The sequence below is a fragment of the Accipiter gentilis genome, chromosome 28 (genome assembly GCF_929443795.1).
Source record: "Accipiter gentilis chromosome 28, bAccGen1.1, whole genome shotgun sequence".
Classification (NCBI taxonomy): Eukaryota; Metazoa; Chordata; class Aves; order Accipitriformes; family Accipitridae; genus Astur; species Astur gentilis.
In genome coordinates this window covers 4,445,974-4,590,152 of record NC_064907.1, presented here as the reverse complement: position 1 = coordinate 4,590,152, position 144,179 = coordinate 4,445,974, and the positions used below count along the sequence as shown (strand labels likewise).

Below are 144,179 nucleotides of genomic sequence, written 5' to 3'. Positions count from 1 at the left end.
GCGATGTAAGAAATTAATTACAGAGTAGGTTCTAGTATTTCAACAGTAGGAGAGAGATGAGTAGTAAGACTTAATCTGAATTTGTTTTGATAGCATGTTCAAAAATGTCAGGTGAAGTGAGGTAATAATTGCGTTTAAAATATTTTGTAGCTCCAACAGTCTGCCCTTCAGCTTATTCTCTGTAAGCCAAGCCATTTAGTAAATTTGGCTTGCCTGTGACACACAGTTTATTCCAGAGGTCCTCTGTGATGTACATTTTGGTAATAAAAGGCCTTGTCCAGAAGCTGGCAGGAACACTGTGTTTACTGTCAAATATGGAATTGAAATAGATGCCAAACTCCTTTTATGTGTACTGTGATAGTTGCATAGCTTGCTTTACCTACATTAAGCTAACTTATTAGGTATCCTGTTGTACGGGAACCATAAACCCAGATTTTTTTCAGAAGAAACAGAATAACCCTCTTTAATTGAATGCCAGGTTATTTTATATTTTAACAAAATGCAGCACAGTTTATGTCAGTTGGAAGATGTAACAGTATTGCTGCGAGAGGAAAGCGCCAAATAAACATAAATAGTTAGATTGCCTTGGTGTTCAGCATCACTAGAATACAATATTAAGTACTGGCATCAGCAAAAATAAAAAGTACAAGAGTTTCAGGTTGGTTCAGAAAAGGTCTGCAAAAAAGAATCACTATCTGGAGAACATCTGTGTCTTACAGTGATACACTTAAAAATTTCAGTGTTTGTCAGAGGAGGTTGAAGGTAGCTTGAATATAGTCTCTGAATTCTTGAAACAAAATGCTGCTGCTAGTTTCTTTTTCAGGAGGTCCTAATGGGGTGTAAATAATTGAAAGTTGAATATAAGAAAAATCTATATAAAGTACCATTGAAAGAACTTAGAAAGGATTCTTCACTGCTTTGCATATTAAGAATGTTATAATTCATAAGGTGTTCTGTGTCTTTAGCAGAAGACATTCTAGAGATCTAGAAGAAATTCTAGAGATCATTAAAATGCTTTGTTCTTTTCTTAATCTTTTGATCTGTCCCAATTTCATAGGTGGCAAGCTGCTTTTGTATAGCCATGGGTTTATAGCCCTGCTCACAAGTCTGCCTTTATCAGTGCAGTATCTATTTTTCAATCCTTATTTTTAGAAATAATTATTTACGTTACTGTTATGGTCACACAGTATGATTCATGATAAAAGTGTTGTTAAACCTGTGCATTTCTTTCAGTTCAGACCTTGAAGTTGTGACAATCACAAGCAAAGGCTGTGTGCTAAGTTTATATATCACTGTAACCAACACCTAATGCTGAAATTTTGGGTGTGTACCGTGTTCAGAAATTGTCATTTTAATATTTTTTGTTTGTTTGATAAAGGAGTTCTAATGTGGTGGTAGGCTCTTGCAGTTCTGATATTGAAGAGCCCTGCAGGCATTCTAGCTTTTATTTCATCAGTTACTGCCTTCCTTTCTGGAATTATTATAAACCTGAATTCTCAATAGTACTTTTAAAAGCGGGGGGGGTTTTCCACTCTGCATCTTGCCTGGTGAAGTAGAGGAGATTCATCCAACACTTCACTTCTCTCTACTCATTTCCTTGCTTTGTTTCCTAGAGCCTCAAGGAGTGCTTGCTTGTCTAGCTTAAAGTGCACATCCAAGTCTCTCATCCTGCTTACTTCCATGTTCCTAGTCTCCTGTCTTTGCTGGGCGAAGCCCGAGGAAAAGAGCTGTGCTCTGTTGAACTTTGTGATTAATACCGGTTGGAATCATAAGGATTTTTTCCAGGATTTAATTGGTTGTATTAAACCTTTCCCCTGTTTGTTGTGTTCCTAGCATTGAGCTCAGTGCTTGTTAGAAATAGGAGCGTTCTGTGGATACCAAAATTGTAGCCCTGACTCTTTCTAAAACAGTCCATTTGCACACTCATTGGTTGTAAGCGCTTGAGTTCTCGCTGGTTCTAAAATAATTCTAACTCGGCTGTATCTGATGCCGAAATCTAGTTTTTCTTGCCCAGCATACCTCACCTCAGACCTGGAAGCTGCCGGAATGCTGTGTGTGAAGGCCCCTCCTTAAAAAGCACAGGAAGGAGGTGGCAGTGAAGTCTTTCAGGAGCTAAAAGGCGTAAGTATTGCTTTAGGCACGTCCAAGCCTCCAGCCAACATAACGATGTTCCAGTTCTTCAGTGGAATTGGAAAAAAAAAGATCCAGAGGAACAAAACTAGAATATTTATGATGTTACTGTTTTGATGGAAAATAGTTCTGCTACCAGGGAGATAGTTACCTCTTGCGAAACTCCAGTGTTTGAACTGTGAAGGAGGGTTAACGTGCTTTACTGAGTATGCCAAGAGTCAGGATCCTGAAAATGCGTTTAAAGGCTTTTTCCATGCCAAGGCACGAGGTCAGGGACTACTGCTATCATTGCCTTACGGGGTGAGGTATTTCTTACTCTGCTGTAGGTTTTAATGTCATCCCCTGTTGCAGAAGACACGGAAGCTGCTGCGCTTAAGCCTCAGGAAGAACATTAAGGAGAAACACATTCCAAGAAATACACCTAAACAAATTTTTACAGGAACCTACTGTTTTAAAAATGTTTAGGTTAACAGCTGTTGTAGCTCAAGTCAAGTTTACACCTTTTCCCTAAGGCTTCTTTGGTTCTGTTTATTTTTGTTCCTTTACATATATGTGTTCTCTAGGTTGTTGTGGGGGTTTTTAAAAGACATTTACTTCTGTCTGAGTAATTTTTATAAAACAGAAAATTGAAGTGTAACGGACTGTCCAGTGCACAGACCAAAGGTGGAGGACAGAAAGTTTTTAAGTTAAGTAAGTTAACTTGCAGAGTAGAGGAGAGAGAAGAGAACCTTTGTGGACTTTAAAGAACAGATATGATTACAAAGCTCCCCAAAATATTTCAGAGAGTTTTTTTGACTAACCTTTTAGTTGCATTGTACTTAAATAAATCCAAGCCACTGAAACTAGTGCTTCACTTCTTTGCAAGAAATCGGTTTGGATTGACTTGTTTAAGAAGAGGAGGATGGTCTTCCAGCAGAAGTCCAACGAGTAGAATGGAAGCAGTTTGTTTTCTGATTTTGGCATTGTCATGGGCATCAAATAGTTAGATAAGAAAACTGTGCTTCCATTTTCTAGAAAAGGTAGAAAATATACATAACAGTGAACAATGCTAGCAAGGTTCGCTGGTGAAAGAGACTCTATAAAAATACAGACTACAAAGTAGATCAAGATCTTTTTAGTCTGGGAATTCTGTTATGCTTTACTAATTGACTTTTACACTGTCTTGCTTTAAAGTCGAATTTGCGTACACCTTGCAAAATCGTTAAGGTTAAATTACCGTTACCTCATTGCTTTATATCCATAGGTGGTTATACTAAAAAAACCCAACTGAACAGTCCTTATAGCTTAATAAAATACATCAGCAATTTCTAACCTACAGGGTTTTTTAGAAATCATATATAGCTGTGGTGCTTGCAGTCTGAACACTTCAGATGTTGGTAGTATCTGAGAAGGAAAAAGAAAATCTGACAACTGAAAAACTTAATTTACTTTGAAGTGAAAGTACATCACAAAGTCGAGCAAAATGTGAAAAATAACATAGAGTGAAAATTTTACTTGACTGTAAGATGGTCCAAGCTTTTGTCACTGCTACTCCATTTCTTCCCCCTGAAGTCCTCAGAAATTTTAAGATGGGAAAGATAACCTAAGTTGTGCCCAAACTTTTAAAATGCAAGTTAAATTTAAATTTTCATATTGAAGATTTTCTCCTTTGGATTGTAAAGAGGGGTCCTTCTTTAGATTGTGTTACATTTCACATAGTCTTAGTCCCTTTTTGATACAAGTGTGGGGTGTTTTTCTGAACTAAAGAGATGACGTGTAGAATAATACTGCTGTCTTCAAGGGGAGCTGTACCTCATGGAATCTGTCTATTTTAACTGTAGATCTACTCTATAGCCCCTTCTCTTAAATAATTATAACTGAGACTCCCAGAAATATAAAAATACTTGCCTTCCAAAAGAAGTGTGCTTGGTTCTCTGTCCCAGAGAAAACAACTTGATATTGGAGGTTGCTCTGTCAAGGCTGTGACCGTCCAAGAGTCCTCTTCTGTAATTTCAATCTTGAAAAGCTTATTTTTTTTAGCCAATGCTTATATTTTGATACGTCTCCTAACAGCTGAAGGAAGCCCTAGCAAAGGTTCCACCTAATCACGTTGGAAAACCTTTACTGAAGAAACAACTGGGACCAGCTCACTGGGTCAGTAGTTGCAGGTGTTAGAGCCCGTTTCCCTTTTTCAGGTACATAAAGTATTGATCTTGATTCTGTGTGTAATGTTGCAAGATGATTTTTCTCATCTCTTTCTGAAGATAAGACAATTTCTTGCAGTATTTTACCTATATGTTGGTACAGTAAGTGTTCAGCAACTGACAAGATCTTGGGTTCGTTAATCTGTATGTCCAGATGCAGGCAAAAGTTTTCCAAAATAAAGGAGATTTACGGTGGTGGTGCTGACCTGCATGCTTGTGCAGTAGCTTAAGCCTTCCTCTCCTGCTCCTTGCCAGCACTGTCTGTGTGACCTAGCCTTGCTGAGATGGTGTCACATCCCCTCCTGTGGCTTCTTTCCAGCTAACCTGTGGGTCTCCCCATTGGTTCCTCGTCTCTTTCTGTCCTGCTGGAGTAGCCTGCTTCCTTCATAGCCTCTTCTCCAAGAAGCAGTGAGTGTGCAGGTGGAAGGGGGAGAGGCTGTACACCCAGGTGGCAGAGGCACAATCATCTCCAGCTGGGTTTTGTCACCTGCTCTTCTAGAATGATGGTGCCTGGGTTAGATACTGCTGCTGCACCAGCACAAAGCTATGGCTACTGCTGTGAGACTGCGAGTCTCTCTTGTGTCTCTTGCTTAAGGTTGAAGCTCTTCTGCTCCCAACAGTCGGCTTCCTTCAGTGCTTGTATTGAGGCTGAAAGTGGGCCCTGTTCTAAGTTCTTGGCCCCTTTAAAACTTTCGGTGGCGATACTTGCAGCGCGCTTGGAGGGGATCAAAGTACAAGAGCTGGAAGTTGGGTCGTGACGACGTCTTGGAAATTGGGGGTACTTAAGTAGAGAATATGCTGATAACAGGAGCGCAAAAAGCATACCTTGAGATTAGACACGTTGAGTTGGCCTTGGTGGTCTTACCTTTGGAGAGAAACAGGGTGCAGCAGTCTGTGCAGCAAACTGCACCATCAGTGATGAAGGTTGTTGTGCTGCTCCTTCTCCCGAGCCCCCCAAAACCCACAAGTACTATTACATTTTGGCCCCACGTAGCAAACCCAGTACCCACCAAGGGCTTACTTCTCTTGTGGGTGGCTCTGTCAGATGAAGCACGCTGGGTGAGTTGTGGTGGGTGGGTTTTATTTTTTGTAACGTGGGGTGGTCTTTCCTTCTATAGTATAGATTCTTTGGAGAGCCTGTGGTAGAAGCTGGTGTTGAAAACGGTGCGAGCCGCATTGACGTCTGTGGAGAACCCCAGGTACGTGACCGTAGAAAAATGCTACCTTCTATCAAAGAGCTGTTAAAGGGGTATTTGTGTAGTATTTTTCCACTAACGTTGCTGAGCGTGAAGACAAATTTTGCCTCCTGCTCTGCTGGTTTACGATGCATTACTTGTTTTTAAGTACATTAATGTGTATTAGTTGGATAGTTTTCTTACTTGGAGACAAGAGCCTCTCGGGTTCTCTCTGGAAATCCAAAATGCTTGAGTTCTGCTTCGAGTCTGGGTTGTGATTCTACATGGGAATTTTGTGCAGGCCACCTTTCTTTGCACTGCTGTGATACTTTCATGCCGTAAAACAGGAGTAGCATGTATCTGTCTTAAAGATGCTTGTAAGTGTTTTGAAGTATGCGGGGTGCTGTGATAAGACAGTAAAGCGCTGATGGCTCATATTGGGTGTGGCCGAGTACAGAGTTCTGCTTAAAATACTTGTTCTGACTGTGTTTTAGTTTCTGGAAGGAATGTGCCTGAAATACAACGAAAAAGCTGCGGAAAAGGGAGCGTATGTCATTGGAAGCTGTGGCTTTGACTCTATACCAGCTGATATGGGAGTACTGTACACCAGAGACAAGTTGAAAGGTGACTTATTTAAGTGTGACCTTATGCGGAAAAAGAAGTGCAGACCATGCTTTCATCTGGCTTCCCAAAGCAGCAATGCTTATGTGGAGACTCCTTCAGTCTCTCTTTTTGCCTGCCTTTACCAGCTGATCAGTTTCGACCAAACCTGGTAAATAAAAATTGAGAAGTAAATCATATTCCCATTAGCTTGGAGAAGATTGGTCATTAGGTGAAGGAGGGATTCAAGGTAATGCTGCTCGCTGAGAGAACAGAACCTGCAGCTGTCAGCAGCAGGCTGTTGAGCCAGGCTGTGGACATCCCTAGGCAAGGCTCAGCGCACTGCCCCTTGTGCAGTGCGGATCTTGTAGGGAAAAGACAGTGGGGACAGGAAGGCTGCGGGAGAGGGATTGGAAATTAGTGGGTGATCCGGTTTCCTAGGTTTTCTTTCTCTACTGGAAGCCCTGAGAAGCCATTGTCTGAGTGTAAGTAGACAGCCAGTGCCGTGCCGTGCCTTTGTCTTAAAGAGCAGCCAGACAGTAACTGAAAGAGGATAAATATATTTGAGGGAAGATGCGAGATGATTCCATTCTGTGCAAATAGTACTTGCTCCCAATCTCAAATGCGGATACTTCGTTCGTCAGGTCTGACTTGCAATCGGAAGGGCTGATGAAAGCATCCGAATGTTTTGCTTTTATGTACCGTTAGAAGTGCTATGAAGTGGGATTGCTTTACGTTGGAGCGTGTCATCAGCTTTCAGTTTAATAAAACTCAATCTGGATCTGATGGAAGGGAGAGGAGAGGCGTGGAAATGAGTATCTGGTTGTTCGTGGGGTTATAATTTGATGTCTGATACTTGATTTGAAGAAAGATGTCTTTTATATCTTCCTGTTTGGCCTTTAGGGTATTACCAGCTGTCTGTCCAGTTGCTTGCTATATTGACATTTGCCCCCACAAGTACAGTCTTAATGCTCTCAGAAGGAACTGAGCAAAGGAAAACAAAGCGGAATTTGGAGGAGTTGTTTTGTTTTGCTATTCATCACAACTAAGCATGCTTTGCAAAACACAAGCTATGCTAAACTTAAAGGTTTTAGGATATCTTGTCTGTTTGGAGGTTTCGGGGAGGGGGTTGGGGGCGGGGGGGTGTTTGGTTTGGGTTTTTTTGTAGTTAAGGTCTACCAAAATCTGTAAGTCCATCTCAGTTTTCACAGCCTACATCATCCTTAATTTTGAAACTTGGAGGAAAACTGAATATGGCTCTTAATATTCCTTTCCTTTATTTTTTTTTTGTTGTGTATTATTTTTATTATGTCATTAAGTGGATAAGACAAATGAAAACTGTAGCGAGTAAAGCTAATATTCGTGACCCTTCTTGAAGTACTTTACGTAAGAAGTTTGATACTTGCTAACTAAAAGAGCTGTGGAACTTAATCGTAGTTTATTTTACTTTGAGGTAAAGATGTGACTCTGCCTTTTCAACTAACAGTGTCAGTGGCCTGCTGTTTGAGTCTACCAGAGTGTACTCTGGCTTTGTGAACTAATGACTGTATATGCCAAGTCATGTTTTCTCCTCCCTTAAAGGTACCCTAACTGCTGTTGAAAGTTTCCTGAAGGTGAAATCTGGGCCTGAGGTTGGTTGGTTTACGCCTTCTTGGAAACTGAGAGGTATTTGTGGTGACTTCACTGTAGCCCATTAGAATAACTGTTGTTACATTAATTCAGACCAAGGAACAAGCTGGCAGGTCTTTGGTGATGGCTCTAAGAACTTTAGGAGCTAACAGAAGTATGCCGAGCAAACACGCTTTTGTAAGGTTCGTTTGCATAGGCTGTCTACCTAAAGTTTGCTGTGTTAAGCCATTTCAGGAAATAATATTTGCAGAGATGTCGGAAGGATTCATACATAAATAAACTGTAACAGATACATAGTGTGTTGCCAGTAATCCTAGTGTTTGGCCGTTTGGTGGGTTTTTTTGCTTGCTTGTTTGTTTGTTTTGTTCGGGGGGTATGTTTCAAGGTACATGTATTAGCATTACAGGCATTAAAGTATGTAATAATTGCAACAAGGTGTGATAATTGTAAGGTCATTATTGAAATAATGCAACGATGACCCAAACCAAGACAGTGTTGGTGCCCAGCAATGGAACATACTGCTTCTCCTGTCCTGTCCTGAGCACCCATATTGCCAGATGGGGCCCAAGTCATAGCCTGTTCTTATGAGCATTGGGAGGAGAGGAGGAAGTGCGTGGATTGGGAGAGTAATATCTGTCTGTTAAAGGACAGGGAATAGTAGTTAATGAGAGTGTATAAATCTGTATGTTGGGTATAAAGGTGGTTTAAGTATGTAGGATAAGTTGTAAGTGCTGGTAAGAAGGGATTTAGTAACGAGAATTAAATACAATGGGGCAGTTTTTTATATATATAGAAAAATAAATATAAAATCTTCTCTGTATTAACTTCCGTGGGACCTGAGCATGACACAAATGGTATGGCGTAAGGGGTGGAGATTGCATTGGGTCTGGCTGAGATGGAGTTAATTTTCCCCGTAGCAGCCCTCATCGTGCTGTGCTCTGTACTGGTGCTAGAAAGGTGCTGATAACACACCAGCGTTCTGGCTGCTGCTAAGCAGTGCTCGCACAGCATCAAGGCTGGCTCTCCAATATTTCCCCCCGCCCTCACCCAGTAGTCTGGGGGTGGGCAAGATTCTGGGAGGGGACACAGCCAGGGTAGTGACCCAAACTGACGAAAGGCGTATTCCGTACCATATGATGTCTGCTCGGTGATAAAAGCTACGAGAAAGGAGGAGGGGTGGGGGGCATGTGTTAGTACAAGGTTTGCCTCCTGGAGCAACTGCTCTGTGTCCTGAAGCCCTGCTTCCCGGGAAGTGGCTGGACATCGCCTGCTGATGGGAAGTAGAGAATAAAGCTTTTGTTTTCCTTTGCTTCTGCATGCGGCCTTTGCTTTTGCTTTAGTAAACCGCCTTGATCTTGACCTATGAGGGGTTTTTTCCCATATGATTTTCTCCTCTCCCTGTCCTACTGAGGAGGGAAGTGATAGAGCGGCTTGGTGGGCACCTGGCATTCAGCCAAGGTCAATCCACCGCATTTCAATGTACTTTTATGCGTGTAATCGTAATACATCTATGTAATAATGTGTAATATATGTAATAATTGTAAGGTCATTATTAAAATAATACATGAAACCTTCAGATGCTGAATTAACTACGGTTTCATGGTATGTTGCCAGGGCTCTTGTGCACATGATGGGACCTGGAAGTCAGCGGTTTATGGCCTTGCGGATCAAGACAACCTGAGGAAGCTTCGAAAAAAGATAGGATATGCCCCTGTTCCAGTAGTTGGTGCAAAACTTAGAAGCAGGTATAAGAAGCGTAAGACGTGAAACACGCTGTCTTCTAACAGCTCCAGTATTCACTACATAGGTTGGCAACATATTGCTTTGCTAAATACTAAAAAGATGCATTTAGGACTTCAGTGTAATATGAATGGATAGATACTCATCTAGTAGAATTGAAGATAAGTTCAGTTTTACTGATTTGTTCCTATTTTACTGAAAAAAAAGAGAACATGTCCCAGCATTTACGGGCTCTCAAAGTTAACTTGTTCTAAGAGACTTTTGTTGACATGGCAAACTTTTGTGTTTGATTTCAGAAGCGATTGGTAGGAGGAAAAAAGAAATGTGAGGAGAGTATTATTTTGATTATCAAATTCATCCTCGCTGTAGTGCATGGGATTTTGAGTTGAGCCAGGGATAAATTTGGAATGGTTTGCTTTCAGTGGAAGGAGGTGAAGTCATAGAAATGCTTGAGGAAAAAGCCAGTATGGGTAGGGCTGTTATGATCTGTTTCTTTCAGCACGCGTGAACATGTGAACATTTTTTCTGACTTTCTTTTTTCCATTGGCAGAGGACTTGTGTTTTACAATCAGGAATTCAAAGAGTACTCCATTCGATTCATGGGATCTGATGGTTCCGTTGTGAAACGGTCTCAGTGTTACTTGCACACAGAGTTGCAGGAAACACCTGTAAGTTACTGGTTTTGGTATACTATGTCCTTAGTAGCATTTTCAGCGCATCTTTCCTTTATGTGATAACTGTTCTTAGTGCAGATCTGCGTAGTAGGGCTTCTGCAGTTAGGTAAATAGTAACGAACTGCGATGTGCTTCTGCTTCTGTAAAGAAGGAGGCTGGTGCTGTTGGTCTCCTTTGCAAGCTGTTTGACCTGATGTGGTCCAGGTTCTTCTGGGTGCACGGGCCTCTTTCATACTACTCGATGCTCTGCCTGATGAGCTTGCTTATTGCTGCTAGCATAATAGATACGAGAGTCTCTCGTAGGGTTCTTATGCTATCTGATTTCTGGGCCTGTATTTGTAGGGAATGGAAGCCTTGAGTCACGGAAATATTTGAAAGGTAGGCTTCCTTATTTTGGGGAATGATGAATACGTTAAATTCTGTTCCTGTGCAGAGGCTTTTCTTGTTTTAATCAGTGGAGCTTCTAAAAGCATTGTAATTGTAGTCTGTGCAACTATGGTCAGGTCAGGTCAGTGTAGTAAACATTCTGATAAAGAATTCGTATGCTGCTCATTTGTATCTGGAGACGTCTTTGATGCTTGGGTCTCTGGTGTGCAGAGTAAAGGCAAGGTGAAGCGGTGGTCGTGTTTAGTTTTTGTTTTCCATGGTTTCCTGAGAGGAGACCAGCCCCAACAACGTATAGAACAGCTGTGCAGAATCACAGGCATCAGTTAAGAGATGAAGGTGAGACAGTGCTCTGAAAATATACTTGGAAACTACTCATGAGAAAGGCTTCCCATTGCTATTCCAAAATTCTAAAGGAAGGCGTCAGTTTGTCTTAAACTAAAGCAGTAAGGGGAGGAAAGGAAGATCTTGGGAAAGCAGCCTGGAATTGGATACCAAAATGCACCTTTCTTTAAAGTGTTCCACTCTTGTTTACCATGCTCGCTCCCTCGCCATTCTGTAGTTACACTGTCTTCTCATAATGAATTACAAAGTGAAGCATTATTCAGAGAGTTGCTTAGAACCAAGACAATTGTCTAAGGCCCGATTTAAACAGCTATCTATTGTATCAAGCAGTTGCATCCTAATGTGGGGGTAGATTCATTTTTACAAATGAACTGATGCAAAAATTTTAATGTAAATTCTACCACTGGAAATATGGTTTTGCCTCAGGTGCAGTATGGCGCTTATGCGAACATAGGTGGTCTTGGCTCTGTTATCAAGCTGATGTTTGCCGGCATTTTATTTCTTCTTCTTGTGAAGTTTAGCTTTGGAAGAAAACTTCTGTCAAAAGAATTAAGTGTTTGGATATTTTTTTGCCCTCTAGTTTACTGTTGTTTGGTTGGTTTTTTCCCCTGTTCTTATATAGTACCCGGAATTTTTCTCTGCGGGATTCTTCACAAAGAAAGGACCAACCCAGACACAGGTAGCTGACTGTTTTCCATCACAATTATTGAATAGATTTGTTATGATAATGGTGGAATAGTAATCTAGAGTCAGCTGCTTAGTCCCAAAGAAATAATTTCTAAATGCACATTGTGTGTGCCTGTTCAGTTAGCTTTGAATATTTAAATCATCATGCCTTCTGCTATTAGACATCAGAGTATGTGCAACTCATACCAGGAGAAAATGGGTCATGTTGCTGGGTCTGATGTATTTACAGGGATGGCTCACAGCACTCACATCTGTCAACGGTGATGACAGGGGGAGACTGAGTAGTACAAACCCAGGACTGAAAGCCCTGAGAGAATAAATGGACTTTAGGACAGTAACAGTTCCAACAAAGGGGAAGTGATTACAAATTTAGATGAGATTGTACCTTTTAAGCAATAACTCCCAATAACTCTTCTCATATTTAGATAGATGATAGTATTTGTGGCATAATAGACACCTGTATTTACTACTTGTGCTTGCCTGATAGAAGTGAGTTACTGTTTTGGTGGCCACATTTGTCTTGTCCACTACAGATGGATGGAACCTCTTTTACAATGACTTTTTTTGGCGAGGGTTACAGTGAGGGGCAAGACCCCCAGTATGGCAAACCAAATGTCAAGATCTGCACTGAAGTGAAAGGACCAGGTATGTATGTCAGTAGCAGCTTACTGCTTTTGCCTTACATTCCCTGCTTGAAAAGAAGTTTATGGTTCCACTGCTACTCACCCTTGAGGAGCGCTTGCAGCATGGACAAAGTCAGCAGCCTTTACAGAGTATTACCTTGGATAGTAGCATTCACAGCCACTTCATTTGCTGCCTTGTCATTCGCTTTCCTTCTGACTTTCCCTGTTCCAATTTTTCATTTTTGCAGAGTAGAGCAGTTAAAGGGAGAGTGCTTTAAGGTTAGTTTTCAGTTGTTGCAGCCTGGACTTACTACTTGTTTATTTCCAGTCCCCTGTGAGTGAACGGAAGCAGATCTGGCATAGTATCATTTCTAGCCATAACATACCTGTGTTCAGGTCATTCCTTTGAGGGGAGGTGACACCTGAAGTCAAATTTGGAGACAGCAAGAATGTGCATTCAGAAAGGAGTTAATGAAGCATAGCTTCTTTAAATAACTGCTGAATGCAACAGTCTCACAGCAAAAGTCTGAATTTAAGCACAGAATGGGGAAAGCTCTTGCTGTAATGGAGAGCCCTCTCTCACCTGTGAGGTGATCGCTCATGCTTGTTGTGTGGTTATAGGCCTGTAGTTGAAGCAGTATTTGTCCAGATTAGATCTTAAGGACTTCACCAGCTACTTGGGATGGTTACAAGGTAAAAAAGCTGTTCTTAAATGGGGAAGGCTGTTTTGTTGCCAAAGAGATTATTCTTCAGCACGCTGTGGGTAAGAGCGAGATTACATTCTACATTTCAACACGCTGTACATTGTTTGTTTGGGGTTTTTTGTTTTGTTTTTTTTGTTTGTTTGTTTGTTTGTCAGAGCCTAGCTATGTTGCTATACCAATTGCAATGGTTCAAGCAGCTGTATCTCTTCTGGAGGATGCAGCTTGTCTGCCTAAACGGTAAGTACTTTCCCATGCAGAACAGCTTGATCTCCCCTAAAACTACTATATGTGTATGTTTCTCTTGGAAACTACAGATCTCATAACCCTGTGGATTTTTGTCTTGCCTCACCCAAATGGCTGTGCAAGGGAGATAACTTCACACACTTTGCTTTTGCTTTATTAAACCACCTTGATCTTGACCTATGAGGGGTTTTTTTCCATAGGATTTTCTCCTCTCCCTGTCCTACTGAGGAGGGAAGTGACAGAGCTGCTTGGTGGGCACCTGGCATTCAGCCAAGGTCAGTCCACCGCATTTCAGTATACTTCTATGCGTGTAATCGTAATACACCTATGTAATAACGTGTAATATATGTAATAATTGTAAGGTCATTATAAAAATAATACGTGAAACCTTCAGATACTGATTCACAGCCATTTACTCTTCATCTGCCTTTCAGTTTGAAAAGATGTAGTCATACATAGAAATGCTTTTGCTGCATCTGTTGCATCAGTGTCTGCATTTCCAGTTAATGGAATGGTTTCTCTTGAGTTTGCTGGCTGCAGAAACGAACCTATGAATATAACCAGCTTGCTAAATTCTGCACACGCTCTCCTGTGGGAGAGAGTGGCTTTTTCTTTCTCAGGCAGTGAAATACATCCTTGACTTAAAAATAAATAAAAGGTCTCACTCACTCACTGTACCACTACTGTTTTTCTCTTTTGATTTTCATTAACAGGGGTGGTGTATATTCTCCAGGAGCTGCTTTCTCCAAAACAAAACCGATCGATCGCCTCAACAAACGTGGTGTTGAGTTCTCTGTTATTAGCAAGCCTGAACTCTGAAGTCAAAACATAACTGTATGAACTAACCCCTTTCCTGGGTCTAACTCCAATAAAACTCATTTGGCTGTAAAAGCCTAATCATAAAATGGTTTCAGTGTGCTATTGTTTACAGCAGAAACAGAAGAAAAATGGAGTTAAAAGTTACAGTACTATTTGCTATAGCGAGCAAGCCCATGAAGGGGCTTGAGTTTTAGTTCCCAAGCATATTAAATCAGTGACTTATTGGGTACTAGTTCTAGAATTTTCTTTGATCTCTTCTAGCTAAATTTTAAGCTACTACTTAAGAGAACCACTATGGCATCTGCTTCACAATCAGCCACAGCCTTCTTGCTTGGCCCCAGTCTGCAACTATTAAAAGCAGGCAGGCCCTGGATAACAAGTGCCTTAGCAGATGAAACAACTAGTTACTCCTCATGCCTGTTTGGGAGGGGCGCTATTGCTTTGTGGTGTTCTTGCTTTCAAAGCCTTAGTGCCCATAGTGAAATAAAAGAGTAGTTGTTGTTTCTCAGAGCTTAAGGAACAGTTTTGTCTCCTTTTTCCCCCTGGGTTATTATAGAGACCAGGTGACTCTGTACTGTTGTCATAAGGTATTTTGACTTTCATTCTTACTAGCTTGCCTGTAGTGACTTGCACTAAAATAGAAGAGAAAGCACAAAGAGTAGGGTTTGTCAATGAGACCGTCATCAGCAACACGGCAGTTCTTCTCCCCATGGTGGCCAGCGGTGCCAGGGCTGGGAGGCCTGAGTGGCCCTACAAGCTGGTGGTGGTTCAGGGTTTTTCTGGGTGGGGTGTTTGGTGGTGGTGGTTGTTGGGGGTGTTTTTGTTGTTGTAGCTAAGGTCTACCAAAACCGGTTAAGTCCATCTCGGTTTTTACATTCTACATCATCCTTTATTTTGAAACTTGGAGGAAAACGGAATATGGCTCTTAATAGTATTTTCCTTTTGGTTGATTACTTGCATTATGTCATTAACTAGGTAAGACAAATGAAAACTGTAATGAGTAAAGCTAATATTGGTGACCCTTACTGAAGTACTTTACATAAGAAATTTTCCTCCTAAAGTTCTGAAAATTACTCTTTTGAGATAGAAAAATCTCTTCATCTCCCACAGCTGCATCACATTCACCATCTCTATTACCAGGCAAATCCCATGCAACTGTTGCTCTGTAGTATCACAGCTGTATTGAAGATTGAGATCACAACTATTCTGTTCAGGTAGGCAAAGCCAAAGAGATCAGCACCAAGAAGGTTGGTCAGTTATGTCCTTACATGAGAAGAGTCTGATGGCAGTGAATGGAAAGACCGTTTAAGACAAGTAGAATTCCTACAAAAAGCCATCACTGAATTTGACAGAGACTGAGATCGCTTAACTGGCATCACTTACGTTGTCATTCCCTTAAATGGATTAAGAAACATACACATTCTTGCTTGTGGGCATGCAAGTCAAACTCCACAGAGCCATTGAGCACTTAAATAATGAGACGGTTAAGCTACAAATTGCATCTCTAAGGGCTTAAGTATATTGAGAAGTCCAATGTTAACTTACTTTGTTCCCTGCAATAAACACGAGTGTATTTCAGAAAGCTATGGGACAATGTGCGTACTGCAGTTAACTTAGAACTAAACTTCCCCTCTTCAAGACTGTTCCCAACGTCCTGCTTCCAAAAGGATTCTACATACGCTTGTGCTGTTGGTGCTCATACAAATCACACACCTACCTCCTCACCTTTCTCTCTCTGTGTATTGAAGTTGCAGTCGTAGTACCAAAATACAAGCAATCAGTCATTCACTAAGAATTCACGATTTAGGCTGGATTGAAACCAAGTTCAACAGCAACGCGCACCACACCAATGACTGCTGTGGGATAAGCCTGCTCTTGGACCTTGCCAGGTCAGAGTCACAGCCAAGGAGTGAGTGACCTGAACGAACAAGCCACATCAGTGACCGTAACTTGCATTTTTCCCACTACCTCACAGATTGGTCATCCGCACAGCACAGTGCATTGGAAAATGCATTGCATTTTAGGAACAGCTTTAATTCAAAAGGAACTGCGGTACATTTATCTCCAGGCTTATCAAAGAGACTCATGATCTTGACTGCTTTGGTGAAAACAAGCATTCCTGGAATGGAAACCTGGAAGTTTTGCATAGAAGACAAAAGTACAAAGAGAATAGGAAACAAATGCTGTCTTATTACTTGAAATCCTATTCTCTCTTCATATTTTCAGATTGGCCTAGACTAATAGGTTACAAGGATTGCCTAACAACTCACAAGAAACTATGGACCGGTTTCTGCCTGTAGCTTGTTTTTTTTCCCCACCAGAAATCAACACCTAGGCTATTTCTGATTAGTTACATGGGAACCGATGAAATTCCAGGAAATAAATGTATTGCACTGACAACCCTGAGAGTTATCTGCGCCTTTATTTACACACTAGGCATGTTCTTGTAATACGATCCATTACAGATCTTATTATTGCAGCACATTTTGATGGGTTTCTCTCTTCTAGCATCAAAGGACTGCCAGCAGGTCCTTGGGGGAAGGCCTCCTCCCCTGTGCTCTCCTCCAATACTAATCGTCTCTTTCTGCCCCGACGTCCTGTTCCTACTGTAGTCCTGGGTGTGCTTGATTCCTCGTTTGGCTGGGCAGCTCTTTGCTCAGGAGCATCCGTTTTTTCTAGTTTAGCATGTGGGACTCCTCTTATTCTTCTCTCAGGAGTATCAAGGATTCCCACTTTCCCACCTGCACACATGTCTTCCTGAGCAGAGAGAGATTCTGTGTCTGCCAGGAGATTTTGTGCCTGCTTCCTGGCCCTTCTTCCCGGAGTGACGGGAAGTTTGAATTCTGTTTGAGGAAGCGATGATTTAGACAGATCAAGGTCAGAATTTTCTGAATCTTCTGATGAACTCATCTTTCTTCTTCTGCCTCTTTTAGCTGGCACCGGTAAAAGGTGTTGCGCACTAGGCTGCACCTCTTGATCCTTGACAATATTTTGCATAAATTGTAAATTAACGCTTTTCAGTTTTCTTGTACTTCTGCTGGGACTGACTGACGTTTTTATCTTATGACCAGTGTCAATCTGGCCAGTGTCTTGACCTCCCGCTGAACTTTTCCCTCCTCTAGTCCTTTGGGAAGTAGCAGAAGCGATAATGCTACCTTCAGCAAGAGAAGTTTCCTCATTAGCCTCTCCCAAGAGTTCAGCTGCAGCTTCCTTTGCTCTCCTTAATCTTCTTCTTGGAGTAGCGGCTACGGACTGTGTAGGGAGGGACAATGTTCGTCCATCAGAAAGACTGCTTTCTACTTTTTCTGCAGTACTTGGTTTAGGCTTCCTGCCTTTCCTAGGAGTAACAGGTATCACAAGCATTTGCTCCTCTTGAGCATTTTCTTCTGTTTGAAGACTAGAAGTCTCAGGCGCTTCTTTTGTTTGCCTGGTATTTCTCCTAGGAGACAGTGCAAACAGACCTGGTTTGCCTGTCTTCAGTAGCTGCTGAGTGCCTGCCGATGGAGCACTTAGACTTCTACTCAGCTGTCCCCTTGTACGTGTTCTAGGAGCGATGCCGTGCTCTACTTGACGTACGCTGGTTTCGTCTTCCACTCCTTCTGGCACAGTTCTCAAGGGAGCTTTTGCCTTCTGGAATCCAGTTACCTTTTTACCTGTGGTTTCATGAATAGATTGTTCTACAACTTCAGATGTAAATTCTTTACTTCTTGTGTCTTTGATTGCATCCAGTAAGTTCTCAGCAATAGCTGCCTTAATGGGTTCAGGCACATACGGGAGCGACTCTGCCATATTTTGAGATGCCTGATAACTAGTTACAGTGGACACCGAGTTGGTAACATGTTCTTGGGTTTCAGTATTTCCTAAACTGTTGACAGGTTTTTCCTCTGTTGTTGTGCCAGCTGCTTTAGAAGCATCTACTAATGTAGGGTCTCCCATCTCTGCTTCACCTTCTTCTCCTTCCAAGACTAAAGTAGAATTACTCTGGGATAGAAAAAGCTCTCCATCTCCCTCAGCTGCATCACATTCGCCATCTCTGTTATCAGGCAAATGACATGCAAGCTGTTGCTCTGTAGTATCATGGCTGTACTGAAGATTGCCTGAGGGATGTAGTTCACTATATGGTGATGTTTCAGGTGCTGCTTCTGAGGTTTGTGCCTTAACCGCACCATCTTCAATAACCTAAAGTTAAAAAATGTCTCTTAATGCATTATCAGTTACCAAACAGACTAACTTCAGGCTGAGCTAGATGAAGCTGAGGACAGTGAAATGCTGCTTTTCCTTTCAGATCGCCACCAAACGTAAAGTTAGAAACATACAAGGTACTCTCTACTACAGATAAAAGTTTATGCGTCTAAGGGACAGAGAACAGAGTATTCCGTGTATACAATCACATGCTCCATTTCTGATACTTCTGTTCCTGACTAACGATTTGCCACCCCCCGTGAACAAAGTGAGCAGTTTTACAATACAAGCTGTATACCCAGCTGGCAGCAATCATCACATTGCAGTACTTTCCGGACTGACTACAAATCCACACAGAGTGACCGACTCTGCATCTAACGAACGGGGCAAAGTACAACGATGTCCCCCAAGCTTAAAGTTTCGGTCATCATAGTTGTCACCGCAACACTTGTAGTCAAACTGGCCAGGTATCACATCGCACAACTCAACACCGCACTTTAAGGAATCACTTGGATTGCAGGAGACAACACATAGATTCTAAGTACCTCCCTCTCAGCCTTTGTAGCTCCCCATACTGAGCAATTATTCTCTCCTGCTAGAGCCACATGAGACACTCAAGCTTTTATGTTGAGAACAAAAGTAGTCTCTGTTATGTATTTCAAGTGACTCAGATGGCCAAGATAATTTAATCAACGCGTGAAGACCTTTGCCCAACCCTCTAAGTTACAGTGCTAGCCGAAGAGGGCAGAAGGAAGAAGCCACTCAGCGGGAGCCTCCATAGAATCTGCTTATTTTCTTGCCTCCTGCCTTGTCAAAAGTTGCTAACGCATCATCTTTTATCGTATTCTTAAACAGTTGTTCAACCCTAAACAAGACCCGAACGACATGCAGGAGACCTCGCATAGGACCATGCTGGTTTCAGCAGCCCAAGGATATGCAAATTTTCAAAGTCCTCAAACACTATTGTAATTAGCCTGGCAGAGAAGGGGAAGATGCGGGCAGATTTCTCCTCCCTAGGCTGGCTCCCCAAGGAGAAAAGGTAAACAGTGTAATCATTAACAGTCTCCAGGCGATGGCACCCCAAGTACGGAGATGCCCCCCATAGGCGGGCTCGCCGAGGAAAAAAGCTAAAAGCTGTAATTACTAATAGTTTCCGATGGATGGCTCCCGAAGTATGAAGGTGACGGCAATACCGAGTACAAATACCAGACTAGTTTCACGACCACCAGCAATTCTACCCTGTCATAAGCCGGCGTTACGAAGTACAACAGGGTAACTCCAGCCCGGTTCCCACCGGCCATTAACAGCACGGCAGGGAGCACAGACCGCAAGCGAGGTATTAGCGCAAATTTGAGAACAAGTGCATGTAGTTGCGCAACACGCATCTAGCAACGTGCCACGCTTCAAAGCTAAATTCGAGAAACACTAGTCATAGAATCGTAGAATCGTAGAATCATTTAGGTTGGAAAAGACCATCAAGATCATCGAGTCCAACCATTAACCATGCCCACTAAACCATGTCCTGAAGTACCCTGTCCACTCGCTTTTTGAATATCTCCAGGGATGGTGACTCAACCACTTCCCTGGGCAGCACATTTCAATGTTTGACAACCCTCTCAGTCTGCATAAACTTTCCTTTTATGCTTATAAATCTACGACCAAGACAGTAGGAAGTAGTTTGTCCTAAATTCAGTGAAGGTAGACAAGCCAAAAAGACACCTTTACGTATAGCTCAGTAAGAACCAGTCATAACGAAAACAGGAAAACCTTCACTCTACTGCTACAGGAATGGCTGCAGCAGCTTTGTGACCGTCTCACATGCCGGCTCCCTTCTTCCCATCACAAATTTTCCATTTACTCCCATAAGTGCGTGATTTATGTATTCCCAAGTCTATAATCATCTTCTCTAGAGCATTGTCCTAAACCCCAAAGCCGAGACGAGCTACGCAAGCGACTGCCTATTCAACTTCATCTGAAATCTGGGACACTGAAAAGCATCTTCTGTTGCTTGAGACCAATCTAGTTGTGCTATGCCTACCTTTCAGTTTGTATTTCACTCTAACTATTACTAATTCCTGTGAGAACAACCCTACAGGAAATCGACAGCATACTCTATATGCTACTTAGAGGACATCCACAATGAATCCAAATCACTCCTCGGCCCCAGCAGAAGTGAGAACAATGGGGACAACCTGCGACAACTGAGGAATCTCCGGCTCTGATTTTCAGCCCTTGTGAACAACCTTTTAAAATTCATATTTTACAAAGTTGAGATGTTAAAACCCCCACATTTTCACACACACACAAAAAGAGTTTTAGGTAGCTGGAAATATCTTGACACTGAAATTAACTCATTACTGGGAATTCTCTTTATGTTAATAAGGAACAAATAGCAAAGGACCTAAGCACCCAAATCATTCTGAAAATGAGTTTGGTTCCCACGTCATTTTGTCATTTGCTAAACGGCCTCCGGTATTGAAAAGCTGCGCTCCCCAACTTTTCTTATTGTCTTCAACATTAAAACTATTTCTTTTTTTAAGTCAAATAAGAAACATTTACATTCTAGCAAACCAAATGAAGGCATGGTGATTTTAAAGAATATTTAGGCGGGTTTTAGCACTCCTACAGCTCTCAAAGGCCCAAGTCTTGGCAGGTTCTATTCTGTGTTCTAGGTACAGCAAATGCATAGGAGAAAAACCTATCTGCCCTTACCCAACGAGGTTTGGACTTGTGTTACCCAGCTAAAGAAACTGAGACGGTTTTGCGTGCCTTCTAATTGTCAGTTAGACAGGACTGTCCTCAATTTGCAAGGTGTTTTCTCTTTTGTAGAAAATGGGAAAATAGTTTACTTACATTAATTTCCTCAGTTTTAGGAAGATTGTTACAAACAGTTACCTCTTCCTGTGGAAAAGGAACGTTTCCTTCATCTTCAGCTGCTTCTGGGTTACGTTCTTCAGGTAAATCCACACACTTCCCCTCAAGGCAATTTTCTGAATGAGTACTGACCACATCCTCGCTGTCAAGGGTACGTATCACAGCTGGAAGAGATTTATATGATTTTAACTTAACTGCTCTACAAATGAGATGCGTTTAAGCAACAGGAAGTAACAGAGGGAGCAGGAGCCAAGAATACAGTTCTCCATCCTGCCACATACATCGGGCTTTCCCCAAACGCTAGAAACCAGAACCATCTACCTGGTAGCTAGTTATTCTTCACAGCCGGAATAGTGAGGGATGCATCATCTTTCAAAATAGTAACTCAAGCAGCAGATCCCATAGCACACAAATTAGTAGTGGTGTACAACACCGAAATAAACACTGATCTCTCCTTCTAATATTTTACATTCTACCAGTGTTCTCAGTACCTTTATCCAGAACAGGAACATTGGCTATGCATTTTCTACAAGGACTTTCTCTGAGGAGGGTATTCTTCTCTCTACGGTTTAATGAAAGGTAGCAGTAACATGCTAGTACTACTTCAGTCTGAGACGCCTGTAGCGCTATGGCAAACTGCACGTTTTACTTGAGGCGTTCAGCTACCTTAACTCACATAACATCTCCCACATACTGTTACGTACATTCACCCTCTGCCTGCAGGGATTCAGAAAGCTGTGGGTTTGTTGCAACTGGTATGGCTTTTTCTGCTGATGAAGAGGACATTTTGGACTCCTGCTGGTTTGCTTCACTGCATGAACAGAAAGAGAGAAATCCATCATAAAGCTTCAAAACAATCCTTGAAGAGCTTTACAAATTACTTTCTCACTGTAAAGTCTTCAAGTTTCCAAACAGAAAAAAATTAAGAAAAATTAGAAATTCCTTTACCAACACATCGACATTCAATTCCCGACTCATCTTGTGCAACGAATCAAGTACTTAACATTCTTCCCAGCTATCTCACACTGGATAATAACATAACAACAGAGTTGTATTAAAGAATAATATATTATTTGTCTTCTGTAGAAAGAGTGCAGCTGCCATACTCGAGGTCTAGAAGCAACTGAACAAAAGTGTGTGCCACTGTAAGTTACCACGTGAAATTAAGGGTTATTTCATCGCTAACGTCTCTCACTAAGCACTTGCAGCTTTTCAAGTACCTGGTGAGAAAACTGCTTCCCTTTCCAGAAACAAATAGATGCTAATTGACCACACACAGAAAATAGAAATTAAGTGTATAAAATACTGCCAGAAAGTATTCAAGCCGCACAATAAACCCACTAAAGTTACAGGAATCTCAGGTGTAATTTTCACCGACATAACATTCCGACAAAAGCAGGGCTTCTCTTCACAGTATCTGCTTAGTAGCCCCCTCAAACTGTAGAAAGGTGCATACAGCCTGCTGAATGAAGTCCTCAGCCCACTACTTTGGGGTCTGCAATGATTTGAGAAAAAAGGCTCAAAGTGACAGCTCGTCAATTTCACTTCTATTCACACCACATTAGTTCTGTCCACAGACAGAAAGGGACAGGAAACCTGTTGTATTTAAGAACACAGGACAGAACCAATACCAGCTCAAAAATCATAGTTTTCAAACACAGGAAAGCCAGCAGTCACACGTTGTGTGAACCTAAAGGTGTCTCGATTTCATAAACTTACCCTTCACTTGCAGTCCCAGAAGTAGCAGCCTCAGCAGCTTGAAACAACCATTTACCATCCTCAGGAAGGGTAAGACGTTCAGCATTTGATTCTTCCACAAATCCTACAAAAACAGACAGATGGGTGACTTCCCTGTTGCACGTAACATCATTTCTTTTAAAATGCTCATATGATTTTCAAGAGAGCCGGCAACGCATTTCACCTAGGATGGTGACCTAACAAAATAACGCTACCAAGACTTCAAATGCACAGAAGGTCTGAATTCTTCTTTCCAGTAAAAGAAGAAGTCTGACGCGTAATTTCCGTCAAGAAAACAGCATGGCCATTGACATTCTGTTTACAAACTCAACTTGATATGTTACTGACCTAATACATAAAAACCTCAGGAAACATCCCTCCTTCTTAAAATCGGGTCATAAGTTTTTCTTATTTCTCTTTGGATATTTAACTCATCCCAGCAATGCTTCTTTCCTCTCTTGATTTCGTTTGCCCTCTTCTACAAGAATGCATCTAAGGTCGTCTCCCGTTCTTTTCTCTAGCGATTGACTGGTGCTGTTGAAACCCAACTGCTTGCTAGCCTGTTTTTCTCTCAACAGGCCAAATTTTAGAAACACCCTCCTCCTTTTCTTCTTTGTTTCTGCCGTCTGCTTCCTCCAGATCCAACAATTACCTTTGCAGACAGTACGCAGGACTGGGATAATTTTGCTAGCTCAGGCCAAACAAGAGCTATACTGACTGCCCTCTAATGCTTCCAGAGTACTGAAATTGTACAGAACTCTTTGTACCATAGTCCGGCAATGACAAACTTTCTTCATAAGGTTATTCTTTAATGATTAGGACCTCATCATTGTTTTTAAGGAAAAGCACCCTTGATTTCTTGTCCAAACACAGGGCAGCTAAAATCAGACAGGCAAATGTTTTGACCTGTCTTACTAGAAACACTCAGACCTGGAGAACCCCAGGTCTGAATTCCCATATACACGGAGCCCCTGTCTGGGCACTCCTCTTATTGAAAAAGAAGAGGAGCTGAGGAACTTCAGGAGCAGCAGTCACTCTCCAGGATCCTCCGGAATCATCTCGGGCTTAGGACTGAATCAGGCTGCATATGATGCACTGATACCGGAGTACACGCTCCCCACTACAAACTGTTTCGAGACCTCGGACGCAGAACTCCGACACTTGCATACCTCTCCCAGGAATAGCAAACTTCTGTTATAAGGAGCTGAGCGGACTGAGCTCTGTTTGTCCAATCCTGACTGTAGCTGTGTTTACACATCTTCTCCCTGTTCCTGCACTACTGTCATTCCCAGCTCTTCATCACTGCTCACCACCTAGTGAGTGACATCTCTTCTAACCTGCCAGCAGACCTGCTCATATGAACACATCCTCAGCAGCTGCACTGGCTTGAATGAGTTGAATGGAGCTCAATTACCAAAGACCAGCTGAAATAGGTTTGGAAAAGGCTGTATAAGCTGTTGAGCCAGCAAAAGGAGCAAGCATAGCTGTAATGAGAAGCAGATACACAAGCAGACTCACTTCCCAAAGAAAACTATTTAACTGAGCACTAACGAGGGGGGTAAAAAAACAAAAGAACAACAAAAAATTACCTATCTAGTCAAAGCACGCCATACGCTAAACGTGCTGTAAAAAAACCTGCAGCCTACAGAAGTACCCCTAAAACAGAACCAGAAGCCTAAGTTTTCAACTTGTACCCCTCTCAAAACTCCCACAAGTCACTGCTGCCTCTCCGCTGCAATTACACACAAGAAGTGCCCGCCAAAAGCAGTATACATTCAGAATGTCCACGAGACCTAAAAAAGGACTCAAAACACAGTGGCAAGTTTAAAAGCCTAGGACAAGGAAGTGCCTGGGACATTTGTGAATGCTCATCATGGACTGTTGCACCCATCCGTAATTTAGCCTTTTGAAGTCATCCAAGAAATGCAGAAGCTTAGGTTATCATACCAGGAAACATACCAGCTGCTTTTCTTAGTTCTGATGAATCTGGTTGTTCCATCGGGAAGGGTTTCTCTTCAACTATTTCACTGTCTTCCTCCTTCTCCAGTTCTTCAAAATCGGCAGTTTCTTCAGTGGAAGAATTAGCTGGATTAACAGCTATAAAGATGACTTCATCTTCAAAATCGCCAGGTGATTTTGCATCATGATACTCCAAAGCAGCTTGGTCTGACCTGGCAGAGAAGTTACTCTTTTCTTTGCTGACATCCATTTTCTCCAAACCATCTCCAGACTCTTCTACTTCAGCACCATCTTCCTCGGGATTGCTCAGAGGAAACAGAGTTGGTTCATCTCTACTTTCCTCCACCACTCCGTGATGATGCTCAGATGAAACTCCAGATGGTGCTTTATTATCTTCCGTCACCTTTATTTTTTAAAAAGAAAGTTCACAATCAAGATCACACATATACTTTTTGTCAAAGCCAGACAAAAAAAAGAACAAATATATACCAATATTTGTCAGTTTTACAAGTGTCACCTCAAGCAAGGTGCTACAAAATTAGTTCTCCTTCTAGCGCTATCTTGGCTTTTAAAGCGGAGTGTAAAAACCAATCACACTGTTGACTGCTTATTGAGTTTCCACAGCCTTGGAGAATTAAGATGAAGTGGGCCTTGTAAGTGCGTGCTTACCCTGTCATCTCAAGGCTGTTCATTGGGTTCACTACTGTGTTTTCAAGAAGAGGGAGCTTTGCATACCTAAAATCGTAACTCCAAGATTTCTCTTTTTTTATGCTTGCCTTTTCAGCTTGTATGCACTACTAACATATTTTAGCGTTCACTATGCCTGTGGCGTGGAACAAGGAAATTAATCCGGCCACGCTGCACTATTACTAAGAACTTCCTACAGGAGAGAGAGCCTCTTCTTACAGTTGAGTAGCTCTTTCTAACAGGCAATAACAGGTACGATAAAAACAGGTTAAGACAATTTGTTAGCACAGGTGCGGAAAGCTCCTACAGGTAGATACTAGCACATGCCCCCATCCGTTTGGTACGTTACTCTGGCAACTCCATGACGAGCTGAATCAGGGAAGCCACCCGACAGAACAAAAGGAGGAGCAGAAGGGGGCAACTTCCAGGTGGACAGACTTCATTTGACAACTATACGAATGCTATCGCTGGTGCAAGGCAAGAAGCAAAACCGAGAACTTTAGGGCTAGAGAAGAGACAGCCATACAGCTCTCTTCATCGGCAGTCTATTTTTACCATAACTTAAGGAAACCCAGTCCTTGCAAAAAGAGAGACTGAAAGTAAATGCAGCTCATGACTTTTGTTGCTTTCAGAGGTGTTTCGTTCACAAAGCTTAACGAACCCAAACAACTGACTCAATCTGTATTCCTTACCTTCCTGCCATACCACCGTTTCGAAAGGTATAGCAGAAAGCTGCACACATGCAATTTGGAACAACCACAGCGCCTAGCGATGCTGCAGTAAAAACCACCAAGGTCCCTGGTATTTGTTATGAATATGTTCCTGCAGGCAGGTGATGTTACAGAAGGTCTAACATAACCTTTTTTGACCAAATTCAAGTCTGCCGTTCTGATTTGCTATTCCAGTTCTCAATATAAGGAGTTTTGGAAAACTTGAAAAACACTAAATCAAATCACAGTCTCTAAAGCCTTTAAATATAAAGATCACTAACTACAGGCCAGCTTACCCCAACAGTCCATTTTGCATTCAAGTTCTCTTCCCTGAAAGATATTCTGTGCTCCTTTGCTTGTAGAGGAGGAGTAACTGATTGTCCTGGAGATGCAGAAGGAGTTGCTAGGGGTGTAGTGTGAAGGCTGGATCTGAGCATAGACTGAGGAGTAAACGCAGGAAAACCAGAAGCAGCTGTGGCCAAAACTTTAGCTCCCTATGAAAAAAAATAATAATTTAAGACCTGCTAAATCTTCAAAAGAGAAGACTTCACTTGTCAAAAGTATTAGTTCAAATTAAACTGACTTTGTACCAGCAGAGAGGACAAAGATTAGCCTCTGCACTGCTCTTTTTCCAAAGGGACAAAAAACTTAATGGTATAAAAACCATGCGTTTTATGTTTCTTATGACTCTTTTGGCTTCTTTCTTCTTTTTTTTTTTCTTTTTTTATTAATGCAACATAAAATGTTAGTGTTCAAATTAATTTTCTGAAGAAACAAGGATGTGGCATCTTCTTGTCTGCAATGCTATCTCCCATCCCAGTAACTTTTGCCATATCTACACTGCTCTTCTACAAGGCATACAGCTTCAAATGCTACCCCAGATACAGCAACTGAAAACACTGCCATGAGAAATGGCAATCGGCAAAGCAACAGCGATACCTTCTTTCTTCTCTGATTAATCAATCCACGCACTGGACTGAATGAAGTGACACTGCTGTAAACATACCTACACATCTTCATCTAGAAGCGTTCAGGTCTCCTTACGTCAGCTCAGAAAAGATTTTACAGTATTGAATGGGTTTAAAAGGAAGAGAATGAAACCAGCTTAACGATATGGACAATAGTTAGTAAGAAGAAAAAGGTTATAATTCAGAGAGATCACTACTATTCTGTTCAGGTAGGCAAAGGCAAAAAGAGCAGCACCAAGAAGATTGATTGGTCAGTTGTTATTTCCTTACATGAGGAGAGTTTGATGGCGGTGAATGGAAAGAGAGTTTAACACAAGCATCAATACGTAGAATCCCTGCAAAAAGCCATCACTGAATTTGACAGAGACTGACATCGCTTAACTGGCATCACTTACGTTGTCATTCCCTTAAGTGGATTAAGAAACGGAAGCATATACATTCTTGCTTGTAGGCATGCAAGTCAAACTCCACAGAGCTATTGAGCACTTAAACAATGAGATGGTTAAGCTACAGATTGCATCTCTAAGGATCTATGTGTACTGAGAAGTCCAATTTATAACCTACACTCGTTTTTATTGCATGGAGCAAAGTATTTCACGAAGCTATGGGACAATGTGCGTACGGCAGTTAACTTAGAACTAAACTTTCCCTCTTCAAGACTGTTCCCAACTTTGTCCTGCTTCCAAAAGGATTCTACGTCCAATAACCACACGCATGCTGAAAATATTCCACAGTCTGAATCCAACAGGGTCTGTGTTAAATACTGTAGTGGTTTCATGTGAAACAAAGTTTACAGGCTTTTGCTTCGGTTGGTTGATCCTGTTTTTTAAAACACAAACCTTAACCACAAGAGGTGTCTCCAGTAAATTCAGCTCTGATGCTCCTGAAAAATTCTTTTGTGAGATGGAACCAAGCATATTTGGTTTCAGCGGGCTGGGTGCCATGAATGAAGTAGAAGCGCTGCATGGTGACTGCCAGCTACCACCCTGTGCTGCAGAACTTGAAGGAACAGGACGAACCACCAAATCCAGCGATCTGTGAAGAGACACAATTGAAACTGTGAACATAAATAAATACCTGAAATAAAATCATGCTGCGCTCAAGACATCTGAGGTGATACTTAACAAAGACATTCAAGGAACAAGAAATACAGGTGAACCCTCACTGCTGGGCTGATGTATCAGGCCCATGAACAAGTTACAGGCCTTCTCTTGTTTTTTCATTATTTCGTGACATGTCACACTGAATTTCCTAAATCCCTGCCATCTGAGGCAAGAGTAATGCAATTTTACGTGGCACAAGTGATGTGTAATTCTCATGTCAGAAGAAAATTCCTCTGCATTTCACTGCTGGGGCCACTTCAAATTCTCCACTTAGTTGTGTCCCCAAGCTGACCTTTTCTTTAACAGGTACAAAGCTAAATTTTGTTAACGGGTGTCCCAACAAATGCATCGGGCAGCTCCGCATCAGGGAGAGGACGTGCTATGACTGGTGGTTCTGTAGCTCTAGGCCTAGAATTAGATGGAAAATGTAACTGACTTTCACTCCCCTCAAGTCCAAACGTACCAGAATTCAAGTTTCACCTTGAATATACCACCGCTAGGAAAATCATCTGACAACTGCTAGCTTCTTTTTTGCTCTTTATAATTCTGCCTGGTTTTGAGTAAAAAAAAACAAAACAAAAGGCAGAAACGAAGCAGAAACTGGGCCCAAAGTGGTAAAAGATTACTATTTGATCACACAATCAAGTCTACCAAAACCTGTACACCAACAGCTTGTTGGCAACCATGGTTTTCGTTTCAGCTACCTTAAATTCTGTAAACACATTTACTGTAATGTAAATAGATGTATTTGCACAAATGAGATTATCATAGCAGAAGAACTCTCGCTCCAAGTATTACTTACGATGAATTGATTCTCAAATGTTATATCTTGTAGGTGCAAAAAAGCCAAAGGAAGCTTTATTCAGGTGCCCCTTCCCTCCAAAACACTAACATAATTCAAGTGGATTTCTCTCTCTCTCTCTCTCTCTCTCTCCAGACACGCAGCTCAAGACTAAACTTTCTTAAAAGGCTGCTTACCTATCACGGCGTGAGCAACTGGTTTTCTGCTCATTTCCTACCCCTACTTCTCCACTTTTGGACAATATATTACTGATGAATGTTGCACTTGTACGCACATTTCCTGCATTTGCTTGTTTTGTTACTGTTGATAACGGCTTTGGTCTTGCGACTGTAAAGCAAGAGGGGAAAAAATATCAGCCTTGTGTGATCAAAGTCGTGGTCAGTTGTCCATTGTATTTCCCTCCCCTAATAATTACCTTCTCTTGAGACCGATGAAGGCAAGTGGTAAGGCTTGGCTCTCTCTCTGGCCAGCTTCCTTTGAACTCTAGGAAGGATCTTGCCACACTGGTCCAATCTAGAACTTCTGGCAACTGCTCTCTCTCTCAAGCGAGGCTCACCATCATTCTGATGAACAAAAAGCATAAAGCAGGAAGGTAACTGATTACAAGAAGTTCATTGCACACAACTAAAGTATTAGCTCAAATTAAACTGACTTTGTACCAGCAGAGAGGACAAAGATTAGCCTCTGCACTGCTCTTTTTCCAAAGGGACAAAAAACTTAATGGTATAAAACCCATGCGTTTTATGTTTCTTATGACTCTTTTGGCTTCTTTCTTCTTCTTTTTTTTTTTAATTAATGCAACATAAAATGTTAGTGTTCAAATTAATTTTCTGAAGAAACAAGGATATGGCATCTTCTTGTCTGCAATGCTATCTCCCATCCCAGTAACTTTTGCCATATCTACACTGCTCTTCTACAAGGCATACAGCTTCAAATGCTACCCCAGATACAGCAACTGAAAACACTGCCATGAGAAATGGCAATCGGCAAAGCAACAGCGATACCTTCTTTCTTCTCTGATTAATCAATCCACGCACTGGACTGAATGGAGTGACACTGCTGTAAACATACCTACACATCTTCATCTAGAAGCGTTCAGGTCTCCTTACGTCAGCTCAGAAAAGATTTTACAGTATTGAATGGGTTTAAAAGGAAGAGAATGAAACCAGCTTAACGATATGGACAATAGTTAGTAAGAAGAAAAAGGTTATAATTCAGAGAGATCACTACTATTCTGTTCAGGTAGGCAAAGGCAAAAAGAGCAGCACCAAGAAGATTGATTGGTCAGTTGTTATTTCCTTACATGAGGAGAGTTTGATGGCGGTGAATGGAAAGAGAGTTTAACACAAGCATCAATACGTAGAATCCCTGCAAAAAGCCATCACTGAATTTGACAGAGACTGACATCGCTTAACTGGCATCACTTACGTTGTCATTCCCTTAAGTGGATTAAGAAACGGAAGCATATACATTCTTGCTTGTAGGCATGCAAGTCAAACTCCACAGAGCTATTGAGCACTTAAACAATGAGATGGTTAAGCTACAAATTGCATCTCTAAGGATCTATGTGTACTGAGAAGTCCAATTTATAACCTACACTCGTTTTTATTGCATGGAGCAAAGTATTTCACGAAGCTATGGGACAATGTGCGTACGGCAGTTAACTTAGAACTAAACTTTCCCTCTTCAAGACTGTTCCCAACTTTGTCCTGCTTCCAAAAGGATTCTACGTCCAATAACCACACGCATGCTGAAAATATTCCACAGTCTGAATCCAACAGGGTCTGTGTTAAATACTGTGGTGGTTTCATGTGAAACAAAGTTTACAGGCTTTTGGTTCGGTTGGTTGATCCTGTTTTTTAAAACACAAACCTTAACCACAAGAGGTGTCTCCAGTAAATTCAGCTCTGATGCTCCTGAAAAATTCTTTTGTGAGATGGAACCAAGCATATTTGGTTTCAGCGGGCTGGGTGCCATGAATGAAGTAGAAGCGCTGCATGGTGACTGCCAGCTATCACCCTGTGCTGCAGAACTTGAAGGAACAGGACGAACCACCAAATCCAGCGATCTGTGAAGAGACACAATTGAAACTGTGAACATAAATAAATACCTGAAATAAAATCATGCTGCGCTCAAGACATCTGAGGTGATACTTAACAAAGACATTCAAGGAACAAGAAATACAGGTGAACCCTCACTGCTGGGCTGATGTATCAGGCCCATGAACAAGTTACAGGCCTTCTCTTGTTTTTTCATTATTTCGTGACATGTCACACTTAATTTCCTAAATCCCTGCCATCTGAGGCAAGAGTAATGCAATTTTACGTGGCACAAGTGATGTGTAATTCTCATGTCAGAAGAAAATTCCTCTGCATTTCACTGCTGGGGCCACTTCAAATTCTCCACTTAGTTGTGTCCCCAAGCTGACCTTTTCTTTAACAGGTACAAAGCTAAATTTTGTTAACGGGTGTCCCAACAAATGCATCGGGCAGCTCCGCATCAGGGAGAGGACGTGCTATGACTGGTGGTTCTGTAGCTCTAGGCCTAGAATTAGACGGAAAATGTAACTGACTTTCACTCCCCTCAAGTCCAAACGTACCAGAATTCAAGTTTCACCTTGAATATACCACCTCTAGGAAAATCATCTGACAACTGCTAGCTTCTTTTTTGCTCTTTATAATTCTGCCTGGTTTTGAGTAAAAAAAAACAAAACAAAAGGCAGAAACGAAGCAGAAACTGGGCCCAAAGTGGTAAAAGATTACTATTTGATCACACAATCAAGTCTACCAAAACCTGTACACCAACAGCTTGTTGGCAACCATGGTTTTCGTTTCAGCTACCTTAAATTCTGTAAACACATTTACTGTAATGTAAATAGATGTATTTGCACAAATGAGATTATCATAGCAGAAGAACTCTCGCTCCAAGTATTACTTACGATGAATTGATTCTTAAACGTTATATCTTGTAGGTGCAAAAAAGCCAAAGGAAGCTTTATTCAGGTGCCCCTTCCCTCCAAATCACTAACATAATTCAAGTGGATTTCTCTCTCTCTCTCTCTCTCTCTCTCCAGACACGCAGCTCAAGACTAAACTTTCTTAAAAGGCTGCTTACCTATCACGGCGTGAGCAACTGGTTTTCTGCTCATTTCCTACCCCTACTTCTCCACTTTTGGACAATATATTACTGATGAATGTTGCTCTTGTACGCACATTTCCTGCATTTGCTTGTTTTGTTACTGTTGATAACGGCTTTGGTCTTGCGACTGTAAAGCAAGAGGGGAAAAAATATCAGCCTTGTGTGATCAAAGTCGTGGTCAGTTGTCCATTGTATTTCCCTCCCCTAAAAATTACCTTCTCTTGAGACCGATGAAGGCAAGTGGTAAGGCTTGGCTCTCTCTCTGGCCAGCTTCCTTTGAACTCTAGGAAGGATCTTGCCACACTGGTCCAATCTAGAACTTCTGGCAACTGCTCTCTCTCTCAAGCGAGGCTCACCATCATTCTGATGAACAAAAAGCATAAAGCAGGAAGGTAACTGATTACAAGAAGTTCATTGCACACAACTAAAGTATTAGCTCAAATTAAACTGACTTTGTACCAGCAGAGAGGACAAAGATTAGCCTCTGCACTGCTCTTTTTCCAAAGGGACAAAAAACTTAATGGTATAAAACCCATGCGTTTTATGTTTCTTATGACTCTTTTGGCTTCTTTCTTCTTCTTTTTTTTTTTAATTAATGCAACATAAAATGTTAGTGTTCAAATTAATTTTCTGAAGAAACAAGGATATGGCATCTTCTTGTCTGCAATGCTATCTCCCATCCCAGTAACTTTTGCCATATCTACACTGCTCTTCTACAAGGCATACAGCTTCAAATGCTACCCCAGATACAGCAACTGAAAACACTGCCATGAGAAATGGCAATCGGCAAAGCAACAGCGATACCTTCTTTCTTCTCTGATTAATCAATCCACGCACTGGACTGAATGAAGTGACACTGCTGTAAACATACCTACACATCTTCATCTAGAAGCGTTCAGGTCTCCTTACGTCAGCTCAGAAAAGATTTTACAGTATTGAATGGGTTTAAAAGGAAGAGAATGAAACCAGCTTAACGATATGGACAATAGTTAGTAAGAAGAAAAAGGTTATAATTCAGAGAGATCACTACTATTCTGTTCAGGTAGGCAAAGGCAAAAAGAGCAGCACCAAGAAGATTGATTGGTCAGTTGTTATTTCCTTACATGAGGAGAGTTTGATGGCGGTGAATGGAAAGAGAGTTTAACACAAGCATCAATACGTAGAATCCCTGCAAAAAGCCATCACTGAATTTGACAGAGACTGACATCGCTTAACTGGCATCACTTACGTTGTCATTCCCTTAAGTGGATTAAGAAACGGAAGCATATACATTCTTGCTTGTAGGCATGCAAGTCAAACTCCACAGAGCTATTGAGCACTTAAACAATGAGATGGTTAAGCTACAGATTGCATCTCTAAGGATCTATGTGTACTGAGAAGTCCAATTTATAACCTACACTCGTTTTTATTGCATGGAGCAAAGTATTTCACGAAGCTATGGGACAATGTGCGTACGGCAGTTAACTTAGAACTAAACTTTCCCTCTTCAAGACTGTTCCCAACTTTGTCCTGCTTCCAAAAGGATTCTACGTCCAATAACCACACGCATGCTGAAAATATTCCACAGTCTGAATCCAACAGGGTCTGTGTTAAATACTGTAGTGGTTTCATGTGAAACAAAGTTTACAGGCTTTTGCTTCGGTTGGTTGATCCTGTTTTTTAAAACACAAACCTTAACCACAAGAGGTGTCTCCAGTAAATTCAGCTCTGATGCTCCTGAAAAATTCTTTTGTGAGATGGAACCAAGCATATTTGGTTTCAGCGGGCTGGGTGCCATGAATGAAGTAGAAGCGCTGCATGGTGACTGCCAGCTATCACCCTGTGCTGCAGAACTTGAAGGAACAGGACGAACCACCAAATCCAGCGATCTGTGAAGAGACACAATTGAAACTGTGAACATAAATAAATACCTGAAATAAAATCATGCTGCGCTCAAGACATCTGAGGTGATACTTAACAAAGACATTCAAGGAACAAGAAATACAGGTGAACCCTCACTGCTGGGCTGATGTATCAGGCCCATGAACAAGTTACAGGCCTTCTCTTGTTTTTTCATTATTTCGTGACATGTCACACTGAATTTCCTAAATCCCTGCCATCTGAGGCAAGAGTAATGCAATTTTACGTGGCACAAGTGATGTGTAATTCTCATGTCAGAAGAAAATTCCTCTGCATTTCACTGCTGGGGCCACTTCAAATTCTCCACTTAGTTGTGTCCCCAAGCTGACCTTTTCTTTAACAGGTACAAAGCTAAATTTTGTTAACGGGTGTCCCAACAAATGCATCGGGCAGCTCCGCATCAGGGAGAGGACGTGCTATGACTGGTGGTTCTGTAGCTCTAGGCCTAGAATTAGACGGAAAATGTAACTGACTTTCACTCCCCTCAAGTCCAAACGTACCAGAATTCAAGTTTCACCTTGAATATACCACCTCTAGGAAAATCATCTGACAACTGCTAGCTTCTTTTTTGCTCTTTATAATTCTGCCTGGTTTTGAGTAAAAAAAAAAAAACCAAAAGGCAGAAACGAAGCAGAAACTGGGCGCAAAGTGGTAAAAGATTACTATTTGATCACACAATCAAGTCTACCAAAACCTGTACACCAACAGCTTGTTGGCAACCATGGTTTTCGTTTCAGCTACCTTAAATTCTGTAAACACATTTACTGTAATGTAAATAGATGTATTTGCACAAATGAGATTATCATAGCAGAAGAACTCTCGCTCCAAGTATTACTTACGATGAATTGATTCTCAAATGTTATATCTTGTAGGTGCAAAAAAGCCAAAGGAAGCTTTATTCAGGTGCCCCTTCCCTCCAAAACACTAACATAATTCAAGTGGATTTCTCTCTCTCTCTCTCTCTCTCTCTCTCCAGACACGCAGCTCAAGACTAAACTTTCTTAAAAGGCTGCTTACCTATCACGGCGTGAGCAACTGGTTTTCTGCTCATTTCCTACCCCTACTTCTCCACTTTTGGACAATATATTACTGATGAACGTTGCTCTTGTACGCACATTTCCTGCATTTGCTTGTTTTGTTACTGTTGATAACGGCTTTGGTCTTGCGACTGTAAAGCAAGAGGGGAAAAAATATCAGCCTTGTGTGATCAAAGTCGTGGTCAGTTGTCCATTGTATTTCCCTCCCCTAAAAATTACCTTCTCTTGAGACCGATGAAGGCAAGTGGTAAGGCTTGGCTCTCTCTCTGGCCAGCTTCCTTTGAACTCTAGGAAGGATCTTGCCACACTGGTCCAATCTAGAACTTCTGGCAACTGCTCTCTCTCTCAAGCGAGGCTCACCATCATTCTGATGAACAAAAAGCATAAAGCAAGAAGGCAACTGATTACAAGAAGTTCATTGCACACAACTATCTCTGCTATTTCTAATTAGTGAATACATTTCCTCCACAGATACTGTACAATACCGCCACTGCACAGAGGAGCAGCAAGTTCTACTCCTCGGCACACACCAATTCCACCCGGTAATTTCAGCAAAGGGCAAGGCAGACTAGGATAAGAACAGAACCTACAACTTCTGGTTGAAACAATTCCGGCACTCGGCAGAACCTTACTCCGATCCTCTTGTTCTCACCTGCAATTTTCAAATGCCTTACGAAATAGCAGGCTTTCCCTTGTTTTTCCTGTAACACCAATGTCCGAGATGACTGAATATTCAGGACAACTGCAAATTACAGTGGACGCAATGATGTGAATATTAAAACAGGTAAGAAAAGGCTACCTACACACACCTTCTGCCTGAAGTAAAGTTTTCAAATGCAGGACCTAAACCTTCCAAGACCACTTTATAAGTGCGATCCACTGGAAAACTATGGTTCCGGAAAACAGAACATGTATCACAGATTCATAACAGAAGTTCGCCAAACGCAAAATTTGTTCTGGCTGTTTTGAGAAATAGAAGTTAGATAGGAATTTCTGTCATCAAAGGGGTAAACCAGAAGTTGCGGATTCGCAGAGCTCATGCTATACCTGGAGGAAATAAAAAGAAAACCAAACCAGCACACAGATTTTACCTGTGGATTGGCATCCAGACTGCTCTCAGCTAGAAAAATAAAGTTGTGTGCAAGATTCAAGAGATGACATACAACATACTCTTCAGGCCACAGAAAGGAGTGACACAAACAGCGTTCAGCATTCTAAACCATTATTCCTTAGATGCAAACAAACTATGTTAAGTGGAGTTGACAATGGTCTGCAACACTTAATTTGTAACTTCACGCAGTAGCTTTGGAGTAGTGAAATATTTTGTTCAACTTTTAGGTTCAGCTGTAACGGAAAGTGTAGAAACTTATTCCTAGTATTTCAAAGAATGGTATAGAAAACAAAGCATTGATTTTTATTTTATTTACTACCAAAAATGGTTAGTAACACCCAACAGAAACCTGCACACTTGACAGAACTTTCATGCTTACCGTAAGATTAACGTTCATTGAACGATTCGACTGCAGCGCTGGGATATAGTTGGCACGCTGCACATGGTGGTCTAAAGGAAATCTAGGATTCCGAACAGCAGCGTCGCTCTGTAAAATCTTCTCCAAACACTCCTATGCGAAATAACACATTTCAAAAATCTGTTATGATTCTGCCTCTTCTCTTTTCAAAGAGACCATTAAGATTTTTGTCGTGTCCACACTTACTTGTTCAGTGCCTGTGAAAGGTAGCTTCAGTAAGTCTTCCATTAGTCCCATCTCCTGACAGATTTCATACACGTGTTTTAACAGCTCTTCGATGTTTAACCTGGTGGCATGTTGCTGCAACAGACCCCAGGCCTCCACCACACACCTGTAATTAAATTTTTTGAGACGTAAAGGCTTATTACTAGTATAACCAAAAAGATGCCCCCAAACTACTGTCTTCAGAGTTTAAAGGGAAGTTAGGGGATGGTGATTCGTATTATTTGTTCTCCACCTTTCACAATATTTGAATGCCAAAACGGTGGGACAGGTTTCTTTACCTATTGGACAACAACACAGCGAGGAAAAGCCGCACTTCACTGCTGCTTGGCATTGCTGGCTTCATCATCTGTAGGTATCTGAGGGCTCGCCTATGCTCTCCTTGGCACATCAGGGATTGAATAATTCTCCTGTGCTGCCATGACACAGTTTTGATTGTAGCTGGATGAAAGAGCAGGGCCAGTGAATTCTGTAGAGGTTAGAGGTCAGGTGTATTACGATATGCACATGCACGCACACCACAAGAACATTCAAAAGTACCTTAAGTAAGGGTGGACGTGTCTTAAATAAACTGAGATGACTAACTACTGTAAATAAAAATTCTCAAGTATTTGCAAAAAAGAAATCCAGTTAGCCGTACAGAACAAAGCGAGTGTTTTAAAAGGAGTAGTTCACACTTTTCCAGAGTAACCAAATCTCTGTGTACAAACACCACTTTTTATAAATACATTACCAAATAATAAGCTGTTCTCCCAGACAAACAGATATATTAACTTCGTGACAGGCAAAGAACAACCTTCAGCATCAGAAAGAACATGAATTAGGTTGAACAGTCACTTCTGCAGTCTTCTGCCTCAAACCTTGCTGCTATGATCGTCGTTTTAGTATTTAAAGTACCTAAAACACTGTCTTTGAGAAAGCGCTCCATCGGTCTGCTGAAAACAACCTAAATGGATGGCTTTGAAAATTCAAGTATCAAGCATTATTAAAGTTGATTTCTTCTTTGTTTTAATCAATTTCCTGTCAAAGTGGCTAAAAGAAAATTTCAGATTATAACTTATTGCTGAACATGTCGTAGCAGTATGACAAAAGGGCTTCTAATGTTGTAGCACCTGTTATTAGCTAAGCACCGATTTTTTTAAAATCATTTTACAGATTACAGCTTTGGACTGTAGGGGATGTCTAACTGAACTGTAACGTACTTACTTCGTAATCATTGTGATCTAGAAGCCAAAAGCCTTCAACAAGCTTAACAAGTCCCCAAGGGATAGCAAAGGCAGTTGGGAAGGAGTCGATTGAAGTCTCTGTTTTATTCGGAAAGGAATGCGTGATATCTAGCAGCAAGTAAATTGTCTGACATCAAGTATCTAGTTAAGGCTAATAAATTTGGAAGACCAAACATTTATCACATCACATTTTGAAAAACACAGTGAAATCAGAATATACAAGTGGTAGGAAGCAGAAAATACTGCCGTATTAGTCTGGCCATTTTGAGCTATTATAACCTGAGGACGGTCAGGTCCTAACCACAAAACTGCATTCTGAATAAATAGCCAGAAAGAAATACTCTTTGATTTCTGTAAGGCATTCAGAAAGGTTAATTTTAGATACTTAAATACTTCCGTTGTTACAAACTCAGGCTCCCTCTTTAGTCACTGGAGCTACCAGCTGGACATTCAAAACACCTGAACATCCAATGCTTAATTATTAAAGCAAACAATTTCTACCGTTGGTTTTTTCCCTCATTTCCAGAGTATATAGGACAATGGAAATTAAGGTGTCCTTACAAGAGAACCTAGCACTGAATGATTGACACTGGATTTAAAACAGTATGCGGATCACTCATCAGTAGTGTCATTTTCTCTTTCTGACATCCGTTTTTAGGGACATATTCTAACAAGACAGCTCTGGGGTACAACCCTTTTTAAACCCCTTGCTCTCTAGGCTCCCCTCTCGGGTTAGGCAGCAAACAACAAAAAGTAATTCTGTATATTTCAGCAGCTTAAAAATTAAGTTTCTGCCCAATGACTTTTCTCTTCTCTCTCTTTCTTATTCCGTGTGCCTGCACTTCTAACAGAACAAAAGCAAGCACTGCTATCTGGGCAGGAAGACAGAAGACTTGGGCAAAAATCAGGTACCGGTTAGAAATCCTTCTGCTCTCAAGCAGCACGTATTACTGCATCATCCTAGTAAGCAGTCATTTGCTACAGACACGGGTGCTTTAAAAAATTAAAAACTGTGCTAAGTTTTGAGAAAAACCAAGGGAGATTTTTAGCTTTAACATTTCTTAGTAAACCTGTTTTCGCATGTCAGAAAAGACTTTGCAACAAAACATTAAAACAAAATAAATCATAAAGAATCCACAGTACAAAGAAATAAAACAACGCTCCTGTCCACATCTCCATTCTAAACTAAACGTGTTCACTTGCACTGTGTTGGAAGCATAAATTCAAAAACGTTATTAAACGCGCAGGTGACAAACATTTAAGAACATTTATGTGCGTATACTGAAGGTGTAGTAAAAATAACGAGAAAGGATACAATTGCATGTTTGTAGCTTTCTTCAATGCCTTCTAGCAAATAGAGATCCAGCAGTGCCTGAAAATGAAAAATCAAAAGTTTTTTAAAAACTCCTGTCTTTCATCAATCATTGGCTTTTGGGTGGGGCTTTGGGGGGTTTGTTGCTGTTTTCAGTGAACATAACACTCACGTGTAAACTAGCAGGTGGGTATTTCCCAGTTCCTCCTTCATCTCTCCGCCACAACTTCTCAACTTGGTCTCCTAACTGGGAAACCATTCCATCAATCATCAAGCAGTCAGAATCCCATTTTCCTCTGGAACAAAAGGTAGCAAGGATTTGGAGAGTCAAACACTGATTCCAGCCTCTCAGTGTAACAGATCTCCTCCAGTCAAACCAAACAAAAAAAAGCTCCCACGAGGCAAAGAAAGTGACAAACACACAAAGGCATGATTATGACTTGAAACGGCACATGAAAGGAATGTCTGAGTCAGATGAAAGATCTTTGTTAGATCATACTGAATTATTAGAGGAATTCCAAACAGACATCCTGGAAAGCTCCCCTACTAAGGGACCTTTTCGTTTTCAGGTTTTCTCTTTTGTTGTCTTGTAGTACAAAGGAAGTGTGAACTAAGTTTTTTATGTGCCAGAAATAACCACTCTCCTACTGTCTAACAGAGGAAACGCAACAGTGTCAAAATACCAGGACTATTCTTTAACGCAAGTCTAATGCCTCCCGTTGGAGTGTTCCAATACACAGCTGTGAGAAGAAGACAACACCACGGAAAGTTCAGATTTTGTTCTCAGCATCTCACTTTTGTTACTGAAAAAAGTTGTTTTCAGAAAGCTGAGCATACAGGTGAAGTTTAGTGTCATCTTAAGCAGCATTTATGTTTCTATGCACATCCCCATTATGTTTCTATGCACAGACCATTACAACCACGGATGGGTGAACCTTTAAAAATTGCTTTCTTCACAAGTCCATCGCAATCTTTGGCTGACTGGGACACTACCCTTTCATTTCCCCATCATAAGAAGCAGAAAGAGCACACTGGAGGTTGTATGCTTCTAAGGAACACCTGAGCCGGTATGTAAGTTACTTGAGAAGTAAGCTAAGTAAGATGAACTTTAAAGTCAATAGCTACTACGCCGCAGCTTGCACCTTAACTCATCTTGCAGCATCCTCTTCTTGTTCGCGGTGCCATAGCCTAAGCTTCTTTGAGCTCTTTATTTAGTTTTCAGCACAATTTCCAAAGAAAAATCTATTATCGTCCAATCCAAGGCGTATCACCTATATGCTAGTGAGCTAGCGCAGCAAAGAGAGTTCACGTTCGGCAAGTGACTTTTATCCAACAGCCAGTAGAGTGCTAGGTGTGCCAACTACATCAAACTCTGACTATCTCATTAAATCACACAAATGTACTTGTGATTTAGGCCAATACAGTTATTACCATCGCTCGCTAGTCAATAAACGAGATGAGGTTTGTTTTGTTTTTAAAACTTGCTTTCTTCTCTGTCCAAAGCACCTGTTCTGTGAACGCCGTGCTTTGCTGAACGGGAGATCGCTGACCCTCTCCTGAACACATGACCTTTTTCAGTAGTACCAAATGATACAGATTGGCTGCCGGATTAAGCACGCTACCAAGAAACGACGATGCCAACAAATGGTACTAAGCAGAGGTATATACAAATATTGTAACACAGGAAAGTAACCTCCGTGTTCAAGAGAACGCATGCATCACTGAAGTGAAGAGGATTGCTGGCAACTGCATTAAGCAGAGCAAATACCAACTGTTGATAGCAAAGCCACTCACTGCCACTTCTCATTTCACAGTGGAAGTGTTCTCAAGTTCTCCTGTAAGGCTTACCTTGATAAACGCTCAAGTTTCTGTCGATGACCAGTGTAGTAGCTCTGAATCAGAGGGTAATTGTAGAAAGGTCTACCCAAACGCGCATCATCATCTACAGGCAATAAAGTAAAAGCAAGTTAAAGAAGCAATATCACATTTTGAAACTAAAACGTTTGACTAAAAGACAGACGATCATATGAGCTAAGCATCAAGAAGCACACAGGCAAGCCTCCAACTTTGAAAGAAGCCGATCCTCTTTCTGCCTTTGCTAAAGGAGTGGTAAGACACAAGACTCAACTCCTTCTTCTCTCAAGTGCCATTTCAAGTTTACAATTGAGGTAGCATTTAGAACACGTACTGTAAGCGGAAGCTCACTACAGAAAGGACAATTCTCAAAGGGAATGGTTTCTTAAACATGTCCTGTGAGCATTTGTGAGACAATGAAGGCTGACAATAGACTTTATAATCCACCCAAATAAAGAAGTCTTGCTGAGGTGTATTTTTTCCTCAAGCAATGAATAAAAAGTTCCAAACACGCAGGTAATGCCTTTGCTGTAAAAACAAGCATTCCCGTATTTGTTGTGTAACAGTAATTTGTTTAAAATCCCAAGTCTTTCAAGCTGTGGACACAAGCAACTCCTTCAAGTCAGAGGCTTATTGCTCTTTCTAAGGAACATCCAGGAAAGAAACTGCTTGCATTATTCTACACTATGCATTTGAAAAAAACAGGAGAATCTCCGTTTCACCAACAGAACTTCAGCACTGACAAAACATTTACAAAAACACGGCTAAGCATGTGTTCATCGGAATCACTTACTGGATAGTCTCCCGGTTACAAATGTATTACAGGTTATGCTTACCTAAACCCTCTGGAAGGAGACTGGATCGACAGAACCAGATGACCACTCGTGCATACAAAGAAAGGAGGCCAGTTACCACCTGCTTGTTTGTCAAGTCAGTAAAACCTGAAAAAAAGGCGTAAGATGATTTTTGTTATCCAATTCCTTTCATTTTTACAAAACCCCCTTCATCATCCCAAATAGAAAGAATCAAAGCAACGTGGTAGAAATCGTGGTCTTTGCATTTCGCGCTCTGTAGCACCTTCTTATTTGAAGAAAAAAAACCACATTCACCACCAAAACAAAAAAGCAACCCCTACAAAGAACCAGATCCACTAAAGGTTAAAAGAAAAAAACCCTCAAGCCAGAACTATTAAATACACTCACAAATAAGACACTTGTTCTTCACGTAGTGGGGATTTTTACCGTAGCAAAGGGATAGTCTTCTTTTCCCCCTCAATATGCCAAGGACAAGTGATAACATAAAAAGCTACAGAAACTCAAGTAACTTATTTCACAAGTTACTCATTTGTGCTTCCTTTGTATTTTCTAGCAATTTGCAGTACAATATTCGCATGCAATTATAAATTGCTAGCTAAGAATTAAAAGGAATCATTTGCAGCGCTACCACATCCGGTTGCTGGAATCTCCACCCAGCTGCTTACACAGCTTCTTGCTGAATGTAGCCTCCCCTACCCACTTGCATGAACTCCACAACCAACTATTTCCCTGAAATCAACGCATATTAAGTGGTAGTCCCAACTTCTCAGATTTAAGCCCCTTCTCCCAGCTAAATTTGGCTGTCTTCCAATCATCAAAACCAACAGAAGCTCATCTTTCCACACTTACAACTCAAGCATAATTCCAAATCTTAGTAAAAGGTACCAAACATTTCATAGATACGATTACAAACCTTTTCCAGTAAGCTCTTGTGCTTCTGTTAGAAAACGGGTTAAGACCACGCTAAGGTTGCTCAAAAGCAACTGGCAGTGCTGAAGAGACTGTAACGTCTGCGGGTCAACAAAGTTGCGAGAGCCATCAAACAGCGGAACACCTTTTCAAGAATAAATATTACATCATTAGCCTGCAGAGCAATTTCAGAGTTTCAAAGTATGCTTAAAGAACCCCGTGCGGTACCATATACCGCCACATTCCTGAATACGCTCAACTAGAAAGAACCATTTTATGTTTGCAGAATGACTACACTAGTACTCACATATTTGGTCAAACTCATCTTTTGCATAGATCACTTTGTTCCATGTCCACTCAAGAACAAAACGTAAATTAGCAGCAGAACTTGGCTGCGCTTTAAAAAAAGAAAACAAAAAAGAAATGAATCGACAATTGCAAACTAGAAAAATAGATAACATAAGAACAACGTAAGAAATATTACCTTCAGATGCCCAATGTTTAATGCATCCAGTCAGAAGTTCTAAAGAACCTGTCTGGACAGCAGCTGACAATACCGCTTCTAACTGCTCCTCCTAAACGTAACCGACAAAATAAACTGAGAATCTTACATGTTTTCAATATCTGAACCAGCAACAGCAAGCGTTTGTTTCTAACTGTACACTCATTCAGGCATCACACAGTCCGCTAGTACACACGCAGCTAATTCCACGTTCCTTTTCTTGACTCTAGCCACAGGCTGCACTGCTTGTTGGTCTGAGAAACACGTTAAACTCTTCCTCTAACATTGCAACTTACTGAAGGCTGATTCTAACCTTTATTTGCATGCCTCTGCAGCATAGTCTCAGTTTACCGAGTTCCAATTAACTGTTTCCGGTAACATCCTCTGCTAATACCCGTCACGCATTTTGCACGTAGAAGTTTGCCATCAGGAATGCGTGAAGGGGACAGAGCAAAGACAACGGTGCAACGCTTGCACGGAAACAGTGAAGCTAAGGTCAAGCAGCTTCCTAGACTCTGAAGACATGAAGCAGTTCAGACACCCAAAACTTTATCATTTTCTAAAATGACAGAAAAAGACGTGAAACATTTAAATTCTAATAGGTTTAAATTTTAGGCTGCTCAAATACTGTATTATAATGCAGTGGTAATCCTTGAGCAGGATAATGCACAGCTATGCACAGACGTGCGATTATTAAGTAGCAGCTAATTTCAGCTGGTGTTGTGATACTTCTTTCAGGTGAAATGAGCCTTCATAAAATTTTACTTTTTTCTGTTTGTTTTTTTCTTTGTTTGTTTTTTTTTTAATGTGGTTTTTTTAAAGACATTCAAAAGTAGCTTTCCCTTCTAGGCAAAATCATTACATTCAAAGCAATTTCTACCCATTAGAATACACATATGATATGTCCATCTTTTTCTGAAAATGGGTTTCAGACGAGGAAACACACCAGATACTACTTATGGTGGCAAACAAAACTCCAAACCCAGCTTCTTGACCCTAACTCTGAAATTTGTCTTACTAACTTTCAAAAGAAATCCCTGCTCAAATGCATAACAAGTCTCTGAATGATATGGCCACAATTCAGCAAAGGTTCTTAAAACGCGTCTTGATTTCCCAAGCGATTTCCAAACCGGAGCTGACATCAGAACATCCCATTTGAATGCAAGAGTCTACGTCAGGCTTGCAAAATAAGCAGTCTGTGGGCTAGGGCAGCTTGCCAAGAAACTTATTTTAGCTACCACACTGTGCAGAAGTGTTATTTGCCTTAACGCATTTCCACAAATCTGGTGAACAATCCAGTAGACAGGAAGATGAGGGCAGTGAGAAGACCGCTCTCCCCTTCCTACCAATGGCTCCACTGTGTGACGACCAGCTAGCTAATCGTTTAGCTTGGATCCTGCCTGGGTGAAGAGGGGCTGTTCATCACAAAGGCTCCGTCTCTCATGAAACTCTTCAGATGAGAGAGAAAGGTTGGTGCACTGCAAATGGAAAACCTGTGACGAGGGGGGTGGAGTCCCTATGGGGGGACAAAGCAGAGAGAAGATAGTGGGTGTCATGAGATAAAGGCGATGCAGGTGTTGCAGCAACAAGGGGGCACTCTAAGCAGAGTAAATTGGGCTACGAGGCTACAGAGGTGAAGATCTGCTTTGAGAGGCTGCAGGAAAGCCTACTGATGAAGGGAAGATGAGGGGGAGCGGTGATGAAGTTGTCGGGCAGAGCTGACAAGAGTAATTGTTTACCACAGCCCAATTCCTTGGAAGCAAGTGATCACGTCTAGTGCAGCAAGCTGATGTTTGCAACAGCTCGCATCCGAGTGAGACACCCCCATAGTCAGCTACTGCATGAACATAATGCTTTGAGAAACCGATGGGGTGAAGGTTGTTGTGAGGGAAAGATGCTTTATGTTGCGCATGACCAGCACTGCCTGCACGCTTCCTTGTGCCCATCTGTGGCACGGAATTAAGAGATGGGTCTCTCAACGCAGATCTCTTAGGGCTGCCCCCACTCAAACTCGGTAGTTTGGATTGAAGAATACTGTAACTTCTGCTAACTCAAGTCAACACCTGCATTTCAATGCAACTCGCGAATAATAGGAAAATCAGATTATCATGTCTTGTAGCCTCTACAGCCCTGTCAGACAAGATGGATGTATTTCCCCCTTGATTCCCTGATACGCACTCACCTGACTCAAACTGGATGGCTGGACATCAACGCGTCTTGGAGGCAGCAAGCCAGCTACAAGACACCTCTTGTAGCTATCATGAATGGCTTCACTTCTTAAAGGACCACATTTCTTTAAAAAATTCAAGGCCTGAAACATTAATCAAAAACTACGGATTAAGACAGCAGTGTTATCCAGTCACTAAGGTTCTGAATAATCGCTAAGAGAAATAATACAAATGTTCGCTTAAATTGTTAGAAAGCTTGCATCGGTAAGCACTACTAGGTAGAGTCTTAAAGACGGCAGCCAAACTAACCGCTACGATTTATAAAAAATATCCTGTAAAACAAAAGGTCAGCCCTTGCAATGCTTAATTAAGTATTCTCTAGCTTCTCTGTCAATACACAGACCTTTTTTGACCCTGAACACTGACACAAAATATATTCTGTATAAGCTAAAGCTAGCACACAACTCCAAATCACGCTTTGGAGGACCCTTTCTGTGCTTGTTTGTGCACAAGTCGATTTATGTTGGAAACACTTAGTGAGCTGAAATTTAATTCAAAATTATTTGTCACAAGCTGTGCAGTGGCTTGGAAGTTTCAGTTTGGCCAAGTGCGGGAGAAAAAAAAATAATCATTTTTCTCAAACAGTTAAGTAATATTTCATTTTCTCCATTCTGCCCTCCTTTTTCAAGTTAATCAGGCATCAAAACCCTAACTCAAGACTATGGATGCAGTTCCACTGATGGGTAATGCAGAAGTAACAGCTTTCCCCAACTTCCACAACATTTTTGTTCTTGCTCCTACAACAGCAACGTTGTATTCCGCTCTAGACATTCAATCCCTCAGCGTGCTTCAACAGGAGACAGTGGTAGTTTTACAGTCCCAAGAGTGCACCTAAAATGTTACCATTTGCATAAAACTGGCAGGACACAATTGCCGTCATGCGTGTGGATGGGCAGGATGGGCATAAAATGATCTCCGACACTGAAAGCAGTGCAATAGAAAACAGAGGAAAGGTTCATCTCTTGCCATTCTCAATAAAGATACAGTAAAAGATCACCTCCTTCTGGAAGCCGATGCAAGTCATATGAACAACTCCGGAGTTCAGCAAGCACGTACCACCTGCAGAGACAATGAACGTTTGACAGCCTTCCATACTCTCGCACTTAGCTTATGACCAGTTTACGTTTTGTAAATAGCAGTATCTGGAAAGCTGTAACTGAGTACCCATTTTCTTCGTCAGATCACTTCCAAACTTATTTTTTTGAAAATAATTACTGCGTGTAGAAATTTTATCTCTAGTGCTAGCGAGGTGCTCTGCTCTGAGCTTCAGTTCAACGTCATTTCATTTGATGACCATCACCACTTCACAGGCTACATTACAAAAGCACCAAAACCCAAACCTCAGCAGACTGTCAGGTATGTGTCACAGCATTAAACACCTTGTTAGTACAACGTAATCAAGGGTTGAGCTTGTGAGGGTTTGGGGCTTTTTGGTTTCGGATGGGTTTTGAGTGACAAACAATGAACAGGAGAACCAATAAATGGCATTGGACCTCACTTTAAGCTTATCACTATCAAAAGCAGTGAAATACCTACCAAAATTGTAGGAGCTTGGATGAAAAAACTGCTCAGGTAGTGGATGAGAAAGAGGAACTCCCCGACTTAGACTCCGCTCGTGTACCAGAATATCCAAAAGGGGGTTTGGAGAAGTCATGCTTATTACAGTATCCAGTGACCACAACGCAAAATAGGGGCAATGATGAAGGAGTTCTTCTGGCCTGAAAGCAAGCAAGTGCATGAGCTAAACACCGACTTTCAAATGATTGATTTGTAGGGATATTGAAAACAACTTAATAAAAATATACCTTAGTGAATCTGGCATGTGAGCATGATACCAGCAATTAATGTCAAATACACCCAAGTAAGCAGATGGTTTTCCCTGACCACATGTATTCACTTGCCAGCTGAAGACTGATACACTGGTGTCAGGCGATACTACTGTAAAAGACAAGACATTGTTTCTTGTTTGTAGAAAATAACGCTATAGCTGATATGTTTAAAACACCACTTCCTATTTTGGCTTAATTCTGTTATATCACTCACGAAGCACAACACTCACTGAGAATAACAAAAAAATTTACGGAATAGCAAACATCTCTGTGACAGGTTTCAGTCATACTGCCCCCTCTTCTTGTATCACTCAGCAGGCACTACTAATTTCCAGATTGGACTCAATTACAGGTTTTAAGAATAGCTCCTTTCCAGCACATTCAGAATGAACGAACACAATTATCACACAAAACAAATACAAAAACCCCAAACCCAACAAACGGGAAATTGGAATAAAGATTTTAACATAAAACATTCACAATGTTATACTCCACTTCTCTCAATAAGTGGAATGGTTTGTCTTCTCTGGGGAGAACGCATTCTCCAGATGGAAGCAAAGGATGTGTTATATCATTTACCCTAGTAGAGTAAGGAAGGGGGCGACAGTTTGTTTGGCAAAATGTTTCTCTGTTCTCTGCTGAATTCATCATTACGTTTAGGGATCCTCACACACTTTACTACGTTTCATTGTGAACACCTGTGCCGCTTCCGTTTTGTAGCTGCTGCAAGTGCCTTTGAAGATACCAATTAATTTCATAATTCAGAAGACAGCTTCGTTGCTAGCCTCAACCCACATCCAACAGCAGCTCCTGTGTGCCTAGAACTTCACTTGAACAGATTTTGAATAAGAGCTAATTAGAAACCATCAGAGAAATTACACGTATTTCTCCATGCCTCATGCTTCATAAAAAGGAGACAGAAAGGGGCTTTGTTGTTCTTATTTTGGTTTGGGTTTTTTTTTGTCGGGTGTGGTGGAGTGGTGGTGTGTGTTTGTTTTTAACAAGCTTTTAGGAGGCACTCTCCTCAGAAACGTGACACGAGTGGAGAAAATCCAAAGGGGTTTTTGTTAGATTTGGACACACTGTTGACAGAGGGTGGCATCACAAAAGAGATGCAAGTTGCCGCTTCAGGACTAAGTCAAAGATGATAAACAGAAGTAGCCTAGAAAGATCATGCAAGTGTCTTCTTTGTAAACATCATACATCAGTAAAGGCCAGTAAGAAGAGAGGGAAGGTGAATAATGCAGTCAAAACAAAGGGCCATGAAAGTTATCACTGCAGCGGGCTCAAAAATATGGTCAGAGCATAAGAGAAGTTGTAAACCCAGAGATGGACATTTAATTATTGCAAGATAATGAAAGACGTCGTAGGAGTTTTAACTGTGCATATGGACAAGGAAAGCTATTGCTTTAAGAACTTGCAGGTGTAGGAACCTATTAGATTTAGAGAGGAAGAAATGGACAGGCAGATCATAGAATCATAGAGTTGCTTAGGTTGGAAAAGACCTTTATGCTCATTGAGCCCAACCCTAAACCCAACTGCCAAGTCCGCCACCAAACCACGTCCCTAAGCGCCACGTCTCCCTGTCTTTTACATACCTCCAGGGATGGCGACTCACCCCCGGGCAGCCTGTTCCAATGCTTCGTAACCCAGTCAGTGAAGAAATTTTTCCTAATATCCAACCTGAACCTCCCCAGGCGCAACTTGAGGCCATTTCCTCTCGTCCTATCACTTGCTACCTGGGAGAAGAGACCAACACTACACCTCGCTACAACCTCCTTTCAGGTACTCGTAGGGAGCGGTAAGGTCTCCCCTCAGCCTCCTCTTCTCCAGGCTAAACAACCCCAGTTGCCTCAGCTGCCCCCCGTAAGACTTGTTCTCCAGACCCTTCACCAGCTCTGTTGCCCTTCTTTGGATGCACTCCAGCACCTCAATGTCTTTCTTGTAGCGAGGGGCCCAAAGCCAGGCAGCTTTCCAGCCACTCCTTCCCAAGCCTGTAGTGTTGCATGGGGTTCTTGTGACCCAAGAGCAGGACCTGGCACTTAGCCTTGATGAACCTCATACAGTTGGCCTTGGCCCATTGAGCCAGCCTGTCCAGATCCCTCCACAGAGCCTCTGTAGACCCTCAAGCAGATCAACACTCCCACCCAACTTGGTGTCATCTGCAAACTTACTGAGGGTGCACTCAATCCCCTTGTCCAGATCATTGACAGAGATATTAAACAGAACTGGCCCCAATACCCAGCCCTGGGGAACACCACTTGTGACCGGCCACCAGCTGGATGCAGATGCAGACATAGGTTGGAACAGGGAAAGAAAAATTCAGGTAACACTCCTAAGCAATGGGGAGCATCATCTTATTGTTCAAAGATGACAGCTGGAGGAATAAAACGACTGGCAAGCATCATGCAGGTGACTCCACCATACATTGCTATAGCATGTCAGCAAGCATAAAATACAACTTATTTTTTCCTTTGAAGAAGTCCCATATAACTTAAGCACCCATTTTAAATAAGCCCAACAAGCTAGTCTGTAAAGGTATTCAAGACTCACAGACTGGGGTACAGAACAGCATTCATTGCTTAGATTCCAAAACTACTTATTTTAGAATAACCAAACAGGGACATTAGAACAAACCTGCATTAACGCTATCCTCTCCGTCGACACATTTGGGAAGTTTTTCTACAGTCTGACAGCTAAGTAATTTAACATCGCTGGCCCGCCCGCTCAAGGGAAAGACTCCACCTGTGAGACCTAAACTGTATTTTTCGACACAGTATTCCAGACCCTGGGGAAAAAATAAAAGGAGAGAGAAAAGGTCATTTTGAGATAAAAACATACATTACAGCTAAATACGAAAGAATGTGGATATGTATAATATAATATGCCTATTGTACTGTATATTTCCCACGAGCTTATTTCTGACGGCAAATAGAAACTATACCTGGCATGCAAGAGAATGAAGCGTCAAATAGTAACGGGCTTTGCACATTTTCAAAATTTAGCATTTCCCTAGCTAAAATTTGCTCTGAAGTATGCACAGTTCCTTCTACTTTATCAAGTAACTTTGGAAATAACAGACATGTGCAGAGTAGATAGGAAAAATCTAAACCACCTCTTCGAAAAACTAGCATGAAGCCTAAGCAAAGAATCCCATTTTTATTGCAGAAGGAATAATCACCAAACACAGTTTATCATAAAAGATGTCCTGAACAGGTCCACCATGCCAAAAGACCCTTTCGTCGGATAAAGTACTACAACTCCATCAACCTCTTAGAGATGAATTTTAACCGCTAGAAATTTCAACTTTTATTCATCTAGGAAGAGCCAGTCCCTCCCAAAGTTAGGGCTGAGGGGAAGGGAAAAAAGATATCAAACCATTCCTGCCTAAGACAACTTCTGAAGCAAAACAGTGTATTTTAAGCTCTCCACTGGGGCAAGCAAATCTAAGTTAAGGAACTCCACTGCATGGAAGATGTTAAATAATGACTTTATTGACCCGTAAAATCTGAAGACAGTTTTCAAATGAGATGCACTCGTCAGACTCTGATGTGGAAGTGGAGGCTGTATACTCTATCCACCTGCAAGCATCACGTAGGACAAACGTAAAGGTGCGCTCCACGACCGTGCCTGGATGCACTAGATTTCAAGCTTTCTTTCAAGCTTCTGTGCACCCTCTTCAACGAACAAGGGTCAACAGGAGATTCCTCCTCCTTTACTCAAATTTGGCCTGGCAACTGGGAACAACTCTTAAATTTTCTGCCACGGAAGACGGACAAGAAACTTGACTCAGCCAGTCACGCAGGCAGACAGTCACGTAGTACTGACCAATCTGTGACTACAGGGAAGTATTCCGACACTCCAAGTGTCCTCTGTAGAACACAGATCCTGTACTAATGCTTCTTTTATGTTTTTTTTCCGGGGGGGGGGGGGGGGGGGAGTTGTTTGGGGCGGGGTTTGGCAGTAGGTGTTAGCAAGACTTGGTATGAAGCTACATGTGTTAAGTGGCTCATCTGGAAGCTAGCTGAAGAACCTGACTTTTCCCCCCAGAGGTCCAGCTGTTTAGTTCTCTCTTCAACTACCTTGTGAGATTGGTTCCTGTTTCAACCTTGCACAACGCTCATCACAGGAACGCAGGAACAGCAGGGGAGTAAAATATCTCAAAGCCAGAAACTGGTGCCTGACACCTCTTAGAAGCCTGTGAATGTATTACTGGTTGCACCGTCTGTAGAGGGTTAAAAGTCTTACACTAACGACACCACAGCCTTCTCAGGTCACAAACGCAAACCACATAATTTAATCACTTTGTGTGCTTTTTTTAAAACTGGAGTTTTTAGTAGACCCATTTTTCAAAGCTGCTGAAACATTTCAACCCTCTGAGGTGAAATCTGACACTCGTCACACCTTATTCAGGAAAATAAGATGACCGAGACAAAGCATTGCCAAATAGTAAAAGGTCCCCCATTTTAACATTAAAGCCTTGAGACAGAACAAAGTAGCCACGTGAGGAATGGATATCGACGTCTGGGTGTTCTTCCAAAGCAGCACACAGTACAAGGTATTGTCTTTGCCACTGCTAAGACTGTAGCTACAAATAACTTTTACAAGAGGATAAAGCAAAGCAGAAGTTCAAAAGTGAAACTGGAGAACGATTAAAGCATCTTTCTCCAGTCGACCTGCCCAAGTGCTTAGAGCACTACAAGAGATGCAGCAGTATAAAACATGCCCAAGAAGACTCAGCAAAAGATTGGGTTTTCAGTCACCGCTGAATTTTGATGGTAAAAATCACCCCTGACAACTTAACTGATACTCACATAGACAAAATCACTATTTTCATCTTTTCACATACATGCACGCCTTACCTCATACATGACTTGTCCTGGGGCCAAGCGTTTTCTGTCACCAAATGCTAACTGCAACAGACGTAAACTCACAACGTCACCTTCACTGAAAAAGGTAGAAATTATGACATTTGATTACAAAGCTGCTTCAGAGGCCTTGTTATCATTTTATTAGATCTAGACTGGTGTTTTCTTGCTGAAAAGAAAAACACCACTTCCCAAACCATCAGATAACTGGTCATGTGTAGCCGCTATAACACCAAGGAGGACATTTGGACACTAACAGCTTCAGGGGCAAATGCTAACCACACAATCTGAAAGCTTTAATATGTTGTATGGACTACAAATTGCTGCTTTAAAGTCAAACTTAAGAAGACTGCCACTCTGTGAACAGCTGAGCTGATTAAATAGCTTGCTGATGCTGAAAGAGAGAGATCTTTCTCCCCTTCCCTTCCCTTCCCACCAAAGTTCCAGCCCCTCTCTTGCATACACACACTGCACCCTTCCACATACGGATTTGGGTCATTAGCCCAGCAGGAAACCATTGACTTTGCTGCTGAACAGTGATCGGTCTCTGCCAGGTGAGCTGACCTGGCTCACAAAGGCTCCAAAGACCGCGCAAGTTGGCACAAGGTAATTCGCAATACTGTCACCTCCCTCCTTTAGGGGCAGCCGGCTGTCACATTGGCACGTTTAGCGCTCGGGATCTGCAGCCCCAACTACTTGTAATGGTATTTTAATCCCATGGTGCGAGTACCAAACAAATCGTGAAGCAGTCCTCAAGAAACAAAGGAAATCGTTTCAGAATGCAAGCACAAAAATATAGCCACTGTTGCTCTGCCTTCTTTCAGAAGGTAGGCACTAGTAGGTCCCTCTTCACATCTGTTAAATCCTGTAAAAATTGCATTGTAAGCTTAACACCTTCCATACCTGAGAGAATCTCCTGCACAGCTACATAAACAAAACAAATATACATGTATCAACTGTATGTGAACAAAGATACAAAAAAATTTAAATGCATTCCATGGCTTATCGTAACTTTTTATTCACCTTTCTTGTGTAGACTGAACAGCCCACAAGTAGCAACAATGGCGAGGATCATTCTCAGGCTCCTGAAAAGTAACAGCATAGACAGGAATCCTTCCTCCTTCAAGCTGAGAGTGGTGCCTACGTGTTTGGGGGGGGGGGGGGGGGGGAGAAGAAAGAAAAAAAATGAAAAAAAGAAAAAGGAAAAGGGGAAAAGGTAGGAAATAAAACCCCTGTGAGCCTACGATGGGCCCTAACTGTTTGTGGAAGGGTAGAAGCATCTTCTGAGAAAAGAGCTTATCCTTCCATGCTTATCCTCAAAGTACAGAAGGTCACACTTCCATCTCAGACAAGTGAGTCAGGGAAGCGACTGCTTTTTATGCAACAGTCAAGAGCTGAGGAAATTACTGTCCATCAAGTGCAATAACCTGGGTTTATATCCTCCTCTGCCTAGGGAGGAAGAACATAAATGATTACTTCAGCTGCCAGGCAAAAGATTGTTCCTCCTGTTCCAGCCGACTTCAATATTGAACTTAAAATGCAGCCTATCTTCTGAACAAATCTAGGACAGTGCCAAACACAAGTACTTTCTCATTTCTTCACTCGGATGCTACGTAAAGCATTTTTCCTCCAGACTTCTGAACCTTACGTGTATCTTCACAATCTATTCTTGGCACCCAATTCGTCCTCCACTGTCTATTTATGCATCCAACAGTTTCTGGTGAGTCACTGCACATTTGCTTAAGCCAATCCCTATCTGAATTTGGTCACATATTTCACGTGCGATTGCTCTTTGGCAGATATAAAATCGTCTCTTAATTTTTCTATTGCTTATAGATTTACATGCCCCTTATCCTCATCTCCAAGTGTTCCAAGCAAATTTTCATTCACACACAACGTTGCCTCCTAGTTTGGACAAGGCTGACATGTAGGAAAGAATATCTTGTCAGGCACAGATCAGCTATTGATATTTCGTGTCTCACTAGTTTCATCCTGGACACTTTAAAGAATATTACCACCAAACCCACATTATTAACATACTTAAGCTTCACAATGTATGCCCTAATTGCAGTAACTGGTTCTGCAAAATCATTCCGAAAATCTGGTTCATCAAAATACACACATTTCCTGGCTTCCCTGAACACTACTGATCGGACAAAGCGTCTTAGAAAAACGAGCTCTACCGCATCCTAAACTGCTTGACGTAACCCAAAGAAGCATGCTTTCCACAATCCCTCGAGCCACAGGCACAAGAAGGAAAACAATCCTAGTCCACTGGGGAGAAGGCGGTCCATTTAATCCATGTTTGACTTTTCATAGTCATTTCAGAAGAGGATTTCTAAACATTCCAAGATTATACCCAAAATTTCAGTCCCTAAAATGTTCTCTTTCGTGAACATGCTTCCGTAAGCAAACAATTGAGACCCCTGCACCTCCAGGCATGGCCAGGTGTAAAGGCCTACTTACTCCCTCTTCAAAGTTTTCATATTCCACAGTGACAGGCAGCCATCTGAAAAACCCACAACGAGCTGATTGCTTCTGCTTATGTAGTACAGGGTTGATATTGCTGTTCCTGAAGGATTTTGTAGTTGAAAGCAGAGATGTCTCCCTTCTCTGGTCACAGCTTCTCTTCTTTGTGGAACTTCAGCAGGAATTCTAGTGGCAACTTCTAGACCTACACACACAAAACCACGCCATGAATTAATGTGTTAGGCCATTTAGGCTGCATTTTGAACACTGATGTGACAACACATCTCATCCAATTCTACCGCCCCGGGCAAAATACCCATTTATGCAACGCTTTCTTTTGCATGTTTCCAAAGAACAGAGGAACTCTCTGATCGGACAGGTATTCTCAATCGTATTATAAAACCAGGTAAAAGCGTAACCTTCGTAGACAAATTCTTCCTGGACTCTATAATAATCACGCGTTTGGGCCTCATGATGAAGCTGTCTGAAGCGACACCAACTCCTGAAGCCACTCTTGTAATAGCCAAAACAGCGCATGCAATCCGAATATGCAAATTAGAGAATCCCGTCATCCAAAGGCACGATTTTTGACAAGTCGGATTCATTTTAACAAGCAAGCCTAAAATTTGCCCCAAGTCAATTCACAGAAGCAGAAGAACATTCCCAAGAAATAGGGCGCCTCTGACACCACTTCCTCTCAGGCAGCTGCATTGACAAAACGTGGTAAAATTCCTACACCTCACCGGCAAGCATCATAGTGACATACGGATCTTGGTGGCAGGGGGGCATTTATCACATTAGAAGGAGTATTAAGTCACTCCCGTTTTTAAGCAGGTCAGGACTACACCAAGTCAAACCGCCACCTGTAATCAGCAGTCAGAAATGCCTGCACACTAGTGTCTTCCAAGTGGGATGCATATTGTTTATACACAAGTTTTCTCACTCTCAAATTCAAGTTTAAAAACTGCAGGCTTACCCGAGGCTTGTGTTTCATTCTGATTGCAAGAGAAATCCAAACAAAGGTCCACCAGAAGTAGATGACCAACATCTGTAGCCACTGCTGCCACTCCAAAGAACCATCGCAGACTCTGATGTAGGTGCCGAGTGCTCACGCTGGGTCCTCCGTGATTAGTTATGGGTTCTATAGCAGTTACCTACAGGAAAACTGCAAGCTAGCATTTAAGCTCTTTGACAAGCTAAACAGAAATCATTCAAAAGTCAAGCCAGAATTAGCACATCAGAAACAAGAAAGTAACTACAGAGGACCATAAGACTTAAAACCAAAGCATTGTTTCCAGTTATATCAAGAAAAAAACAATATAGTGAATCTTGATGTTCTATTAACTTGCACTGATCCTTGTTTACATTCAGATAATGAGACTAGGGGACATTACATCATTGGACTTCCTGGGTTATAGAAGACAGAAAAAAAGGAGTAACATTCCACCAGCCTCTCCCATCTACACAAACACAATATTCAATAAGCAGAGATTCAAGGACTGCAAGCTGAAAGTCAATCTTTCGACAGTCCATCAGTAACTCCCTAACGGCTCTTCTTTCCTATCCTAAGTCAACATAAAAATCTGTTCTGCTCTAAAGCCACCTGCTTGCTAGTCCGAGATTCTGGGGAATGTGTCTAAGTCATTTACAGCACAACTATGGAAGTTTCAGATATTTTAAAGACACTATTTCTATCATATATAGAAATCAAGCATTTAGGAAATGTATGTTACAAACACTGGGAACAGGGGGTTTTGGTTTTTTTCTTTTTCACTCTGGCCAAAAAAAGATAGTTCTCAATGCCTTTTTGTGGCAGTGGAGAATTAGGTAACTATGTGCTCTACCATAAACCCAGAAAACTTGTTTTACCATCAGTAAGCTCAAAAGATAATGGTACCATTAAGCCCAAGAGTTCGCACCAAGGCTCTCTCGACTGGATACTCTCAAGTGACAGTCTGCACTAATGCAAGATAGAAGAAATACCGCCTGCAAAGAGACGCTCCAAAGCTTCTCCTGAAACAGGATTACGCAGCACCTGACAACGCAAAAGCTTCGTTCCTCCGATTAAAGAGTACGTACCCTTCCTGGGAGAACAACTGCTTTAACCACTCTCGATATTCCAAGGTCGTACAGACAGAGAACACTTCCCTCTGCTTCTTCCAACCCAACCAGCAGTCCCGTTCTCTTCTGCCAGGAAAAATCCTTCACCACACGAATGGTGGGAGGCTTTTTCTTTACTCCACGGAAACGGTAAGCAGAGCGCCGCTCTCCCGTCACATAGTTCACTACCTCCAGTTGAGGACCACACGCCAACCATGCCAAGCCACTTCTCCCTGTAAGAGAAAAGAAAGCTAACTAAAGCAAATTTCCAACACAAGATTGCAAACAACGGAAAAATTGCAGCCACTGCCCCTTTCCTTCAATTAAAGTACCCCAAAGGGAAGACCGACTTCCCTAGTTGTGGTCAATTATTTAAAATCACCCATGGAGATCCGCCAGCACTACCTCTTAATGTTAACAACCTCATTATTTTGCACTTCTACTTGTCATTCCTGCACTGAAGGATTTTGACTGTTTGGGATGAAGATGACAACATATTGATCTAGAGTCTTCATCCCATATTCGGCTTGTTTTGGCTAGAAATCGTCTAAATACATACGGGAATACGAGTCTTAAAGCATACTTCAAAGTTAACAAATCTAAACCAATTCATTTCTAGTTTATTAATTTTACTTGACACACGCCTACTTGGGGCAGGGATTTGGATGGCAGCAAGAAATTATTGTAAAATGGGCACTGCATGAGTAAATCTAATCTTTTACACGGGCTGACGGCAGAAAGAATTTAACACATTTTCTTTCACTGAACAAACTCGGAGGAAGTATTAACTCAATTACTGCACTTTCAGTCAAGTAGATGGATTCCACCTGGTCTAACAGAAGCCTAGACAACCAGACAGGTACCCAGCTAGCTCTACTTGTGGATCGCCTAGAAAGTCAACTACCTAATCTGCTTAGCCACTTTCAGCAGCTCTCCCTGGGTACTCATCTGCACCCTGTTAAATACGTTGGAAATATGGCTGCAGCGCTTAACAGTGTTATCCTCTTCCTTTGCTGTTTGTATTCACACTAGGAAAAGACAAAGCCTCTGTAACGGGGGGGTGCCTCTGTAACGGGGGGGTGCCTCTGTAACGTTGTAGAAGAACTAGTTCAGCATGTGGTGTTATGATGGTAATAGAGCTTGAGCTGGTACAAATAAACAGGACCCAAAACAACACTATTACTTTTTTGAAAACTGCCTTTTATTTAATTAAAAATTGAGTGACCACGACATTGAGGAAGGCCCGCTGACTCAGCATGCTTAAGTAAATTATTTGAGTAGCACAAGACTGGTGAAGGTTGCTGTAATTTCAAAGTTTAACTCTACTAGTTGTAAAGTTTTAACATTAGCATTTTTAATAGTTAAAACTTCCTTCCTTGCTGTTCTCTCGAAACCTGATGCATCTTAACAGCACCAGCCTGACACAGTCGATACTGTGACCCTGTGCTTCAGGTAACCTCCAGGCAACAAGAACTTCAGACCGAGACCAAATTTAAAGGAGAATGCTCACCTCCAGAAAACTTCCCGCGCAGCACAGAACCTAGGGTTATCTCATCTTCCCCAAGTGCCTGAGTAGTCACCTCTGGAAATTGCAGCAGACTGCTCGTTACCTGAGCAGATAGGTGTTGCATTCTTCACTGTAAATAAAGAAAAAAATGCAAAAATAGACTCATGTCAGCCATAACTGAGATTTGCTTTCTGAGATTGACAGAAGTTTCATCAGTATGCCGCAAATAATCCCTATACAGCTCCTGTAGCTCTTTTCCTTCAAAAAATGGCACTCAGGACAGTTTTTGATCTCACAGCAGAGCAAAAGGACAATGCTTTTACTTTTCTAATGCCTATGAGATCACCAACAAAAAGTGACACAGGGGTATTGATAAGGTCAATAACAGGAAAAAAACCAATACACCGAGTTCAAGTCTACTCAGATATGTAAGTCTGTAGTAAGATGCGGTCCGAGAAAAAGCGTATTTCAATTAGCGCTGCAGTAAGAGGTATGAGTTTCCATTTGTCCTTGCTCTTGATTTTGTACTTCATTATTTATTGCCAATTGTCTTCTAGTAGATTTCAGGCATCATTTGTGTCTTGTTCACTTCTTGTGTGTTTATTTTGAACTTTAAGGAATACTAAGTCCTTAACTACTTTCACTCTCAAACTCTTCCAGATAATGTACTGTTGATGTTTCCACATCACAAGCAATACAGACTTTCATAGCTCATCAGCTGGAAAGTAGTTTTCCGTACACTTATCACCTGAACGTAACACAGCACCTTAAAACACGGATTCTTTTCTACACTTAAATCCCCATATTCCTTATTCCAGTCCTTTCCTTCCTATTGCCAGTCCTTATCACATCTCTGCAGTATTTTACAAAAACTTCGAGGCCTTTCAGTTTCCACACCTCTATCGGTGCTCCACAGACAGTTCACATTTCACCATGTCAAGACAGATTTGGGGGGGACACACACACTTAAAAGCTCAGGTGACTTACAAGATTGAATAGGAGGCTAAAGAAGAGATATGCCACACACGTGGAAATACAAACTACTTTAGCTCACTACGTCTTGCAAGTTCTGTGGGTTATCGAAAAAGCCTCCGGAAGACAAGACAGGTTCAAGCATCTCTTCAAATAGCACTGCTTTCTCCATGGAGTCTCAGAAGGAAGATATTCTACGTAGCTCGCTGTTCCTGGGCGTTACACGTGCCGACCAATTCGGGCATCAAACAGAACCCTTACCCTATGCCACAAACCAGTACAGCCAGCCACTTCAATGGGCACACAAAGCCCACTGCATTAACTGTAGCACACACGTTCTCCCGCAAACAAAGTTTTATGGTTGCTCCTTGCAGCGTGCACTAATAACCTATTTTCCTTACGGCATAGGAGGTTACAGCTAGTTCTGAAGACCAGACTCTGGGAGCAACACAAAGTTATTCAAGGGAAACGCTTATAAATAATACCATTTACACAAATTGTACTTCTGTGGAGAAAGGTTATGCTCTAAAGCCTGGGCACTGGAATCTACTATATTTCAGGCCACAAGCACTCTACCTGAGAACACGTTCCAGTATCTTCTGCCAGCATGAAAACAACGAGCGCGTGAAACACAGGCAGTGTGAGCCAGGGTCCTGCACTAAGCGCAAGTCAACCCTCGGAAAAAAAGGTTGCCGATGGCAAAGCCAGTATCGCAGGGTGCTGCTGCAGCCAGCCAGCCTGACCGCCCTGCCAGCATTCACAACTAGCACAGGTCAAGTTCCAAGTGGGACAACTCATTTGCAGCACTTTTCTCGCATTTGCTTTTTGGTACTTGCCATCCTTCCACAGTGACAGCGCGATGAACTTTTGCACTGCATCCAGGGGCTCCAGAGAGTAAAAAGCCCCACAGTTTGACCAGCCTTCTGGCTCAGTTTAATTGTAATGATTTAATCAATATGTTTTATGAGTAACCCATAATACCAAATACAAATACAGATCTATTGGGGTGGTGAATAGCATCTCTCAAAGGCCTTCAACGTCCAACTGTTTTGATAGGTGCCTTCAGCAATACCGTGATGCTGAATAAGAAAGGAGGAATGACCAGAGAAGATTATCACGGGAAGAAATTTCAGAAGAGGAAGAACAAGAGTCACCCTGCGTCACCCTGCCTTTGCCACTGCCTACCTGGACAGGCCAAGAGCACAGAACCTTGCGTGGCCAAATTGCACATCAAATTTTAAGATACTCTACTGGGGAGAGTTGAGCGTAAAAACAAACTACTCGCCACCCCAAACTCCCCACCAAATCAGAAAGAATTCTTCTCTGGTGGAAAGCTCGCACCTTGACACAGTGTACTCCTGCCTACAGTACACATCAAATGTGCTTATCAGGCCCATACCACCGCTAAGAACCACCAAATATGTAGCACTCCAATGCCCGGACCGGTCATGGAACTTTAAATTTAATTCCACTGCAGTTATTAACGGCGTAGAAAAGCACGTGAAAACGCTACACCATCAGGCATGCCCAGGTTTCCTCCAGTATGCCAATGGGCATTTGAAACATTTTGTTCCTAGGCATCTGGCTTGGCAATATGGAACTAGGAAGATAAACTCCATAATAAAGCCTGAACTGTATATACAGTGACCTGGCTATTAGGATGTTTGACTTGCATCATTCTGCTAAGTTAAACCAAGGATTACTGGCAAATCCACACAGTGGGAAAATAGTTAGATAGAACCAGGTTAAAGGCATGAAGCCTCTCCTTTAAGAGAGATATCCAACGCTAACTGCACTTCTGCTCTCTTTGAAAACAACAACTACAGTCACATTCCTCCTTCTGTCTGGTAGAAAACGGATCAGTGTAAAATGCCACAGGCCTACTCCATGTTCAGGAGGAAGCCAGAATCCAACCTCCCAGCTGTATCCGACACCAAAGTGGTCTGCGCACAAGTTGCCAAAATTACCGTTCTTCTTCACCCTTGCTACTTATGACCTCTAAACACCATGAACTGTTTCCAAAGAAAGGAACATGCCACAAGTCATAGACTGATGACAGACTTCTGGATTAAAAATCCCCAGGAAAAAAAAAAAAAAAAAAAGAGAGAAATTACATGTTCAAGTGGAATCACATACAGCCAAGTCAGAGTTCTGCGATGTCAGTTCTGACTGACGGTAGTCCAGGAAAATCAAAGGCCAACAATGTTACAGGCTTACTGAAGAAAAAGCTAAAAACACGCTCAGTCGCAGCTGAAGATACGGCTTCACAAAACACGTTGCCTTCACTGCCGCCGGAAGAGAGGCCTTGCTGCCGCCTCCCATCTCTCCATCTGCTCCTTTGTTCTCCTGCTGTATTCCTGTGGCTTACCTTGCACTGACTTGAGCACTTTTTAGAGCACTTTACGAGCCAGGTTAACTGCCTAAGCAGACGGGAAACGAACCCAGAAGAGGAGCTAGTTTTCCACCAGCTTAGAGAGTTAAACTGGCTGGCAGAGAGAACGAGCAAGCATGAAAGTTGGCACAAGGAAGGAGGCAGGACAGCGCGCTGGGAAGAAGGAGAGGGAATTCGTCCGTCTCCATTTGGTGGCAGTAAGCCGTTATGCTAGCTCATACACGTGTGAAACTACGCACGCAGTTTGCAAGGAGAGCTGCAGAACCCTTTCCTTTTAGAAAGGACACCACCCGAGACACAGCCAGTCAACTTTTAACTCCCTCGTGCGCGTAGAGACTCACTGTCTCACTGAGAAAGGCTGCAGCTGACAGGCGTCATTCTTTCATTCAGCCAGATGTGGAAGCTAAAGCGATTTCAGGGAAGTGCTACCTGGCGATCAGAGAACGGACAACAGTGTGCGACACGATTCAGGTCACTTTTTCCAAGGAAACAGGACAAAGAGTGGGACGAAGCCAAAGAAGAAGAAACGGAAGAAAAACTAAGTTCTTTTGAGAAAAACAGCATCCACTTTGTTGAATAACGCGTAAAGATGACAATGACAGAATTTTCTGAATTATAATTAACGACTGGTTCAATGACATTTTCCCCAGAAAAGCAGGAGGCAGCTCACAAGCGCTGGAGGAGCAGTGGACGGAAAAGACACTTTCTGCACCTTAGTAGTCGGGTTCAGTGGATTTGGGCTTTGCCATATTTTACTCCTGCCGAAAGAGGATTTAGTGAGTGAGTTAGCAGGTGACTTTGTGAGTACCACAGGGTCATTTCTTTCCCACTTAGGCAGAAACACCCCCCCGCCCCGATGCTTTAGGCAACAACCCTACATTTAATCCAAGGCCTAAGTTCTAGTCTAAAAAGCCACCAGCGAAACAGAGATGGTCTGTATCGGAACTCCACAACCAGGCTTATTTCACTCAAGTGCAGCCTACAGATTCTCCTGCAGAGTTTGTGCGGATGCTCCACAAGCCCAAACCTACAGCAGAAGGCCAGGAGAAGGAAGAATTTCAGCTCTCTATCCCAACAACCCCCAACAGCTAAGACCATAGATTTGACTTCCCCTCAAATGAAAACACAAACAAAACCAACACAGCTCAGAGTTTGACACTGGAGCCAGTTTACCCAGCCACCTCCTATGGTTATTCTCTAACACGACCATACTTGCATTCAAGAGTCGAAGCCCCTGTCTAACGTGGCTAAGCTAGCAAAAGTTCCTCAAGCCCCTCCTGAACTTACGCTCTTTTTACATTGCTTGGCGTACCTGGACAGACATTGGTGCCAAGTGTCTCAGTAAAGAACACAGGCGCAGCCTTCCTAAGAGAGGGAGACAGCAGCTGACGTTTCCAGCATACCACACCGGTGTGCCATCGCCCTGGTGCTTGCCCCTCCCAGCACAAATTCTAGAATCACAGAATCACAAGGAAGAGAACTTCCAGAAGTTCTCTTCTGGAAGAAGAAGGCCTTCCAGAATCACTGGAGGCCATCTGTTCCAAGCCCCTGCTCAAGCAGGGTCACCTAGAGCAGCCTGCCCAGCACCACATCCAGACGGCTTCTGAGTATCTAGCTCTGAAACGTACTTGGACAAACAGCAACCTGACAAGCTGAACCGCAGAAACATTGGCAACACGTGCAACAGGCCCAGGCTTTTCGTGACTCTCTCCTACCAATTTAAGTATTCTCTCCACCACACAGGTGAAAAAATACCACACCAGCAAAGGCTTGTCACCATTACTTCTCTAAAACTATATCCAACAGCTTGCTAGGGAGAAGACACAGAACTAATAAGAAGCCCAATTAAGTTCATTTCACCGTCTTCAAAAAGCAAACCCTAGGCAAATCAATGCAGGAAAACGAGCTGATGCAGCAAGTGGATGAGGAGCTGTCCTCAGCAGAACAGGGTACTGCCCTGTGTGCCCAAACACCTGTGACAGCTGCCAGGCAAGACTGATGCCATCACCCAGACCGATGGGCCTAAGGCGGCACTTGAACTACCACGTTTAGCCGTACACCCTACACGGGGTTCAGCATTCCCGACAGAATGCAGCCCCTGAATTTCCCCTAGTTTTACCAAACACCATCAGCAAGCAATTACTAGAGCTGAAAGACTGACTCCACGCTTCCTTCTATTGGCAGAAGCTCCAGACCTCGAGGCCAGAAGAAATCAAGCACTTTTGTTTAAGTCAGCAACTTTGCTGCGTGATGCAGGCTTCATGCAAAAATCAAGAGACCCCCACAAAACGCGCTGGATTCCTGTAAAGCCTTCTCCCCCCATTAAACCCAGCCCTCTTCCCACAATCAATCGCCGCTCTATGCAGAGAGCCAATTTCCCAGCTCCTCTGTTTGGCAGTTACCCATGTTGAAGCAATAAAATGGTTCGTGAAAAGCAGCTGGGAGGGGAGCAGCGTATGGCCTTTCAGTGAAGGTGTGCCTTGAACGACTTATTCATCAAGTCACCACCAGGCCCCTTCTTTCCCAGAGCAGCCCGTCATGCACTCCTTGGCTCTTACACACCGCCACAGCCTCCTACTGAGATGCTTCTCTCTGGCTAAGTCATGTGAACTTTGGTTGCTTTCAGAAACATGCCCAAAACTAAAAGGGGGGGAGGGGGTGTTGGGTTTGGGGGGTTTGGTTTTGGGGGTTTTGGTTTGTTGTTGCATTTGGTTTTTTCTTTCAGAAAGTGCAAAGAACACATCTGCCCCAAGTTCTAGGGTGTTCATCTCATGACTGGTTTTAAAGTGAAAACCTCTGGTTCTGCCTGTCAAGGACTTTGAAGCGACCCAAGCCTGAGCTGCTTTGACATGGCTCGGTACATTCACTGGCATCTTTTATTTCAGTCATGATTTCTCACAACTACAAAATGAAACCAAGAAACCGTAAGGTACTTAGAAGTAGACAGAATATTCTGTTATCTGAACTCATGCGAGATTTGCTATTATATTGTGGACCCTTAACCCAGGACTACGTTATTGCCAGTTTACCCAGGCTGAAAAGCCCCTGGAGGGTCTCGTCGGGGCATTGCTGGCAGAGAAGCGTGTGAGTAACGAGTCTTAAAATGACAAGAAGGGGAAAACATCGGAAGCAGAAGAGCAGAGGTTAAGGTATCTGGCCACGATGCCCATTACTGGGAAACTCGCCTGAGCCACTGCAGCGTGCTGGTGCTCCCACTCCTTCTGGGCTTCCTCCAGCCGGGACTCCCACGTCGCCTGCGTGCTCCAGATCTGCCATTTGTTCTCAGCCAGCAAAAACCACACCTCTTGTGAACAGCAAGACAGCTTTAACCAGGGTACCTACGTGTAAAATATCAAACCCCGTGAGAGACGAGGACCAGCAGCGAGGAAGCCATGCAGTGGGAGGCGGTCTGGCCTCTTGCAGAGCAAGCCCTTCCAACCCAAACCTCCTGGGGACCGTATGGCACGTGGGGACACAAACTCACCTCGCTGCGGAACAGCGGAGATGTTTGTTGCTGCTGTCAGCATCCTGAACTGAAAATGAAAGCTGCCATCTTCCTTGTCCTCTTCTAACCAGAAGGTGATCAACAAAACACGGCGCCCAGAGCGTGCACAGGAGCCAACCCCGGCGAATCCTCCTCAGCTCCATGCCCACCATACTTCTTCAGCGTTACAGATTACCAAAAATGCCTCCTGATAATGTTTTGGGAAGTCAAAATCTGCTTGCTATTCATAGCTGTATTTATGCTGAAATACGTACGTGTTCCATCGGCTGTTGGTCGCCCTGTGCTCCCGAGCCCAGCCAGTCTGGACAACAGTTTGTTATTTTCAGCCTGCGGTTGGTTCTCTTAGAAGCTTCTCACTGGGACTTGCATTTACCACTGCTTTGTTCCTCACCCGTTTTGCCCTTTTAAATATGGAAATACATAAAAGACAAAAAAGAAGCTGTTACCCAGACAATCCCAGCAAACGACAACGTTTCCAACCAAACGTGACTTTGGGGTTTGTTTTGTTTTGTTCTTTTCCCTGTTCGGAAATTTCCCATGTAGCTCTGGAACTTCACAAGCGAAAAAGTCTCACAGCCACTTTGCTCCTTCGGTGGAAACACCCGATGCCCTCTCTTGTACCGCTACCAGCAATCACAGCCTGGTTTGGTTTTGCCCCTGCCAGCCCACGAAAGCCCTTCTCTTCTCCAGCTAACCCTAACTTGCAGCAATGTAGCCATAGCCGCTCTGCCTCTAGTATGCGGGGCAAGATGGGATGGGATACTTCAAAACCACACCTCACCCACTCTAAGCGTGGGTACAGCAGGGAGGCAGGCAAAGCACAACTCCAGCTGCCCCTGCACGGAGCTGGCTCAGGCGTGGGGAGTTTGCTGGTCTGCGTTCATATCGGCACATGAAAGCAGTTCAGCTCTCCGCAGGACTGAACTGCTGCTGGAGACATTAAACCTTCTGCTCCTGAACACCTGCGAACAGCCAGGCTGCTGCGGCTACAAGGTCACTGAGCCATCATCCGCTTTGGGATAACGGACTGGGGTGTAAGTGCCTGACCTCTTTTTATGGGAGAGGGAATAAGAAGGCATTAGTGCTGGCGTCCCAGCAAAAGCCTGACTGAAAGGACTGCAAAGAGAGCGGTTTTCAGTCCTGAGGCCCAGGAAGCGCAGGAGGAGAGCAAAGGGGAGCAGAGAGGGAACCTTCTCCTCCAGAAGGAGCTGACGGACTGGGAAAGTGGCCGGGAAAGCAAGCTGCTCCTGGGCAGGAAGGAATAGCTCTGTGTGGTACTGTCGCTGGGCTCTGGGATTGGGAAGCAGAGGCGACAAATGCCTGGCAGCAGGCTTCACTTCTACGTACTACGTTTCAACCACGGTTGGGCTGTGGGACCCCAAACCTCAGCTTAGTTTTAGAGGTGCTGTGTTCCTGGGAGAGGAAGGGGAGGAAAGAAGCTCAATTAAGTCACACATATGAGGGAGACCTGGAATTCTGAGGAAATAGAGTTACCTCTGTCGCACAACTTAGGTGTAAAAACATATGCCGTTCGTTAATAAGGGTAAAGAATAAGCTCTTAATGTGCCGCCCCTGCCTATGGACAGATTCACCCTTTCTTCCTTCCAAGCTGTCAGTCCCGTTGAACTGGTATCCTCTGTCATTTTGCCCAGCACCTGACCGCAATGTGCACCAAGACCAGAAAGGGGAAACTTATGAAAGCGTACCTTTCAGCATATCGTAAGGTTGACAAAGTTTCTTCGTAACAGATGTCTGCTGGACTCAACGGCCGCAATCTCTAAGCAGATGAAAAGTATTAACTGACATTAGATTTTGAAGGAGGGTTTTTAAAATAGTTTTAAACACTACCAAAAACCAGATAGGGATTAACGTGGAAAGATAGACCATTAAGTGCTCAAATAGAAAAGGAGAACCCAGGTATCTTAGCAATCTGGCCATATATTAACTCTTTCTAACACTTGTGCCGGAAGAGAAATGAGACAGAAAGAAAGATGAGAAGACAGAGGTGGTTTTTTGCAAAAATTGATACTGAAGGCGCTCGAATCCTGCTAACTCTGCCTTAATGCTAGCACCAACGCAAAAAAAAAAAAAAAAAAAAAAAAAAGGCGCAAAACCACTTTGATGGTATTTGTACAAGTAGTAATTGAGGAATCTGTCCTTCAATTTGTTCAAAACATCTTCGATGAATTACGCAAGTTAGCATTTGAAGAAACCCAGGTAAGCTGTTTTGAGAGTATCAGCATTTACAGTCAACCTTTTCACATGTGCACATTTTCTGTTCATATTCTTCCATCTTTCATTTAATTGCACTTCCTATTTAAAAACTACCTCTTCAAAGATGCTGGAGCATACAGTTAATTCACCTGAGACAAGGAAGAACCTAGGGGAGTTTCATCTCATTTAGGCATGCAACCGCTGGTGCACAGCACAAACAATAATCTCAGAATTCAGGGAAAAAAGGACTTGTTTCATAATGCTGCCTAGTTTTAGGTAGGTAAAGAACACGGCTTTTATATAAAACAGGTGCTTCTGAGTTTTATAGCTACATTTACCTAGATGTCGATAAATTTTTACAGATGTGCAGAAAACTCTTTCAGAAGAAACGGAGGTTGTATCTCTAACGTAGACAGAGATATCTCTTTTGTGCCAGCCACATTTCTGTTCCGAAAACAGAAGTGCTCTCCATTTGAGTAACGCGTTTAGTAGTGGCTAGAAGCTTTTGAGACCAGCAGAGGGGATCTCCCCTTTATGTTGCACAGGAAGCAAGGTCAACTTTTAAACTACACTCCCTTTCACCAATGTCCGAGCCGCACAATTCTATTTCAATGGGCAAAGCGGGTTATAAATTCAAGAATCAATTTACCATGATGGTCCTGCTGCTTCCCCCCTGAGCAGACTGCAGGAGTCTCGTCAGGACCAAGTCCCTGTATGGGATATGCACCGCCCTCTTTCCTGCAGCGACCTCAGCCAGAGCACTAAGGGAAAATAAAGTGAAAAGTAGAAGCATGACTACGAAAAGCAAATCTGGGGGGCTGGCGGCGGGGAAGAGGCTACCAGATTAGAAACTTCCGTATATTCATGCTTAGGCACATGCTTCAGTATGTTTGCGCTTATGGACATCTCAGGCTTTATTCATTCAAGTAACTTCATTAGCCAGACGGCAAGGAACCCTGAAAGGAGGGAAAACTATTTTTCACCTGCAGGAATTTAATTTTTACTTCACAGGAAAGGATTTTAAAAACAAACAAACAAACAAACAAACAACAAACAAAAAAGAGGAAGAAAAATACCTGGTGACATTTCCTAATGTGGTTAGACTTAGATTTACCCACCTGCCTTCCTTCAGCCTGTCTCCTGCAGGTCCTTCAGAGGATTTCTGCCTTTCGCTTCCTGCCAAGTCCGCCAGATTTGTAACTGGCTGTTTGGCGATTGCTCCATCGAGAAAAATCTGTTACAATACGGTATCAACAGCAGGAAAAATTACCAAATCCGTCGCTCAGACATTATGAAGGAAGATACAGAAAACGGTACTCCGCAGAAACGCAGAGGAAATAGGTTGTGACAGTTACCGCTATCGGAACACCTGACATACGACGAATTGCTTTAAATACGAGGACCACAAAGCAAACGACCTACCGTCTCTCAGGATTAAGCAGCAGACAAAGCCGCTCATCCCCTGCACCCGCGGAAAGGGGGTATGGAAGCACCGCTGGCTCCCAACCTCCCCCGGCTGCAAAGACGACGTCTCCCTCCCATCCCCGTCCCAGAGGAGCCCAGGACTGGCCGGGCCTGCCAGGGCTGAGCAGCTTTCGGAGCTGCCTGCGCCAGCAGCCGTGGGGAGCTGAGCTCGCGTGTGCTCCAGAGACGGGTCACGCACGTCCGGGCCAGCCGGAGCCCCCTCCTCCTCAACCAGCCCCAGCCCGGGCTCGTCCTGCGTAAGCGGCTCTGCAGACCCCTCTCCAGCTCTGTCGACAGGGGACTTCAGCGAAAACGGTAGTTCCGGTGTCAGTCTCCCGAGGAGAAGCGTTGGGGGAGCGACGACAGCAGCAAGGCCCGCTGTCCGGAGCAGAGCCGCGAGCAGTCGCCTCCCCCGGCCCGGCTGCTCTGAGGTGGTTCAGCCGCCCGTCAGCAGCAGCACCAGGCTCACCCAGCACCCCTCCGCCTGGCCGGGGGCATACACAGCGAGGACAGCAGGATTCGGGCCACGGCGACCCTCTGGGGTCACGTCTTTGCCACCGCCGCGCTGCGGCCTTCCCTCACGCGGGCTCGGGGCGGTGCCGCAGACTGCCCCGCCCTTGTGCCGTGCCCTGTGAGCTTGCTCCCTGCAGGGCTGCTGGTTAGCGCGAGCCCAGGAGTTCTGCCGAGCGCTCACGGGCAAGCAGCAGCTGCCAGAGAGAAACAGGGACCACCGTAGGTTATTTCTGGACACCAGCGAGAGATTTTCAAAGACCGCCTGTAATCTCTGGCACACAGAGGATCTTAAAGACGGAGCCAACCTGCAGGCAGGCAGTGGTTTCGGACACCTCTGCCTTCGGCGATCCCCGCTCCGAGAGCAGCAGTGGCGGGCAGCGTGCAAGCGCCGAAAAGGTGGGCTGGCAAGGCTGGCCCTGCAGCCCGGGGTGAGGCAACCCGACAGGCTCTCACCTGCTCGCTGTCGTGGAGGTGCCAATAAACAAGGGTGGGTCTAGGTAAAACAGAGCCACCCTGCGTTTTGCGTCTGCACGAACTTCCACGAGTTCCTCTGACGGTGCATCTAAGAGGACCGAGTTCATTCAGAGTGCTAAACAGCTATCCTGAACGGTGGAAACAGTGCCTGCACACTACACCTCTTCCAACCGGATGGTGACGACCCCCTGAGGCCGACGGCTGGTGGCATTCACGGTAGTCGTAGCTGCTCTTCTCATCTTATTCCCGTGTTCCATTAACCTCTCCACCTGTGCGAAAATAGCCCAGGGCACCAGCTTCAAACCGTCCACTTAAAAACCTCGCTGCTGCTCTTCTCTTACCTTGAGCCCACCAGGCTTCCTGGTTTTAGAGAGCCAAAATGTGTGACCAGCACAAGAAAAAAAACCACGTTACACTTAGTAAGGATAGAACAAAAATTAAGATCGACTATGGCGGAGCACGGGGGAGTTGTTGGGGCTTTACCATGGTGAGAAGTTCATTCCCGGAGAGTTCCACTTGCCAGGCAAATTTAATCTGCACTGAGAGCTCACATCTGTAGACTTAAGACGTTTGCAACGTTCAGGATAAAGGCGTCATTTGCCTCTGCTTCTGTCATCGCCATTAGACAAGGAGTTTAAACAAGCTTATTCCATGAGCCGCTAAAGTGAATGAGGTCTGTCTTCCCCTGTGCTCATTTTTTTCCTGTTTTTTTCCTGCCCATTGCATCAAACCTGTCTGAAATTGGCCACGTGGCTCCAGACCAATGAGGAGGAAGGTACAGGGGAAAGTAGTTCGCAGGCAAGTGGCAAACTGCAGAAACCTTAGAAGGAAAGCTAAAAATTCAGTGCTCTGACACATACACCATCTTCAAAATCCCCTCCCAGCTCAAGAGAAACAGATTACCCATTTCCAATTAGCAACGAGTCCCGCGTCTGCCAACGTCAGAGACTAACGAGACGAGGAGCAGCGGGGAAAGAGAGCAGATAAAAATGCTAACTTTCTTCTTAACCCCTTTCTTCTTCACCAAGGAGCAAAATACAGAAAGAAGAGAAGTACTACAAGGGATGAAACAGCTTGGCCAGTGGCACGGCAGAGCAGCCGGGCAGCAAAAAGCAGCACAAAGGTGCCGCGAGGTCCAGGTAGCACCCCCACACTTCAGCCAGCGTGCCCAGAAGGCTCATGTTAAGATAGCAGAACGGATGACTTTCCAATTGCAGTAAGCAAAAAAAGAGAAATAAATGTACACAGAAAACTAAGGTTTGTTAATGCTGAAACAAAGCGAGTTCATCACCTGTTGGTTAGAAGTTCCCAGCATACTGGAAGTAATCTGTAAAGGCGAGAAGTAACTAGAAGGTAACACGTGTTTGGGCAAAACCCCACCAACTTCACAGAGTGTCATCCCACTGTAAAAATAACACAGGTTACACAGATGAAAACTTGCCTTCATCCCAAACCATTACATAAGCTTACTTCATGCAGCTATTGATCAGATCCGTAGCGTTTCATCCCAGCTCTCTTTCTTCTCCAGCATTTCTCCAACCTACTCTTACGTGCATAATCCTTATCGCCGTCTAGGTAGACGCCATCAGAAGGTGCATTTCAAGAAGGCATTTTACTTAGAAATTAAGTTATGCAGCATCTAGACAGCTATGCAGAAAATTCAAGAAGGACAAATGTTAATTTTTGATAGCTGGGCATGGTGGTTCAACCAGTACTTATTTTCGAGGCTGTTTTAAGAAAGAAAAAGCCAATGGTTCTGATTTCTGGATGAACAGCTGCAGCCATACGTATTACCTGCGTAAGGGTATACGTGTGACGTGAGAGCATCTGCTACCTCACGGCGATCAGATCGCACGAGGGTCCCCGAGCCAGCAACTGGTGGGACCACGGGTCACGGTTAAGCGTCAGCAACCCAAGTCAGGTCACGGGTGACAGAGGCCCGTGTGTCTGCGGTGTCCGCAAGCGGGGCGGTGAGGGTCTCGGTGCCAGCAGCTGGACGGGGGACCGCAGTCACGGGGCGCAGGCGCCCGAGGTGCCAGCAAGGGGAGGGAGCAGGTGATTGTATTTTCCCCTAGCCGTAGGCGCACGTGTACATAGCTAGCAGAGTCTGGGGTGGGCTAGGCAGCGAGCGGGAGGAAAACCCCGCTCTGGAGAGACTCGGTGTCTCAGCCAGAGGGGAGCGAGGGAGCCCAGGGTGGGGGCACAGACGGCACCTGGGCTCGAGGCTGCGCTGACCTTCCGGGGCTCTGGAAACGTGGGCGCGCGTGGGAACCTGCAGGGTGACAGCATGCCTCTGGTGTCACCCGTGAGCTTCAACGGCAACGCGCCGAGCCGGGGAGGAGGCTTGCGGCGAGTCGCCACAGTGCCAGATGGCGGCTGGCAAAGGCACGGCCCGTTCTCTGGCAGCCTGCGTAGCCGGCCGTGGTGTTGCCATGCACGTGCGTGGTGCACGCTCAGCCTCGCTGCCGGCCGAACCTGCGAAGGGGAAAGCAGCGGCCACGTCCACGGGTCTGGCTCAGAGACACCCCCGGGCCTGGGGCGCCCCAGGCCAGGCTCCTGCGGCCCGCAAGGAGGAAGCCCCGGGCGAGCAGAGTTGTACCATCCCGTCCACCGCTTGGCAGGCACTGGCATCAGCCGTTAAGCTTCGCAGTCAGAAAGCCGCTAACTTCAAGAAGAGACCCGTTCTCTAATGGCAAGACCGTGGTTGCGCATTGGAAGCAAAAAGAAAGAGCCAGGGCACGGTTCTTTTCCTCTGCCCGAGAACCGGCTGCAACGGGAGTAAATCCGCACCGAACGGGGGTTTGCATGTCCACGCTGCTACGGCGAGCGAGACGGGAAGGAACGAGTTTCCACTGCCGACAGGAGCGCACAGCGGACGGCGCCAGAGGAAAACAGAAACGCGTTCGCAAACGGCATCCCTGCATCGTTCCTGCCGGCACGGAGCTGGGGAGGCCGGTCCGGGAGAACAAAGTGCTCGCTCTTAGGGGAGGAGTAAATCACAAGCAGCCTCCAGCAACCGGGCTGGTACTTTTGCAGACAGAAGGCACTCCGTCACGGGAGCGAAGCTCTCTGCTTACAGCAGCGCTAGGACCCGCTGCGCCACAAGCGCAGAGGGCTGCTGATGGAGCGGGAGCATCCAGCAGCTACGAGAGCTGTGCCGCGAAGCCGGGAGAAGCTGCAGGCGGTGCTCGAGCGGGCGGCCGAGAGGCTGGGTACGGGCCGCGGCGGGGGGGGTCGTGCTGGCGCCGCGCCGCCGCCCGGCCCCCGTGCCCCGGCCCCCTCCGTGGGGAGCCGCCGGCGGGCGGCTGCGAAGGGAAGGGCTGAGGGGGCGACGCGGGGCGAGCCCCCCCCCCGCCGGCGGCGGCGGCGGCGGCGGGGCCCGCGCCGGGGAGGTGGCGGCTCGGCCCGGGGCGGGAAGCGAGGCGGCGGGCGGCGGCGGTGACGGCGGTCTCCGGTGCGCAGGGAAGGCGGCGCTCGGGGCGGAGGTCGGCGTGCTGCTGTGCGACGTGGGCGACGCGGCCTCGCCGGCCGCCGCGGCGAGGCAGACCCGGCTGGTGCTCAACTGCGCGGGCCCGGTGAGTGCGGGGACGCGGGCGGTGCTCCCGCGGCGTCCGCCGGGCGCGGCTGCCGGCAGAGCCCGGGCCGGCGTGTGCCCCTCGGCCGGCGTCCGTGTGCCCCTCGGCCGGCGTGTGCCCCTCGGCCGCCGGCAGCCCCTCGGCCGCCGCTCCCCGGCTGCGTGCGGCTGGGCGCCCCGCTGCGCGGGGCGGGGAGAGCTGCGGCGGCGACCGGGAGCCTCTGCGGCTGGGCTGCGGGGTTTCGGGAGCCGTCCGGAGGAAAGGGCGCTTTTCGAGACGGCCCCAGCAGTGCAGCCGTGTCCTGGGGTCGCCTGCAGACTCCCCGGCACGGCACGATTTCCGCTGGGGGAATTCGCGGGCGGTTCTCGCTGAAGGGCAGCAGGGTTGGGTGGGGGTTTGGCGGCGGTGGGGGTTTTTTGGCTTGTTTTGTGGTTTGGGGGGAGCCTTTCCCAGGCAGCAGAAGAAACTGCTCGGAATAGCGGGGAGGAGTTTTGGGTTGGGCCAAAACGGTTTCAGGGGTGCTAGCGCTGAAAACAAACGGAGCGGGAAAAGAAGCCCACAGAGATGCTCTTCTAAGTTCTTGGCCCCTTTAAAACTCTCGGTGGCGAAACTTCCAGCGCGCTTGGAGGGGATCAAAGTACAAGAGCTTGTTAGAAATAGGAGCGTTCTGTGGATACCAAAGTTGTAGCCCTGACTCTTTCTAAAACAGTCCATTTGCACATTCGTTGGTTGTAAGCGCTCGAGTTCTCGCTGGTTCTAAAATAATTTTAACTCGGCTGTATCTGATGCCGACATCTAGTTTTTCTTGCCCAGCATACCTCACCTCAGACCTGGAAGCTGCCGGAATGCTGTGTGTGAATGCCCCTCCTTAAAAAGCACAGGAAGGAGGTGGCAGTGAAGTCTTTCAGGAGCTAAAAGGCATATGTATTGCTTTAGGCACGTCCAAGCCTCCAGCCAACATAACGATGTTCCAGTTCTTCAGTGGAATTGGACAAATAAAGTAAGATCCAAAGGAACAAAACTAGAATATTTATGATGTTACTGTTTTGATGGAAAACACTTCTGCTACCAGGGAGATACTTACCTCTTGTGAAACTCCAGTGTTTGAACTGTGAAGGAGAGTTAACGTGCTTTACTGAGTATGCCAAGAGTCAGGATCCTGAAAATGAGTTTAAAGGCTTTTTCCATGCCAAGGCACGAGGTCAGGGACTACTGCTATCATTGTGCCTTACGGGGTGAGGTATTTCTTACTCTGCTGTAGGTTTTAATGTCATCCCCTGTTGCAGAAGACATGGAAACTGCTGAGCTTAAGCCTCAGGAAGAACATTAAGGAGAAATGCATTCCAAGAGATACACCTAAACAAGTTTTTACAGGAACCTACTGTTTTAAAAATGTTTAGGTTAACAGCTGTTGTAGCTGAAGTCAAGTTTACACCTTTTCCCTAAGGCTTCATTGGTTCTGTTTATTTTTGTTCCTTTACATGTATGTGTTCTCCAGGGTGTTGTGGGGATTTTTGAAAGAAATTTACTTCTGTTTGAGTAATTTTTATAAAACAGAAAATTGAAGTGTAATGTAATGGACTGTCCAGTGCACAGACCAAAGGTGGAGGACAGAAAGTTTTTAAGTTAAGTAAGTTAACTTGCAGAGTAGAGGAGAGAGAAGAGAACCTTTGTGGACTTTAAAGAACAGATATGATTACAAAGCTCCCCAAAATATTTCAGAGAGTTTTTTTGACTAACCTTTTAGTTGCATTGTACTTAAATAAATCCAAGCAACTGAAACTAGTGCTTCACTTCTTTGCAAGAAATCGGTTTGGATTGACTTGGTTAAGAAGAGGAGGATGGTCTTCCAGCAGAAGTCCAACGAGTAGAATGGAAGCAGTTTGTTTTCTGATTTTGGCATTGTCATGGGCATCAAATAGTTAGATAAGAAAACTGTGCTTCCATTTTCTAGAAAAGGTAGAAAATATACATAACAGTGAACAATGCTAGCAAGGTTCGCTGGTGAAAGAGACTCTATAAAAATACAGACTACAAAGTAGATCAAGATCTTTTTAGTCTGGGAATTCTGTTATGCTTTACTAATTGACTTTTACACTGTCTTGCTTTAAAGTCGAATTTGCGTACACCTTGCAAAATCGTTAAGGTTAAATTACCGTTACCTCATTGCTTTATATCCATAGGTGGTTGTACTAAAAAAACCCAACTGAACAGTCCTTATAGCTTAATAAAATACATCAGCAATTTCTAACCTACAGGGTTTTTTAGAAATCATATATAGCTGTGGTGCTTGCAGTCTGAACACTTCAGATGTTGGTAGTATCTGAGAAGGAAAAAGAAAATCTGACAACTGAAAAACTTAATTTACTTTGAAGTGAAAGTACATCACAAAGTCGAGCAAAATGTGAAAAATAACATAGAGTGAAAATTTTACTTGACTGTAAGATGGTCCAAGCTTTTGTCACTGCTACTCCATTTCTTCCCCCTGAAGTCCTCAGAAATTTTAAGATGGGAAAGATAACCTAAGTTGTGCCCAAACTTTTAAAATGCAAGTTAAATTTAAATTTTCATATTGAAGATTTTCTCCTTTGGATTGTAAAGAGGGGTCCTTCTTTAGATTGTGTTACATTTCACATAGTCTTAGTCCCTTTTTGATACAAGTGTGGGGTGTTTTTCTGAACTAAAGAGATGACGTGTAGAATAATACTGCTGTCTTCAAGGGGAGCTGTACCTCATGGAATCTGTCTATTTTAACTGTAGATCTACTCTATAGCCCCTTCTCTTAAATAATTATAACTGAGACTCCCAGAAATATAAAAATACTTGCCTTCCAAAAGAAGTGTGCTTGGTTCTCTGTCCCAGAGAAAACAACTTGATATTGGAGGTTGCTCTGTCAAGGCTGTGACCGTCCAAGAGTCCTCTTCTGTAATTTCAATCTTGAAAAGCTTATTTTTTTTAGCCAATGCTTATATTTTGATACGTCTCCTAACAGCTGAAGGAAGCCCTAGCAAAGGTTCCACCTAATCACGTTGGAAAACCTTTACTGAAGAAACAACTGGGACCAGCTCACTGGGTCAGTAGTTGCAGGTGTTAGAGCCCGTTTCCCTTTTTCAGGTACATAAAGTATTGATCTTGATTCTGTGTGTAATGTTGCAAGATGATTTTTCTCATCTCTTTCTGAAGATAAGACAATTTCTTGCAGTATTTTACCTATATGTTGGTACAGTAAGTGTTCAGCAACTGACAAGATCTTGGGTTCGTTAATCTGTATGTCCAGATGCAGGCAAAAGTTTTCCAAAATAAAGGAGATTTACGGTGGTGGTGCTGACCTGCATGCTTGTGCAGTAGCTTAAGCCTTCCTCTCCTGCTCCTTGCCAGCACTGTCTGTGTGACCTAGCCTTGCTGAGATGGTGTCACATCCCCTCCTGTGGCTTCTTTCCAGCTAACCTGTGGGTCTCCCCATTGGTTCCTCGTCTCTTTCTGTCCTGCTGGAGTAGCCTGCTTCCTTCATAGCCTCTTCTCCAAGAAGCAGTGAGTGTGCAGGTGGAAGGGGGAGAGGCTGTACACCCAGGTGGCAGAGGCACAATCATCTCCAGCTGGGTTTTGTCACCTGCTCTTCTAGAATGATGGTGCCTGGGTTAGATACTGCTGCTGCACCAGCACAAAGCTATGGCTACTGCTGTGAGACTGCGAGTCTCTCTTGTGTCTCTTGCTTAAGGTTGAAGCTCTTCTGCTCCCAACAGTCGGCTTCCTTCAGTGCTTGTATTGAGGCTGAAAGTGGGCCCTGTTCTAAGTTCTTGGCCCCTTTAAAACTTTCGGTGGCGATACTTGCAGCGCGCTTGGAGGGGATCAAAGTACAAGAGCTGGAAGTTGGGTCGTGACGACGTCTTGGAAATTGGGGGTACTTAAGTAGAGAATATGCTGATAACAGGAGCGCAAAAAGCATACCTTGAGATTAGACACGTTGAGTTGGCCTTGGTGGTCTTACCTTTGGAGAGAAACAGGGTGCAGCAGTCTGTGCAGCAAACTGCATCATCAGTGATGAAGGTTGTTGTGCTGCTCCTTCTCCCGAGCCCCCCAAAACCCACAAGTACTATTACATTTTGGCCCCACGTAGCAAACCCAGTACCCACCAAGGGCTTACTTCTCTTGTGGGTGGCTCTGTCAGATGAAGCACGCTGGGTGAGTTGTGGTGGGTGGGTTTTATTTTTTGTTACGTGGGGTGGTCTTTCCTTCTATAGTGTAGATTCTTTGGAGAGCCTGTGGTAGAAGCTGGTGTTGAAAACGGTGCGAGCCGCATTGACGTCTGTGGAGAACCCCAGGTACGTGACCGTAGAAAAATGCTACCTTCTATCAAAGAGCTGTTAAAGGGGTATTTGTGTAGTATTTTTCCGCTAACGTTGCTGAGCGTGAAGACAAATTTTGCCTCCTGCTCTGCTGGTTTACGATGCATTACTTGTTTTTAAGTACATTAATGTGTATTAGTTGGATAGTTTTCTTACTTGGAGACAAGAGCCTCTCGGGTTCTCTCTGGAAATCCAAAATGCTTGAGTTCTGCTTCGAGTCTGGGTTGTGATTCTACATGGGAATTTTGTGCAGGCCACCTTTCTTTGCACTGCTGTGATACTTTCATGCCGTAAAACAGGAGTAGCATGTATCTGTCTTAAAGATGCTTGTAAGTGTTTTGAAGTATGCGGGGTGCTGTGATAAGACAGTAAAGCGCTGATGGCTCATATTGGGTGTGGCCGAGTACAGAGTTCTGCTTAAAATACTTGTTCTGACTGTGTTTTAGTTTCTGGAAGGAATGTGCCCGAAATACAACGAAAAAGCTGCGGAAAAGGGAGCGTATGTCATTGGAAGCTGTGGCTTTGACTCTATACCAGCTGATATGGGAGTACTGTACACCAGAGACAAGTTGAAAGGTGACTTATTTAAGTGTGACCTTATGCGGAAAAAGAAGTGCAGACCATGCTTTCATCTGGCTTCCCAAAGCAGCAATGCTTATGTGGAGACTCCTTCAGTCTCTCTTTTTGCCTGCCTTTACCAGCTGATCAGTTTCGACCAAACCTGGTAAATAAAAATTGAGAAGTAAATCATATTCCCATTAGCTTGGAGAAGATTGGTCATTAGGTGAAGGAGGGATTCAAGGTAATGCTGCTCGCTGAGAGAACAGAACCTGCAGCTGTCAGCAGCAGGCTGTTGAGCCAGGCTGTGGACATCCCTAGGCAAGGCTCAGCGCACTGCCCCTTGTGCAGTGCGGATCTTGTAGGGAAAAGACAGTGGGGACAGGAAGGCTGCGGGAGAGGGATTGGAAATTAGTGGGTGATCCGGTTTCCTAGGTTTTCTTTCTCTACTGGAAGCCCTGAGAAGCCATTGTCTGAGTGTAAGTAGACAGCCAGTGCCGTGCCGTGCCTTTGTCTTAAAGAGCAGCCAGACAGTAACTGAAAGAGGATAAATATATTTGAGGGAAGATGCGAGATGATTCCATTCTGTGCAAATAGTACTTGCTCCCAATCTCAAATGCGGATACTTCGTTCGTCAGGTCTGACTTGCAGTCGGAAGGGCTGATGAAAGCATCCGAATGTTTTGCTTTTATGTACCGTTAGAAGTGCTATGAAGTGGGATTGCTTTACGTTGGAGCGTGTCATCAGCTTTCAGTTTAATAAAACTCAATCTGGATCTGATTGAAGGGAGAGGAGAGGCGTGGAAATGAGGATCTGGTTGTTCGCGGGGTTATAATTTGATGTCTGATACTTGATTTGAATAAAGATGTCTTTTATATCTTCCTGTTTGGCCTTTAGGGTATTACCAGCTGTCTGTCCAGTTGCTTGCTATATTGACATTTGCCCCCACAAGTACAGTCTTAATGCTCTCAGAAGGAACTGAGCAAAGCAAAACAAAGCGGAATTTGGAGGAGTTGTTTTGTTTTGCTATTCATCACAACTAAGCATGCTTTGCAAAACACAAGCTATGCTAAACTTAAAGGTTTTAGGCTATCTTGTGTGTTTGGAGGTTTGGGGGAGGGGGTTGGGGGGGTGGTTTGTTTGGTTTGGGTTTTTTTGTAGTTAAGGTCTACCAAAATCTGTAAGTCCATCTCAGTTTTCACAGCCTACATCATCCTTAATTTTGAAACTTGGAGGAAAACTGAATATGGCTCTTAATATTCCTTTCCTTTTTTTTTTTTGGTGTGGATTATTTTTATTATGTCATTAAGTAGATAAGACAAATGAAAAATGTAGTGAGTAAAGCTAATATTGGTGACCCTTCTTGAAGTACTTTACGTAAGAAGTTTGATACTTGCTAACTAAAAGAGCTGTGGAACTTAATCATAGTTTATTTTACTTTGAGGTAAAGATGTGACTCTGCCTTTTCAACTAACAGTGTCAGTGGCCTGCTGTTTGAGTCTACCAGAGTGTACTCTGGCTTTGTGAACTAATGACTGTATATGCCAAGTCATGTTTTCTCCTCCCTTAAAGGTACCTTAACTGCTGTTGAAAGTTTCCTGAAGGTGAAATCTGGGCCTGAGGTTGGTTGGTTTACGCCTTCTTGGAAACTGAGAGGTATTTGTGGTGACTTCACTGTAGCCCATTAGAATAACTGTTGTTACATTAATTCAGACCAAGGAACAAGCTGGCAGGTCTTTGGTGATGGCTCTAAGAACTTTAGGAGCTAACAGAAGTATGCCGAGCAAACACGCTTTTGTAAGGTTCATTTGCATAGGCTGTCTACCTAAAGTTTGCTGTGTTAAGCCATTTCAGGAAATAATATTTGCAGAGATGTCGGAAGGATTCATACATAAGTAAACTGTAACAGATACATAGTGTGTTGCCAGTAATCCTAGTGTTTGGCTGTTTGGTGGGTTTTTTTGCTTGCTTGTTTGTTTGTTTTGTTCGGGGGGTATGTTTCAAGGTACATGTATTAGCATTACATGCATTAAAGTATGTAATAATTGCAACAAGGTGTGATAATTGTAAGGTCATTATTGAAATACTGCAACGATGACCCAAACCAAGACAGTGTTGGTGCCCAGCAATGGAACATACTGCTTCTCCTGTCCTGTCCTGAGCACCCATATTGCCAGATGGGGCCCAAGTCATAGCCTGTTCTTATGAGCATTGGGAGGAGAGGAGGAAGTGCGTGGATTGGGAGAGTAATATCTGTCTGTTAAAGGACAGGGAATAGTAGTTAATGAGAGTGTATAAATCTGTATGTTGGGTATAAAGGTGGTTTAAGTATGTAGGATAAGTTGTAAGTGCTGGTAAGAAGGGATTTAGTAACGAGAATTAAATACAATGGGGCAGTTTTTTATATATATAGAAAAATAAATATAAAATCTTCTCTGTATTAACTTCCGTGGGACCTGAGCATGACACAAATGGTATGGCGTAAGGGGTGGAGATTGCATTGGGTCTGGCTGAGATGGAGTTAATTTTCCCCGTAGCAGCCCTCATCGTGCTGTGCTCTGTACTGGTGCTAGAAAGGTGCTGATAACACACCAGCGTTCTGGCTGCTGCTAAGCAGTGCTCGCACAGCATCAAGGCTGGCTCTCCAATATTTCCCCCCGCCCTCACCCAGTAGTCTGGGGGTGGGCAAGATTCTGGGAGGGGACACAGCCAGGGTAGTGACCCAAACTGACGAAAGGCGTATTCCGTACCATATGATGTCTGCTCGGTGATAAAAGCTACGAGAAAGGAGGAGGGGTGGGGGGCATGTGTTAGTACAAGGTTTGCCTCCTGGAGCAACTGCTCTGTGTCCTGAAGCCCTGCTTCCCGGGAAGTGGCTGGACATCGCCTGCTGATGGGAAGTAGAGAATAAAGCTTTTGTTTTCCTTTGCTTCTGCATGCGGCCTTTGCTTTTGCTTTAGTAAACCGCCTTGATCTTGACCTATGAGGGGTTTTTTCCCATATGATTTTCTCCTCTCCCTGTCCTACTGAGGAGGGAAGTGATAGAGCGGCTTGGTGGGCACCTGGCATTCAGCCAAGGTCAATCCACCGCATTTCAATGTACTTTTATGCGTGTAATCGTAATACATCTATGTAATAATGTGTAATATATGTAATAATTGTAAGGTCATTATTAAAATAATACATGAAACCTTCAGATGCTGAATTAACTACGGTTTCATGGTATGTTGCCAGGGCTCTTGTGCACATGATGGGACCTGGAAGTCAGCGGTTTATGGCCTTGCGGATCAAGACAACCTGAGGAAGCTTCGAAAAAAGATAGGATATGCCCCTGTTCCAGTAGTTGGTGCAAAACTTAAAAGCAGGTATAAGAAGCGTAAGACGTGAAACACGCTGTCTTCTAACAGCTCCAGTATTTACTATATAGGTTGGCAACATATTGCTTTCCTAAATACTAAAAAGATGCATTTAGGACTTCAGTGTAATATGAACGGATGGATACTCATCTAGTAGAATTGAAGATAAGCTCAGTTTTACTGATTTCTTCCTATTTTACTGAAAAAAAAGAGAACATGTCCCAGCATTTACGGGCTCTCAAAGTTAACTTGTTCTAAGAGACTTTTGTTGACATGGCAAACTTTTGTGTTTGATTTCAGAAGCGATTGGTAGGAGGAAAAAAGAAATGTGAGGAGAGTATTATTTTGATTATCAAATTCATCCTCGCTGTAGTGCGTGGGATTTTGAGTTGAGCCAGGGATAAATTTGGAATGGTTTGCTTTCAGTGGAAGGAGGTGAAGTCATAGAAATGCTTGAGGAAAAAGCCAGTATGGGTAGGGCTGTTATGATCTGTTTCTTTCAGCACGCGTGAACATGTGAACATTTCTTCTGACTTTCTTTTTTCCATTGGCAGAGGACTGGTGTTTTACAATCAGGAATTCAAAGAGTACTCCATTCGATTCATGGGATCTGATGGTTCCGTTGTGAAACGGTCTCAGTGTTACTTGCACACAGAGTTGCAGGAAACACCTGTAAGTTACTGGTTTTGGTATACTATGTCCTTAGTAGCATTTTCAGCGCATCTTTCCTTTATGTGATAACTGTTCTTAGTGCAGATCTGCGTAGTAGGGCTTCTGCAGTTAGGTAAATAGTAACGAACTGCGATGTGCTTCTGCTTCTGTAAAGAAGGAGGCTGGTGCTGTTGGTCTCCTTTGCAAGCTGTTTGACCTGATGTGGTCCAGGTTCTTCTGGGTGCACGGGCCTCTTTCATACTACTCGATGCTCTGCCTGATGAGCTTGCTTATTGCTGCTAGCATAATAGATACGAGAGTCTCTCGTAGGGTTCTTATGCTATCTGATTTCTGGGCCTGTATTTGTAGGGAATGGAAGCCTTGAGTCACGGAAATATTTGAAAGGTAGGCTTCCTTATTTTGGGGAATGATGAATACGTTAAATTCTGTTCCTGTGCAGAGGCTTTTCTTGTTTTAATCAGTGGAGCTTCTAAAAGCATTGTAATTGTAGTCTGTGCAACTATGGTCAGGTCAGGTCAGTGTAGTAAACATTCTGATAAAGAATTCGTATGCTGCTCATTTGTATCTGGAGACGTCTTTGATGCTTGGGTCTCTGGCGTGCAGAGTAAAGGCAAGGTGAAGCGGTGGTCGTGTTTAGTTTTTGTTTTCCATGGTTTCCTGAGAGGAGACCAGCCCCAACAATGTATAGAACAGCTGTGCAGAATCACAGGCATCAGTTAAGAGATGAAGGTGAGACAGTGCTCTGAAAATATACTTGGAAACTACTCATGAGAAAGGCTTCCCATTGCTATTCCAAAATTCTAAAGGAAGGCGTCAGTTTGTCTTAAACTAAAGCAGTAAGGGGAGGAAAGGAAGATCTTGGGAAAGCAGCCTGGAATTGGATACCAAAATGCACCTTTCTTTAAAGTGTTCCGCTCTTGTTTACCATGCTCGCTCCCTCGCCATTCTGTAGTTACACTGTCTTCTCATAATGAATTACAAAGCGAAGCATTATTCAAAGAGTTGTTTAGAACTAAGACAATTGTCTAAGGCCCGATTTAAACAGCTATCTATTGTATCAAGCAATTGCATCCTAATGTGGGGGTAGATTCATTTTTACAAATGAACTGATGCAAAAATTTAATGTAATTCTATCACTGGAACCGTGGAAACATGGTTTTGCCTCAGGTGCAGTATAGCGCTTATGCGAACATAGGTGGTCTTGGCTCTGTTATCAAGCTGATGTTTGCCGGCATTTTATTTCTTCTTCTTGTGAAGTTTAGCTTTGGAAGAAAACTTCTGTCAAAAGAATTAAGTGTTTGGATATTTTTTTGCCCTCTAGTTTACTGTTGTTTGGTTGGTTTTTTCCCCTGTTCTTATATAGTACCCGGAATTTTTCTCTGCGGGATTCTTCACAAAGAAAGGACCAACCCAGACACAGGTAGCTGACTGTTTTCCATCACAATTATTGAATAGATTTGTTATGATAATGGTGGAATAGTAATCTAGAGTCAGCTGCTTAGTCCCAAAGAAATAATTTCTAAATGCACATTGTGTGTGCCTGTTCAGTTAGCTTTGAATATTTAAATCATCATGCCTTCTGCTATTAGACATCAGAGTATGTGCAACTCATACCAGGAGAAAATGGGTCATGTTGCTGGGTCTGATGTATTTACAGGGATGGCTCACAGCACTCACATCTGTCAACGGTGATGACAGGGGGAGACTGAGTAGTACAAACCCAGGACTGAAAGCCCTGAGAGAATAAATGGACTTTAGGACAGTAACAGTTCCAACAAAGGGGAAGTGATTACAAATTTAGATGAGATTGTACCTTTTAAGCAATAACTCCCAATAACTCTTCTCATATTTACATAGATGATAGTATTTGTGGCATAATAGACACCTGTATTTACTACTTGTGCTTGCCTGATAGAAGTGAGTTACTGTTTTGGTGGCCACGTTTGTCTTGTCCACTACAGATGGATGGAACCTCTTTTACAATGACTTTTTTTGGCGAGGGTTACAGTGAGGGGCAAGACCCCCAGTATGGCAAACCAAATGTCAAGATCTGCACTGAAGTGAAAGGACCAGGTATGTATGTCAGTAGCAGCTTACTGCTTTTGCCTTACATTCCCTACTCAAAAAGAAGTTTATGGTTCCACTGCTACTCACCCTTGAGGAGCGCTTGCAGCATGGACAAAGTCAGCAGCCTTTACAGAGTATTACCTTGGATAGTAGCATTCACAGCCACTTCATTTGCTGCCTTGTCATTCGCTTTCCTTCTGACTTTCCCTGTTCCAATTTTTCATTTTTGCAGAGTAGAGCAGTTAAAGGGAGAGTGCTTTAAGGTTAGTTTTCAGTTGTTGCAGCCTGGACTTACTACTTGTTTATTTCCAGTCCCCTGTGAGTGAACTTAAGCAGATCTGGCATAGTATCATTTCTAGCCATAACATACCTGTGTTCAGGTCATTCCTTTGAGGGGAGGTGACACCTGAAGTCAAGTTTGGAGACAGCAAGAATGTGCATTCAGAAAGGAGTTAATGAAGCATAGCTTCTTTAAATAACTGCTGAATGCAACAGTCTCACAGCAAAAGTCTGAATTTAAGCACAGAATGGGGAAAGCTCTTGCTGTAATGGAGAGCCCTCTCTCACCTGTGAGGTGATCGCTCATGCTTGTTGTGTGGTTATAGGCCTGTAGTTGAAGCAGTATTTGTCCAGATTAGATCTTAAGGACTTCACCAGCTACTTGGGATGGTTACAAGGTAAAAAAGCTGTTCTTAAATGGGGAAGGCTGTTTTTGTTGCCAAAGAGATTATTCTTCAGCACGCTGTGGGTAAGAGCGAGATTACATTCTACATTTCAACACGCTGTACATTGTTTGTTTGGGGTTTTTTGTTTTGGGTTTTTTTGTTTGTTTGTTTGTTTGTCAGAGCCTGGCTATGTTGCTACACCAATTGCAATGGTTCAAGCAGCTGTATCTCTTCTGGAGGATGCAGCTTGTCTGCCTAAACGGTAAGTACTTTCCCATGCAGAACAGCTTGATCTCCCCTAAAACTACTATATGTGTATGTTTCTCTTGGTAACTACAGATCTCATAACCCTGTGGATTTTTGTCTTGCCTCACCCAAATGGCTGTGCAAGGGAGATAACTTCACACACTTTGCTTTTGCTTTATTAAACCACCTTGATCTTGACCTATGAGGGGTTTTTTTCCATAGGATTTTCTCCTCTCCCTGTCCTACTGAGGAGGGAAGTGATAGAGCGGCTTGGTGGGCACCTGGCATTCAGCCAAGGTCAGTCCACCGCATTTCAGTATACTTCTATGCGTGTAATCGTAATACACCTATGTAATAACGTGTAATATATGTAATAATTGTAAGGTCATTATAAAAATAATACGTGAAACCTTCAGATACTGATTCACAGCCATTTACTCTTCATCTGCCTTTCAGTTTGAAAAGATGTAGTCATACGTCTTTAGAAATGCTTTTGCTGCATCTGTTGCATCAGTGTCTGCATTTCCAGTTAATGGAATGGTTTCTCTTGAGTTTGCTGGCTGCAGAAACAAACCTATGAATATAACCAGCTTGCTAAATTCTGCACACGCTCTCCTGTGGGAGAGAGTGGCTTTTTCTTTCTCAGGCAGTGAAATACATCCTTGACTTAAAAAAGGTCTTACTCACTCACTGTACCACTACTGTTTTTCTCTTTTGATTTTCATTAACAGGGGTGGTGTATATTCTCCAGGAGCTGCTTTCTCCAAAACAAAACTGATCGATCGCCTCAACAAACGTGGTGTTGAGTTCTCTGTTATTAGCAAGCCTGAACTCTGAAGTCAAAACATAACTGTATGAACTAACCCCTTTCCTGGGTCTAACTCCAATAAAACTCATTTGGCTGTAAAAGCCTAATCATAAAATGGTTTCAGTGTGCTATTGTTTACAGCAGAAACAGAAGAAAAATGGAGTTAAAAGTTACAGTACTATTTGCTATAGCGAGCAAGCCCATGAAGGGGCTTGAGTTTTAGTTCCCAAGCATATTAAATCAGTGACTTATTGGGTACTAGTTCTAGAATTTTCTTTGATCTCTTCTAGCTAAATTTTAAGCTACTACTTAAGAGAACCACTATGGCATCTGCTTCACAACCAGCCACAGCCTTCTTGCTTGGCCCCAGTCTGCAACTATTAAAAGCAGGCAGGCCCTGGATAACAAGTGCCTTAGCAGATGAAACAACTAGTTACTCCTCATGCCTGTTTGGGAGGGGCGCTATTGCTTTGTGGTGTTCTTGCTTTCAAAGCCCTAGTGCCCATAGTGAAATAAAAGAGTAGTTGTTGTTTCTCAGAGCTTAAGGAACGGTTTTGTCTCTTTTTTCCCCCTGGGTTATTATAGAGACCAGGTGACTCTGTACTGTTGTCATAAGGTATTTTGACTTTCATTCTTACTAGCTTGCCTGTAGTGACTTGCACTAAAATAGAAGAGAAAGCATAAGGAGTAGGGTTTGTCAATGAGACCGTCATCAGCAACACGGCAGTTCTTCTCCCCATGGTGGCCAGCGGTGCCAGGGCTGGGAGGCCTGAGTGGCCCTACAAGCTGGTGGTGGTTCAGGGTTTTTCTGGGTGGGGTGTTTGGTGGTGGTGGTTGTTGGGTTTTTTTTTTTGTTGTAGCTAAGGTCTACCAAAACCTGTTAAGTCCATCTCAGTTTTCACAGTCTACATCGTTCTTTATTTTGAAACGTGGAGGAAAACGGAATATGGCTCTTAATAGTATTTTCCTTTTGGTTGATTACTTGCATTATGTCATTAACTAGATAAGACAAATGAAAACTGTAATGAGTAAAGCTAATATTGGTGACCCTTACTGAAGTACTTTACATAAGAAATTTTCCTCCTAAAGTTCTGAAAATTACTCTTTTGAGATAGAAAAATCTCTTCATCTCCCACAGCTGCATCACATTCACCATCTCTATTACCAGGCAAATCCCATGCAACTGTTGCTCTGTAGTATCACAGCTGTATTGAAGATTGAGATCACAACTATTCTGTTCAGGTAGGCAAAGCCAAAGAGAACAGCACCAAGAAGATTGGTCAGTTATGTCCTTACATGAGAAGAGTCTGATGGCAGTGAATGGAAAGACCGTTTAAGACAAGTAGAATTCCTACAAAAAGCCATCACTGAATTTGACAGAGACTGAGATCGCTTAACTGGCATCACTTACGTTGTCATTCCCTTAAATGGATTAAGAAACATACACATTCTTGCTTGTGGGCATGCAAGTCAAACTCCACAGAGCCATTGAGCACTTAAATAATGAGACGGTTAAGCTACAAATTGCATCTCTAAGGGCTTAAGTATATTGAGAAGTCCAATGTTAACTTACTTTGTTCCCTGCAATAAACACGAGTGTATTTCAGAAAGCTATGGGACAATGTGCGTACTGCAGTTAACTTAGAACTAAACTTCCCCTCTTCAAGACTGTTCCCAACGTCCTGCTTCCAGAAGGATTCTACATATGTTTGTGCTGTTGGTGCTCATAGAAATCGCACACCTACCTCCTCACCTTTCTCTCTCTGTGTATTGAAGTTGCAGTCGTAGTACCAAAATACAAGCAATCAGTCATTCACTAAGAATTCACGATTTAGGCTGGATTGAAACCAAGTTCAACAGCAACGCGCACCACACCAATGACTGCTGTGGGATAAGCCTGCTCTTGGACCTTGCCAGGTCAGAGTCACAGCCAAGGAGTGAGTGACCTGAACGAACAAGCCACATCAGTGACTGTAACTTGCATTTTTCCCTCTGCCTCACAGATTGGTCATCCACACAGCACAGTGCATTGGAAAATGCATTGCATTTTAGGAACAGCTTTAATTCAAAAGGAACCGCGGTACATTTATCTCCAGGCTTATCAAAGAGACTCATGATCTTGACTGCTTTGGTGAAAAAAAGCATTCCTGGAATGGAAACCTGGAAGTTTTGCATAGAAGACAAAAGTACAAACAGAATAGGAAACAAATGCTGTCTTATTACTTGAAATCCTATTCTCTCTTCATATTTTCAGATTGGCCTAGACTAATAGGTTACAAGCATTGCCTAACAACTCACAAGAAACTATGGGCCGGTTTCTGCCTGTAGCTTGTTTTTTTCCCCACCAGAAATCAACACCTAGGCTATTTCTGATTAGTTACATGGGAACCGATGAATTTCCAGCAAATAAATGTATTGCACTGACAACCCTGAGAGTTATCTGCGCCTTTATTTACACACTAGGCATGTTCTTGTAATACGATCCATTACAGATCTTATTATTGCAGCACATTTTGATGGGTTTCTCTCTTCTAGCATCAAAGGACTGCCAGCAGGTCCTTGGGGGAAGGCCTCCTCCCCTGTGCTCTCCTCCAATACTAATCGTCTCTTTCTGCCCCGACGTCCTGTTCCTACTGTAGTCCTGGGTGTGCTTGATTCCTCGTTTGGCTGGGCAGCTCTTTGCTCAGGAGCATCCGTTTTTTCTAGTTTAGCATGTGGGACTCCTCTTATTCTTCTCTCAGGAGTATCAAGGATTCCCACTTTCCCACCTGCACACATGTCTTCCTGAGCAGAGAGAGATTCTGTGTCTGCCAGGAGATTTTGTGCCTGCTTCCTGGCCCTTCTTCCCGGAGTGACGGGAAGTTTGAATTCTGTTTGAGGAAGCGATGATTTAGACAGATCAAGGTCAGAATTTTCTGAATCTTCTGATGAACTCATCTTTCTTCTTCTGCCTCTTTTAGCTGGCACCGGTAAAAGGTGTTGCGCACTAGGCTGCACCTCTTGATCCTTGACAATATTTTGCATAAATTGTAAATTAACGCTTTTCAGTTTTCTTGTACTTCTGCTGGGACTGACTGACGTTTTTATCTTATGACCAGTGTCAATCTGGCCAGTGTCTTGACCTCCTGCTGAACTTTTCCCTCCTCTAGTCCTTTGGGAAGTAGCAGAAGCGATAATGCTACCTTCAGCAAGAGAAGTTTCCTCATTAGCCTCTCCCAAGAGTTCAGCTGCAGCTTCCTTCGCTCTCCTTAATCTTCTTCTTGGAGTAGCGGCTACGGACTGTGTAGGGAGGGACAATGTTTGTCCATCAGAAAGACTGCTTTCTACTTTTTCTGCAGTACTTGGTTTAGGCTTCCTGCCTTTCCTAGGAGTAACAGGTATCACAAGCATTTGCTCCTCTTGAGCATTTTCTTCTGTTTGAAGACTAGAAGTCTCAGGCGCTTCTTTTGTTTGCCTGGTATTTCTCCTAGGAGACAGTGCAAACAGACCTGGTTTGCCTGTCTTCAGTAGCTGCTGAGTGCCTGCCGATGGAGCACTTAGACTTCTACTCAGCTGTCCCCTTGTACGTGTTCTAGGAGCGATGCCGTGCTCTACTTGACGTACGCTGGTTTCGTCTTCCACTCCTTCTGGCACAGTTCTTAAGGGAGCTTTTGCCTTCTGGAATCCAGTTACCTTTTTACCTGTGGTTTCATGAATAGATTGTTCTACAACTTCAGGTGTAAACTCTTCACTTCTTGTGTCTTTGATTGCATCCAGTAAGTTCTCAGCAATAGCTGCCTTAATGGGTTCAGGCACATACGGGAGCGACTCTGCCATATTTTGAGATGCCTGATCACTAGTTACAGTGGACACCGAGTTGGTAACATGTTCTTGGGTTTCAGTATTTCCTAAACTGTTGACAGGTTTTTCCTCTGTTGTTGTGCCAGCTGCTTTAGAAGCATCTACTAATGTAGGGTCTCCCACCTCTGCTTCACCTTCTTCTCCTTCCAAGACTAAAGTAGAATTACTCTGAGATGGAAAAAGCTCTCCATCTCCCTCAGCTGCATCACATTCACCATCTCTGTTATCAGGCAAATGACACGCAAGCTGTTGCTCTGTCGTATCATAGCTGTACTGAAGATTGCCTGAGGGATGTAGTTCACTATATGGTGATGTTTCAGGTGCTGCTTCCGAGGCTTGTGCCTTAACCGCACCATCTTCAATAACCTGAAGTTAAAAAATGTCTCTTAATGCATTATCAGTTACCAAACAGACTAACTTCAGGCTGAGCTAGATGAAGCTGAGGACAGTGAAATGCTGCTTTTCCTTTCAGATCGCCACCAAACGTAAAGTTAGAAACATACAAGGTACTCTCTACTACAGATAAAAGTTTATGCGTCTAAGGGACAGAGAACAGAGTATTCCGTGTATACAATCACATGCTCCATTTCTGATACTTCTGTTCCTGACTAACGATTTGCCACCCCCCGTGAACAAAGTGAGCAGTTTTACAATACAAGCTGTATACCCAGCTGGCAGCAATCATCACATTGCAGTACTTTCCGGACTGACTACAAATCCACACAGAGTGACCGACTCTGCATCTAACGAACGGGGCAAAGTACAACGATGTCCCCCAAGCTTAAAGTTTCGGTCATCATAGTTGTCACCGCAACACTTGTAGTCAAACTGGCCAGGTATCACATTGCACAACTCAACACCGCACTTTAAGGAATCACTTGGATTGCAGGAGACAACACATAGATTCTAAATACCTCCCTCTCAGCCTTTGTAGCTCCCCATACTGAGCAATTATTCTCTCCTGCTAGAGCCACATGAGACACTCAAGCTTTTATGTTGAGAACAAAAAAGTTGCTAAAGCATCATCTTTTATCGTATTCTTAAACAGTTGTTCAACCCTAAACAAGACCCGAACGACATGCAGGAGACCTCGCATAGGACCATGCTGGTTTCAGCAGCCCAAGGATATGCAAATTTTCAAAGTCCTCAAACACTATTGTAATTAGCCTGGCAGAGAAGGGGAAGATGCGGGCAGATTTCTCCTCCCTAGGCTGGCTCCCCAAGGAGAAAAGGTAAACAGTGTAATCATTAACAGTCTCCAGGCGATGGCACCCCAAGTACGGAGATGCCCCCCATAGGCGGGCTCGCCGAGGAAAAAAGCTAAAAGCTGTAATTACTAATAGTTGCTGATGGATGGCTCCCGAAGTACGAAGGTGACGGCAATACCGAGTACAAGTACCAGACTAGTTTCACGACCACCAGCAACTCTACCCTGTCATAAGCCGGCGTTACAAAGTACAACAACAGGGCAACTCCAGCCCGGTTCCCACCGGCCATTAACAGCACGGCAGGGAGCACAGACCGCAAGCGAGGTATTAGCGCAAATTTGAGAACAAGTGCATGTAGTTGTGCAACACGCATCTAGCAACGTGCCACGCTTCAAAGCTAAATTCGAGAAACACTAGTCATAGAATTGTAGAATTGTAGAATCATTTAGGTTGGAAAAGACCTTCAAGATCATCGAGTCCAACCATTAACCATGCCCACTAAACCATGTCCTGAAGTACCCTGTCCACTCGCTTTTTGAATATCTCCAGGGATGGTGACTCAACCACTTCCCTGGGCAGCACATTTCAATGTTTGACAACCCTCTCAGTCTGCATAAACTTTCCTTTTATGCTTATAAATCTACGACCAAGACAGTAGGAAGTAGTTTGTCCTAAATTCAGTGAAGGTAGACAAGCCAAAAAGACACCTTTACGTATAGCTCAGTAAGAACCAGTCGTAACGAAAGCAGGAAAACCTTCACTCTACTGCTACAGGAATGACTGCAGCAGCTTTGTGACCGTCTCACATGCCGGCTCCCTTCTTCCCATCACAAATTTTCCATTTACTCCCATAAGTGCGTGATTTATGTATTCCCAAGTCTATAATCATCTTCTCTAGAGCATTGTCCTAAACCCCAAAGCCGAGACGAGCTACGCAAGCGACTGCCTATTCAACTTCATCTGAAATCTGGGACACCGAAAAGCATCTTCTGTTGCTTGAGACCAATCTAGTTGTGCTACGCCTACCTTTCGGTTTGTATTTCACTCTAACTATTACTAATTCCTGTGAGTACAACCCCACAGGAAATCGACAGCATACTCTATATGCTACTTAGAGGACATCCACAACGAATCCAAATCACTCCTCGGCCCCAGCAGAAGTGAGAACAATGGGGACAACCTGCGACAACTGAGGAATCTCTGGCTCTGATTTTCAGCCCTTGTGAACAACCTTTTAAAATTCATATTTTACAAAGTTGAGATGTTAAAACCCCCACATTTTCACACACACACAAAAAGAGTTTTAGGTAGCTGGAAATATCTTGACACTGAAATTAACTCATTACTGGGAATTCTCTTTATGTTAATAAGGAACAAATAGCAAAGGACCTAAGCACCCAAATCATTCTGAAAATGAGTTTGGTTCCCACGTCATTTTGTCATTTGGTAAACGGCCTCCGGTATTGAAACGCTGCGCTCCCCAGCTTTTCTTCTGGTCTTTAACATTAAAACTATTTCTTTTTTTAAGTCAAATAAGAAACATTTACAGTCTAGCAAACCAAATGAAGGCACGGTGATTTTAAAGAATATTTAGGTGGGTTTTGGCACTCCTACAGCTCTCAAAGGCCCAAGTCTTGGCAGGTTCTATTCTGTGTTCTAGGTACAGCAAATGCATAGGAGAAAAACCTATCTGCCCTTACCCAACGAGGTTTGGACTTGTGTTACCCAGCTAAAGAAACTGAGACGGTTTTGCGTGCCTTCTAATTGTCAGTTAGACAGGACTGTCCTCAATTTGCAAGGTGTTTTCTCTTTTGTAGAAAATGGGAAAATAGTTTACTTACATTAATTTCCTCAGTTTTAGGAAGATTGTTACAAACAGTTACCTCTTCCTGTGGAAAAGGAACGTTTCCTTCATCTTCAGCTGCTTCTGGGTTACGTTCTTCAGGTAAATCCACACACTTCCCCTCAAGGCAATTTTCTGCATGAGTACTGACCACATCCTCGCTGTCAAGGGTACGTATCACAGCTGGAAGAGATTTATATGATTTTAACTTAACTGCTCTACAAATGAGATGCGTTTAAGCAACAGGAAGTAACAGAGGGAGCAGGAGCCAAGAATACAGTTCTCCATCCTGCCACATACATCGGGCTTTCCCCAAACGCTAGAAACCAGAACCATCTACCTGGTAGCTAGTTATTCTTCACAGCCGGAATAGTGAGGGATGCATCATCTTTCAAAATAGTAACTCAAGCAGCAGATCCCATAGCACACAAATTAGTAGTGGTGTACAACACCGAAATAAACACTGATCTCTCCTTCTAATATTTTACATTCTACCAGTGTTCTCAGTACCTTTATCCAGAACAGGAACATTGGCTATGCATTTTCTACAAGGACTTTCTCTGAGGAGGGTATTCTTCCCTCTACGGTTTAATGAAAGGTAGCAGTAACATGCTAGTACTACTTCAGTCTGAGACGCCTGTAGCGCTATGGCAAACTGCACGTTTTACTTGAGGCGTTCAGCTACCTTAACTCACATAACATCTCCCACATACTGTTACGTACATTCACCCTCTGCCTGCAGGGATTCAGAAAGCTGTGGGTTTGTTGCAGCTGGTATGGCTTTTTCTGCTGATGAAGAGGACATTTTGGACTCCTGCTGGTTTGCTTCACTGCATGAACAGAAAGAGAGAAATCCATCATAAAGCTTCAAAACAATCCTTGAAGAGCTTTACAAATTACTTTCTCACTGTAAAGTCTTCAAGTTTCCAAACAGAAAAAAAATTAAGAAAAATTAGAAATTCCTTTACCAACACATCGACATTCAATTCCCGACTCATCTTGTGCAACGAATCAAGTACTTAACATTCTTCCCAGCTATCTCACACTGGATAATAACATAACAACAGAGTTGTATTAAAGAATAATATATTATTTGTCTTCTGTAGAAAGAGTGCAGCTGCCATACTCGAGGTCTAGAAGCAACTGAACAAAAGTGTGTGCCACTGTAAGTTACCACGTGAAATTAAGGGTTATTTCATCGCTAACGTCTCTCACTAAGCAGTTGCAGCTTTTCAAGTACCTGGTGAGAAAACTGCTTCCCTTTCCAGAAACAAATAGATGCTAATTGACCACACACAGAAAATAGAAATTAAGTGTATAAAATACTGCCAGAAAGTATTCAAGCCGCACAATAAACCCACTAAAGTTACAGGAATCTCAGGTGTAATTTTCACCGACATAACATTCCGACAAAAGCAGGGCTTCTCTTCACAGTATCTGCTTAGTAGCCCCCTCAAACTGTAGAAAGGTGCGTACAGCCTGCTGAATGAAGTCCTCAGCCCACTACTTTGGGGTCTGCAATGATTTGAGAAAAAAGGCTCAAAGTGACAGCTCGTCAATTTCACTTCTATTCACACCACATTAGTTCTGTCCACAGACAGAAAGGGACAGGAAACCTGTTGTATTTAAGAACACAGGACAGAACCAATACCAGCTCAAAAATCATAGTTTTCAAACACAGGAAAGCCAGCAGTCACACGTTGTGTGAACCTAAAGGTGTCTCGATTTCATAAACTTACCCTTCACTTGCAGTCCCAGAAGTAGCAGCCTCAGCAGCTTGAAACAACCATTTACCATCCTCAGGAAGGGTAAGACGTTCAGCATTTGATTCTTCCACAAATCCTACAAAAACAGACAGATGGGTGACTTCCCTGTTGCACGTAACATCATTTCTTTTAAAATGCTCATATGATTTTCAAGAGAGCCGGCAACGCATTTCACCTAGGATGGTGACCTAACAAAATAACGCTACCAAGACTTCAAATGCACAGAAGGTCTGAATTCTTCTTTCCAGTAAAAGAAGAAGTCTGACGCGTAATTTCCGTCAAGAAAACAGCATGGCCATTGACATTCTGTTTACAAACTCAACTTGATATGTTACTGACCTAATACATAAAAACCTCAGGAAACATCCCTCCTTCTTAAAATCGGGTCATAAGTTTTTCTTATTTCTCTTTGGATATTTAACTCATCCCAGCAATGCTTCTTTCCTCTCTTGATTTCGTTTGCCCTCTTCTACAAGAATGCATCTAAGGTCGTCTCCCGTTCTTTTCTCTAGCGATTGACTGGTGCTGTTGAAACCCAACTGCTTGCTAGCCTGTTTTTCTCTCAACAGGCCAAATTTTAGAAACACCCTCCTCCTTTTCTTCTTTGTTTCTGCCGTCTGCTTCCTCCAGATCCAACAATTACCTTTGCAGACAGTACGCAGGACTGGGATAATTTTGCTAGCTCAGGCCAAACAAGAGCTATACTGACTGCCCTCTAACGCTTCCAGAGTACTGAAATTGTACAGAACTCTTTGTACCATAGTCCGGCAATGACAAACTTTCTTCATAAGGTTATTCTTTAATGATTAGGACCTCATCATTGTTTTTAAGGAAAAGCACCCTTGATTTCTTGTCCAAACACAGGGCAGCTAAAATCAGACAGGCAAATGTTTTGACCTGTCTTACTAGAAACACTCAGACCTGGAGAACCCCAGGTCTGAATTCCCATATACACGGAGCCCCTGTCTGGGCACTCCTCTTATTGAAAAAGAAGAGGAGCTGAGGAACTTCAGGAGCAGCAGTCACTCTCCAGGATCCTCCAGAATCATCTCGGGCTTAGGACTGAATCAGGCTGCATATGATGCACTGATACCGGAGTACACGCTCCCCACTACAAACTGTTTCGAGACCTCGGACGCAGAACTCCGACACTTGCATACCTCTCCCAGGAATAGCAAACTTCTGTTATAAGGAGCTGAGCGGACTGAGCTCTGTTTGTCCAATCCTGACTGTAGCTGTGTTTACACATCTTCTCCCTGTTCCTGCACGTCATTCCCAGCTCTTCATCACTGCTCACCACCTAGTGAGTGACATCTCTTCTAACCTGCCAGCAGACCTGCTCATATGAACACATCCTCAGCAGCCGCACTGGCTTGAATGAGTTGAATTGAGGAGAATTACCAAAGACCAGCTGAAATAGGTTTGGAAAAGGCTGCATAAGCTGTTGAGCCAGCAAAAGGAGCAAGCATAGCTGTAATGAGAAGCAGATACACAAGCAGACTCACTTCCCAAAGAAAACTATTTAACTGAGCACTAACGAGGGGGGTAAAAAAACAAAAGAACAACAAAAAATTACCTATCTAGTCAAAGCACACCATACGCTAAATCTGCTGTAAAAAAACCTGCAGCCTACAGAAGCACCCCTAAAACAGAACCAGAAGCCTAAGTTTTCAACTTGTACCCCTCTCAAAACTCCCACAAGTCACTGCTGCCTCTCCGCTGCAATTACACACAAGAAGTGCCCGCCAAAAGCAGTATACATTCAGAATGTCCACGAGACCTAAAAAAGGACTCAAAACACAGTGGCAAGTTTAAAAGCCTAGGACAAGGAAGTGCCTGGGACATTTGTGAATGCTCATCATGGACTGTTGCACCCATCCGTAATTTAGCCTTTTGAAGTCATCCGAGAAATGCAGAAGCTTAGGTTATCATACCAGGAAACATACCAGCTGCTTTTCTTAGTTCTGATGAATCTGGTTGTTCCATCGGGAAGGGTTTCTCTTCAACTATTTCACTGTCTTCCTCCTTCTCCAGTTCTTCAAAATCGGCAGTTTCTTCAGTGGAAGAATTAGCTGGATTAACAGCTATAAAGATGACTTCATCTTCAAAATCGCCAGGTGATTTTGCATCATGATACTCCAAAGCAGCTTGGTCTGACCTGGCAGAGAAGTTACTCTTTTCTTTGCTGACATCCATTTTCTCCAAACCATCTCCAGACTCTTCTACTTCAGCACCATCTTCCTTGGGATTGCTCAGAGGAAACAGAGTTGGTTCATCTCTACTTTCCTCCACCACTCCGTGATGATGCTCAGATGAAACTCCAGATGGTGCTTTATTATCTTCCGTCACCTTTATTTTTTAAAAAGAAAGTTCACAATCAAGATCACACATATACTTTTTGTCAAAGCCAGACAAAAAAAGGAACAAATATATACCAATATTTGTCAGTTTTACAAGTGTCACCTCAAGCAAGGTGCTACAAAATTAGTTCTCCTTCTAGCGCTATCTTGGCTTTTAAAGCGGAGTGTAAAAACCAATCACACTGTTGACTGCTTATTGAGTTTCCACAGCCTTGGAGAATTAAGATGAAGTGGGCCTTGTAAGTGCGTGCTTACCCTGTCATCTCAAGGCTGTTCATTGGGTTCACTACTGTGTTTTCAAGAAGAGGGAGCTTTGCATACCTAAAATCGTAACTCCAAGATTTCTCTTTTTTTATGCTTGCCTTTTCAGCTTGTATGCACTACTAACATATTTTAGCGTTCACTATGCCTGTGGCGTGGAACAAGGAAATTAATCCGGCCACGCTGCACTATTACTAAGAACTTCCTACAGGAGAGAGAGCCTCTTCTTACAGTTGAGTAGCTCTTTCTAACAGGCAATAACAGGTACGATAAAAACAGGTTAAGACAATTTGTTAGCACAGGTGCGGAAAGCTCCTACAGGTAGATACTAGCACATGCCCCCATCCGTTTGGTACGTTACTCTGGCAACTCCATGACGAGCTGAATCAGGGAAGCCACCCGACAGAACAAAAGGAGGAGCAGAAGGGGGCAACTTCCAGGTGGACAGACTTCATTTGACAACTATACGAATGCTATCGCTGGTGCAAGGCAAGAAGCAAAACCGAGAACTTTAGGGCTAGAGAAGAGACAGCCATACAGCTCTCTTCATCGGCAGTCTATTTGTACCATAACTTAAGGAAACGCAGTCCTTGCAAAAAGAGAGACTGAAAGTAAATGCAGCTCATGACTTTTGTTGCTTTCAGAGGTGTTTCGTTCACAAAGCTTAACGAACCCAAACAACTGACTCAATCTGTATTCCTTACCTTCCTGCCATACCACCGTTTCGAAAGGTATAGCGGGAAGCTGCACACATGCAATTTGGAACAACCACAGCGCCTAGCGATGCTGGAGTAAAAACCACCAAGGTCCCTGGTATTTGTTATGAATATGTTCCTGCAGGCAGGTGATGTTACAGAAGGTCTAACATAACCTTTTTTGACCAAATTCAAGTCTGCCGTTCTGATTTGCTATTCCAGTTCTCAATATAAGGAGTTTTGGAAAACTTGAAAAAACCTAAATCAAATCACAGTCTGTAAAGCCTTTAACTATAAAGATCACTAACTACAGGCCAGCTTACCCCAACAGTCCATTTTGCATTCAAGTTCTCTTCCCTGAAAGATATTCTGTGCTCCTTTGCTTGTAGAGGAGGAGTAACTGATTGTCCTGGAGATGCAGAAGGAGTTGCTAGGGGTTTAGTGTGAAGGCTGGATCTGAGCATAGACTGAGGAGTAAACGCAGAAAAACCAGAAGCAGCTGTGGCCAAAACTTTAGCTCCCTATGAAAAAAAATAATAATTTAAGACCTGCTAAATCTTCAAAAGAGAAGACTTCACTTGTCAAAAGTATTAGTTCAAATTAAACTGACTTTGTACCAGCAGAGAGGACAAAGATTAGCCTCTGCACTGCTCTTTTTCCAAAGGGACAAAAAACTTAATGGTATAAAAACCATGCGTTTTATGTTTCTTATGACTCTTTTGGCTTCTTTCTTCTTCTTTTTTTTCTTTTTTTATTAATGCAACATAAAATGTTAGTGTTCAAATTAATTTTCTGAAGAAACAAGGATATGGCATCTTCTTGTCTGCAATGCTATCTCCCATCCCAGTAACTTTTGCCATATCTACACTGCTCTTCTAAAAGGCATACAGCTTCAAATGCTACCCCAGATACAGCAACTGAAAACACTGCCATGAGAAATGGCAATCGGCAAAGCAACAGCGATACCTTCTTTCTTCTCTGATTAATCAATCCACGCACTGGACTGAATGAAGTGACACTGCTGTAAACATACCTACACATCTTCATCTAGAAGCATTCAGGTCTCCTTACCTCAGCTCAGAAAAGATTTTACAGTATTGAATGGGTTTAAAAGGAAGAGAATGAAACCAGCTTAACGATATGGACAATAGTTAGTAAGAAGAAAAAGGTTATAATTCAGAGAGATCACTACTATTCTGTTCAGGTAGGCAAAGGCAAAAAGAGCAGCACCAAGAAGATTGATTGGTCAGTTGTTATTTCCTTACATGAGGAGAGTTTGATGGCGGTGAATGGAAAGAGAGTTTAACACAAGCATCAATACGTAGAATCCCTGCTAAAAGCCATCACTGAATTTGACAAGAGACTGACATCGCTTAACTGGCATCCCTTACGTTGTCATTCCCTTAAGTGGATTAAGAAACGGAAGCATATACATTCTTGCTTGTAGGCATGCAAGTCAAACTCCACAGAGCTATTGAGCACTTAAACAATGAGATGGTTAAGCTACAGATTGCATCTCTAAGGATCTATGTGTACTGAGAAGTCCAATTTATAACCTACACTCGTTTTTATTGCATGGAGCAAAGTATTTCACGAAGCTATGGGACAATGTGCGTACGGCAGTTAACTTAGAACTAAACTTTCCCTCTTCAAGACTGTTCCCAACGTCCTGCTTCCAAAAGGATTCTACGTCCAATAACCACACGCATGCTGAAAATATTCAACAGTCTGAATCCAACCGGGTTTGTGTTAAATACTGTGGTGGTTTCATGTGAAACAAAGTTTACAGGCTTTTGCTTCGGTTGGTTGATCCTGTTTTTTAAAACACAAACCTTAACCACAAGAGGTGTCTCCAGTAAATTCAGCTCTGATGCTCCTGAAAAATTCTTTTGTGAGATGGAACCAAGCATATTTGGTTTCAGTGGGCTGGGTGCCATGAATGAAGTAGAAGCGCTGCATGGTGACTGCCAGCTATCACCCTGTGCTGCAGAACTTGAAGGAACAGGACGAACCACCAAATCCAGCGATCTGTGAAGAGACACAATTGAAACTGTGAACATAAATAAATACCTGAAATAAAATCATGCTGCGCTCAAGACATCTGAGGTGATACTTAACAAAGACATTCAAGGAACAAGAAATACAGGTGAACCCTCACTGCTGGGCTGATGTATCAGGCCCATGAACAAGTTACAGGCCTTCTCTTGTTTTTTCATTATTTTGTGACATGTCACACTTAATTTCCTAAATCCCTGCCATCTGAGGCAAGAGTAATGCAATTTTACGTGGCACAAGTGATGTGTAATTCTCATGTCAGAAGAAAATTCCTCTGCATTTCACTGCTGGGGCCACTTCAAATTCTCCACTTAGTTGTGTCCCCAAGCTGACCTTTTCTTTAACAGGTACAAAGCTAAATTTTGTTAACGGGTGTCCCAACAAATGCATCGGGCAGCTCCGCATCAGGGAGAGGACGTGCTATGACTGGTGGTTCTGTAGCTCTAGGCCTAGAATTAGACGGAAAATGTAACTGACTTTCACTCCCCTCAAGTCCAAACGTACCCGAATTCAAGTTTCACCTTGAATATACCACCTCTAGGAAAATCATCTGACAACTGCTAGCTTCTTTTTTGCTCTTTATAATTCTGCCTGGTTTTGAGTAAAAAAAAACAAAACAAAAGGCAGAAACGAAGCAGAAACTGGGCCCAAAGTGGTAAAAGATTACTATTTGATCACACAATCAAGTCTACCAAAACCTGTACACCAACAGCTTGTTGGCAACCATGGTTTTCGTTTCAGCTACCTTAAATTCTGTAAACACATTTACTGTAATGTAAATAGATGTATTTGCACAAATGAGATTATCATAGCAGAAGAACTCTCGCTCCAAGTATTACTTACGATGAATTGATTCTTAAATGTTATATCTTGTAGGTGCAAAAAAGCCAAAGGAAGCTTTATTCAGGTGCCCCTTCCCTCCAAAACACTAACATAATTCAAGTGGATTTCTCTCTCTCTCTCTCTCTCTCTCTCTCTCCAGACACGCAGCTCAAGACTAAACTTTCTTAAAAGGCTGCTTACCTATCACGGCGTGAGCAACTGGTTTTCTGCTCATTTCCTACCCCTACTTCTCCACTTTTGGACAATATATTACTGATGAATGTTGCACTTGTATGCACATTTCCTGCATTTGCTTGTTTTGTTACTGTTGATAACGGCTTTGGTCTTGCGACTGTAAAGCAAGAGGGGAAAAAATATCAGCCTTGTGTGATCAAAGTCGTGGTCAGTTGTCCATTGTATTTCCCTCCCCTAAAAATTACCTTCTCTTGAGACCGATGAAGGCAAGTGGTAAGGCTTGGCTCTCTCTCTGGCCAGCTTCCTTTGAACTCTAGGAAGGATCTTGCCACACTGGTCCAATCTAGAACTTCTGGCAACTGCTCTCTCTCTCAAGCGAGGCTCACCATCATTCTGATGAACAAAAAGCATAAAGCAGGAAGGTAACTGATTACAAGAAGTTCATTGCACACAACTAAAGTATTAGCTCAAATTAAACTGACTTTGTACCAGCAGAGAGGACAAAGATTAGCCTCTGCACTGCTCTTTTTCCAAAGGGACAAAAAACTTAATGGTATAAAAACCATGCGTTTTATGTTTCTTATGACTCTTTTGGCTTCTTTCTTCTTCTTTTTTTTCTTTTTTTATTAATGCAACATAAAATGTTAGTGTTCAAATTAATTTTCTGAAGAAACAAGGATATGGCATCTTCTTGTCTGCAATGCTATCTCCCATCCCAGTAACTTTTGCCATATCTACACTGCTCTTCTAAAAGGCATACAGCTTCAAATGCTACCCCAGATACAGCAACTGAAAACACTGCCATGAGAAATGGCAATCGGCAAAGCAACAGCGATACCTTCTTTCTTCTCTGATTAATCAATCCACGCACTGGACTGAATGAAGTGACACTGCTGTAAACATACCTACACATCTTCATCTAGAAGCATTCAGGTCTCCTTACCTCAGCTCAGAAAAGATTTTACAGTATTGAATGGGTTTAAAAGGAAGAGAATGAAACCAGCTTAACGATATGGACAATAGTTAGTAAGAAGAAAAAGGTTATAATTCAGAGAGATCACTACTATTCTGTTCAGGTAGGCAAAGGCAAAAAGAGCAGCACCAAGAAGATTGATTGGTCAGTTGTTATTTCCTTACATGAGGAGAGTTTGATGGCGGTGAATGGAAAGAGAGTTTAACACAAGCATCAATACGTAGAATCCCTGCTAAAAGCCATCACTGAATTTGACAAGAGACTGACATCGCTTAACTGGCATCCCTTACGTTGTCATTCCCTTAAGTGGATTAAGAAACGGAAGCATATACATTCTTGCTTGTAGGCATGCAAGTCAAACTCCACAGAGCTATTGAGCACTTAAACAATGAGATGGTTAAGCTACAGATTGCATCTCTAAGGATCTATGTGTACTGAGAAGTCCAATTTATAACCTACACTCGTTTTTATTGCATGGAGCAAAGTATTTCACGAAGCTATGGGACAATGTGCGTACGGCAGTTAACTTAGAACTAAACTTTCCCTCTTCAAGACTGTTCCCAACGTCCTGCTTCCAAAAGGATTCTACGTCCAATAACCACACGCATGCTGAAAATATTCAACAGTCTGAATCCAACCGGGTTTGTGTTAAATACTGTGGTGGTTTCATGTGAAACAAAGTTTACAGGCTTTTGCTTCGGTTGGTTGATCCTGTTTTTTAAAACACAAACCTTAACCACAAGAGGTGTCTCCAGTAAATTCAGCTCTGATGCTCCTGAAAAATTCTTTTGTGAGATGGAACCAAGCATATTTGATTTCAGCGGGCTGGGTGCCATGAATGAAGTACAAGCGCTGCATGGTGACTGCCAGCTATCACCCTGTGCTGCAGAACTTGAAGGAACAGGACGAACCACCAAATCCAGCGATCTGTGAAGAGACACAATTGAAACTGTGAACATAAATAAATACCTGAAATAAAATCATGCTGCGCTCAAGACATCTGAGGTGATACTTAACAAAGACATTCAAGGAACAAGAAATACAGGTGAACCCTCACTGCTGGGCTGATGTATCAGGCCCATGAACAAGTTACAGGCCTTCTCTTGTTTTTTCATTATTTCGTGACATGTCACACTTAATTTCCTAAATCCCTGCCATCTGAGGCAAGAGTAATGCAATTTTACGTGGCACAAGTGAAGTGTAATTCTCATGTCAGAAGAAAATTCCTCTGCATTTCACTGCTGGGGCCACTTCAAATTCTCCACTTAGTTGTGTCCCCAAGCTGACCTTTTCTTTAACAGGTACAAAGCTAAATTTTGTTAACGGGTGTCCCAACAAATGCATCGGGCAGCTCCGCATCAGGGAGAGGACGTGCTATGACTGGTGGTTCTGTAGCTCTAGGCCTAGAATTAGACGGAAAATGTAACTGACTTTCACTCCCCTCAAGTCCAAACGTACCCGAATTCAAGTTTCACCTTGAATATACCACCTCTAGGAAAATCATCTGACAACTGCTAGCTTCTTTTTTGCTCTTTATAATTCTGCCTGGTTTTGAGTAAAAAAAAACAAAACAAAAGGCAGAAACGAAGCAGAAACTGGGCCCAAAGTGGTAAAAGATTACTATTTGATCACACAATCAAGTCTACCAAAACCTGTACACCAACAGCTTGTTGGCAACCATGGTTTTCGTTTCAGCTACCTTAAATTCTGTAAACACATTTACTGTAATGTAAATAGATGTATTTGCACAAATGAGATTATCATAGCAGAAGAACTCTCGCTCCAAGTATTACTTACGATGAATTGATTCTTAAATGTTATATCTTGTAGGTGCAAAAAAGCCAAAGGAAGCTTTATTCAGGTGCCCCTTCCCTCCAAAACACTAACATAATTCAAGTGGATTTCTCTCTCTCTCTCTCTCTCTCTCTCTCTCCAGACACGCAGCTCAAGACTAAACTTTCTTAAAAGGCTGCTTACCTATCACGGCGTGAGCAACTGGTTTTCTGCTCATTTCCTACCCCTACTTCTCCACTTTTGGACAATATATTACTGATGAATGTTGCACTTGTATGCACATTTCCTGCATTTGCTTGTTTTGTTACTGTTGATAACGGCTTTGGTCTTGCGACTGTAAAGCAAGAGGGGAAAAAATATCAGCCTTGTGTGATCAAAGTCGTGGTCAGTTGTCCATTGTATTTCCCTCCCCTAAAAATTACCTTCTCTTGAGACCGATGAAGGCAAGTGGTAAGGCTTGGCTCTCTCTCTGGCCAGCTTCCTTTGAACTCTAGGAAGGATCTTGCCACACTGGTCCAATCTAGAACTTCTGGCAACTGCTCTCTCTCTCAAGCGAGGCTCACCATCATTCTGATGAACAAAAAGCATAAAGCAGGAAGGTAACTGATTACAAGAAGTTCATTGCACACAACTAAAGTATTAGCTCAAATTAAACAGAGTTTGTACCAGCAGAGAGGACAAAGATTAGCCTCTGCACTGCTCTTTTTCCAAAGGGACAAAAAACTTAATGGTATAAAACCCATGCGTTTAATGTTTCTTATGACTCTTTTGGCTTCTTTCTTCTTTTGTTCTTTTTTTATTAATGCAACATAAAATGTTAGCGTTCAAATTAATTTTCTGAAGAAACAAGGATATGGCATCTTCTTGTCTGCAATGCTATCTCCCATCCCAGTAACTTTTGCCATATCTACACTGCTCTTCTAAAAGGCATACAGCTTCAAATGCTACCCCAGATACAGCAACTGAAAACACTGCCATGAGAAATGGCAATCGGCAAAGCAACAGCGATACCTTCTTTCTTCTCGGATTAATCAATCCACGCACTGGACTGAATGAAGTGACACTGCTGTAAACATACCTACACATCTTCATCTAGAAGCATTCAGGTCTCCTTACCTCAGCTCAGAAAAGATTTTACAGTATTGAATGGGTTTAAAAGGAAGAGAATGAAACCAGCTTAACGATATGGACAATAGTTAGTAAGAAGAAAAAGGTTATAATTCAGAGAGATCACTACTATTCTGTTCAGGTAGGCAAAGGCAAAAAGAGCAGCACCAAGAAGATTGATTGGTCAGTTGTTATTTCCTTACATGAGGAGAGTTTGATGGCGGTGAATGGAAAGAGAGTTTAACACAAGCTTCAATACGTAGAATCCCTGCAAAAAGCCATCACTGAATTTGACAGAGACTGACATCGCTTAACTGGCATCCCTTACGTTGTCATTCCCTTAAGTGGATTAAGAAACGGAAGCATATACATTCTTGCTTGTAGGCATGCAAGTCAAACTCCACAGAGCTATTGAGCACTTAAACAATGAGATGGTTAAGCTACAAATTGCATCTCTAAGGATCTATGTGTACTGAGAAGTCCAATTTATAACCTACACTCGTTTTTATTGCATGGAGCAAAGTATTTCACGAAGCTATGGGACAATGTGCGTACGGCAGTTAACTTAGAACTAAACTTTCCCTCTTCAAGACTGTTCCCAACTTTGTCCTGCTTCCAAAAGGATTCTACGTCCAATAACCACACGCATGCTGAAAATATTCCACAGTCTGAATCCAACAGGGTCTGTGTTAAATACTGTGGTGGTTTCATGTGAAACAAAGTTTACAGGCTTTTGCTTCGGTTGGTTGATCCTGTTTTTTAAAACACAAACCTTAACCACAAGAGGTGTCTCCAGTAAATTCAGCTCTGATGCTCCTGAAAAATTCTTTTGTGAGATGGAACCAAGCATATTTGGTTTCAGTGGGCTGGGTGCCATGAATGAAGTACAAGCGCTGCATGGTGACTGCCAGCTATCACCCTGTGCTGCAGAACTTGAAGGAACAGGACGAACCACCAAATCCAGCGATCTGTGAAGAGACACAATTGAAACTGTGAACATAAATAAATACCTGAAATAAAATCATGCTGCGCTCAAGACATCTGAGGTGATACTTAACAAAGACATTCAAGGAACAAGAAATACAGGTGAACCCTCACTGCTGGGCTGATGTATCAGGCCCATGAACAAGTTACAGGCCTTCTCTTGTTTTTTCATTATTTCGTGACATGTCACACTTAATTTCCTAAATCCCTGCCATCTGAGGCAAGAGTAATGCAATTTTACGTGGCACAAGTGATGTGTAATTCTCATGTCAGAAGAAAATTCCTCTGCATTTCACTGCTGGGGCCACTTCAAATTCTCCACTTAGTTGTGTCCCCAAGCTGACCTTTTCTTTAACAGGTACAAAGCTAAATTTTGTTAACGGGTGTCCCAACAAATGCATCGGGCAGCTCCGCATCAGGGAGAGGACGTGCTATGACTGGTGGTTCTGTAGCTCTAGGCCTAGAATTAGACGGAAAATGTAACTGACTTTCACTCCCCTCAAGTCCAAACGTACCCGAATTCAAGTTTCACCTTGAATATACCACCTCTAGGAAAATCATCTGACAACTGCTAGCTTCTTTTTTGCTCTTTATAATTCTGCCTGGTTTTGAGTAAAAAAAACAAAACAAAAGGCAGAAACGAAGCAGAAACTGGGCCCAAAGTGGTAAAAGATTACTATTTGATCACACAATCAAGTCTACCAAAACAGCTACACCAACAAGTCTACACCAACAGCTTGTTGGCAACCATGGTTTTCGTTTCAGCTACCTTAAATTCTGTAAACACATTTACTGTAATGTAAATAGATGTATTTGCACAAATGAGATTATCATAGCAGAAGAACTCTCGCTCCAAGTATTACTTACGATGAATTGATTCTCAAATGTTATATCTTGTAGGTGCAAAAAAGCCAAAGGAAGCTTTATTCAGGTGCCCCTTCCCTCCAAAACACTAACATAATTCAAGTGGATTTCTCTCTCTCTCTCTCTCTCTCTCTCTCTCCAGACACGCAGCTCAAGACTAAACTTTCTTAAAAGGCTGCTTACCTATCACGGTGTGAGCAACTGGTTTTCTGCTCATTTCCTACCCCTACTTCTCCACTTTTGGACAATATATTACTGATGAATGTTGCACTTGTATGCACATTTCCTGCATTTGCTTGTTTTGTTACTGTTGATAACGGCTTTGGTCTTGCGACTGTAAAGCAAGAGGGGAAAAAATATCAGCCTTGTGTGATCAAAGTCGTGGTCAGTTGTCCATTGTATTTCCCTCCCCTAAAAATTACCTTCTCTTGAGACCGATGAAGGCAAGTGGTAAGGCTTGGCTCTCTCTCTGGCCAGCTTCCTTTGAACTCTAGGAAGGATCTTGCCACACTGGTCCAATCTAGAACTTCTGGCAACTGCTCTCTCTCTCAAGCGAGGCTCACCATCATTCTGATGAACAAAAAGCATAAAGCAGGAAGGTAACTGATTACAAGAAGTTCATTGCACACAACTAAAGTATTAGCTCAAATTAAACAGAGTTTGTACCAGCAGAGAGGACAAAGATTAGCCTCTGCACTGCTCTTTTTCCAAAGGGACAAAAAACTTAATGGTATAAAAACCATGCGTTTAATGTTTCTTATGACTCTTTTGGCTTCTTTCTTCTTTTGTTCTTTTTTTATTAATGCAACATAAAATGTTAGCGTTCAAATTAATTTTCTGAAGAAACAAGGATATGGCATCTTCTTGTCTGCAATGCTATCTCCCATCCCAGTAACTTTTGCCATATCTACACTGCTCTTCTAAAAGGCATACAGCTTCAAATGCTACCCCAGATACAGCAACTGAAAACACTGCCATGAGAAATGGCAATCGGCAAAGCAACAGCGATACCTTCTTTCTTCTCGGATTAATCAATCCACGCACTGGACTGAATGAAGTGACACTGCTGTAAACATACCTACACATCTTCATCTAGAAGCGTTCAGGTCTCCTTACGTCAGCTCAGAAAAGATTTTACAGTATTGAATGGGTTTGAAAGGAAGAGAATGAAACCAGCTTAACGATATGGACAATAGTTAGTAAGAAGAAAAAGGTTATAATTCAGAGAGATCACTACTATTCTGTTCAGGTAGGCAAAGGCAAAAAGAGCAGCACCAAGAAGATTGATTGGTCAGTTGTTATTTCCTTACATGAGGAGAGTTTGATGGCGGTGAATGGAAAGAGAGTTTAACACAAGCTTCAATACGTAGAATCCCTGCAAAAAGCCATCACTGAATTTGACAGAGACTGACATCGCTTAACTGGCATCCCTTACGTTGTCATTCCCTTAAGTGGATTAAGAAACGGAAGCATATACATTCTTGCTTGTAGGCATGCAAGTCAAACTCCACAGAGCTATTGAGCACTTAAACAATGAGATGGTTAAGCTACAAATTGCATCTCTAAGGATCTATGTGTACTGAGAAGTCCAATTTATAACCTACACTCGTTTTTATTGCATGGAGCAAAGTATTTCACGAAGCTATGGGACAATGTGCGTACGGCAGTTAACTTAGAACTAAACTTTCCCTCTTCAAGACTGTTCCCAACTTTGTCCTGCTTCCAAAAGGATTCTACGTCCAATAACCACACGCATGCTGAAAATATTCCACAGTCTGAATCCAACAGGGTCTGTGTTAAATACTGTGGTGGTTTCATGTGAAACAAAGTTTACAGGCTTTTGCTTCGGTTGGTTGATCCTGTTTTTTAAAACACAAACCTTAACCACAAGAGGTGTCTCCAGTAAATTCAGCTCTGATGCTCCTGAAAAATTCTTTTGTGAGATGGAACCAAGCATATTTGGTTTCAGTGGGCTGGGTGCCATGAATGAAATAGAAGCGCTGCATGGTGACTGCCAGCTATCACCCTGTGCTGCAGAACTTGAAGGAACAGGACGAACCACCAAATCCAGCGATCTGTGAAGAGACACAATTGAAACTGTGAACATAAATAAATACCTGAAATAAAATCATGCTGCGCTCAAGACATCTGAGGTGATACTTAACAAAGACATTCAAGGAACAAGAAATACAGGTGAACCCTCACTGCTGGGCTGATGTATCAGGCCCATGAACAAGTTACAGGCCTTCTCTTGTTTTTTCATTATTTCGTGACATGTCACACTTAATTTCCTAAATCCCTGCCATCTGAGGCAAGAGTAATGCAATTTTACGTGGCACAAGTGATGTGTAATTCTCATGTCAGAAGAAAATTCCTCTGCATTTCACTGCTGGGGCCACTTCAAATTCTCCACTTAGTTGTGTCCCCAAGCTGACCTTTTCTTTAACAGGTACAAAGCTAAATTTTGTTAACGGGTGTCCCAACAAATGCATCGGGCAGCTCCGCATCAGGGAGAGGACGTGCTATGACTGGTGGTTCTGTAGCTCTAGGCCTAGAATTAGACGGAAAATGTAACTGACTTTCACTCCCCTCAAGTCCAAACGTACCAGAATTCAAGTTTCACCCTGAATATACCACCTCTAGGAAAATCATCTGACAACTGCTAGCTTCTTTTTTGCTCTTTATAATTCTGCCTGGTTTTGAGTAAAAAAAAAACAAAACAAAAGGCAGAAACGAAGCAGAAACTGGGCCCAAAGTGGTAAAAGATTACTATTTGATCACACAATCAAGTCTACCAAAACCTGTACACCAACAGCTTGTTGGCAACCATGGTTTTCGTTTCAGCTACCTTAAATTCTGTAAACACATTTACTGTAATGTAAATAGATGTATTTGCACAAATGAGATTATCATAGCAGAAGAACTCTCGCTCCAAGTATTACTTACGATGAATTGATTCTTAAATGTTATATCTTGTAGGTGCAAAAAAGCCAAAGGAAGCTTTATTCAGGTGCCCCTTCCCTCCAAAACACTAACATAATTCAAGTGGATTTCTCTCTCTCTCTCTCTCTCTCTCTCTCTCTCCAGACACGCAGCTCAAGACTAAACTTTCTTAAAAGGCTGCTTACCTATCACGGTGTGAGCAACTGGTTTTCTGCTCATTTCCTACCCCTACTTCTCCACTTTTGGACAATATATTACTGATGAATGTTGCACTTGTATGCACATTTCCTGCATTTGCTTGTTTTGTTACTGTTGATAACGGCTTTGGTCTTGCGACTGTAAAGCAAGAGGGGAAAAAATATCAGCCTTGTGTGATCAAAGTCGTGGTCAGTTGTCCATTGTATTTCCCTCCCCTAAAAATTACCTTCTCTTGAGACCGATGAAGGCAAGTGGTAAGGCTTGGCTCTCTCTCTGGCCAGCTTCCTTTGAACTCTAGGAAGGATCTTGCCACACTGGTCCAATCTAGAACTTCTGGCAACTGCTCTCTCTCTCAAGCGAGGCTCACCATCATTCTGATGAACAAAAAGCATAAAGCAAGAAGGCAACTGATTACAAGAAGTTCATTGCACACAACTATCTCTGCTATTTCTAATTAGTGAATACATTTCCTCCACAGATACTGTACAATACCGCCACTGCACAGACGAGCAGCAAGTTCTACTCCTCGGCACACACCAATTCCACCCGGTAATTTCAGCAAAGGGCAAGGCAGACTAGGATAAGAACAGAACCTACAACTTCTGGTTGAAACAATTCCGGCACTCGGCAGAACCTTACTCCGATCCTCTTGTTCTCACCTGCAATTTTCAAATGCCTTACGAAATAGCAGGCTTTCCCTTGTTTTTCCTGTAACACCAATGTCCGAGATGACTGAATATTCAGGGCAACTGCAAATTACAGTGGACGCAATGATGTGAATATTAAAACAGGTAAGAAAAGGCTACCTACACACACCTTCTGCCTGAAGTAAAGTTTTCAAATGCAGGACCTAAACCTTCCAAGACCACTTTATAAGTGCGATCCACTGGAAAACTATGGTTCCGGAAAACAGAACATGTATCACAGATTCATAACAGAAGTTCGCCAAACGCAAAATTTGTTCTGGCTGTTTTGAGAAATAGAAGTTAGATAAGAATTTCTGTCATCAAAGAGGTAAAACAGAAGTTGCGGATTCGCAGAGCTCATGCTATAACTGGAGGAAATAAAAAGAAAACCAAACCAGCACACAGATTTTACCTGTGGATTGGCATCCAGACTGCTCTCAGCTAGAAAAATAAAGTTGTGTGCAAGATTCAAGAGATGACATACAACATACTCTTCAGGCCACAGAAAGGAGTGACACAAACAGCGTTCAGCATTCTAAACCATTATTCCTTAGATGCAAACAAACTATGTTAAGTGGAGTTGACAATGGTCTGCAACACTTAATTTGTAACTTCACGCAGTAGCTTTGGAGTAGTGAAATATTTTGTTCAACTTTTAGGTTCAGCTGTAACGGAAAGTGTAGAAACTTATTCCTAGTATTTCAAAGAATGGTATAGAAAACAAAGCATTGATTTTTATTTTATTTACTACCAAAAATGGTTAGTAACACCCAACAGAAACCTGCACACTTGACAGAACTTTCATGCTTACCGTAAGATTAACGTTCATTGAACGATTCGACTGCAGCGCTGGGATATAGTTGGCACGCTGCACATGGTGGTCTAAAGGAAATCTAGGATTCCGAACAGCAGCGTCGCTCTGTAAAATCTTCTCCAAACACTCCTATGCGAAATAACACATTTCAAAAATCTGTTATGATTCTGCCTCTTCTCTTTTCAAAGAGACCATTAAGATTTTTGTCGTGTCCACACTTACTTGTTCAGTGCCTGTGAAAGGTAGCTTCAGTAAGTCTTCCATTAGTCCCATCTCCTGACAGATTTCATACACGTGTTTTAACAGCTCTTCGATGTTTAACCTGGTGGCATGTTGCTGCAACAGACCCCAGGCCTCCACCACACACCTGTAATTAAATTTTTTGAGACGTAAAGGCTTACTAATAGTATAACCAAAAAGATGCCCCCAAACTACTGTATTCAGAGTTTAAAGGGAAGTTAGGGGATGGTGATTCGTATTATTTGTTCTCCACCTTTCACAATATTTGAATGCCAAAACGGTGGGACAGGTTTCTTTACCTATTGGACAACAACACAGTGAGGAAAAGCCGCACTTCACTGCTGCTTGGCATTGCTGGCTTCATCATCTGTAGGTATCTGAGGGCTCGCCTATGCTCTCCTTGGCACATCAGGGATTGAATAATTCTCCTGTGCTGCCATGACACAGTTTTGATTGTAGCTGGATGAAAGAGCAGGGCCAGTGAATTCTGTAGAGGTTAGAGGTCAGGTGTATTACGATATGCACATGCACGCACACCACAAGAACATTCAAAAGTACCTTAAGTAAGGGTGGACGTGTCTTAAATAAACTGAGATGACTAACTACTGTAAATAAAAATTCTCAAGTATTTGCAAAAAAGAAATCCAGTTAGCCGTACAGAACAAAGCGAGTGTTTTAAAAGGAGTAGTTCACACTTTTCCAGAGTAACCAAATCTCTGTGTACAAACACCACTTTTTATAAATACATTACCAAATAATAAGCTGTTCTCCCAGACAAACAGATATATTAACTTCGTGACAGGCAAAGAACAACCTTCAGCATCAGAAAGAACATGAATTAGGTTGAACAGTCACTTCTGCAGTCTTCTGCCTCAAACCTTGCTGCTATGATCGTCGTTTTAGTATTTAAAGTACCTAAAACACTGTCTTTGAGAAAGCGCTCCATCGGTCTGCTGAAAACAACCTAAATGGATGGCTTTGAAAATTCAAGTATCAAGCATTATTAAAGTTGATTTCTTCTTTGTTTTAATCAATTTCCTGTCAAAGTGGCTAAAAGAAAATTTCAGATTATAACTTATTGCTGAACATGTCGTAGCAGTATGACAAAAGGGCTTCTAATGTTGTAGCACCTGTTATTAGCTAAGCACCGATTTTTTTAAAATCATTTTACAGATTACAGCTTTGGACTGTAGGGGATGTCTAACTGAACTGTAACGTACTTACTTCGTAATCATTGTGATCTAGAAGCCAAAAGCCTTCAACAAGCTTAACAAGTCCCCAAGGGATAGCAAAGGCAGTTGGGAAGGAGTCGATTGAAGTCTCTGTTTTATTCGGAAAGGAATGCATGATATCTAGCAGCAAGTAAATTGTCTGACATCAAGTATCTAGTTAAGGCTAATAAATTTGGAAGACCAAACATTTATCACATCACATTTTGAAAAACACAGTGAAATCAGAATATACAAGTGGTAGGAAGCAGAAAATACTGCCGTATTAGTCTGGCCATTTTGAGCTATTATAACCTGAGGACGGTCAGGTCCTAACCACAAAACTGCATTCTGAATAAATAGCCAGAAAGAAATACTCTTTGATTTCTGTAAGGCATTCAGAAAGGTTAACTTTAGATACTTAAATACTTCCGTTGTTACAAACTCAGGCTCCCTCTTTAGTCACTGGAGCTACCAGCTGGACATTCAAAACACCTGAACATCCAATGCTTAATTATTAAAGCAAACAATTTCTACCGTTGGTTTTTTCCCTCATTTCCAGAGTATATAGGACAATGGAAATTAAGGTGTCCTTACAAGAGAACCTAGCACTGAATGATTGACACTGGATTTAAAACAGTATGCGGATCACTCATCAGTAGTGTCATTTTCTCTTTCTGACATCCGTTTTTAGGGACATATTCTAACAAGACAGCTCTGGGGTACAACCCTTTTTAAACCCCTTGCTCTCTAGGCTCCCCTCTCGGGTTAGGCAGCAAACAACAAAAAGTAATTCTGTAGATTTCAGCAGCTTAAAAATTAAGTTTCTGCCCAATGACTTTTCTCTTCTCTCTCTTTCTTATTCCGTGTGCCTGCACTTCTAACAGAACAAAAGCAAGCACTGCTATCTGGGCAGGAAGACAGAAGACTTGGGCAAAAATCAGGTACCGGTTAGAAATCCTTCTGCTCTCAAGCAGCACGTATTACTGCATCATCCTAGTAAGCTGTCATTTGCTACAGACACGGGTGCTTTAAAAAATTAAAAACTGTGCTAAGTTTTGAGAAAAACCAAGGGAGAGTTTTAGCTTTAACATTTCTTAGTAAACCTGTTTTCGCATGTCAGAAAAGACTTTGCAACAAAACATTAAAACAAAATAAATCGTAAAGAATCCACAGTACAAAGAAATAAAACAACGCTCCTGTCCACATCTCCATTCTAAACCAAACGTGTTCACTTGCACTGTGTTGGAAGCATAAATTCAAAAACGTTATTAAACGCGCAGGTGACAAACATTTAAGAACATTTATGTGCGTATACTGAAGGTGTAGTAAAAATAACGAGAAAGGATACAATTGCATGTTTGTAGCTTTCTTCAATGCCTTCTAGCAAATAGAGATCCAGCAGTGCCTGAAAATGAAAAATCAAAAGTTCTTTAAAAACTCCTGTCTTTCATCAATCATTGGCTTTTGGGTGGGGCTTTGGGGGGTTCGTTGCTGTTTTCAGTGAACATAACACTCACGTGTAAACTAGCAGGTGGGTATTTCCCAGTTCCTCCTTCATCTCTCCGCCACAACTTCTCAACTTGGTCTCCTAACTGGGAAACCATTCCATCAATCATCAAGCAGTCAGAATCCCATTTTCCTCTGGAACAAAAGGTAGCAAGGATTTGGAGAGTCAAACACTAATTCCAGCCTCTCAGTGTAACAGATCTCCTCCAGACAAACCAAACAAAAAAAAGCTCCCACGAGGCAAAGAAAGTGACAAACACACAAAGGCATGATTATGACTTGAAACGGCACATGAAAGGAATGTCTGAGTCAGATGAAAGATCTTTGATAGATCATACTGAATTGTTAGAGGACTTCCAAACAGACATCCTGGAAAGCTCTCCTACTAAGGGACCTTTTCGTTTTCAGGTTTTCTCTTTTGTTGTCTTGTAGTACAAAGGAAGTGTGAACTAAGTTTTTTATGTGCCAGAAATAACCACTCTCCTACTGTCTAACAGAGGAAACGGAACAGTATCAAAATACCAGGACTATTCTTTAACGCAAGTCTAATGCCTCCCGTTGGAGTGTTCCAATACACAGCTGTGAGAAGACAACACCACGGAAAGTTCAGATTTTGTTCTCAGCATCTCACTTTTGTTACTGAAAAAAGTTGTTTTCAGAAAGCTGAGCATACAGGTGAAGTTTAGTGTCATCTTAAGCAGCATTTATGTTTCTATGCACATACCCATTATGTTTCTATGCACAGACCATTACAACCATGGATGGGTGAACCTTTAAAAATTGCTTTCTTCACAAGTCCATCGCAATCTTTGGCTGACTGGGACACTACCCTTTCATTTCCCCATCATAAGAAGCAGAAAGAGCACACTGGAGGTTGTATGCTTCTAAGGAACACCTGAGCCGGTATGTAAGTTACTTGAGAAGTAAGCTAAGTAAGATGAACTTTAAAGTCAATAGCTACTACGCCGCAGCTTGCACCTTAACTCATCTTGCAGCATCCTCTTCTTGTTCGCGGTGCCATAGCCTAAGCTTCTTTGAGCTCTTTATTTAGTTTTCAGCACAATTTCCAAAGAAAAATCTATTATCGTCCAATCCAAGGCGTATCACCTATATGCTAGTGAGCTAGCGCAGCAAAGAGAGTTCACGTTCGGCAAGTGACTTTTATCCAACAGCCAGTAGAGTGCTAGGTGTGCCAACTACATCAAACTCTGACTATCTCATTAAATCACACAAATGTACTTGTGATTTAGGCCAATACAGCTATTACCATCGCTCGCTAGTTAATAAACGAGATGAGGTTTGTTTTGTTTTTAAAACTTGCTTTCTTCTCTGTCCAAAGCACCTGTTCTGTGAACGCCGTGCTTTGCTGAACGGGAGATCGCTGACCCTCTCCTGAACACATGACCTTTTTCAGTAGTACCAAATGATACAGATTGGCTGCCGGATTAAGCACGCTACCAAGAAACGACGATGCCAACAAGTGGTACTAAGCAGAGGTATATACAAATATTGTAACACAGGAAAGTAACCTCCGTGTTCAAGAGAACGCATGCATCACTGAAGTGAAGAGGATTGCTGGCAACTGCATTAAGCAGAGCAAATACCAACTGTCGATAGCAAAGCCACTCACTGCCACTTCTCATTTCACAGTGGAAGTGTTCTCGAGTTCTCCTGTAAGGCTTACCTTGATAAACGCTCAAGTTTCTGTCGATGACCAGTGTAGTAGCTCTGAATCAGAGGGTAATTGTAGAAAGGTCTACCCAAACGCGCATCATCATCTACAGGCAATAAAGTAAAAGCAAGTTAAAGAAGCAATATCACATTTTGAAACTAAAACGTTTGACTAAAAGACAGACGATCATATGAGCTAAGCATCAAGAAGCACACAGGCAAGCCTCCAACTTTGAAAGAAGCCGATCCTCTTTCTGCCTTTGCTAAAGGAGTGGTAAGACACAAGACTCAACTCCTTCTTCTCTCAAGTGCCATTTCAAGTTTACAATTGAGGTAGCATTTAGAACACGTACTGTAAGCGGAAGCTCACTACAGAAAGGACAATTCTCAAAGGGAATGGTTTCTTAAACATGTCCTGTGAGCATTTGTGAGACAATGAAGGCTGACAATAGACTTTATAATCCACCCAAATAAAGAAGTCTTGCTGAGGTGTATTTTTTCCTCAAGCAATGAATAAAAAGTTCCAAACACGCAGGTAATGCCTTTGCTGTAAAAACAAGCATTCCAGTATTTGTTGTGTAACAGTAATTTGTTTAAAATCCCAAGTCTTTCAAGCTGTGGACACAAGCAACTCCTTCAAGTCAGAGGCTTATTGCTCTTTCTAAGGAACATCCAGGAAAGAAACTGCTTGCATTATTCTACACTATGCATTTGAAAAAAACAGGAGAATCTCCGTTTCACCAACAGAACTTCAGCACTGACAAAACATTTACAAAAACACGGCTAAGCATGTGTTCATCGGAATCACTTACTGGATAGTCTCCCGGTTACAAATGTATTACAGGTTATGCTTACCTAAACCCTCTGGAAGGAGACTGGATCGACAGAACCAGATGACCACTCGTGCATACAAAGAAAGGAGGCCAGTTACCACCTGCTTGTTTGTCAAGTCAGTAAAACCTGAAAAAAAGGCGTAAGATGATTTTTGTTATCCAATTCCTTTCATTTTTACAAAACCCCCTTCATCATCCCAAATAGAAAGAATCAAAGGAACGCGGTAGAAATCATGGTCTTTGCATTTCGCGCTCTGTAGCACCTTCTTATTTGAAGAAAAAAAACCACATTCACCACCAAAACAAAAAAGCAACCCCTACAAAGAACCAGATCCACTAAAGGTTAAAAGAAAAAAACCCTCAAGCCAGAACTATTAAATACACTCACAAATAAGACACTTGTTCTTCACGTAGTGGGGATTTTTACCGTAGCAAAGGGATAGTCTTCTTTTCCCCCTCAATATGCCAAGGACAAGTGATAACATAAAAAGCTACAGAAACTCAAGTAACTTATTTCACAAGTTACTCATTTGTGCTTCCTTTGTATTTTCTAGCAATTTGCAGTACAATATTCGCATGCAATTATAAATTGCTAGCTAAGAATTAAAAGGAATCATTTGCAGCGCTACCACATCCGGTTGCTGGAATCTCCACCCAGCTGCTTACACAGCTTCTTGCTGAATGTAGCCTCCCCTACCCACTTGCATGAACTCCACAACCAACTATTTCCCTGAAATCAACGCATATTAAGTGGTAGTCCCAACTTCTCAGATTTAAGCCCCTTCTCCCAGCTAAATTTGGCTGTCTTCCAATCATCAAAACCAACAGAAGCTCATCTTTCCACACTTACAACTCAAGCATAATTCCAAATCTTAGTAAAACATACCAAAGATTTCATAGATACCATTACAAACCTTTTCCAGTAAGCTCTTGTGCTTCTGATAGAAAACAGGTTAAGACCGTGCTAAGGTTGCTCAAAAGCAACTGGCAGTGCTGAAGAGACTGTAATGTCTGCGGGTCAACAAAGTTGCGAGAGCCATCAAACAGCGGAACACCTTTTCAAGAATAAATATTACATCATTAGCCTGCAGAGCAATTTCAGAGTTTCAAAGTACGCTTAAAGAACCCCGTGCGGTACCATATACCGCCACATTCCTGAATACGCTCAATTAGAAAGAACCATTTTATGTTTGCAGAATGACTACACTAGTACTCACATATTTGGTCAAACTCATCTTTTGCATAGATCACTTTGTTCCATGTCCACTCAAGAACAAACCGTAAATTAGCAGCAGAACTTGGCTGCGCTTTAAAAAAAGAAAACAAAAAAGAAATGAATCGACAATTGCAAACTAGAAAAATAGATAACATAAGAACAACGTAAGAAATATTACCTTCAGATGCCCAATGTTTAATGCATCCAGTCAGAAGTTCTAAAGAACCTGTCTGGACAGCAGCTGACAATACCGCTTCTAACCGCTCCTCCTAAACGTAACCGACAACATAAACAGAGAATCGTACATGCTTTCAGTATCTGAACCAGCAACAGCAAGCGTTTGTTTCTAACTGTACACTCATTCAGGCATCACACAGTCCACTAGTACACACGCAGCTAATTCCACGTTCCTTTTCTTGACTCTAGCCACAGGCTGCACTGCTTGTTGGTCTGAGAAACACGTTAAACTTTTCCTCTAACATTGCAACTTACTGAAGGCTGATTCTAACCTTTATTTGCATGCCTCTGCAGCATAGTCTCAGTTTACCGAGTTCCAATTAACTGTTTCCGGTAACATCCTCTGCTAATACCCGTCACGCATTTTGCACGTAGAAGTTTGCCATCAGGAATGCGTGAAGGGGACAGAGCAAAGACAACGGTGCAACGCTTGCACGGAAACAGTGAAGCTAAGGTCAAGCAGCTTCCTAGACTCTGAAGACATAAAGCAGTTCAGACACCCAAAACTTTATCATTTTCTAAAATGACAGAAAAAGACGTGAAACATTTAAATTCTAATAGGTTTAAATTTTAGGCTGCTCAAATACTGTATTATAATGCAGTGGTAATCCTTGAGCAGGATAATGCACAGCTATGCACAGACGTGCGATTATTAAGTAGCAGCTAATTTCAGCTGGTGTTGTGATACTTCTTTCAGGTGAAATGAGCCTTCATAAAATTTTACTTTTTTTTTTTGTTTTTTTCTTTGTTTGTTTTTTTTTTAATGTGGTTTTTTTAAAGACATTCAAAAGTAGCTTTCCCTTCTAGGCAAAATCATTACATTCAAAGCAATTTCTACCCATTAGAATACACATATGATATGTCCATCTTTTTCTGAAAATGGGTTTCAGACGAGGAAACACACCAGATACTACTTATGGTGGCAAACAAAACTCCAAACCCAGCTTCTTGACCCTAACTCCGAAACTTGTCTTACTAACTTTCAAAAGAAATCCCTGCTCAAATGCATAACAAGTCTCTGAATGATATGGCCACAATTCAGCAAAGGTTCTTAAAACGCGTCTTGATTTCCCAAGCTATTTCCAAACCGGAGCTGACATCAGAACATCCCATTTGAATGCAAGAGTCTACGTCAGGCTTGCAAAATAAGCAGTCTGTGGGCTAGGGCAGCTTGCCAAGAAACTTATGTTAGCTACCACACTGTGCAGAAGTGTTATTTGCCTTAACGCATTTCCACAAATCTGGTGAACAATCCAGTAGACAGGAAGATGAGGGCAGTGAGAAGACCGCTCTCCCCTTCCTACCAATGGCTCCACTGTGTGACGACCAGCTAGCTAATCGTTTAGCTTGGATCCTGCCTGGGTGAAGAGGGGCTGTTCATCACAAAGGCTCCGTCTCTCATGAAACTCTTCAGATGAGAGAGAAAGGTTGGTGCACTGCAAATGGAAAACCTGTGACGAGGGGGGTGGAGTCCCTATGGGGGGACAAAGCAGAGAGAAGATAGTGGGTGTCATGAGATAAAGGCGATGCAGGTGTTGCAGCAACAAGGGGGCACTCTAAGCAGAGTAAATTGGGCTACGAGGCTACAGAGGTGAAGATCTGCTTTGAGAGGCTGCAGGAAAGCCTACTGATGAAGGGAAGATGAGGGGGAGCGGTGATGAAGTTGTCGGGCAGAGCTGACAAGAGTAACTGTTTACCACAGCCCAATTCCTTGGAAGCAAGTGATCACGTCTAGTGCAGCAAGCTGATGTTTGCAACAGCTCGCATCCGAGTGAGACACCCCCATAGTCAGCTACTGCATGAACATAATGCTTTGAGAAACCGATGGGGTGAAGGTTGTTGTGAGGGAAAGATGCTTTATGTTGCGCATGACCAGCACTGCCTGCACGCTTCCTTGTGCCCATCTGTGGCACGGAATTAAGAGATGGGTCTCTCAACGCAGATCTCTTAGTGCTGCCCCCACTCAAACTCGGTAGTTTGGATTGAAGAATACTGTAACTTCTGCTAACTCAAGTCAACACCTGCATTTCAATGCAACTCGCGAATAATAGGAAAATCAGATTATCATGTCTTGTAGCCTCTACAGCCCTGTCAGACAAGATGGATGTATTTCCCCCTTGATTCCCTGATACGCACTCACCTGACTCAAACTGGATGGCTGGACATCAACGCGTCTTGGAGGCAGCAAGCCAGCTACAAGACACCTCTTGTAGCTATCATGAATGGCTTCACTTCTTAAAGGACCACATTTCTTTAAAAAATTCAAGGCCTGAAACATTAATCAAAAACTACGGATTAAGACAGCAGTGTTATCCAGTCACTAAGGTTCTGAATAATCGCTAAGAGAAATAATACAAATGTTCGCTTAAATTGTTAGAAAGCTTGCATCGGTAAGCACTACTAGGTAGAGTCTTAAAGACGGCAGCCAAACTAACCGCTACGATTTATAAAAAATATCCTGTAAAACAAAAGGTCAGCCCTTGCAATGCTTAATTAAGTATTCTCTAGCTTCTCTGTCAATACACAGACCTTTTTTGACCCTGAACACTGACACAAAATATATTCTGTATAAGCTAAAGCTAGCACACAACTCCAAATCACGCTTTGGAAGACCCTTTCTGTGCTTGTTTGTGCACAAGTCGATTTATGTTGGAAACACTTAGTGAGCTGAAATTTAATTCAAAATTATTTGTCACAAGCTGTGCAGTGGCTTGGAAGTTTCAGTTTGGCCAAGTGCGGGAGAAAAAAAATCATTTTTCTCAAACAGTTAAGTAATATTTCATTTTCTCCATTCTGCCCTCCTTTTTCAAGTTAATCAGGCATCAAAACCCTAACTCAAGACTATGGACGCAGTTCCACTGATGGGTAATGCAGAAGTAACAGCTTTCCCCAACTTCCACAACATTTTTGTTCTTGCTCCTACAACAGCAACGTTGTATTCCGCTCTAGACATTCAATTCCTCAGCGTGCTTCAACAGGAGACAGTGGTAGTTTTACAGTCCCAAGAGTGGACCTAAAATGTTACCATTTGCATAAAACTGGCAGGACACAATTGCCGTCATGCGTGTGGATGGGCAGGATGGGCATAAAATGATCTCCGACACTGAAAGCAGTGCAATAGAAAACAGAGGAAAGGTTCATCTCTTGCCATTCTCAATAAAGATACAGTAAAAGATCACCTCCTTCTGGAAGCCAATGCAAGTCATATGAACAACTCCGGAGTTCAGCAAGCACGTACCACCTGCAGAGACAATGAACGTTTGACAGCCTTCCATACTCTCGCACTTAGCTTATGACCAGTTTACGTTTTGTAAATAGCAGTATCTGGAAAGCTGTAACTGAGTACCCATTTTCTTCGTCAGATCACTTCCAAACTTTTTTTTTTGAAAATAATTACTGCGTGTAGAAATTTTATCTCTAGTGCTAGCGAGGTGCTCTGCTCTGAGCTTCAGTTCAACCTCATTTCATTTGATGACCATCACCACTTCACAGGCTACATTACAAAAGCACCAAAACCCAAACCTCAGCAGACTGTCAGGTATGTGTCACAGCATTAAACACCTTGTTAGTACAACGTAATCAAGGGTTGAGCTTGTGAGGGTTTGGGGCTTTTTGGTTTCAGATGGGTTTTGAGTGACAAACAACGAACAGGAGAACCAATAAATGGCATTTGACCTCACTTTAAGCTTATCACTATCAAAAGCAGTGAAATACCTACCAAAATTGTAGGAGCTTGGATGAAAAAACTGCTCAGGTAGTGGATGAGAAAGAGGAACTCCCCGACTTAGACTCCGCTCGTGTACCAGAATATCCAAAAGGGGGTTTGGAGAAGTCATGCTTATTACAGTATCCAGTGACCACAACGCAAAATAGGGGCAATGATGAAGGAGTTCTTCTGGCCTGAAAGCAAGCAAGTGCATGAGCTAAACACCGACTTTCAAATGATTGATTTGTAGGGATATTGAAAACAACTTAATAAAAATATACCTTAGTGAATCTGGCATGTGAGCATGATACCAGCAATTAATGTCAAATACACCCAAGTAAGCAGATGGTTTTCCCTGACCACATGTATTCACTTGCCAGCTGAAGATTGATACACTGGTGTCAGGCGATACTACTGTAAAAGACAAGACATTGTTTCTTGTTTGTAGAAAATAACGCTATAGCTGATATGTTTAAAACACCACTTCCTATTTTGGCTTAATTCTGTTATATCACTCACGAAGCACAACACTCACTGAGAATAACAAAAAAATTTACGGAATAGCAAACATCTCTGTGACAGGTTTCAGTCATACTGCCCCCTCTTCTTGTATCACTCAGCAGGCACTACTAATTTCCAGATTGGACTCAATTACAGGTTTTAAGAATAGCTCCTTTCCAGCACATTCAGAATGAACGAACACAATTATCACACAAAACAAATACAAAAACCCCAAACCCAACAAACGGGAAATTGGAATAAAGATTTTAACATAAAACATTCACAATGTTATACTCCACTTCTCTCAATAAGTGGAATGGTTTGTCTTCTCTGGGGAGAACGCATTCTCCAGATGGAAGCAAAGGATGTGGTATATCATTTACCCTAGTAGAGTAAGGAAGGCGGCAACAGTTTGTTTGGCAAAATGTTTCTCTGTTCTCTGCTGAATTCATCATTACGTTTAGGGATCCTCACACACTTTACCACGTTTCATTGTGAACACCTGTGCCGCTTCCGTTTTGTAGCTGCTGCAAGTGCCTTTGAAGATACCAATTAATTTCATAATTCAGAAGACAGCTTCGTTGCTAGCCTCAACCCACATCCAACAGCAGCTCCTGTGTGCCTAGAACTTCACTTGAACAGATTCTGAATAAGAGCTAATTAGAAACCATCAGAGAAATTACAGGTATTTCTCCATGCCTCATGCTTCATAAAAAGGAGACAGAAAGGGGCTTTGTTGTTCTTATTTTGGTTTGGGTTTTTTTTTTGTCGGGTGTGGTGGAGTGGTGGTGTGTGTTTGTTTTTAACAAGCTTTTAGGAGGCACTCTCCTCAGAAACGTGACACGAGTGGAGAAAATCCAAAGGGGTTTTTGTTAGATTTGGACACACTGTTGACAGAGGGTGGCATCACAAAAGAGATGCAAGTTGCCGCTTCAGGACTAAGTCAAAGATGATAAACAGAAGTAGCCTAGAAAGATCATGCAAGTGTCTTCTTTGTAAACATCATACATCAGTAAAGGCCAGTAAGAAGAGAGGGAAGGTGAATAATGCAGTCAAAACAAAGGGCCATGAAAGTTATCACTGCAGCGGGCTCAAAAATATGGTCAGAGCATAAGAGAAGTTGTAAACCCAGAGATGGACATTTAATTATTGCAAGATAATGAAAGACGTCGTAGGAGTTTTAACTGTGCATATGGACAAGGAAAGCTATTGCTTTAAGAACTTGCAGGTGTAGGAACCTATTAGATTTAGAGAGGAAGAAATGGACAGGCAGATCATAGAATCATAGAGTTGCTTAGGTTGGAAAAGACCTTTATGCTCATTGAGCCCAACCCTAAACCCAACTGCCAAGTCCGCCACCAAACCACGTCCCTAAGCGCCACGTCTCCCTGTCTTTTACATACCTCCAGGGATGGCGACTCACCCCCGGGCAGCCTGTTCCAATGCTTCGTAACCCAGTCAGTGAAGAAATTTTTCCTAATATCCAACCTGAACCTCCCCAGGCGCAACTTGAGGCTATTTCCTCTCGTCCTATCACTTGCTACCTGGGAGAAGAGACCAACACTACACCTCGCTACAACCTCCTTTCAGGTACTCATAGGGAGCGGTAAGGTCTCCCCTCAGCCTCCTCTTCTCCAGGCTAAACAACCCCAGTTGCCTCAGCTGCCCCCCGTAAGACTTGTTCTCCAGACCCTTCACCAGCTCTGTTGCCCTTCTTTGGATGCACTCCAGCACCTCAATGTCTTTCTTGTAGCGAGGGGCCCAAAGCCAGGCAGCTTTCCAGCCACTCCTTCCCAAGCCTGTAGTGTTGCATGGGGTTCTTGTGACCCAAGAGCAGGACCTGGCACTTAGCCTTGATGAACCTCATACAGTTGGCCTTGGCCCATTGAGCCAGCCTGTCCAGATCCCTCCACAGAGCCTCTGTAGACCCTCAAGCAGATCAACACTCCCACCCAACTTGGTGTCATCTGCAAACTTACTGAGGGTGCACTCAATCCCCTCGTCCAGATCATTGACAGAGATATTAAACAGAACTGGCCCCAATACCCAGCCCTGGGGAACACCACTTGTGACCGGCCACCAGCTGGATGCAGATGCAGACATAGGTTGGAACAGGGAAAGAAAAATTCAGGTAACACTCCTAAGCAATGGGGAGCATCATCTTATTGTTCAAAGATGACAGCTGGAGGAATAAAACGACTGGCAAGCATCATGCAGGTGACTCCACCATACATTGCTATAGCATGTCAGCAAGCATAAAATACAACTTATTTTTTCCTTTGAAGAAGTCCCATATAACTTAAGCACCCATTTTAAATAAGCCCAACAAGCTAGTCTGTAAAGGTATTCAAGACTCACAGACTGGGGTACAGAACAGCAATCATTGCTTAGATTCCAAAACTACTTATTTTAGAATAACCAAACAGGGACGTTAGAACAAACCTGCATTAACGCTATCCTCTCCGTCGACACATTTGGGAAGTTTTTCTACAGTCTGACAGCTAAGTAATTTAATATCGCTGGCCCGCCCGCTCAAGGGAAAGACTCCACCTGTGAGACCTAAACTGTATCTTTCGACACAGTATTCCAGACCCTGGGGAAAAAATAAAAGGAGAGAGAAAAGGTCATTTTGAGATAAAAACATACATTACAGCTAAATACGAAAGAATGTGGATATGTATAATATAATATGCCTATTGTACTGTATATTTCCCACGAGCTTATTTCTGACGGCAAATAGAAACTATACCTGACATGCAAGAGAATGAAGCGTCAAATAGTAACGGGCTTTGCACATTTTCAAAATTTAGCATTTCCCTAGCTAAAATTTGCTCTGAAGTATGCACAGTTCCTTCTCCTTTATCAAGTAACTTTGGAAATAACAGACATGTGCAGAGTAGATAGGAAAAATCTAAACCATCTCTTCGAAAAACTAGCATGAAGCCCAAGCAAAGAATCCCATTTTTATTGCAGAAGGAATAATCACCAAACACAGTTTATCATAAAAGATGTCCTGAACAGGTCCACCATGCCAAAAGACCCTTTCGTCGGATAAAGTACTACAACTCCATCAACCTCTTAGAGATGAATTTTAACCGCTAGAAATTTCAACTTTTATTCATCTAGGAAGAGCCAGTCCCTCCCAAAGTTAGGGCTGAGGGGAAGGGAAAAAAGATATCAAACCATTCCTGCCTAAGACAACTTCTGAAGCAAAACAGTGTATTTTAAGCTCTCCACTGGGGCAAGCAAATCTAAGTTAAGGAACTCCACTGCATGGAAGATGTTAAATAATGACTTTATTGACCCGTAAAATCTGAAGACAGTTTTCAAATGAGATGCACTCGTCAGACTCTGATGTGGAAGTGGAGGCTGTATACTCTATCGACCTGCAAGCATCACGTAGGACAAACGTAAAGGTGCGCTCCACGACCGTGCCTGGATGCACTAGATTTCAAGCTTTCTTTCAAGCTTCTGTGCACCCTCTTCAACGAACAAGGGTCAACAGGAGATTCCTCCTCCTTTACTCAAATTTGGCCTGGCAACTGGGAACAACTCTTAAATTTTCTGCCACGGAAGACGGACAAGAAACTTGACTCAGCCAGTCACGCAGGCAGACAGTCACGTAGTACTGACCAATCTGTGACTACAGGGAAGTATTCCGACACTCCAAGTGTCCTCTGTAGAACACAGATCCTGTACTAATGCTTCTTTTATGTTTTTTTTCCGGGGGGGGGGGGGGGGGGGGGGAGTTGTTTGGGGCGGGGTTTGGCAGTAGGTGTTAGCAAGACTTGGTATGAAGCTACATGTGTTAAGTGGCTCATCTGGAAGCTAGCTGAAGAACCTGACTTTTCCCCCCAGAGGTCCAGCTGTTTAGTTCTCTCTTCAACTACCTTGTGAGATTGGTTCCTGTTTCAACCTTGCACAACGCTCATCACAGGAACGCAGGAACAGCAGGGGAGTAAAATATCTCAAAGCCAGAAACTGGTGCCTGACACCTCTTAGAAGCCTGTGAATGTATTACTGGTTGCACCGTCTGTAGAGGGTTAAAAGTCTTACACTAACGACACCACAGCCTTCTCAGGTCACAAACGCAAACCACATAATTTAATCACTTTGTGTGCTTTTTTTAAAACTGGAGTTTTTAGTAGACCCATTTTTCAAAGCTGCTGAAACATTTCAACCCTCTGAGGTGAAATCTGACACTCGTCACACCTTATTCAGGAAAATAAGATGACCGAGACAAAGCATTGCCAAATAGTAAAAGGTCCCCCATTTTAACATTAAAGCCTTGAGACAGAACAAAGTAGCCACGTGAGGAATGGCTATCGACGTCTGGGTTTTCTTCCAAAGCAGCACACAGGACAAGGTGTTGTCTTTGCCACTGCTAAGACTGTAGCTACAAATAACTTTTACAAGAGGATAAAGCAAAGCAGAAGTTCAAAAGTGAAACTGGAGAACGATTAAAGCATCTTTCTCCAGTCGACCTGCCAAAGTGCTTAGAGCACTACAAGAGATGCAGCAGTATAAAACATGCCCAAGAAGACTCAGCAAAAGATTGGGTTTTCAGTCACCGCTGAATTTTGATGGTAAAAATCACCCCTGACAACTTAACTGATACTCACATAGACAAAATCACTATTTTCATCTTTTCACATACATGCACGCCTTACCTCATACATGACTTGTCCTGGGGCCAAGCGTTTTCTGTCACCAAATGCTAACTGCAACAGACGTAAACTCACAACGTCACCTTCACTGAAAAAGGTAGAAATTATGACATTTGATTACAAAGCTGCTTCAGAGGCCTTGTTATCATTTTATTAGATCTAGACTGGTGTTTTCTTGCTGAAAAGAAAAACACCACTTCCCAAACCATCAGATAACTGGTCATGTGTAGCCGCTATAACACCAAGGAGGACATTTGGACACTAACAGCTTCAGGGGCGAATGCTAACCATACAATCTGAAAGCTTTAATGTGTTGTATGGACTACAAATTGCTGCTTTAAAGTCAAACTTAAGAAGACTGCCACTCTGTGAATACCTGAGCTGATTAAATAGCTTGCTGATGCTGAAAGAGAGAGATCTTTCTCCCCTTCCCTTCCCTTCCCTTCCCTTCCCTTCCCTTCCCTTCCCTTCCCTTCCCTTCCCTTCCCACCAAAGTTCCAGCCCCTCTCTTGCATACACACACTGCACCCTTCCACATACGGATTTGGGTCATTAGCCCAGCAGGAAACCATTGACTTTGCTGCTGAACAGTGATCGGTCTCTGCCAGGTGAGCTGACCTGGCTCACAAAGGCTCCAAAGACCGCGCAAGTTGGCACAAGGTAATCCGCAATACTGTCACCTCCCTCCTTTAGGGGCAGCCGGCTGTCACATTGGCACGTTTAGCACTCGGGATCTGCAGCCCCAACTACTTGTAATGGTATTTTAATCCCATGGTGCGAGTACCAAACAAATCGTGAAGCAGTCCTCAAGAAACAAAGGAAATCGTTTCAGAATGCAAGCACAAAAATATAGCCACTGTTGCTCTGCCTTCTTTCAGAAGGTAGGCACTAGTAGGTCCCTCTTCACATCTGTTAAATCCTGTAAAAATTGCATTGTAAGCTTAACACCTTCCATACCTGAGAGAATCTCCTGCACAGCTACATAAACAAAACAAATATACATGTATCAACTGTATGTGAACAAAGATACAAAAAAATTTAAATGCATTCCGTGGCTTATCGTAACTTTTTATTCACCTTTCTTGTGTAGACTGAACAGCCCACAAGTAGCAACAATGGCGAGGATCATTCTCAGGCTCCTGAAAAGTAACAGCATAGACAGGAATCCTTCCTCCTTCAAGCTGAGAGTGGTGCCTACGTGTTTGGGGGGGGGGGGGGGGGGGAGAAGAAAGAAAAAAAATGAAAAAAAGAAAAAGGAAAAGGGGAAAAGGTAGGAAATAAAACCCCTGTGAGCCTACGATGGGCCCTAACTGTTTGTGGAAGGGTAGAAGCATCTTCTGAGAAAAGAGCTTATCCTTCCATGCTTATCCTCAAAGTACAGAAGGTCACACTTCCATCTCAGACAAGTGAGTCAGGGAAGCGACTGCTTTTTATGCAACAGTCAAGAGCTGAGGAAATTACTGTCCATCAAGTGCAATAACCTGGGTTTATATCCTCCTCTGCCTAGGGAGGAAGAACATAAATGATTACTTCAGCTGCCAGGCAAAAGATTGTTCCTCCTGTTCCAGCCGACTTCAATATTGAACTTAAAATGCAGCCTATCTTCTGAACAAATCTAGGACAGTGCCAAACACAAGTACTTTCTCATTTCTTCACTCGGATGCTACGTAAAGCATTTTTCCTCCAGACTTCTGAACCTTACGTGTATCTTCACAATCTATTCTTGGCACCCAATTCGTCCTCCACTGTCTATTTATGCATCCAACAGTTTCTGGTGAGTCACTGCACATTTGCTTAAGCCAATCCCTATCTGAATTTGGTCACATATTTCACGTGCGATTGCTCTTTGGCAGATATAAAATCGTCTCTTAATTTTTCTATTGCTTATAGATTTACATGCCCCTTATCCTCATCTCCAAGTGTTCCAAGCAAATTTTCATTCACACACAACGTTGCCTCCTAGTTTGGACAAGGCTGACATGTAGGAAAGAATATCTTGTCAGGCACAGATCAGCTATTGATATTTCGTGTCTCACTAGTTTCATCCTGGACACTTTAAAGAATATTACCACCAAACCCACATTATTAACATACTTAAGCTTCACAATGTATGCCCTAATTGCAGTAACTGGTTCTGCAAAATCATTCCGAAAATCTGGTTCATCAAAATACACACATTTCCTGGCTTCCCTGAACACTACTGATCGGACAAAGCGTCTTAGAAAAACGAGCTCTACCGCATCCTAAACTGCTTGACGTAACCCAAAGAAGCATGCTTTCCACAATCCCTCGAGCCACAGGCACAAGAAGGAAAACAATCCTAGTCCACTGGGGAGAAGGCGGTCCATTTAATCCATGTTTGACTTTTCATAGTCATTTCAGAAGAGGATTTCTAAACATTCCAAGATTATACCCAAAATTTCAGTCCCTAAAATGTTCTCTTTCGTGAACATGCTTCCGTAAGCAAACAATTGAGACCCCTGCACCTCCAGGCATGGCCAGGTGTAAAGGCCTACTTACTCCCTCTTCAAAGTTTTCATATTCCACAGTGACAGGCAGCCATCTGAAAAACCCACAACGAGCTGATTGCTTCTGCTTATGTAGTACAGGGTTGATATTGCTGTTCCTGAAGGATTTTGTAGTTGAAAGCAGAGATGTCTCCCTTCTCTGGTCACAGCTTCTCTTCTTTGTGGAACTTCAGCAGGAATTCTAGTGGCAACTTCTAGACCTACACACACAAAACCACGCCATGAATTAATGTGTTAGGCCATTTAGGCTGCATTTTGAACACTGATGTGACAACACATCTCATCCAATTCTACCGCCCCGGGCAAAATACCCATTTATGCAACGCTTTCTTTTGCATGTTTCCAAAGAACAGAGGAACTCTCTGATCGGACAGGTATTCTCAATCGTATTATAAAACCAGGTAAAAGCGTAACCTTCGTAGACAAATTCTTCCTGGACTCTATAATAATCACGCGTTTGGGCCTCATGATGAAGCTGTCTGAAGCGACACCAACTCCTGAAGCCACTCTTGTAATAGCCAAAACAGCGCATGCAATCCGAATATGCAAATTAGAGAATCCCGTCATCCAAAGGCACGATTTTTGACAAGTCGGATTCATTTTAACAAGCAAGCCTAAAATTTGCCCCAAGTCAATTCACAGAAGCAGAAGAACATTCCCAAGAAATAGGGCGCCTCTGACACCACTTCCTCTCAGGCAGCTGCATTGACAAAACGTGGTAAAATTCCTACACCTCACCGGCAAGCATCATAGTGACATACGGATCTTGGTGGCAGGGGGGCATTTATCACATTAGAAGGAGTATTAAGTCACTCCCGTTTTTAAGCAGGTCAGGACTACACCAAGTCAAACCGCCACCTGTAATCAGCAGTCAGAAATGCCTGCACACTAGTGTCTTCCAAGTGGGATGCATATTGTTTATACACAAGTTTTCTCACTCTCAAATTCAAGTTTAAAAACTGCAGGCTTACCCGAGGCTTGTGTTTCATTCTGATTGCAAGAGAAATCCAAACAAAGGTCCACCAGAAGTAGATGACCAACATCTGTAGCCACTGCTGCCACTCCAAAGAACCATCGCAGACTCTGATGTAGGTGCCGAGTGCTCACGCTGGGTCCTCCGTGATTAGTTATGGGTTCTATAGCAGTTACCTACAGGAAAACTGCAAGCTAGCATTTAAGCTCTTTGACAAGCTAAACAGAAATCATTCAAAAGTGAAGCCAGAATTAGCACATCAGAAACAAGAAAGTAACTACAGAGGACCATAAGACTTAAAACCAAAGCATTGTTTCCAGTTATATCAAGAAAAAAACAATATAGTGAATCTTGATGTTCTATTAACTTGCACTGATCCTTGTTTACATTCAGATAATGAGACTAGGGGACATTACATCATTGGACTTCCTGGGTTATAGAAGACAGAAAAAAAGGAGTAACATTCCACCAGCCTCTCCCATCTACACAAACACAATATTCAATAAGCAGAGATTCAAGGACGGCAAGCTGAAAGTCAATCTTTCGACAGTCCATCAGTAACTCCCTAACGGCTCTTCTTTCCTATCCTAAGTCAACATAAAAATCTGTTCTGCTCTAAAGCCACCTGCTTGCTAGTCCGAGATTCTGGGGAATGTGTCTAAGTCATTTACAGCACAACTATGGAAGTTTCAGATATTTTAAAGACACTATTTCTATCATATATAGAAATCAAGCATTTAGGAAATGTATGTTACAGACACTGGGAACAGGGGGTTTTGGTTTTTTTCTTTTTCACTCTGGCCAAAAAAAGATAGTTCTCAATGCCTTTTTGTGGCAGTGGAGAATTAGGTAACTATGTGCTCTACCATAAACCCAGAAAACTTGTTTTACCATCAGTAAGCTCAAAAGATAATGGTACCGTTAAGCCCAAGAGTTCGCACCAAGGCTCTCTCGACTGGATACTCTCAAGTGACAGTCTGCACTAATGCAAGATAGAAGAAATACCGCCTGCAAAGAGACGCTCCAAAGCTTCTCCTGAAACAGGATTACGCAGCACCTGACAACGCAAAAGCGTTCCTCCGATTAAAGAGTACGTACCCTTCCTGGGAGAACAACTGCTTTAACCACTCTCGATATTCCAAGGTCGTACAGACAGAGAACACTTCCCTCTGCTTCTTCCAACCCAACCAGCAGTCCCGTTCTCTTCTGCCAGGAAAAATCCTTCACCACACGAATGGTGGGAGGCTTTTTCTTTACTCCACGGAAATGGTAAGCAGAGCGCCGCTCTCCCGTCACATAGTTCACTACCTCCAGTTGAGGACCACACGCCAACCATGCCAAGCCACTTCTCCCTGTAAGAGAAAAGAAAGCTAACTAAAGCAAATTTCCAACACAAGATTGCAAACAACGGAAAAATTGCAGCCACTGCCCCTTTCCTTCAATTAAAGTACCCCAAAGGGAAGACCGACTTCCCTAGTTGTGGTCAATTATTTAAAATCACCCATGGAGATCCGCCAGCACTACCTCTTAATGTTAACAACCTCATTATTTTGCACTTCTACTTGTCATTCCCGCACTGAAGGATTTTGACTGTTTGGGATGAAGATGACAACATATTGATCTAGAGTCTTCATCCCATATTCGGCTTGTTTTGGCTAGAAATCGTCTAAATACATACGGGAATATGAGTCTTAAAGCATACTTCAAAGTTAACAAATCTAAACCAATTCATTTCTAGTTTATTAATTTTACTTGACACACGCCTACTTGGGGCAGGGATTTGGATGGCAGCAAGAAATTATTGTAAAATGGGCACTGCATGAGTAAATCTAATCTTTTACACGGGCTGATGGCAGAAAGAATTTAACACATTTTCTTTCACTGAACAAACTCGGAGGAAGTATTAACTCAACTACTGCACTTTCAGTCAGGTAGATGGATTCCACCTGGTCTAACAGAAGCCTAGACAACCAGACAGGTACCCAGCTAGCTCTACTTGCGGATCGCCTAGAAAGTCAACTACCTAATCTGCTTAGCCACTTTCAGCAGCTCTCCCTGGGTACTCATCTGCACCCTGTTAAATACGTTGGAAATATGGCTGCAGCGCTTAACAGTGTTATCCTCTTCCTTTGCTGTTTGTATTCACACTAGGAAAAGACAAAGCCTCTGTAACGGGGGGGTGCCTCTGTAACGTTGTAGAAGAACTAGTTCAGCATGTGGTGTTACGATGGTCATAGAGCTTGAGCTGGTACAAATAAATAGGGCCCAAAACAACACTATTACTTTTTTGAAAACTGCCTTTTATTTAATTAAAAATTGAGTGACCACGACATTGAGGAAGGCCTGCTGACTCAGCATGCTTAAGTAAATTATTTGAATAGCACAAGACTGGTGAAGGTTGCTGTAATTTCAAAGTTTAACTCTACTAGTTGTAAAGTTTTAACATTAGCATTTTTAATAGTTAAAACTTCCTTCCTTGCTGTTCTCTCGAAACCTGATGCATCTTAACAGCACCAGCCTGACACAGTCGATACTGTGACCCTGTGCTTCAGGTAACCTCCAGACAACAAGAACTTCAGACCGAGACCAAATTTAAAGCAGAATGCTCACCTCCAGAAAACTTCCCGCGCAGCACAGAACCTAGGGTTATCTCATCTTCCCCAAGTGCCTGAGTAGTCACCTCTGGAAATTGCAGCAGACTGCTCGTTACCTGAGCAGATAGGTGTTGCATTCTTCACTGTAAATAAAGAAAAAAATGCAAAAATAGACTCATGTCAGCCATAACTGAGATTTGCTTTCTGAGATTGACAGAAGTTTCATCAGTATGCCGCAAATAATCCCTATACAGCTCCTGTAGCTCTTTTCCTTCAAAAAATGGCACTCAGGACAGTTTTTGATCTCACAGCAGAGCAAAAGGACAATGCTTTTACTTTTCTAATGCCTATGAGATCACCAACAAAAAGTGACACAGGGGTATTGATAAGGTCAATAACAGGAAAAAAAACAATACACCGAGTTCAAGTCTACTCAGACATGTAAGTCTGTAGTAAGATGCGGTCCGAGAAAAAGCGTATTTCAATTAGCGCTGCAGTAAGAGGTATGAGTTTCCATTTGTCCTTGCTCTTGATTTTGTACTTCATTATTTATTGCCAATTGTCTTCTAGTAGATTTCAGGCATCATTTGTGTCTTGTTCACTTCTTGTGTGTTTATTTTGAACTTTAAGGAATACTAAGTCCTTAACTACTTTCACTCTCAAACTCTTCCAGATAATGTACTGTTGATGTTTCCACATCACAAGCAATACAGACTTTCATAGCTCATCAGCTGGAAAGTAGTTTTCCGTACACTTATCACCTGAACATAACACAGCACCTTAAAACACGGATTCTTTTCTACACTTAAATCCCCATATTCCTTATTCCAGTCCTTTCCTTCCTATTGCCAGTCCTTATCACATCTCTGCAGTATTTTACAAAAACTTCGAGGCCTTTCAGTTTCCACACCTCTATCGGTGCTCCACAGACAGTTCACATTTCACCATGTCAAGACAGATTTGGGGGGGACACACACACTTAAAAGCTCAGGTGACTTACAAGATTGAATAGGAGGCTAAAGAAGAGATATGCCACACACGTGGAAATACAAACTACTTTAGCTCACTACGTCTTGCAAGTTCTGTGGGTTATCGAAAAAGCCTCCGGAAGACAAGACAGGTTCAAGCATCTCTTCAAATAGCACTGCTTTCTCCATGGAGTCTCAGAAGGAAGATATTCTACGTAGCTCGCTGTTCCTGGGCGTTACACGTGCCGACCAATTCGGGCATCAAACAGAACCCTTACCCTATGCCACAAACCAGTACAGCCAGCCACTTCAATGGGCACACAAAGCCCACTGCATTAACTGTAGCACACACGTTCTCCCGCAAACAAAGTTTTATGGTTGCTCCTTGCAGCGTGCACTAATAACCTATTTTCCTTACGGCATAGGAGGTTACAGCTAGTTCTGAAGACCAGACTCTGGGAGCAACACAAAGTTATTCAAGGGAAACGCTTATAAATAATACCATTTACACAAATTGTACTTCTGTGGAGAAAGGTTATGCTCTAAAGCCTGGGCACTGGAATCTACTATATTTCAGGCCACAAGCACTCTACCTGAGAACACGTTCCAGTATCTTCTGCCAGCATGAAAACAACGAGCGCGTGAAACACAGGCAGTGTGAGCCAGGGTCCCGCACTAAGCGCAAGTCAACCCTCGGAAAAAAAGGTTGCCGATGGCAAAGCCAGTATCGCAGGGTGCTGCTGCAGCCAGCCAGCCTGACCGCCCTGCCAGCATTCACAACTAGCACAGGTCAAGTTCCAAGTGGGACAACTCATTTGCAGCACTTTTCTCGCGTTTGCTTTTTGGTACTTGCCATCCTTCCACAGTGACAGCGCGATGAACTTTTGCACTGCATCCAGGGGCTCCAGAGAGTAAAAAGCCCCACAGTTTGACCAGCCTTCTGGCTCAGTTTAATTGTAATGATTTAATCAATATGTTTTATGAGTAACCCATAATACCAAATACAAATACAGATCTATTGGGGTGGTGAATAGCATCTCTCAAAGGCCTTCAACATCCAACTGTTTTGATAGGTGCCTTCAGCAATACCGTGATGCTGAATAAGAAAGGAGGAATGACCAGAGAAGATTATCACGGGAAGAAATTTCAGAAGAGGAAGAACAAGAGTCACCCTGCGTCACCCTGCCTTTGCCACTGCCTACCTGGACAGGCCAAGAGCACAGAACCTTGCGTGGCCAAATTGCACATCAAATTTTAAGATACTCTACTGGGGAGAGTTGAGCGTAAAAACAAACTACTCGCCACCCCAAACTCCCCACCAAATCAGAAAGAATTCTTCTCTGGTGGAAAGCTCGCACCTTGACACAGTGTACTCCTGCCTACAGTACACATCAAATGTGCTTATCAGGCCCATACCACCGCTAAGAACCACCAAATATGTAGCACTCCAATGCCCGGACCGTTCATGGAACTTTAAATTTAATTCCACTGCAGTTATTAACGGCGTAGAAAAGCACGTGAAAACGCTACACCATCAGGCATGCCCAGGTTTCCTCCAGTATGCCAATGGGCATTTGAAACATTTTGTTCCTAGGCATCTGGCTTGGCAATATGGAACTAGGAAGATAAACTCCATAATAAAGCCTGAACTGTATATACAGTGACCTGGCTATTAGGATGTTTGACTTGCATCATTCTGCTAAGTTAAACCAAGGATTACTGGCAAATCCACACAGTGGGAAAATAGTTAGATAGAACCAGGTTAAAGGCATGAAGCCTCTCCTTTAAGAGAGATATCCAACGCTAACTGCACTTCTGCTCTCTTTGAAAACAACAACTACAGTCACATTCCTCCTTCTGTCTGGTAGAAAACGGACCAGTGTAAAACGCCACAGGCCTACTCCATGTTCAGGAGGAAGCCAGAATCCAACCTCCCAGCTGTATCCGACACCAAAGTGGTCTGCGCACAAGTTGCCAAAAGTACCGTTCTTCTTCACCCTTGCTACTTATGACCTCTAAACACCATGAACTGTTTCCAAAGAAAGGAACATGCCACAAGTCATAGACTGATGACAGACTTCTGGATTAAAATCCCCAGGAAAAAAAAAAAAAAAAAAAAAGAGAGAAATTACATGTTCAAGTGGAATCACATACAGCCAAGTCAGAGTTCTGCGATGTCAGTTCTGACTGACGGTAGTCCAGGAAAATCAAAGGCCAACAATGTTACAGGCTTACTGAAGAAAAAGCTAAAAACACGCTCAGTCGCAGCTGAAGATACGGCTTCACAAAACACGTTGCCTTCACTGCCGCCGGAAGAGAGGCCTTGCTGCCGCCTCCCATCTCTCCATCTGCTCCTTTGTTCTACTGCTGTATTCCTGTGGCTTACCTTGCACTGACTTGAGCACTTTTTAGAGCACTTTACGAGCCAGGTTAACTGCCTAAGCAGACGGGAAACGAACCCAGAAGAGGAGCTAGTTTTCCACCAGCTTAGAGAGTTAAACTGGCTGGCAGAGAGAACGAGCAAGCATGAAAGTTGGCACAAGGAAGGAGGCAGGACAGCGCGCTGGGAAGAAGGAGAGGGAATTCGTCCGTCTCCATTTGGTGGCAGTAAGCCGTTAGGCTAGCTCATACACGTGTGAAACTACACACGCAGTTTGCAAGGAGAGCTGCAGAACCCTTTCCTTTTAGAAAGGACACCACCCGAGACACAGCCAGTCAACTTTTAACTCCCTCGTGCGCGTAGAGACTCACTGTCTCACTGAGAAAGGCTGCAGCTGACAGGCGTCATTCTTTCATTCAGCCAGATGTGGAAGCTAAAGCGATTTCAGGGAAGTGCTACCTGGCGATCAGAGAACGGACAACAGTGTGCGACACGATTCAGGTCACATTTTCCAAGGAAACAGGACAAAGAGTGGGACGAAGCCAAAGAAGAAGAAACGGAAGAAAAACTAAGTTCTTTTGAGAAAAACAGCATCCACTTTGTTGAATAACGCGTAAAGATGACAATGACAGAATTTTCTGAATTATAATTAACAACTGGTTCAATGACATTTTCCCCAGAAAAGCAGGAGGCAGCTCACAAGTGCTGGAGGAGCAGTGGACGGAAAAGACACTTTCTGCACCTTAGTAGTCGGGTTCAGTGAATTTGGGCTTTGCCATATTTTACTCCTGCCGAAAGAGGATTTAGTGAGTGAGTTAGCAGGTGACTTTGTGAGTACCACAGGGTCATTTCTTTCCCACTTAGGCAGAGACACCCCCCCGCCCCGATGCTTTAGGCAACAACCCTACATTTAATCCAAGGCCTAAGTTCTAGTCTAAAAAGCCACCAGCGAAACAGAGACGGTCTGTATCGGAACTCCACAACAAGGCTTATTTCACTCAAGTGCAGCCTACAGATTCTCCTGCAGAGTTTGTGCGGATGCTCCACAAGCCCAAACCTACAGCAGAAGGCCAGGAGAAGGAAGAATTTCAGCTCTCTATCCCAACAACCCCCAACAGCTAAGACCATAGATTTGACTTCCCCTCAAATGAAAACACAAACAAAACCAACACAGCTCAGAGTTTGACACTGGAGCCAGTTTACCCAGCCACCTCCTATGGTTATTCTCTAACACGACCATACTTGCATTCAAGAGTCGAAGCCCCTGTCTAACGTGGCTAAGCTAGCAAAAGTTCCTCAAGCCCCTCCTGAACTTACGCTCTTTTTACATTGCTTGGCGTACCTGGACAGACATAGGTGCCAAGTGTCTCAGTAAAGAACACAGGCGCAGCCTTCCTAAGAGAGGGAGACAGCAGCTGACGTTTCCAGCATACCACACCGGTGTGCCATCGCCCTGGTGCTTGCCCCTCCCAGCACAAATTCTAGAATCACAGAATCACAAGGAAGAGAACTTCCAGAAGTTCTCTTCTGGAAGAAGAAGGCCTTCCAGAATCACTGGAGGCCATCTGTTCCAAGCCCCTGCTCAAGCAGGGTCACCTAGAGCAGCCTGCCCAGCACCACATCCAGACGGCTTCTGAGTATCTAGCTCTGAAACGTACTTGGACAAACAGCAACCTGACAAGCTGAACCGCAGAAACATTGGCAACACGTGCAACAGGCCCAGGCTTTTCGTGACTCTCTCCTACCAATTTAAGTATTCTCTCCACCACACAGGTGAAAAAATACCACACCAGCAAAGGCTTGTCACCATTACTTCTCTAAAACTATATCCAACAGCTTGCTAGGGAGAAGACACAGAACTAATAAGAAGCCCAATTAAGTTCATTTCACCGTCTTCAAAAAGCAAACCCTAGGCAAATCAATGCAGGAAAACGAGCTGATGCAGCAAGTGGATGAGGAGCTGTCCTCAGCAGAACAGGGTACTGCCCTGTGTGCCCAAACACCTGTGACAGCTGCCAGGCAAGACTGATGCCATCACCCAGACCGATGGGCCTAAGGCGGCACTTGAACTACCACGTTTAGCCGTACACCCTACACGGGGTTCAGCATTCCCGACAGAATGCAGCCCCTGAATTTCCCCTAGTTTTACCAAACACCATCAGCAAGCAATTACTAGAGCTGAAAGACTGACTCCACGCTTCCTTCTATTGGCAGAAGCTCCAGACCTCGAGGCCAGAAGAAATCAAGCACTTTTGTTTAAGTCAGCAACTTTGCTGCGTGATGCAGGCTTCATGCAAAAATAAAGAGACCCCCACAAAACGCGCTGGATTCCTGTAAAGCCTTCTCCCCCCATTAAACCCAGCCCTCTTCCCACAATCAATCGCCGCTCTATGCAGAGAGCCAATTTCCCAGCTCCTCTGTTTGGCAGTTACCCATGTTGAAGCAATAAAATGGTTCGTGAAAAGCAGCTGGGAGGGGAGCAGCGTATGGCCTTTCAGTGAAGGTGTGCCTTGAACGACTTATTCATCAAGTCACCACCAGGCCCCTTCTTTCCCAGAGCAGCCCGTCATGCACTCCTTGGCTCTTACACACCGCCACAGCCTCCTACTGAGATGCTTCTCTCTGGCTAAGTCATGTGAACTTTGGTTGCTTTCAGAAACATGCCCAAAACTAAAAGGGGGGGAGGGGGTGTTGGGTTTGGGGGGTTTGGTTTTGGGGGTTTTGGTTTGTTGTTGCATTTGGTTTTTTCTTTCAGAAAGTGCAAAGAACACATCTGCCCCAAGTTCTAGGGTGTTCATCTCATGACTGGTTTTAAAGTGAAAACCTCTGGTTCTGCCTGTCAAGGACTTTGAAGCGACCCAAGCCTGAGCTGCTTTGACATGGCTCGGTACATTCACTGGCATCTTTTATTTCAGTCATGATTTCTCACAACTACAAAATGAAACCAAGAAACCGTAAGGTACTTAGAAGTAGACAGAATATTCTGTTATCTGAACTCATGCGAGATTTGCTATTATATTGTGGACCCTTAACCCAGGACTACGTTATTGCCAGTTTACCCAGGCTGAAAAGCCCCTGGAGGGTCTCGTCGGGGCATTGCTGGCAGAGAAGCGTGTGAGTAACGAGTCTTAAAATGACAAGAAGGGGAAAACATCGGAAGCAGAAGAGCAGAGGTTAAGGTATCTGGCCACGATGCCCATTACTGGGAAACTCGCCTGAGCCACTGCAGCGTGCTGGTGCTCCCACTCCTTCTGGGCTTCCTCCAGCCGGGACTCCCACGTCGCCTGCGTGCTCCAGATCTGCCATTTGTTCTCAGCCAGCAAAAACCACACCTCTTGTGAACAGCAAGACAGCTTTAACCAGGGTACCTACGTGTAAAATATCAAACCCCGTGAGAGACGAGGACCAGCAGCGAGGAAGCCATGCAGTGGGAGGCGGTCTGGCCTCTTGCAGAGCAAGCCCTTCCAACCCAAACCTCCTGGGGACCGTATGGCACGTGGGGACACAAACTCACCTCGCTGCGGAACAGCGGAGATGTTTGTTGCTGCTGTCAGCATCCTGAACTGAAAATGAAAGCTGCCATCTTCCTTGTCCTCTTCTAACCAGAAGGTGATCAACAAAACACGGCGCCCAGAGCGTGCACAGGAGCCAACCCCGGCGAATCCTCCTCAGCTCCATGCCCACCATACTTCTTCAGCGTTACAGATTACCAAAAATGCCTCCTGATAATGTTTTGGGAAGTCAAAATCTGCTTGCTATTCATAGCTGTATTTATGCTGAAATACGTACGTGTTCCATCGGCTGTTGGTCGCCCTGTGCTCCCGAGCCCAGCCAGTCTGGACAACAGTTTGTTATTTTCAGCCTGCGGTTGGTTCTCTTAGAAGCTTCTCACTGGGACTTGCATTTACCACTGCTTTGTTCCTCACCCGTTTTGCCCTTTTAAATATGAAAATACATAAAAGACAAAAAAGAAGCTGTTACCCAGACAATCCCAGCAAACGACAACGTTTCCAACCAAACGTGACTTTGGGGTTTGTTTTGTTTTGTTCTTTTCCCTGTTCGGAAATTTCCCATGTAGCTCTGGAACTTCACAAGCGAAAAAGTCTCACAGCCACTTTGCTCCTTCGGTGGAAACACCCGATGCCCTCTCTTGTACCGCTACCAGCAATCACAGCCTGGTTTGGTTTTGCCCCTGCCAGCCCACGAAAGCCCTTCTCTTCTCCAGCTAACCCTAACTTGCAGCAATGTAGCCATAGCCGCTCTGCCTCTAGTATGCGGGGCAAGATGGGATGGGATACTTCAAAACCACACCTCACCCACTCTAAGCGTGGGTACAGCAGGGGGGCAGGCAAAGCACAACTCCAGCTGCCCCTGCACGGAGCTGGCTCAGGCGTGGGGAGTTTGCTGGTCTGCGTTCATATCGGCACATGAAAGCAGTTCAGCTCTCCGCAGGACTGAACTGCTGCTGGAGACATTAAACCTTCTGCTCCTGACACCTGCGAACAGCCAGGCTGCTGCGGCTACAAGGTCACTGAGCCATCATCCGCTTTGGGATAACGGACTGGGGTGTAAGTGCCTGACCTCTTTTTATGGGAGAGGGAATAAGAAGGCATTAGTGCTGGCGTCCCAGCAAAAGCCTGACTGAAAGGACTGCAAAGAGAGCGGTTTTCAGTCCTGAGGCCCAGGAAGCGCAGGAGGAGAGCAAAGGGGAGCAGAGAGGGAACCTTCTCCTCCAGAAGGAGCTGACGGACTGGGAAAGTGGCCGGGAAAGCAAGCTGCTCCTGGGCAGGAAGGAATAGCTCTGTGTGGTACTGTCGCTGGGCTCTGGGATTGGGAAGCAGAGGCGACAAATGCCTGGCAGCAGGCTTCACTTCTACGTACTACGTTTCAACCACGGTTGGGCTGTGGGACCCCAAACCTCAGCTTAGTTTTAGAGGTGCTGTGTTCCTGGGAGAGGAAGGGGAGGAAAGAAGCTCAATTAAGTCACACATATGAGGGAGACCTGGAATTCTGAGGAAATAGAGTTACCTCTGTCGCACAACTTAGGTGTAAAAACATATGCCGTTCGTTAATAAGGGTAAAGAATAAGCTCTTAATGTGCCGCCCCTGCCTATGGACAGATTCACCCTTTCTTCCTTCCAAGCTGTCAGTCCCGTTGAACTGGTATCCTCTGTCATTTTGCCCAGCACCTGACCGCAATGTGCACCAAGACCAGAAAGGGGAAACTTATGAAAGCGTACCTTTCAGCATATCGTAAGGTTGACAAAGTTTCTTCGTAACAGATGTCTGCTGGACTCAACGGCCGCAATCTCTAAGCAGATGAAAAGTATTAACTGACATTAGATTTTGAAGGAGGGTTTTTAAAATAGTTTTAAACACTACCAAAAACCAGATAGGGATTAACGTGGAAAGATAGACCATTAAGTGCTCAAATAGAAAAGGAGAACCCAGGTATCTTAGCAATCTGGCCATATATTAACTCTTTCTAACACTTGTGCCAGAAGAGAAATGAGACAGAAAGGAAGATGAGAAGACAGAGGTGGTTTTTTGCAAAAATTGATACTGAAGGCGCTCGAATCCTGCTAACTCTGCCTCAATGCTAGCACCAACGCAAAAAAAAAAAAAAAAAAAAAAGGCGCAAAACCACTTTGATGGTATTTGTACAAGTAGTAATTGAGGAATCTGTCCTTCAATTTGTTCAAAACATCTTCGATGAATTACGCAAGTTAGCATTTGAAGAAACCCAGGTAAGCTGTTTTGAGAGTATCAGCATTTACAGTCAACCTTTTCACATGTGCACATTTTCTGTTCATATTCTTCCATCTTTCATTTAATTGCACTTCCTATTTAAAAACTACCTCTTCAAAGATGCTGGAGCATACAGTTAATTCACCTGAGACAAGGAAGAACCTAGGGGAGTTTCATCTCATTTAGGCATGCAACCGCTGGTGCACAGCACAAACAATAATCTCAGAATTCAGGGAAAAAAGGACTTGTTTCATAATGCTGCCTAGTTTTAGGTAGGTAAAGAACACGGCTTTTATATAAAACAGGTGCTTCTGAGTTTTATAGCTACATTTACCTAGATGTCGATAAATTTTCACAGATGTGCAGAAAACTCTTTCAGAAGAAACGGAGGTTGTATCTCTAACGTAGACAGAGATATCTCTTTTGTGCCAGCCACATTTCTGTTCCGAAAACAGAAGTGCTCTCCATTTGAGTAACGCGTTTAGTAGTGGCTAGAAGCTTTTGAGACCAGCAGAGGGGATCTCCCCTTTATGTTGCACAGGAAGCAAGGTCAACTTTTAAACTACACTCCCTTTCACCAATGTCCGAGCCGCACAATTCTATTTCAATGGGCAAAGCGGGTTATAAATTCAAGAATCAATTTACCATGATGGTCCTGCTGCTTCCCCCCTGAGCAGACTGCAGGAGTCTCGTCAGGACCAAGTCCCTGTATGGGATATGCACCGCCCTCTTTCCTGCAGCGACCTCAGCCAGAGCACTAAGGGAAAATAAAGTGAAAAGTAGAAGCATGACTATGAAAAGCAAATCTGGGGGGCTGGCGGCGGGGAAGAGGCTACCAGATTAGAAACTTCCGTATATTCATGCTTAGGCACATGCTTCAGTATGTTTGCGCTTATGGACATCTCAGGCTTTATTCATTTAAGTAACTTCATTAGCCAGACGGCAAGGAATCCTGAAAGGAGGGAAAACTATTTTTCACCTGCAGGAATTTAATTTTTACTTCACAGGAAAGGATTTTAAAAACAAACAAACAAAAAAACAAACAAACAACAAACAAAAAAGAGGAAGAAAAATACCTGGTGACATTTCCTAATGTGGTTAGACTTAGATTTACCCACCTGCCTTCCTTCAGCCTGTCTCCTGCAGGTCCTTCAGAGGATTTCTGCCTTTCGCTTCCTGCCAAGTCCGCCAGATTTGTAACTGGCTGTTTGGCGATTGCTCCATCGAGAAAAATCTGTTACAATATGGTATCAACAGCAGGAAAAATTACCAAATCCGTCGCTCAGACATTATGAAGGAAGATACAGAAAACGGTACTCCGCAGAAACGCAGAGGAAATAGGTTGTGACAGTTACCGCTATCGGAACACCTGACATACGACGAATTGCTTTAAATACGAGGACCACAAAGCAAACGACCTACCGTCTCTCAGGATTAAGCAGCAGACAAAGCCGCTCATCCCCTGCACCCGCGGAAAGGGGGTATGGAAGCACCGCTGGCTCCCAACCTCCCCCGGCTGCAAAGACGACGTCTCCCTCCCATCCCCGTCCCAGAGGAGCCCAG

General features: G+C 43.1%; 2 protein-coding genes, 2 long non-coding RNA genes and 1 pseudogene across 4 annotated transcripts in view; 3 read left to right on the top strand and 2 right to left on the bottom strand.

Moving 5' to 3' along the window:
* Positions 1-6,715, top strand: part of LOC126051530 (uncharacterized) — a 9,544-nt gene extending 2,829 nt beyond the window's left edge. The window contains exons 3-4 of the long non-coding RNA XR_007509833.1: positions 4,183-4,263; positions 5,983-6,715. This is a non-coding gene — a long non-coding RNA (uncharacterized LOC126051530). The remainder of the gene's footprint in view (positions 1-4,182; positions 4,264-5,982) is intronic.
* A 6,333-nt stretch (positions 6,716-13,048) lies between these two features.
* LOC126051532 (uncharacterized) lies at positions 13,049-14,022 on the top strand. Its single transcript, XR_007509835.1, has 2 exons — positions 13,049-13,111; positions 13,831-14,022. It is a non-coding gene; the product is annotated as an uncharacterized LOC126051532 (long non-coding RNA).
* A 2,335-nt stretch (positions 14,023-16,357) lies between these two features.
* LOC126051799 (protein ELYS-like) lies at positions 16,358-58,526 on the bottom strand (annotated as a pseudogene).
* A 19,778-nt stretch (positions 58,527-78,304) lies between these two features.
* On the top strand, positions 78,305-86,344 carry LOC126051527 (saccharopine dehydrogenase-like oxidoreductase). The gene is made up of 9 exons (XM_049830853.1): positions 78,305-78,433; positions 79,988-80,037; positions 81,650-81,780; positions 82,326-82,443; positions 83,611-83,739; positions 83,807-83,863; positions 84,405-84,516; positions 85,356-85,437; positions 86,153-86,344. Exons 1-9 carry the CDS (start codon positions 78,316-78,318, stop codon positions 86,256-86,258), a joined length of 903 nt encoding a protein of 300 aa, XP_049686810.1. The 5' UTR covers positions 78,305-78,315; the 3' UTR covers positions 86,259-86,344.
* A 2,305-nt stretch (positions 86,345-88,649) lies between these two features.
* Positions 88,650-133,657, bottom strand: LOC126051511 (protein ELYS-like). The gene is made up of 33 exons (XM_049830826.1): positions 133,537-133,657; positions 132,025-132,278; positions 130,925-131,102; positions 129,946-130,153; positions 128,503-128,619; positions 127,429-127,513; positions 125,201-125,351; positions 122,539-122,671; positions 122,270-122,451; positions 121,731-121,792; positions 120,692-120,820; positions 118,493-118,583; positions 118,316-118,405; positions 118,013-118,153; positions 117,121-117,225; positions 116,279-116,372; positions 114,606-114,729; positions 114,437-114,493; positions 113,102-113,248; positions 112,177-112,364; positions 111,860-112,004; positions 111,635-111,766; positions 110,364-110,511; positions 104,225-104,375; positions 103,572-103,650; positions 101,955-101,981; positions 100,035-100,232; positions 98,526-98,723; positions 96,829-97,235; positions 94,886-94,991; positions 93,844-93,931; positions 93,119-93,303; positions 88,650-90,435 (listed from the first exon to the last, which is right to left on the bottom strand). Exons 1-33 carry the CDS (start codon positions 133,655-133,657, stop codon positions 88,678-88,680), a joined length of 6,279 nt encoding a protein of 2,092 aa, XP_049686783.1. The 3' UTR covers positions 88,650-88,677.
* Between the last annotated feature and the right edge of the window lie 10,522 nt (positions 133,658-144,179).

Coding starts and splice junctions, on each gene's coding strand:
- LOC126051527 (XM_049830853.1), top strand. CDS start 78,316: ATGTGCCCGAAATACAACGAAAAAGCTGCGGAAAAGGGAGCGTATGTC. Junction 78,434..79,987: donor CACCAGAGACAAGTTGAAAG/GTGACTTATTTA, acceptor CCTCCCTTAAAG/GTACCTTAACTGCTGTTGAA. Junction 83,864..84,404: donor AAGGACCAACCCAGACACAG/GTAGCTGACTGT, acceptor TGTCCACTACAG/ATGGATGGAACCTCTTTTAC.
- LOC126051511 (XM_049830826.1), bottom strand. CDS start 133,657: ATGCAACACCTATCTGCTCAGGTAACGAGCAGTCTGCTGCAATTTCCA. Junction 117,226..118,012: donor ACAAGAGCTTACTGGAAAAG/GTTTGTAATGGT, acceptor CCTTTTTTTCAG/GTTTTACTGACTTGACAAAC. Junction 112,005..112,176: donor ACTGTGTTGTTGTCCAATAG/GTAAAGAAACCT, acceptor ATTTAATTACAG/GTGTGTGGTGGAGGCCTGGG.